Source organism: Xenopus tropicalis, chromosome 2 (genome assembly GCF_000004195.4).
Source record: "Xenopus tropicalis strain Nigerian chromosome 2, UCB_Xtro_10.0, whole genome shotgun sequence".
NCBI lineage: Eukaryota > Metazoa > Chordata > Amphibia > Anura > Pipidae > Xenopus > Xenopus tropicalis.
Window position 1 is genome coordinate 74,559,169 of NC_030678.2, and position 111,819 is coordinate 74,670,987.

Below are 111,819 nucleotides of genomic sequence, written 5' to 3' on the forward strand. Positions count from 1 at the left end.
TGGTAAATGGGACATTTTCCATTTGGACCAGTGTAGTTAGTGGTGTGCCTTTGGGGTCTGTCCTTGGTCTTTTCCATTGTATTTTTTTTGAGGTTGGCATTTTAAGTACTGTTACTGTTTTTGCTGGTGATACTAAATTGTGCAAAACTTCCATGCAGGATGTTGCCAATATGACCTGGCTGAAAAAGGGGGAAGGCATGCAGACCTGCTGTGGCCCAATAACACTAGAAATATAAAGCCAATAAAATAAAAACTGCAGTGTAAAAGAGGCCCCAGTTTAACTTTACAAGTACAAAATTATGCCAACAGCTAAAGTTGACAGCTAGCACAGATTTCCCCAATCAACAGAAGTTGATCGCCATGGTGGCCATACACGAGGCGATTTCGCTCGTTGTGCGATGAACGATTATATCGACAAACGATCGTATGGCGATCGAGTTCCCATACGATATGCCATCCACGGGCAACGATAATTCGGGAAAGATTTTGTCGCATCATTATCGTAAAATACCTACGATCGTACATCTACGTACGATCGATGTCGTTGCTGGCAATCGTGACATGCGCAGAGAACAATCGTTGAAAGACAAATGTCTGACACTCACACCAACTGGCAGATTTTATCGTTAAACGACCAAAATTTTTAAACCTGGCCGATCGATTTTGGGGACGATAATGTCGGCTCGTTTAGTGGGCCGACGATCGTTCGTACACCACCAACTATACGATAACTTAACGATAGCATCGGATCGTTCGGGAATCGGTCGTTTGTAAGTAAAAAATCGGTCCGTGTATGGCCACCTTAACTCACAAAGATGAGTCCATCCCCTATAGGCCATGCATAAGAAATCCATCACCAGCAAACTAGCACAGCATAGCCAAAGCCTGTTTAATTGTTGTTTGGAAATCCATGTTAACGATGTCCAATACTAAAGAACTAATCAGGTTTAACTTGACCCTATCTTATCTATGTTAAGGTGCTGTTGTTCTTTTACATTTCCCTGTGTAATGAAATAACAATACGGGAAATAATAAAGATAGTACTTACTCTGAGGGCTCTGGCACACGGGGAGATTAGTCGCCCGCAACAAATCTCCCTGTTCGCGGGTGACTAATCTCCCCGAAATGCCATCCCACCACCGAAAATGTCGCAGGTGACTAATCTCCCCGTGTGCCAGAGCCCTGAAAGAAACTTCCATTTAGTCAGGTTATTCCCTATCACACTTGAATTTTCCAAGTTCTAGTATTACATAAGTGACTGTATTAAGTAGAATGTGGGCAGTACTGCCACAAATATGTTGGAGGGTGGGTGCTGCTGTTCCTCAATAACTGCTTAACTGCCATCAAAGCCCCCTCTTGATTCATTAAAACATTAATCATTTTTGTTACACCAGAGAATCTACCCATGTGTTGTACCTCTGAAACAATAGAAACATTCTTTAGCACACCACTTGCATACATCCATAAGGTGCTTCAATTCCTCGGCTGCTCCCAAGCCAATTTATGTACTTTACAAAGGGTAGAAGCACACCAATAGGTGCACCTGAAGAAGGGGGTAACCCCCAAAACCTTGTGCCACTTATTTTCTGCAATAAATGTGTTAGAGGCATGGCCGGTGTATTGGTGTGCTTCTTCCCTTTGTAAAGTATTGTACCTCTGAAAAGCATGTAAGGCACACAAGGAGCACTGTGTTTAAGGAACACTAGGGAGTGTCTCATAATGATGAACAAACAGCAATAACTGATTGTGGAGCATACCTAGAAGAAAAACAGACACTGACAGCGCCCCTCTATTTAAGCACAGCTGTCCTTGGATTAGCACAGGAGCACACATGAGAAAAGTGTGGTGCTGTACTAGTGGACTTTGAAACCTGCCCTGTGGGAAAAATCATTGTCCTTTGAGCAATTTAGTAGGGGTGTACAAATTAGGTCAAGTCAAGTGCTTTTAAGTACAGGTATGGGACCTGTTATCCAGAATGCTCGGGACCTGAAATTTTCCAGATAAAGGATTTTTCTGTAATTTGGATTTCCATAACTTGTCTGCTAAAAATAATTTAAATATTGAATAAACCCAATAGGCTTGTATTGCCTCCAATAAGCATTAATTATCTTAGTTGGGATCACGTACAAGGTAGCAAATTTTTTACCATTACGCAGTACGCAAGTTTTTCAACAGTTTTGCAATTTTTTTGGCAATGCGAAATGGGACGGATTCACTCATCACCACTCAGCAATTATTACTTTGTTTTTAACTATTATTATTGTTATCATTTAGACTTGATTCCAGCCAAGGCCCTATCAGCAGTTTGTATGTTCTCCCCTTTTTATACATTTTCTAAAATTACATTTGTTTCCTCCAAAACTACTCCTATTTAGAAAACCATGGAGGAATAACATTTATTTGGTTATATTGTCTATTTAAAACTGTATTTGTATTGTTCTAGTACAAATTATGATGGTCACTTCAGATGTTTCAGTTGCAAAAAAAAAAAAATAGGCACCCAAAAAAATGTCCAATTACAAAACAAACCCAAATGTGCATTTATAAAGTTTCAGTATAACTTTTTAGCTATTTATTGTCACATGCCCCTGCTCTTTGGCTACTGTCCAGTACTATGCTATCGTCTCCTAGCAACATGTCAACAAAAGGACAGCTATATGAGCCAAGAGAGCTGAGCATCGGCATCTGCTTCCAGAGACTGTCTCCATACACCCTACTCTGACATCAAATGCCACATTCCAGGGATCCATATCCTTTCACCAGATATGAGAATGATGACACTTTTCAGGGAAAAGAAATCCAGGTAGGATGTTACTTTTATAACCTTAATTTAGGAAATAGCAATAACTGCAAGCAGTGATGTCAAGTAAAATCAAGAAAACAGGACTGTTCTAGAGGGAAAAGTGGCAAACAAGTTTAAAACAAGGTACAATAGGCTCTGTGTTTCTGTTGTAAAAGAAAGAGTTTTTCATTCCATGATTTAGCTATACTATGAATTACTGCATCATCTGTCAAACTGAAATGTGCTAGAGGATAAAACCTTTTTTAAAAAAAATAATATAAGGATAGATGCAATGCAGAATGAGCAATTTCAATAAAAGTTTTCACCCCTCTGTATACATTGGCTTTAGTTATATGTTTTTATTCACTTAAAAATATCTTCTTAATATAAAGGAGTTTCAGTTCCATGAATGGGTTACTTGAGCACACCTATCTAGCACCAGATGGACGTCTGAAACCATAGTGGGCATTTTATTTCTGCTTTTTTTATTTATGTTTGTCTCTAGCAACAAAGTGATTTTGTTTTCTCTGTTGCTTGACAACTTCATCTGAATGGCAGCTTTCCTAAACGGATCACTTGCACAAAACGTCCTGACTTTATTACTCAGCACAAAACAAAATGTACAACATGAAACTAAGATGTTTTCTGCAGTGGCAGGTGCATCATCTCCAGTATTTGGAACAAACAATAGAAAATATAAGGTGCCTTTTATGTTTATTTATATAGCACCTAAAGAGATTGTTTTTCATTCATATCAGTCACTGGGTAAGTCACATATGCTACGGTCCATTTTATAAGGAGCCAATTAACCTGTCTCTATGTTGTTGGAAAACAACTGGAGGAAACCAAAAAGATATTGGGAAAACATACAAACAGAACCCAGCTCAGAGTTATAATAAACACCTTATAAGGTAGCACAAACCTACAAGATTAGTGCATTTAACTTGAACTTTAACTTTTAGCACTTCAGTGTCTAAAATACATACACATAAAAGTTATAAACCCCCTTTGGATTAATAAATGGTGGGACTGTCTACTCTGAACATGTAAATCATCTAATAATTTAAGATTCCAATAAATTTGAACATAAATGCAAAATAGATATGATGTACATCTGTATTTAAATGTAGTAAACCCTCCTGTAAGGCTACTTATAGGTGTGATTATATAGACAAATGTGACAGTAATACAAATATCATACAAATTTCTATTGTACTGGCATAATTTAAATTCTCCTGAGAAAGTGCAGTCATTACTGCACAAATGGCATAACGCCTATAAGCAACTCACCATTGTTTCATAATATAAAGTCTGTGTATTCTATTGCTGCTATTTTTAGGGGTATTTATTAAAATTTGAGATGAAGATCACCAGTGATGTTGCCCATTGCAGCCAATCAGATATTTGCTTTTGATTTCTAAAACTTAAATATAATTGCTGATTAGTTGGGCAACATCACCAGTGATCTTTGTCTCCAATGTTAATAAATACTCCCTTTATTTCTTGCATTGATGCACATGTTTATCAGAAGTTTGAATTATTAATTTAAGTGTCCTAAGCGGAGGTTATGAGTAAGCAGTCTCACTGTTTATGTTAAAAGAACATGGCAAGACCTGAATTTCCTGTTTAAAATGGGAAGTTTATCTTATACAGATACATGTGCTCTGTGACACAGCATGTAACACAACCTCTTCTTTGGATGGCATTTCTTTTTCCAGAAGGGGGTTAATGCAACTTTTTTGCCCATAAGCCACACTCAAATGTAAAGAGAGTTGGGGAGCAGCTCAAGCATTAAAAATGTTCATGAGTGCACCAAATAGGGGCTGTAGTTGGCTATTTGGTAGCTCCTATGTGGACGGGCAGCCTAAATGAGGTTCTGTTTGGCAGTGCAACTGTTTTTATGCAACCAAAATTTGCCTCCAATCCAGGAATTTAGGCCATTGGGGGCAACATCCAAGGGGTTAGGTAGAAACATGTTGCTCACGGATCACTGGTTGTGAATCACTGCTCTAGAGAGTACACGCAATTATTGTGAATATTGCTTCATTTGGCGACTGGGCTGACAAGGCTCTGGTGCTGTATGGGGTGGCCAGGCTCTAATGTAAAATATCTGTGTACATCATTAAACTGTAACTGTACAGTTAGAGCTGAAACATTATAAATAGATGTTGTTGGACTCATCCTTTAGCAAATATTTTATTATTATGTTTCAGCCATTTCTGGGCCATACCATAGCACATTATTGTCAACAGGGCAGAGCAACTACTTAATATGTAATAGCACACGACAGGCAACAGAGTGCATTTCCCACAGCAGCCACTCACCTCCTGATTCAATTGATTTGTAGAGATTGGATAGCACTCTTCAAATCTTAAATATTTAAAAACCTTTATTCATAGGCACAAAGCATGACAAACATTTGACAAAAGGCTTCTTTTACTGCTTTGTCTTGGCCTGTGGCCATTTGAGAGTAATTCTTAAATATTTATTTTTTCAAAATAGTGAACATAGCAATCTGGCAAAAAAGGTGGAAAACTTTATTCATTTTTGCATTTAATTATAACTAAAGCAATTTGTGAAGACATAACCAGAAAAAGGTTTCGCGTGTATTTAATTGATCAATAATGCAAGGACTGAACACATGGTCTCAAATTTCATTAAATTCTACTACAGTTTACTTTACATATCAGTTTGGAAGGCAATAATTTTGCAAGTTTTTTAGCATTTTTGGCAGCTAAATAATTTGTAATCAAATAAATAGTTTTCAGTTTGCTCATAATCTGCCACTTTATAATCTAAGGGCTTTATGTTCTCCTTTCCGATAAGGAAAAATGGACTGCTTTCTCCCCTGTTGTGAAACAAAGAAGAGGCCCCTACTGCACATACACCACCCCCCATCCGAGCTGCCTGATCCCAGTTGCCCTCCCTCTGGGAGCTGGGACCGGGTCTGGGATGCCAGGGGCCCACCGGGATTTTTCCCAGTATTCCGCCAGTCTGACCCTGGCTTTTAGTCATGCAATGTAATATAAACTATGATCTGCATGACTGGATTTTGGTATCTGCATATTTTTATTAGAGTGTAGAAATCATAATTTGGTCTAAACTGAAAGATATTTTAACCAACATAATCCAAGATAATATTATCGTTAGTAAAATCTTTAGTTTAAGGCAATTTCACTCATTGAAAAGGAAGGATATTGGGCTATTGGGCAGTTATATTAAATCTGTACTGATAATCTTTATTTAGGTTCCAAGTCGACAGCAAGAAATCATCATGCAAATATATTTGGGCTCATTTATTAACATAGGTGCTCACATGCACAAGTGAAGTTGCCAATAGCAACCAATAAGGTTTTTGCTTTTATTTTGTTTTAGTTCAAATCTATTTGGTATTTGGTCGCATTTGTCAACTACGCCGGTGTAGTTTAGCACCAGGTATGCAGTCCCTTATCCAGAAAGCACTGAATTATGAGATGGCAATTACCGTTGGAGTCAGTTTTAAGCAAATACCGTATATACTCGAGTATAAGCCGAGTTTTTCAGCCACAAAAATGTGCTGAAAAAGCCATCCTCGGCTTATACTCGAGCAGTTTCTGCTGGCATCCGTCGCGCCGTTGCGCTCGTACCCCCGTCTACTGGCATCTGTTGCGCCCGCACCCATGTCTACTAGCATCAGTAGCGCCGTTGCGCTTGCACCACTCCCCCGGTCGGCCATATATGTGCGCGCTCGTGTGCACTATGTATCTACATTCAGTAACACGGAGGGTGCGAGGACAACGGCGCTACAGATGCGGACACAGGGGAAGGGTTGGGGGATGTGCAAGCGCAACGGCGCTACAGATGCCGGACACAGGGAGAGGGTTGGGGGATGTGCAAGCGCAACGGCGCTACAGATGCCGGACACAGGGGGAGGGTTGGGGGATGTGTGACCGCAACGGTGCTACAGATGCCGGACAGTTCAGGTACATCTTCAGATTCTTCTACATTTTTAAATTCTTGTGTGTTCTAACTCTTTGTGCCATTGCGCTCGCACCCGCCCCCCCCCCCCCCCATGTTAGGCAGTGTGCCTAGGGCAGCACGTTTTGGGAGGACATGGCCCTCGGGTCCCTATTCTATGGGGGAATTTCAGTAGCAAGCAGTGTGCCTAGGGCAGCATGTTTTGGGGGGGGGGGAGTGGCCCTCGGGTCCCTATTCTTTGGGGTAGGGGGGTGACAGGGTCGCAGGCGTGATGTCACCCACACCCATTCCCCTTCTCAGCGCCACTGAATGAACAGTCAAGATTGGAGAACGTGCTGGTCCCCTGCGCATATAACCCTACATACATAGTAAAGGATTTTCCAATTGCAAGATACCAGGGCCTGCAGTTTGTAAGTTTTAACTCTTTGCATACCTGCGCTTTATTAATTTTTTTATTTTTATGAAAATGAACAAACTTAACTGAAAAGTAAACCCAGAACAGTGTCACATGACATGTCACACACAGGATGGGAACACACAGCAGGATGGGAGCACACACAGCAGGATGGCAAGTACTTGATACTTAGTATGGCAGCTTCCTTAGCTTTCCCAAACTTGCCTGACAGTTAAAAAAAAAACCCAAAAAAACAACAACTTAGCAGCAGCGGCTGCATTTCCCACCCTAGGCTTATACTCGAGTCAATACGTTTTTCCAGTTTTCTTAGGTACAATTAGGTACCTCGGCTTATATTCGGATCGGCTTATACTCGAGTATATACGGTAAGTCTTTTTTCAAAATGATTTCCTTTTTCTCTGTTTTATTAAAACAGTACCTTAACTTGATACTAAGTAATTTGCATGAACAATTCTATTGGGTTTATTTGATTTTTCAGTGATCCCCAAGTATTCTTGATAATGGGTTCTATACCTGTATTTTTTGTTTTCAAATAAATTCCTTTATTTAGAGCCTCGAAGCTGCTATGGAAAATAATTGTCTAAATGCAGACAGCTTTTCTAAATGTGATTATGGTCTCAAGTTAGGTAAGAAACAATACCAAACAAGTCATTAGCATAAATCTAAATGCTAGTAAAGCACAACAGAACAACAGGAGCACATTAGTAATATTTTAATAAAGATCTGTAGAGAGGCTTCAGATGGGTTTTTTTGCTTTCCTGTGTATCAACGAGCAGGTTATATATAGGCATTATAGTTGAACGTGATGGACGTATGTCTTTTTTCAACCTAATTTACTATGAGCCTACTATGAGAAATTGTTTCCTTGTAAGTTTGACTTTTTCTCGTATTTTCTACCTGTAGAGAACAACTGGTAGGAAAAGTCACAATTTGCCACAAAAAGAAGACCCTTGGTATCGACTAAATTCTACTGCAACACTATCCAGTGACAGGAGAGCAGTGTATTACTATGACCCTGAGGTGAGTAACTTTCCTCTAACTCACAGCATTTTTATCCTAAGAAACGGTGTCGGTGATCCCCCTGCATCATAACAGTCTTCAGAAAGGCTTATTGCAGTTCACTGGCAACTAGCAATGTAAATATCTCCTAAATGCTTAAAGGGGTGGTTCACCTGTAAGTTAACTTTTATTATGTTATAGAACTGCCTATTATACGCAACTTTTGAATTTGTCTACTTCTACCTCTTTGCAGCTTTCACATGGGGGTCACTGACAAGCCAAAAACTATTGCTCATTGAAGCTACAGTTTTATTTTTATTGTTACTTTTTAAAACTTGTTTTTTTATTCAGGTCCTCTCCTATTCATTTACCATCCTCTCATTTAAACTGCTCCCTGGTCGCTAAGGTTATTTGTACCTTAGCAACCAGATAGCTGCTGAAACTCCAAACTGCAGTGCTGCTGAACAAGAACTGAACTAAAAAAAGACAAATAATAAAAAATGAAGACCAACTGCAAATTTTCTCAGAATATTCCTCTCTATCTACATCATACTAAAAGTTAACTCAAAGTGGAACAACCCTTTTAATTAGCATATGTATTGACAAATTACTTCTTTTATACGGGAAAGTGAACCACTCATTTAAAACTGAAGTGCCCTGCCCCTTTCTCCAATGATAAATTATTCAATTGGGCATATGCACAATATTCTTTGCATTGTTTATTTTTTAGTAGAAAAATGTTTCAATTTGTGGTTGAAAGTTTTTATCCAGTAACCCAGTGAAATTTAAAACATTTTTTCTAGGCTCCATCTGACAGCTTGGATTTTACATTAAAGTCCCTGTATGATCACCATAACGGTCTTCTAAAAGATCGCAATGAAACGTTGTATCAACCGGAAACATTAACAGAAAGTCATGGGTATGTGAACAGTAGTGATGCCTTTGGGATACTTTTAGACTAAAGAACAGTCCCAAATTTTAGGAAAAAGAATGGAATTCACCAGTGGACTGGGTAGATGAGAGATTGTCCAAAATGTAGCAGAATGTTGCCAGGCATAAAAAAAAAGGGCACCAATAAAATGACAGTAAATAAAAGAAATAATAATAAACAGGAGGAGATGATGATTATTATTAATGTATTTATTAACACTTAATTTAAAAAACACTTGGGTGTATACTTTGAACATGCAGATTACATACAAAAATACAATCTATAACCAATACAAGAGGTAAAGAAAGCCTTGCCCAAAATAACTTACAGCTTTTATATTTAAAAGGGGATGAGCTGACACACAACAAAATGGCAAATAAAAGTGGAAGTGAAGTGTATGTGTTGGGTGGGTGTGAATAGCACTATTATTAATCACCTTCATTGCTATACTCCTTGTAGAAGAATTTTGAAAAACAGAGTGAAAGAGATACCAGTTTCACAGGAGGAGATACACTCTGTGAAACAGTGGGTTAGCCCTCAGAGAGCCAACATGTATAGCATAAATGGTGCTATTGGTAAGTTATGCATTTTTCACATAATCTTAGTTCATTGTTTCTTTTGGCATGGTGAAAAAGAAAAAATGTCTTTTAAAAGAAATCTGTTTGTCTTGAGATTTTGGGGCTCATTTAATAACATAGATGCTAAAGCATGCTTTTGAACATGGCTATTTACATTACTTTTTTTTCCTGTAGTATCCCCATTTTGTAATGTGTTAATTCTCATGGCTATTGGTTGATACAGGCACACCTGGAGGTCACATCTACTTCAGTAAACACAGATCATTTCTTCATTGCCTGCCCCTTGTTATGTTGAAGTTCACCTGTTTTAGGGTAACTCCATTACAAATTACTTGGGCTAGTGAAGGCCCGCCAATGAGATCTTTGCCCTGGGCCCACTTGTACTTTAAAGTGTCCATATGGCATGTTAGGTAAAATTCATAATTTAGCTGCTGGGTGGATTTTAGGCTAATGGCACACAGGGCTGATGATCAGACCTGCAGGCAGAATAAAGCCTATGCGCTCCCATCTACTCCTTTTCTTGGGGCACTGACAGTCACAGCATCAGTTTGTGAAAGCACACACGGAACAGAATTTGAAATAAAATGCATGCGTGCACATAGGATGATGCTGTGCCTGTCAGTGCTCCAAGAAAAAGCAGCAGATGGGAATGCATCAGTTTTTCTCTGCCCATGTAAAACATACAGATGGAGAAAAGCCAACAAGCTTTACAAGCAACATGAATGTCACTAAAAAAAAACATTTGTTGATTACGTATATTTTTTTTCCCAGTGAGCCATCATGCAGCTGCTACAAACCGTGGATATTCTCGGAAACAGGATGGAGGCTACTACAGTATCTGACCAGCAAGAGCAAACAAATTCTCTTGTGCTAAAAAATAAACATTGCATCTGTCTGCCTACAATAAATAATTTGACTGCATAATAAATAAATATATATTGTCAGGGGTTAGGTAGCTGGGACCAGCTTTCTGGGGGTAAAGCAGCCCTTGGCACAATTACAACACGTGAGAATGTATTCTCTTTTAGGCAGTTTATTTTCACTTGCATAAAAATTACAAAAATGGTTTAAAATAAAATCCTTGCCACATAATGGGCTCTACCTAACACAGGTCAGTAGTCCTAACTAACCAGGAGCAGACCTACCGCCTGTGTCCCACACAGAGAAAAGAAAAACAAAGTTCAAACCTTGTAGTGCTTTCAAAATCTCTCAGTCAGCTCACACAGGCAGCTTCCCTGTGTCTTTCCCCCAGACTGCAGCCTTCTACTTTGCTCAGGTGCCTTTTAATTAGCCAGCTGAGATGCCTCAGGTAGACCCACAACACCCGGGCTGGACTAGAAGTCCCGGAACCATTCTTTTAGGAAGCTGGGACATATATAAGCTCCGTCCTGGACTTTCCCAGGTATCCTGACAGTGACGTTACCACAATATATATATATATATATATATATATATATATATATATATATATATATATGTATATAAACTATTGCAAAAAGGGGACGTTCACCAATAAATTTTAAACTATTGAGAGGGTGCAGTGAGGCTATGACTACAAAATTCATATAATATCCTATATATATTAATAGTGAGTGAGCGCAGTGGACCTTTTGTTGCTGTGTATATACAGTATATATCCCTTAACACCACCCTGATGCAGCCTAGGGAATGCCACCCATCTGCCACCCATCTGCGTTTTTTGTGTAGGAAGGGGCGTGTCACTAGTGCAGAGGGCACAATAGCTAGAAAGGGGATGTTGACCTTTAGACAATAGTTCAAATTTTAAAGGAGAACTAAAGCCTAACTAAAGAAGTAGGGCAGAAATGTTTTACATTAGGTTTTGGGTTTCTGTACCAGCCTAAGGCAACCCCAACCATTTAGCAGGGTAGATTTGTGCCTCCAAAGATGCCCTAGTAGCTCCCCATCTTCTTTTCTGCTGCTCTGCTATGTCTAAAAGTACTCATAGAAAGGGCTGTTAATGTTGATCATAACAGTCATGAATTATATTTACTCCCTGTTTTATTACAGTGCTTAAGTGGTTGGCTCCAGTCAGCTTAGCGACCTCATATTAATAAAGCAAGCATCTCACTGATCTAGAATAGAGGGCACATGGCTACTCCCGATCACAATGCTATAAAGGTCACATGCCTGACATTGTAGTGATATATAATATGGCATTGTGGCTTTGTAACACAATGTAGTGTTACTGACATAATAATACAGTGCTATATATTGATATATAGCAACAATGGGTATATTCTGTGAGTTTGTCTGTCAAGTGCATAACTTTATGTAGGTGGTAAGGTTTTTTATAGACAGTGTAGGACATAAAAATGAATACCTATATCAGTGTCAGTCATTGAAGGCATTTTAAAGGAAACCAATCACATCAAAAATTGTTTCACCCACTGGTGGTGTGAGTCAACAAAGCCTGCACTCCGGTTGGGGGAAGCAGAAGTATTTTCAAGAAACCCCTTACACTCAAGTGACCTGCCACCAGTGCACGTGGCCATGATGGGCAGGGACACTGCTGCCATGAGGCAAGCTGAGATACTTGCCTCTGGCAGCAGCGCTCCTGAAGTTACCAGAGGCAACAAAATAGCACTCCTAGTAACTTCAAGATCCCGAATTCCAATTTTTAAATTGTAATTTCGGCTTAGCTGGTGTGGAGAGCACTATTGTGAACTAGCGATGCAGCCCCCCTTGGCCCCCTATGCATCCCATAGGCCGCCTCAGGGCAGCATAAGGGGCCAGATTGCCCATGATGTTGGGGCACACACATGCACTTAATGCACAGTTGGCCCAGCTTGCTAACGGGCATATGTGTGATGTAGGATCACACGGATCAAGTCACACATATGCACATATTGATCGAGCTGGGGCACTTCCACCATCACCTTTAAAGGAGAAGGAAAGTCATTTTGGCATTTTACTGCCAATAGATTAGCCACATAAGCTCAAGCTAGAACACTATTAATTCTGCTGGAGCTTTACCATACCTGAGTAAAGATCCCTAGAATTCCCTCAGTTTGTTTAATTAATATTTAATTAATAAACATTGACATCATCTATTTGCGACCACTAGATGGAGCAATATTGTCAGCTCTAGAGGAAAAAAAATTGCATGAGACACGTGAACGACTATGAACTTCTTTTGATTGTAGCCACAAGTGTGGTCACAGTAAACTACAAGTGCAGTGTGCAAAGTGCAATTTTGGATGCAATTTACCAATTTTTTTAACCCACAATGCAGTGTTTTTTCCACAATTTCATTTCCATTTGCAACTGCACATGTCCATTGACACAAGTACCGGTCAAGAATGACAGGACAATTTTTGAATTTTTATGTTATGTTTACATGTTGTTCTTTAGTCTGCTGTGCCTATTGATGCCAACCGCAATGGGAACCCTAGACTTAATTGGACAGACTGGGCAGGTGCAATAAGTGAAATTCTGGGGCTGATGTCTGAGGCAGTAGCCCCAATACTGCCCCCCGCTCCTGCTCCATGCTTACAACGCATCACTAGTGCAGACAGTGCTATTGCTCTGGAAGAGCCAATTTCACCTTAAAAGAAGGGAAATTCAGCTTTTTGTTACCAGGAGAGGCTTTTTGCCACCCCTGGTAACTGGCCACTCCTTTCCACCTGGGCAAGTTTCTCACCTTTATAAAATAACAGGTATTTGGGAATATTAGTCTTTCAGGATTGATTTCTCTTGCCAATCAGACTGTTGAAATAGAACCACTGGCACTCCAGTGGAGCTTGCTCTGGTGGTAGGTGCTCTGTAAGTGATTGCTCTTTAAGTGGGGGCTCTATAAGTGGAGTTATAATCACAGGAGTTACAAACTAAGGGAGTTAAAACAAGGTAAAAAAAAAAAAAAAAAAATTTTTTTGTTTATTTAATAGCCTTTTTTCACCAATTTTTGTTTAACTGTTTCTGTAACTGGGAGAATGAGTGGCAGCAACATTGAAGGTATGACACAGTGCACAGCCTGCCGCATGTATGCAGTTGTGGAACAACAGTTCCAAAGTGCATACCTCTGTTGTGGATGTGAGCGAGTTGCCACTTTAGAGGCTCGCGTTAGAGCACTAGAGGAACAAGTTGCAACACTGCGTTCTATTGACAATCTTGAAAGAAGTCTCTTGCTAACTGAACAAGAACTAGCGGGGTCAGATAGTATGGGGGGAGGGGAGCAAGGAAAGGATGATAGGGCAGTAAGCTGGGTGACAGTTAGAAAATCGAGTGTGGGGAAAAGAAAAAGGGAGGCTGCTCCAGGGTTTGCGCATCCCAACAGATTTGCCAGATTGTGTGAAGAAGATGGGAGTGTGAACTCTGGACTGGCGGTTCTAGATGAGGCTGATCTCTCTAACAGCCGGGAGACCAGTTTCTCTAGTAGTGGTGGGGAGGAGAGCAGAGCTAGGCCTAAACAGATGGTGGTTATAGGGGATTCAATCATTAGGAAAGTGGACAGGGTAATCTGTCGAGCGGATCGCTTCAACCGGACAGTTTGCTGTCTTCCTGGTGCCAGGGTTCGGCATGTGGTTGATCGGGTCGACACATTATTGGGAGGGGCTGGGCATGACCCGGCTGTCTTGGTACATATCGGTACTAACGACAAAATGAACGGTAGGTGGGGGACCTTAAAGAGTGAGTTCAGGGATCTAGGCTCTAAAATTAAGCAAAGGTCCTCCAATGTCATTTTTTCGGAAATTTTGCCGGTGCCGCGTGCTAGTTTAGGGAGACAGCGGGAGCTTAGGGAGCTAAATGCGTGGCTAAAGTCTTGGTGTAGGAAGGAAGGGTTTGGGTTCCTAGAGCACTGGGCTGACTTTTCTTTGGGGTACAATCTATACAGCCCTGACGGATTGCACCTCAATGGAAGGGGGTCTACTGTGCTAGGGGAGAGAATGGTTAAGAGGCTGGAGGAGTGTTTAAACTAGACAAGGGGGGGGGTTGGTAAGCTAGATTCTTATGGGAGAGCTAGTGTAGATGGGGCAGTGGGACCAGTAAAGGGTTGTGGGGGAGGAGTGAGGGGGGCATATAGTTTATCAGATAAGGAGCTTCCATTGTTACAAGGGAAACAGACTAATTTTCACCTTAGCTCTAACTGTCCTTTAGCTAATGTAAGCTGTAGAGGAAGAAGTAGTAATCTCCGCTGCATGCTGGCTAATGCGCGTAGCTTGTCGGGAAAAATAGGGGAGCTGCAGGCTATTGCATGTATTGAAAATTATGACTTAATTGGTATCACTGAGACCTGGTGGGATGAAAAATGCGACTGGGCAGTGAATTTAAATGGGTATACGCTTTTTAGGAGGGACAGAGGGATTAAAAAGGGTGGAGGGGTTTGTCTTTATGTAAAGTCAGATTTAAAGCCATGTAATAAAGACATTACCAATGAAAACGTTGAATCTCTTTGGGTAGAAATTTCAGTAGGGCTGAAGGTCACAAAGAAAATGATCATTGGTGTATGCTATAAACCACCCCGTATAGATGAGGGGGATGAGTCCCAGCTACTTTTGCAAATGGAGGAGGCTTCAAAATTGGGTCAAGTTGTTATTATGGGGGACTTTAATTATCCGGACATTGACTGGAGTAATGGGGTGGCTAAGTCAGAAAAAGCTAGTAGGTTTGTAAATATGCTAAATGACAACTTTTTATTTCAGGTGGTTCAAGAACCTACTCGGAATGAGTCTATTTTGGACCTGGTAATATCTAATAATACTGAACTTATCTCTAACATTTGTGTGGGTGAGCATTTGGGGAACAGTGATCACAACATGGTCTCCTTTGAGATAATGCTACAGAGACAGCTCTATAAGGGAGTAACTAAAACGCTCAATTTTAGACGTGCAGACTTTGCCAGTTTAAGGGCATCTCTGCAATGTGTCAACTGGGAAAGGCTTTTCATGGGGTTAGACACAGAAGGAAAATGGAACATCTTTAAAACATTGCTTTGCAGGTATACACAACAGTATATTCCCCTTGTAAGCAAGGAGAGGCATCGCAAAGCAAAGCCCTTATGGCTGAATAAGAGAGTTAAGGTCGAGGTTGGTAATAAAAAACGTGCTTTTAAAGCATTCAAGTTAGCTGGGACAGCGGAAACTTTCATCAGGTACAAGGAAGCAAATAAAGCATGCAAAAAAGCTATCAGGCAAGCTAAAATAGAGATGGAAAGGGATATTGCAGCTAGGAGTAAAAAGAATCCAAAATTATTTTTTAATTATGTGAATAGTAAAAAAATGAAGCAAGAAGGGGTGGGAACTTTATTATCACGGGGAGGTACGTTGGTTGATGAGAACGGGGAAAAAGCTGAAATTTTGAACTCTTATTTTTCATCTGTCTATACATCTGAGGAGCCAGATAATGAAGGCTTCCCTTTTAATATACCCAGTGCTAGTAATTTAGCTACTGGCGCATGGGTCACTCAGGAGGAAATTCAAAAGAGACTTGAACATGTAAAGGTAAACAAAGGTCCAGGACCGGATGGGATTCATCCCAGGGTATTAAATGAGCTGAGCGCTGTGATTGCCAAGCCTCTTCACATAATTTTTCAGGATTCGTTGAGGTTTGGCATGGTGCCGAGAGACTGGCGGATTGCTAATGTGGTGCCGTTATTTAAAAAGGGATCTCGTTCTCAGCCTGAAAACTATAGGCCTGTTAGTCTGACATCAGTAGTAGGAAAGCTTCTGGAAGGGGTAATAAGGGATAGGATAGTTGAATACATTGCAGTTCACAATACTATTAGTTTGTGCCAGCATGGTTTTATGCGTAACAGATCTTGCCAGACTAATTTAGTTGCCTTTTATGAGGAGGTGAGCAGGAACCTTGATGCTGGAATGGCAGTTGATGTCATCTACTTAGATTTTGCTAAAGCGTTTGATACAGTACCTCACAGAAGGTTAATGATCAAATTGAGGAATATTGGCCTAGAACATAATATTTGTAATTGGATAGAAAACTGGCTGAAGGATAGAGTACAAAGAGTGGTGGTAAATGGAACATTTTCTAATTGGGCCAGTGTGGTTAGTGGAGTACCGCAGGGGTCAGTCCTTGGTCCTTTGCTTTTTAACTTGTTTATTAATGACCTGGAGGTGGGCATAGAGAGTACTGTTTCTATTTTTGCTGATGACCCTAAATTGTGCAAAACTATAGGTTCCATGCAGGATGCTGCCGCTTTGCAGAGCGATTTGACAAAATTGGAAAACTGGGCAGCAAACTGGAAAATGAGGTTCAATGTTGACAAGTGCAAAGTTATGCACTTTGGTAGGAATAATATAAACGCAAACTATCTACTGAATGGTAGTGTGTTGGGGGCATCCTTAATGGAGAAGGATCTAGGGGTTTTTGTAGATCACAAGTTGTCTAATTCCAGGCAGTGTCATTCTGTGGCTACTACAGCAAATAAAGTGCTGTCTTGTATAAAAAAGGGCATTGACTCAAGGGATGAGAACATAATTTTGCCCCTTTATAGGTCCTTGGTAAGGCCTCACCTTGAGTATGCAGTGCAGTTTTGGGCTCCAGTCCTTAAGAAGGATATTAATGAGCTGGAGAGAGTGCAGAGATGTGCAACTAAACTGGTAAAGGGGATGGAAGATTTAAGCTATGAGGTTAGACTGTCGAGGTTGGGGTTGTTTTCTCTGGAAAAGAGGCGCTTGCGAGGGGACATGATTACTCTGTACAAGTACATTAGAGGGGATTATAGGCAGTTGGGGGATGTTCTTTTTTCCCATAAAAACAATCAGCGCACCAGAGGTCACCTCTATAGATTAGAGGAACAGAGCTTCCATTTGAAGCAGCGTAGGTGGTTTTTCACGGTGAGGGCAGTGAGGCTGTGGAATGCCCTTCCTAGTGATGTGGTAATGGCAGACTCTGTTAATGCCTTTAAGAGGGGCCTGGATGAGTTTTTGAACAAGCAGAATATCCAAGGCTATTGTGATACTAATATCTACAGTTAGTATTACTGGTTGTATATATATAGTTTATGTATGTGAGTGTATAGATTGGTTAGTATAGGTTGTGTGCTGGGTTTACTCGGATGGGTTGAACTTGATGGACAATGGTCTTTTTTCAACCCTATGTAACTATGTAACTATGTAGTCTTTCAGGATTGATTTCTCTTGCCAATCTTTTCTCTGTCTCCCAACTGCACACAAAGAAAAATATATAAAAATATATCAGTGCCTATAAACAAACAGTAACCCTGCAAACATATATGTGACAAACCCCAAGGAACTAAATTCTGAGGAAGCACAGATAGCAGAGGGACCTGCTTGATTGAATACTACAGGCAATATTCTAACCATTGGTTTGGAAGTAGGCATTTGTGCTGACATACAGACTTTTACTAGGGCATGCATCTAAGGAATGTCTGAGCTTATACGCTATCTTTGCAGACTAAAGGGGAAATACACCTCTAATATTTCCTATAAAACTGGGAGTTGATTTGGATAATTGTAAATTCTACACTATATGAGCTCCTGATTTCTCCATTTTTTCCATAGGTGCTGATCTATTTTTATATTGTAAGGTTCTCAACTTGCCTTGTGCCTTTATTAAGTACCTTAATAAATAGTGTCATTACTGACAATTGCATTGATTTTAGCCAGTCACACTTGCTACAATTTTAACATGAACCCTAACATGTTTTCTTAAGCAAATTACTCAGCAAAGTTTTGAGTACTTAGCCTTAGCTATCTGGAATGATAAAAAAGCATTCAGCATTCCAAAACTGCAGCTGTACTGCTCAAGCAGAGCTCTATTTAGAAAACTCCCAACTAAGCAGGGCCTATTTTAGCCTTGGGTAGAAATGAAACCTGTGCTCCCTTTATGTGTGACAAGTATACATAACTGCTATCATACTGTCCAATATTCTGTTGATTGAGATGAATATTAATAAGATAAAGTTTTCACGAGATAAACAATAGGAAGTTTTTCTAAAAAACAAAATCTATCAATAATGTCATGGCCTTCAGGGATATTGGTTAATACCTTGTTGAGTCTCAGTTAGCCATGCTGACCAGACAATGTAACACTGTCAAAAACTATAAGCCCCGTACACTCTGCATTTTCCTGGTCAATTCTTGAGAAAATGGGATCAAAAAGTATAGGTGCAAGACAAAGCTGGAGATTTTTAAAAGCACTGTATAGTTCACTTGCAGTCCTTTTCATTCTGTGCTTAGTATACTTTTTGTCCATAGAAAAAGATCCTTCTCTTAGCTTCTTCAGCTCACTATTGCAGAGAGTGAGGTATACCAAGTACATTACTTAAAAGAAATAACAAGTAATATGTGGGCAGGTCTGGGTAGAGGGGACAAGCCATGTACATTTTTATTGTGGTGGAGGTATCAGGCTGCATGTCTGGTAATAAATACTGAACCGATAGAATAGAAGTGAGGACAAAGCACGCACTTCAATTTCTGTGTTCATGTGACCAAAAGTCACATGATTTTATGGATTCAGATTTGGTTGGTCCAGACACCTGGATAAGGGCAAATCCGAATCCTGCTGAAAAATACAGAATCTTCGCAGAATCCTGGATTTGGTATAACCCTACTTATTGCTTTAGATTGCGTATCTGTCAAAGAGGCCTTGCTCATGCCCCAACCCCCATAGTGTAATTTTAATGCTGCACTGCTTACCCCTGTCGCTAACAAAGTAAATATTGTATTTCAAAGGAAAAAAAATAATAATTTGCTTTAACGTTTTCCCAGATTTTAAACTATTTTTTCCTGGTCCTTTGAAAAAAGTAAAATGGGGTTTCTACTGTATAAGGACTTCTGTTTTGGCTGAGTTTGTGTTGTGACATCCATAAGTGTATGGCACAAAGTCAGCTGGTTATGGGATATAGGGGAGGAAGACATTTTGGGAAAGAAAGTATTAATTTAAGTATCAAAAATACATTTTCCAAGAAAGAAAGAGAAGAAAAGAGGGCTGAGAACTGAGCTTTCTTTTGAAAAGATATCGTTTGAAAGAGATTAAATGAGTAAGATGAAAGACATACTTTGACACATAGATAAATGAGTGCACATTTGTAGAAGAGGATGGTTAACTGTATTAAAGGCTGGAAAAAATCAAGAAGAATATGAATGTTCCTAAAGCTGGAAATGCCCATGCAGATACTATTGTACAAAAAACACATGGCAAGCCGTAAAACTCTAATGGATGTGTTATGTCATATGTCATATGTCAGTCAGTATAAAGATTGGGCATGCTGGAAAATCTTATCTGCCGATGCAAAAACAGTGTTCAGTGAATCAGCATATGAGAAAGTTGCAGCTTCTCTTCAATTCCTCCCCTTCTAGATATTTGGGCTGCCACTCTGAATAACTGTAACAATAAGAAAGTAGTCATATTATACAGTTTTTCTCACACCCCCCACCCAGTTGGTAGATAACTACAAAAACCATCCAGATTTTGCAAAGAGAGAAGATTATTGGATCTTAGTATATATTAAAGCAGACCATGAGTTAGATTCTTACCCAGCTAGTGGGTCTGTTGCCCTTAATAATACTTAAATAGTTTTTGCAATCTATTTGTACAAGCTATAAAGACATGCAAAGGCTTGTATCTGCTCTAGCTGTTTTTTATGTATCTAATTGATTGGCTGAGTATCTATAGTACCATAAATAAATTATGTGAATTTACAGGTTATAATTAAAAGTAAATCTGAACCTGGGCATTTATCTATAAGCTTTGTCCAGCCAGCCAGTAGAACAATAAAAGCAAACTTTTATGCATTGTTGCACTAGTTTGCTGAGTGTTAGTGTGGCAGGTCCACACAGAGTGTCAGGACAGCAAAAGTCTTTTAAAGAAAAAATGGCTTTTATTTTAGCCCACAGCAGCAGGTGGAAAAACCAAGGCGGTTTTCTCGCATAAACAGATCAGAACAACAAAGAGAGCTTTCACCAGCAATGACAGTTCAGCAACAACACAATGGCATCAATATTACAGACCTCTGAACAGACAACTGTGTGTGCACAGGCACATAGACTTCTGTATGTCCAGTATAAAGAACTCTCTCCATATCTATCTCACTCAGAGACTCTGTGTAATTGACCAGCCCGGGATTTAAGGCTGATGCCACACATGGCGTAGGGCTGATTTTTTCGGCAAGCGGAAAAACGCTTGCCGAAAATTCAGCCCTACGCCTGCTACTTGTGCCTGCACCCGAATGAATGAGATACGCTCGGGTGCAGGCACATGTAGCCGATATATGCATGAAAACGCGTGAGAATGCAAAGTCTCGCGTTTTCATGCGTATATCGGCTACATGTGCCTGCACCCGAGCGTATTCCATTCATTCGGGTGCAGGCACAAGTAGCAGGCGTAGGGCTGATTTTTTCGGCAAGCGGAAAGTGTGGCATCAGCCTTAGGGCTAAGTATTAGTCACCTGAGGCTAATCAGACCCAGCTGGTCAGTCTGACCCATTGGGGTCTCTTACAATTACAAGCACGTATTCCTGTTTCTTGCAGCTGTCCAGAACTGTGTGAGTAGAGTGAAACCATACACATTACTGTCCATAAACACAATTCTGGATAAAAGAAGAGTACTGGCCAAGTTCAAGGATACTAATTCTATTCACTGAGGGATGCCTAACAAATTGCCACCTGTAATTACACTTTTCTTTTTGCTGCCCCAGGTAAGCTGTGGGGTGCTGCCACCATAGCCAATATACTTAACATGGCTCCCGCTCGGTATGTGTGTCACTTATTTCCTGAGATAGCATTTAGCAAAGCTGGCATCTTTGAATAAGGCATGCAGATTATTATGATTTATTAATTAAAGGACTGAAGTGGCAACTCCAGATCTCTCCTTAGGTGGCAGCTCCAGATGTCTCACTTTAATACTGCAAATAATTTAGTGGGCCTGTTATTAAAGTCCTTCACACGTGCATTTATTGACTGGTTTATATAATTTATAAAGCATTTCTTTCTCTTATGGCATTAACATGTTATTAGTGTTTTTACAATGCTGATAGACACTGTTCTTTTTACAATACACGCAATGAAAATGTTTTCTCCTGGCAGTATGTACAGTAGTGGGGGATGCCCATTCCTCAGAGGTCATACTGTTACCGACTGATGCCATATTTAGAACATCCCTAAAGCATTTGCCCACCCCCTGTCCCTATCACTCTTCTCAAGCCTCTAGCCCACTCCCTCTTTTTAACACCCTTCATCTACATCTACATTCACTCTTTCATTCCCTGTTCTTCTCCCCTTCATAAATTCTTTTCTCCTTTGGTTTGGACATTTCTCTGTTTATTCACAATGGCGCAGAGGCAAAATAAATCACAGTCTGACAAGGATCCTATCAATGATACCGGGAATGCTGAGAAACCGGAAAATGGTGAGGGAAATTCAGAAAAGAAAGAACAGGAGGAGCTGCCTCCCTTTGAGATAGTGGAGGGGTAAGTATTATCTAGGTTTCCAAAAGCATTATCTGAACATAGGAAATCTCTATACTGTGTTTTGCATTTAAAACTTTAAGAACATAATACAGGCCTGAAATGCTATATAAAACTTATTTTCTTAAATACTTAATCATGTCACATACTGAGTTATAGGAGGTAATGAAATTACTAAGCATCTAGTTACAAAAGCTGTAAATGTATAAAAAGTAGTGTTGATGCAACTTTTTTGTATTTTATCTGGTTCCAAAAACCTTACAGGGACTTGTGGAAAAGATCTTAATACAGTTTGATTTTTTTTTTTACAGTTCAAGTGTGGTGTGATGGAAATAGGAAGATTATTAAATGTTTTTTTTTCATTTAATACATTCAGAATTAGATTCGATTTTGGTAACTTTGCTCACCCTTATGGCACAGAGAAGGAGGTTGTCAGAAGATCAGACTAGTGGTATTATAAAATCCAACACTGCTTTTTTTACCTTGACAGTTTGTTCCAGATTTGATTGCTTTAATTTAGCTTCTAGAAAAGGCTTCAAATATGCACATACTGCTGCTGCACCCAGCAAAGCAGACAAAGCAGAAAAAGAGTCAAAATAATGTAGTATACAGCCATGACACTAACAACTGTGTTAATAATGTGTGTTAAGCTGGCCAAATATGTACTGCTAAAGTTGTATCGAATGAAGTTTCTGATCCAACAAACCCAACAGATATCCATGTACTATGCTTATAAGTTGGTTCTTTACTGTAAGTTTTGAAGACTTAATATGCTGATGCACTATATCTGCCAGTGTATGGTGTATGTCCACATGAGGATGTGAATTAAAGCTACTACCCCTACTTCACCTCATACTGTAGATCAGTGCTGTCCAACTGGCGGCCCGCGGGCCGCATGCGGCCCGCGACCCCCCTCTGTGTGGCCCCCCACCTGCCTGGCTGCTTTGATGGCTTACTCTTGAGTAAGCTTTAAATGGTATCAGTACTGAGATTAACTGGCCCCCTGCATGTTTCTCACCTCAGATTCAGGCTGTAATCAGGCTGTATTGTTTAAATATGTAATCCCCTGTGTTTTTCACACCTTTTAATCTCTGCATTGTTCCCCCCCTGTAGAGTTCACACCTCAGGCTCAGGCTGTAATCACCCCCATTGTTCCCCTGTTCACACCTCAGGAGCAGTAGAAACCCACAAATAATCCCTGCACACTACAAAAAGAACATATACTGAGGTGGTACTTCAATTAAAAAGTTTTTTAATATATAGTTATTGTGCAGACTGTAGGAGCAGTGCCAGCATTGTGTCACTGTATGCTGCCTGTGTGTGCCATACACACAGTCATCATAGGGCAAGCAGAGTATGGCACACACAGGCAGGGTAGGGAAGGCAGAGTATGGCACACACAGAAAGAGTATGGCACAGGCAGAGTATGGCACACACAGGCCAAGTATGGCACAAACCAGCCAAGAATGGCAAACACAGTGAAAGTATGGCACACGCAGGCAGGGTAGGGAAGGCAGAGTATGGCACACACAGGCAGGGTAGGGCAGGCAGAGTATGGCACACACAGGCCAAGTATGGCACAAACCAGCCAAGAATGGCACACACAGTGAAAGTATGGCACACAGGCAGGGTAGGGAAGGCGGAGTATGGCACACACAGGCAGGGTAGGGAAGGCAGAGTATGGCACACACAGGCAGGGTAGGGAAGGCAGAGTATGGCACACACAGGCAGGGTAGGGCAGGCAGAGTATGGCAGGTTTTTGCTGTACTACAACAATTAATATGGGTATGGTCATGTGATAACATGGGTGTGGTTTCAAGTGGGTGCGGTTTCAAAAAGGGGAGTGGTCAAAACTGGCTTCCATTATCGGCCCTCCACCACGTAGGTCGGAAAAATTCCGGCCCTCGGTACAACAGAAGTTGGACAGCACTGCTGTAGATCGTTTGGGACATTGGAAAAACAATAGAAAGGTGACCATACCTTTTATTGCCCCTCATACAGTACTGGAGCAATTGGTCCACAGGCTGTGAACGAACAGAAGACCTCTCGCACAACTTTTGCTCTCCAAGATACTTTAGCGCTCGGTGCACAATGCTGGAGGGATTGGCACCCTCCCAAAATTCCAAGTAGTAACTAAAACACTGGCACTCAGGAGCTGCAAACGGGGCTAGCCCTTTAGAAATCTTTATTGCAGAAATGCAACGTTTCAGGTGACCCCTTGCTTGGGCTAGTCCCGTTTGCAGCTCCTGAGTGCCAGTGTTTTAGTTCCCACAGGCTGTGCCCATTTAATAGGCTTCACTTTCAGAAATTCTGCCCAATTTCCAGAAAGCCTAATATTTTATTTAATAATACCTACATTTCTGTATGCACAATATTTTATTTAAAAACACCTTTAGTTTTTTTGGGAATATCAATATATCTATGTTAAGTAAGCCTTGAAAGAACAAAGAACAGGTGGAGTTTTATTTAGACAAGTACAACATGGCTGACCACACCAGAACAAATATACTGTTATAAAAACAAGGACCTTTAAATAACATATTCAGGATAAAAATAAATCATGTACCACCTCAAAATTAATTATTGTATTTTTTGATGTGCCTGGGGTTTTTTCGGATTTTTAAATATCCAATGCAGGGAAAAATACAAAGGTGTTTAAATATACAGTACACACAATTTTGACATCTATTTTCTACTCCTACTTTGGTGTCTGAAAGCAGTACCGTATTTTACAGTTGGACACTTTCAACCAAGTCTGAGCCAAAGAAGTGGCCTCAATTCCTGGTTCATACCACAGGCTGACCTGTGCACAGAATATAATTTTTCTGCAAATTTGCCGAGAACCTTGCCTGTTACATTTATTGTTAAAGCCTCAGGAGTAACAGATCAGGCTGCAATCCATGACCCATGTAGAAATGTGTGGAATTGCAATTAGGCTGTGCTAATAATAATAATAATAATAATCATTTTTATTTTCCATTATTGATATACAGTATACAAAAAGGCTCTTAGTGCAAGAGTTGATGGAAACTAAACTAGGAATTCTCAGTGCAGCTGCATATATAGTATGTGCCTGTGTGCACGCTATCTGTGGCAAAGCTAGCATCATTAAGGTTTGCAGCTCTTTGAAAAGGTCCATGTTGTATATTAATTCTTTAACTCCCTGGCAAACCCTTATTAACTTGAATTTACCTTTGAAATAAAATAAGAATTGTTTTCGCACCCATACCGTGCCAGGCATGTAAAATACAGGGCATTTTTTTTTCCAGTGGTTGTACCATAAAAAATTTCCATGTAGAAAAGAAAAACATTGTATTTATCAGCAACAGCCAGTGGGGTAGTTGACATGATTACATACATATATGCTTATAAATAAGGCTTTGTATGAAGAATAAACTATTGCCATATGGCTTACTGAAAAATTATTACGTTAAAGCTAACTGTAGTTTTTACTAGATTATATTTTATTAAGGGAGACCCACATCTAGTAACCCAACCAATAGGATATTTGTTATCAAACAGCTGGCCAGTAAATGCTATCTGATGAGTGGGTTACTAGACAAGTATAAGACTATTTATTACATACATTTACCACCATAGTTAAATAAAGATAAATTAGGGTCAATATCATCATAAACCAGTTAATCTGGTTTCTGGTTTCTTGTGATGATAATTCTTAAATCAATCACTTGTTGGTTTAAGTTAATTAGTTATGTGGGAATGATATAACATTTGTAAATATAATGAAAATTAATTGATAAAATTCTAATGTTCACAGTAATTTGTGTTATTTTTTGTTGTAAAATAATGTATTTTTCAGTGTAAAGTATTATTATATACACTTGGGGGCACATTTACTAATCCACAAATCCGAATGACGAATGGGAAAAAATCGGATTGGAAACGAAAATATCGTATTGGCGATCCGAAAGTCACGAAAGTTTCGTACCGAACAATTGTAAACAGTGGTAAAACCTTTCCGATTTTTTCGTGCAAGCGTCCGAAAAAGTCGTGCGGCGTACGAAAAAGTCGTCCGGACGCCCGAAAAAATCGGCGAAAATACGCTCGGAGTGTTCGCACGAACGCTCGAGCATTCGTGCCTTTGTAAATGTGCCCCTTGGTGTCAAAACAGTATTCCACAAAATATGCTAAATGAGTTAAAAAATAAGCTAACCCATGTAAATTTGCAAAAAGTAGGTAAATATTTAGTGGCTCATGTGATGCATGGAACACATTAGGGCTAATTTACTAAGCATAATCACAGTTATGGTCATTAAATGTATTTGCATCTAAAGCCACTCTTTGCACTTCCAGCCAATTCCAGAGATTTCTTCCATAAGTGCCCCCTACATGATTTAGTGCTGCCACTTTCCTTTAAGAGCTAATGGCAGACAAGGAGATTTGGCGGCCAAGAGAAATCTGCTTTAACCACAGACAAATCTCCTGAAAATATTTTTGCATTGTGTGAATGACTGGCGATTAAACATATGTATTGCATAACCACGGAAAATACTGAAGGCAAATTGTAGCTGCTATGTGACTATGTGACTATGTGACATAGCTATGTTACTATGTGGTTACAATCACAATTTTCAGCCGTTACATGAGATTTATGGATGGTGTGTAGTACAGATTTTCCACAGACAACAGATGCCATCACTCCATGAGGTCTATTAACTAAAAGTCAGTATAAATTAACACCAGTGTTACGACCTAAAATAGAATGTAATATCTCAGCTCTCAACTTATAAATGCAGGGCTGCAAGGGTTATTTTCATTGGTTATTACGTCCAGTCAGAAAATGTTTGTTGAGGTAGCTTCTCCTAAATGTTACCTCCTTATTTATCAAGCAAAAACCAGCATTTATCACCCATTTTAAAGGAGATGCAAAGGTAAAAACATAGTAAGCTCTTTCAGAAAGGTCTATGTAAATAAAGCCATAAACACTCACAGAAAAGCTGCAAGGAGTCCTTTATTAAAAGAAACACAGTATCTCTTTCTGTACACATGTTCTTTGGTATTTGTTTCTTTCTCCCCCCCTCCCCTCTCTGCTCTCCCCCCTACCCTCTCTGCTGTAATCTGTGCTACCAGCATTATGGAAGTTGCTGAGGCCTAAATGGCAGCTGCTATCTTAAACAAACACTTCTAGGGCTGTTAACTTGGGTATGGTAAAGCTTTCTACAGAACAAATAGAGCATTCTAGCTTGCACTATTGTGACTAATCTATTGGCAATAAAATGCCCTTCCTTTTCCTTTAAAGTGGCCATAAGTTACTTTCTATATACAGTATAAAAATGGTATAAAATACACTTTATTGTTTGAAAAACAGTCCATTTTAGTTTATTGGGTGTTTTATTTGCATGTTTATGCAGCTTTTTGCACCTATCATTCAAGTGTGAAACCGAGACTGAGGGAAGTATACTGATAATAGGCTGCTAATCCTCATCAATATGTTACTAAAGTTGCTAAACTTTAAAGGAGAAGAAAAAGGTTGATCACCAAATGTTAGTCACCCCCGCAATCACTTATCTGATTTCCAGGGCCAGGACCCTGTTAGCAGAAAACTGCACCTGCCCAGGGAACTATAGCAAGCACCAAGTGCAATCCTCTTCCTGCCTCTTTTTTCTTCATGCGGGTGCACATGAACAGTAGAGTGAAAAACTGAACTTAAACAAAAAAGCCAGCTTTTTCACTCTACTGCATAAGTGTCTGCCTGGGGGCACTAAAGAAAGAAGAAGGAAGAAGAGGGTCACGCCATAATGCTCACTGGGCCCAATGCAGTTTTCCGTTAACAGGAGCACCGGCCCAGGGTATCTGGTGATTATAATCACTGAAGCTTTTTTGGCAACCCCCAGTGGTTTACCCTTTCCTTCTCCTTTAACTAAATGAGGTGTGACATGATGTTTTCTGAAACAATGCAAAGCAGTGTGCACTGATACTGCTTTCTGGTAATAATAACTCATGTTATATTAATGTCTGACTTAATAATGCAACATTTTTAAATATTACGCAACATTAATCACAAAACTAGAAAGGGAAGTTTGAGAACAAACGTCATTTTGGTTTGAAAAACGTGAAGTCATTGAATGAAATCTGATCTGTTGTTGGCTCCACCCAGTTTTTCTAACCTTGGACCACAGTTTTATAGTAAAAACCACTGTGCAAAGTTTGGGAACCCTGGTTTTAATATTGTCTGAATGGCAGCAATTTAAATTTCCCCACTGAAAGTCAATGAGTGACATCTGATTGGCGGTTAGTGGCTCCACCCACCTTTTCTAACCTGGAACTGCAGGTACCCAGTGACTAACTCTGCAAAGTTTAGGGACCCTAGGATTAATAGTTAAAGAACGGCAGCATTTTAAATTTAAACCAATGAAATAAAATGGATGAAATATAATTGGCTGTTAGTGGCCCAACCCACTTTTCCTATTTTTAAACTGCAGTCCCCCAGAGACCAACTCTGCAAAGTTTGGGGACTCAGCCACAAAGATTGCAAAGATTGGGGACTGACAGCATTTTACATTCCACCATTGAAATGTGAAATGTAATTGGCTGTTGGTGGCTCCGTCCACTTTTTCTAACTTTGACCCGCAAATACCCAGTGACTGTAAAGTTTGACAATCCTGGAAATAATACTTAAATAATGGCATCAGTTTAAATATAAACCAATGAAATTTAATGGGTGGAAACAGATTGGTTGTTGGTGGCTTCACCCAATTTTCCTAACCTTTAACCTTAGTCCCCCAGTAACCAACTGTGAAAAGCAGGGCCGCCATCTGGGGGGGCACAGGGGGGACAGTTGTCCTGGGCCCCGACGATGGTTGCTTTAAAGGGGGCCCAGCCGTGATACAGTTTTTTTAGCTCGGGCCCCCTTTAAAGAACTCCGGGCCCTGTCATTCGTTCATTGGTGGCCAGCGGGAAATTTGATTGGTTGCGCCCCTTGCTTCCTTATAAAATTATAAGATGCAGCAGGGAGCCGGGCACATATGAAGAGGACGCAGAAGAAGGAAGTTGCCGGTGGGGGAGCTGGAGGAAGCCGCAGGGGAGCGGGAGTAAGTAGCTGGGGTGGAGGGCGGGGAGCCGGAGGAAATCACTGGGGGTGGAGCTGGAGGATACTGGGGGAAGCCACAGGCGGACACTGGGGGGGGTGCTGTGCAGATGCAGCGGGAGCCGGAGGATTCTGGTGGGAGCTGGGGGAAGCCGGAGGATGCTTGGGGGGGTTTGGGAGCTGGAGGATGCTGGGAAGGACTCTGGTAGGGAGCTGGAGGTTTCTGGTGGGAGCTGGGGGGGAGCTGGAGGATGCTTGGGGGGGTGGGAGCTGGAGGATGCTGGGAAGGACTTTGGTAGGGAGCTGGAGGTTTCTGGTGGGAGCTGGGGGGGAGCTGGATGATGCTTGGGGGGTGGGAGCTGGAGGATGCTGGGAAGGACTCTGGGGGGGAGCTGGAGTTTTCTGGTGGGAGCTGGGGGGGAGCCGGAGAATGCTTGGGGGGGTGGGAGCTGGAGGATGCTGGAAAGGACTCTGAGGGGGGAGCTGGAGGACCGGGGAGGGGGGTAACTGGAGGATGCTGGGGGGCCCTGGCTACAATTGTTTTAGGGGGCCCTGGCTAGCAATGTTTTAGGGGGGCCCTGGCTACCAATGTTTTAGGGGGCCCTGGCTACCAATGTCTGTATGTCCTTTGTACTGATGGGAGGGGCCATTGGGGGGCAGAGCGTGGGAGGAGGGGGGCCCAGAATATTGTGTTGTGAGGGGCCCCATGATTTCTGATGACGGCCCTGGTGAAAAGTTTGGAAACACTGGCATTAAACGTGTGAGAATAGCAGCAGTTAAAATTTCCCCATTAAAATCAATGAAATAAATCTGATTGGCTGTCTCCTGCTCCACCCACTTTTTTCAAACCTTGAAATATTGTCACCCAGTGACTAACTTTCGGGACCCTGGCATAAATAGTATAAGAATAGCAGCATTTTAAACTAACGGGGGGGCGGCCTAGGGGTGCCCGGATTTGAAATCCAGCGCTGTATATGATGGCTTGAGATAAAACACTGAGATATGAAGTAGCTGATCAGTCAAACTAAAACATCGAGCTAAAAATGTATCTTATGACATTGACAAAGGAGAAATGACAGATGCTACACATAGGGCAAAAAGGCTTTTACTCCAAGAGTTGGAGAATACACTGGACTCCAAAGGACATGGAATTTGCCTCTGAGCAATGTGACACCACCCTGTCTCACAAATTATTTTATATGAGCTAAGTCTGTTTTTTGTTGATGGAGGTATGGTAATATGTAACTAAGTAAGTAGTAATTAAAGAAAGTCAATTCAGATGGATTTTTTGACTGGGTAAATTTTGCAGGGATAACCACAATGTTTTGTGCTAATCATATATTGAGCTATGTTTGTATCAATTAGATAATCTTATCTTCTAATTCCATTCTATATTTGTCCATAGATATTAAAGGAATGTTCATGATGACATAAACCACGAGATATATAACCCAGGAGAGAGAAATAAATAGAACACAAATCATCAGATGGGATTAAGAGGGACAATATTTTGAAGCTTTATTAAACTAAAAAAAGCCTCACTGAAATGTGCTTTACATATTACCGGTAGATGCCAAACCAGTTTTCATTGGCTGCTTCTTCAGTTTCTCTGCAAAAATAAAAATATCAGGATCATTTACCAAGGGTGCAGGGACTGGATCTCTAATGGATACAGTATACTTCGTTTTGTACGATATTTGGTGCGTGTATGGCAACTCAGAGCTGAATCAGCAGAAGGAGGTAGAAATCCTATTGTTTCTACCTCCATATCTGACGATTCAGCCCTGAACGTCAGTGGAGGGTTGGAACGATCTTTTGTGACACCGATGGTCACACAAAAGATCGAAAATCGACACGTGTGTGGCCAGCTTTAGGCTGATGCCAGACGTGGCGTAGGGCTGATATTTTTGGCAAGCGGAAAAACACTTGGCGAAAATACAGCCCTGCGCCTGCTACTTGTGCCTGCACCCGAATGAATGAGATACACTCGGGTGCAGGCACATGTAGCCGATATACGCATGAAAACGTGAGACTTTATTATTATGCATTATCTCTCGTTTTTATGCGTATATCGGCTACAAGTGCCTGCACCCGAGCGTATCTCATTCATTCGGGTGCAGGCACAAGTAGCAGGCGTAGGGCTGTATTTTTGCCAAGCGTTTTTCCGCTTGCCGAAAATATCAGCCCTACGCCACGTCTGGCATCAGCCTTAGGGTCCATACACCTGTACACATATAGGTGCGAGCTGCACTCTGTGCCCTGGAGTACAAAGTCTGATGTATGATGCAGAGGGCAGCTCACATGGCTGCAAGGATACCCTGCATTTAAAGCCTGCCTTTTTTTAGGAAAGAAGTGCATGGCTTCCTTATGCATTGTGTCCCCTTGAGCTCTTGACTTGAGTGTCCTGAATGAGTCCAGTCCTGAGTGTGCAGTACTGGCATAAGGCATAAACAATCTTGCATTCTATTACTATGTTAACAAAGTTTATATGGGTGAGTACCAATCTAAGGGGTCATGGGTGCAATATGTATAAAACATGGGCGTTTTGCAGTTTGCACAATGCTTGGTTGTTTTTTATATTAAAGGGGTTGTTTACCTTTATATTATCTTTTAGTATGATGTAGACAGGCACATTCTGAGACAGTTTGCATATGGTCTTACTTTTTTATTTTTTCTTTCATTCAAAAGCTCTCCAGTTTGTTATTTTAGCATCTATATGGTTGCTGGGGTCTTATATTCCCTAGCAACCAGGCAGTGGAGAGAGTGGAATAAGTATAGGAGGGGACTGAATAGCAAGATAAGTAATAAAAAGTAACAATAAACCAGTAGCCTGTTTTCTAGATGTTGGGGTCAGGTTTCACTAATCATCTACTCCCTTCTATGACCTTTATACCATACAGGACTAGGCCTAGAATCCCCTCCATTTTATATTATATGTAATGTTATCTGACGCCCTTGGACCAGTAAGGATTTTCCACAAGCCGCAGGGCAGTAGATTTGAAGTTCATCACTGCACAGAGCACAAAGATTAAAACTAGAAATCTTATCAAGCCAGCAACAAATGTCCTGCAATTGTATAATTTTAATAAATACAAACATTTACAAATGCACCTTATTTCTAAAGAGATGAAGAGCACATATTGACATAAAGAATTAGGGTACTCATGTGCAAACACGCTCCTACACATATACGTGGTTGCCTTTGTTTCCTTGCTGCCTCTTCTAAAAAATGGTGGCAACTGTGCTGATTAATCTTGGGGTACCCCGAAGCTACCTTCACCCTGGGCTTGGTAGTTGCCTAAAAGGGGGTTCCATTAGATTTGTGCTTAGTAAATTGAATTAAAACTCTGTTTTTAACAAAATGCTCAGAGGTTGAAGTTATACAAAACCCAACTACTTCACACAACTTGAAGCATCCATTTTGAAGCATGAGACATAATTGTGGTGGATGTTTATTGTGCAGCTATGATTATAGGGAAACACTGCATTACATGTAAAAAAAAGAGGGAGATTTGCATCTGAAATTGCACTTTGCACACCACACTAGCATTCATAAATGACTCCTATAATGTTATAATGACTAAAAGCAAAAGTAAGATAAATACTTTTAAAAGGCAAATGTGAGGATGACAATATCCCTTACTAAATCGTTATTCTTTTTTTTTTTCAGGAGTCGCATCCCTGCTTCTTCTTTCATGTTTCAATTTAAGAACGTTGAGTACAGTTCTGGACGTAACAAGACCATTCTATGCTACACTGTGGAAAGACCTGAGGGTCAAGTATTTCATGGATATTTAGAGGATGAACATGCCTCAGCTCATGCAGAAGATGCCTTCTTTACATCTGTCCTGCCTCAATTCCTCACCTCAGGATCAGTCACTGTCACTTGCTATGTGTCATCCAGCCCATGTGTTAATTGTGCAGCCTCAGTCGCTCAATGCCTGAGGCGAAACAAAACTGTACGAATACAGCTGGCAGTGGCACGGCTATTCCAATGGGAGGAGCCAGAGATCCGGAGGGCCCTGAAAGGCCTCCGCTCCGCAGGCTGCCAAGTCAGGATGATGAGGGGTGCTGACTATGTTTATGTCTGGAAGAACTTTGTTGAGCCTGATGTCACCCTGGATGAAGAGGGAAAGGAGATAGTGAAGGATGAGCATCAAGACTTCATACCCTGGGAAGATTTGGAGGAGAATGCCAGGTATTATGAAGAGAAGCTGGAAGAAATTCTAAGATAAACAAACAGAACTCTGGCTGATTGGAAAAAAGTAATACAGGTTGTTTGGCATTTAATCCTTGGACAGTTTGATTATGCGTGTTTGGTTTCTCCCTAGTTTCTCTAATATGGACTGTCTTCATTCACTGTGGACAAAAATGCTAGTTTTTATCAAATAAAACATTGCACATGTTTGGTGTTCTTACTGTAGAATAACCTTAAACCATATGAGACCAGACTTACAAAAAGAAAATATTGCTGCTTTTTGCTGGGCTTTTGGCAATTTAAAATGGCATCATGCATTATTCTGAATTTGCAAAGCCACATTTTAGCTGTCAGTGGGCTCTACAGAAGGGCAAATAAGCTGCTGATTCAGTCTAAAGGAGCCAAATCAAAACTGTGGCAGATTTATCGGATATAACAGTTTCTTGCAGGATTAGTAGCCATTTCAATAAGCAACTTTATTAATTTTAGCAAAATTATAGTTTATCATCCTGAGCCTTAAAGGAGAAGGAAAGGCAAAGTCACTTGGGGGTACCAAAATGTTAGGCACCCCCACGTGACTTAAATCGCTTACCTTGTACCCCGGGCTGGTGCCCCTGTTAGGAGAAAACAGCACCAGCCCGGGGTACCTGCAGCGAGCGTTTCCTCCTTCCTGCTTCGCGCATGCGCAGTAGAGTGAAAAAGCTGAACTTTAACAGAGAAGTCGGCTTTTCACTCTACTGCGCATGCGCCGGTCGTGGCGTCCCGGCAAAACGAAGCAGGAAGGAGGAAGCGCATCACTCCAGGTACCCCGGGCTGGTGCTGTTTTCTCCTAACAGGGGCACCAGCCCGGGGTACAAGGTAAGCGATTAAAGTCACTTGGGGATGCCTAACATTTTGGCACCCCCAAGTGACTTAGCCTTTCCTTGTCCTTTAAGGAAACTTTTATCACAGACCCCCTTACTAAGGAGTAATTTGAGATATCAAATTCCATAATAGGCTATGCATAATGTAATTTTTTCTCAGTGGATTTGATTAATCTCCATTAAAGTCAATATTTAGGATAATTAATTTCAGCAGTCAATTATAGATCAGTTGGAATTCATCTGGTCATAAATCTGTTATTCCAGTATCCTTATAATTTATTGTAGGGGTATGTTATGTCATAAATTATTTCTATAAGTGCCAGTACTATCATTTTTTCTTTGTACTAAACTAAAAAAATGTAATGTTTTACATGCATTGACAAATAATGTGCTGTTACCTAAACTGTTACCCTAAAAAAATTGTTTTTGCTTCAGAAATACTGCTATAGTTCATATACAGAAATATTAAATTTCCCAATAATTTCAGGAGTCACCCAAATTTAAATACATATTACTCAGTCACCCACTGTAACAGGCCTGTCACCCACTGTAATTTGCACTCAACTCCTTACCTAACCACTTCACAGAAACGTCACCTGAAATCTTCAGAATCTGTGGAGCATGAAGCATGATTGGAGGGCAGAAACTGTTTATTTTTAAAGGAAAACTAAAGCTTAACAAACAATGTGGTCTAGATATGTTGTAGATAACATTTTGGACTTCTGTACCAGTCCAAGGCAACCACAGCCTCAAAAGATGCCCCCAGTAGTTCCCCATCTTGTTTTTTACTGATTCACTGCACATGCTTTGTGCTGCTGTCAGTTACTGGGTTCAGGGGCCGATGCAAATTATATTGTGTATATGGAATATAAATAACACTATATAAAGCTGATTAATAAATAATACAGATTATTAGTACATGGCAGCTCTGAAACAAGTGCAGTTAGCATCAGACTTTAATAATCAGCCCTGTACCATCAGATTATACACTCGGAAGCCTAATTTTCTGCTTGATAAATTGCAACAACCCAACAGCTGCTGCTCTGAGCACACTGAGCATGAGTGTCACTGATACTAACAAAATCCAAGATGGAGAGCTCCTGTTACACCTTGGAAGGCTTGGATCATTACTACTATACAGATGCTGAAACTTTAGGCTGGTGAAGTAAGTTCAATATATAAAACAAGGATTTTCTTGCAATATTCATTTTTAAGGGTTTAGTTCTCCTTTAAGTTTATAATGAATAGATACAAACTTGTGGGAAAAATAGATTTTTAATGGATCAAATAGGAAATCTTGCAGGTTTCCTGCAAGTTCCTAACCATTTGATCTGTGACTGAAACATTAATAAGCCAGTTTGATTGATTTGATCAAAATTGATATTATAATTTTGCAAAGTTTTAGGAGACCTTTGTATGTTTTTTCCTGCAAAAAAATTATTCAAAATTAAATAATTAAATGTTCTGATTGTTCTTAAATGGTATGTGGGATAATAAATTCAGCAAGTATTTGTTCTGTTCTGATCATTTATAATGATCTGCCCTCTTTCTAGCTAGCCATAAAGTTCAAATATGATGATTATCTGTGAGTGTTTGGTAGTCCACCTAACTCGACTGTTATCAAGGTACTATGTATATGAATAAGGTTGGTTTCAGAATTTTGTTTGTTTGTGCTCTTTGGGGCTCCTCTTCACTTCACTTCACCAGATGAAGAATTGAAGAGGGACCACAAAGAGCATTAGCAATCAGAACAATGCAAAGGCCATGCCCCGTGTGGCTCAGTCACAGAATAACTGATGAGACTGCTCTGAAGGGGAAATTTAACTTGTGGTTAACTTTAGTATGTTATAGAATGGGGAATTCCTAGCACCTTTTTATTTGGTCTTCATTTATTTACAGTTGTTGAAATATTTGCCTTCATTTTCTGACTCCTTGCAACTCTAGGAGGGCAATATTTCAATTCAGACCCTCTTTGATTTTTCATTTTTTTTTTCAATCACTGTTTCTCATCACTGCCTGGTTGCTAGGGTAAACTGCACACTAGCAACCAGATCGCTGCTGAAATTCCTAACTGGCAAGCCGATCAACAAACTGCTGAGTAATTAAAAAAAATCAACCATAATAAAAAAATTAAGACCAATTGCAAACTGTCTCCTAATATCCCTATAAAATCATACTAAAAGTTAATTAAAAGGTTAACAACCCCTTCATAATTGCACACACAACAAATTTTGTCATGACAGAAAACAAGTAACAACAGATTTAGCTTAAAGGAAAACGAAAGTCAAAATTAACACGCTAGTTCTCTTAGAGTAAAGGTAGATTGTTATAGTTAGGGCTCACCAAAGAGAAGATCTAAGTAGTCATTCAAATTTTAAAGTTTCAGCTTGTTTACCCCATCGGCGTCGCCATGTTGAAAGAAGTATTGCTTCTCCTGTTCTCGCACTGCAAATCAAAAGCATGCGCAGTAGCAGTGATAACGCTGTAATGCGACTCTCTTGTGCCAGCGGCAGCAGGGTGGGACAATGAGAGATTTGACTATGACCCAGCCCTGTGACTTGGATTGTACAGGCAGTGCATTTACATATGAAAGAAAGAAGGTACACAGGATCGCTCTGCACAGCAGGTGCATTTTTTCAGCCAGGATGTTTATTAACATTTCTTTGTCCTTTAATGTGAGTTTAGAGCTTAATACATAAAAACTCATGTTCTATTCATTCCTATGGTATTTTAAGAAGCATATTTATCAATGGGTGAAAGTTAAAGTTCAAAATTGTTCTTATATCACACATATAACCGTTTTGGGTGATAGAAACAGCAAATATTTTCATCTCCAGTATAGGTTGCCAGTATAGGTCTGTATTTTTTTCTAGAAAAGGTGGCAACCCTATTCTCAAAAAGTTTTTAGCATGGTATTATAGTGCAACTTATTCCAAGTTTGCTGCTCATTTGAACAGCTGTGCATGGTCAGCACAGTGAGTGAGCAGAAATATCTGACTAAGCCAGAAGTGTCAAATCTAGATGCACTGCTAAGTAACCATACATACACTTCCAACCTATCAGTAAATGTATCTGCAAACAAAAACGCAGCTGACATTTTGTTATACTGATAAGACAACAGAGACATCTTGTGGACAAGGGGTGATAAAATGAGAGAAAATAAGTCCATAGTTAAAATAATAAAGCCCAAGCTGTATTTAGGAAAGATTATTGATAACCCTAAGTCTGATGGCTACCATACAATCTTATTGAGGGTGTGTTAAGATAAAAGCTACATAGTCAGTAGCTACAAATATCAGAAAAAAGGTGTCATATAATATTCAAGCCCCATTTGTGTCAGCACTCACAAACTGCACATAACCAATGTTTTGGTCTCCACTGCAATATTTTGCAGTATAAGTCTGCACTACGTTTGTTTGTACAAAATGGGAAAGAAACATACTTGAAAAAAAACATAGGTTGTTTGCCACCCATGCAAATTATTGGCCCCTTATAATATACCATATAAAATATTCCCGGGGATTTTAGTTTGCATGAATATATTTAAATAACAATATGGGATTAATATTATTGGACATCATTCTCCATTCATTTTCACATTTATTTTCTATATGAAGCATTATGATGCTTTTTAAAATGTCCGAATGTGTTTGTTTACCCAGAGGTGCCCAGTGATGTGTGTCTAAAGTTAGGCTTCTGTTGTTGCAGTTGTCCCAGCTGCATGAAACATTTTCAATCCCCAGTGCTTCCAGTCAAAATACTTTAATTGATATATTAATGCAGTTCAAGGACAGAGAAAAGCCTAGAAAAAGACAGCACATAATTCCCAGTGAGTCAGCCAAACTCATGAAACGCATGAAACGTGTTTTATTATAAACTGTACTGCTTACTTATCATTACATTTCAAGTACAACTAAAAATAGTTTATTTTTTAAATACTTTAACCCTTTAAGTGCCAGTAGAATTTCACATTTCAATTACACTCAATGCCAGATATTTTTTGAACATTTTGTGCTTTCTATTAAAATTTAGGAAAATTCTAAAAATTAGCTTCAAAGTCTCCACTTTTAAGCACCTAATCTCCGACATAGCATTAGGTACCAAGAAAAAATATCCTAAATATGACACCAAGGGTCCACTGAACAGTTTGATGCCCATTGGACCCCAGAAGGAAGTTAGTACATTAGTACATACATATTTCATGGCATATAAATCAGGTGGTGTATTTTTGGGTAATAGAAATATACAGTATGTGGTAAAAGGGGGAAATAAGTAAGCAGACGCCAAAAAAATCTAATATTTTTTTAGAAAATACACATTCTGACTAATGTAAAATGGATAAATATGTCTTTGTATGGCAAAGCACCAAACAGCAAAACAAAGATAAATGTAGTGATTTTTATGTAATTTCTGAAAATTGTCTCAACGCTTGCATTTTACCCCTCTCTATATCCCACATTTCGTAATGTACCAACATAAAACATGCTAAATATGAACACCATGGGCATAGATTTACCAAACTATGTGGCATACAGAGGTACCCAAATGAAAATAGTATGTATGAATTTTCACGTCTCACGCTCCGGCTGCTGCAATATGTATTATGTGCTATAAGCCCCCTAACAGTACAGTGACCCTAGAAAACCATATATTTTCCCAAAGTACATATTCTGATTATACAAAAATGGGTAAATACATCTTTCTACTGCAAACTACAAAGCTATAAATGTGAATGTTTGAAACCCCCCCAAAATGTATATTTGTGTGTTTGTGTATAAGTATAAATGTGTATTAGTGTAATAAGTGTGTGTGTTTGTGTGTTGTTTGACACTAAATTGGGGTTGGCAGGCCTGGAGGAGCTGAAGGGGATGCAGGAACAACAGAACCGTCTTTTTCTCTTGATCTGGTGAGTGGACGGTGCTGGGGAGGTAGAAGACCAGGAAACCATAGGAACACAGTATCCTCTTCTCATTGCATAGGGGCTGGGAAATGAGCAGGGAGAGAAGGAGAGGCTTTAAAAGCTGTTCCTCAGCTCCCAAACCTGGAAGTACACCAGAACGTAGAATCTACAATCCGTGGCACTAGATTCTATGTTCAAATCGAGTAGGGGGTCGGCAATCAGGAACTTCAAAAGTATTCATACAAAATGATTGTGTTGTAAAATAGTGGGCATATTTAGTGGCACCATATGTAGAAAAATGTGTCAAAAAACACCACACATCTTTTAACATCAAAGCATGCAAAATACAGCCGAATCCCCCCCCCCCCAAATATGTGACCTTTATGGGACTTAAGATTGCATCAAAATACACACTTTAAAGCACTGTATATTCATATATTCTCATTTATTCATATATTCTCATTTATTAATCCATTTAAAATCAGCATGTTTGGATTAATAAAGATCGAGTTTTAAGTGAACCTTCCTGGCCGGTGTGCTTGGAGTCCTTTTGTCTGCATACGTCTTTGCCTTCTCTAGCTACGGGTTTGGGGCTTCAAGCACCCAGACCATTTCTGGACTATGGTGGGCCTTTTCTGTTTTCCTCAATTGAATTGAGCTGATTGACTGTTTGAGGTTTTTGGATGAGATCCATCAGGAGATAGACTCGGGGTTTATACACCCGGGTCTCCACTGCGTATTTGGTATGAATAATTCTAGCTGGTCTTCATTTTTTTATTATTTGTAGTTTTATAATTATTTAGCTTTTTGTTCAGCAACTCTCCATCTTGGAAATTCAGCAGCTATCTTGTTGCCAAATTACCCTAGGAACCAGGAAGTAGTTTGAATAAGAGACAGTGAAATATGCAAATGAAATGCAAAATATAGTAATAATCCTCTATATAAGCCCTTTGAGAATAAACATGAAGTAAAGATGAAAATTTAGAGGATGAAATGTAGTATTTTTTAGATAGATAAGGTTGATGAAAAAAGTGAAGGCAATCTTACAATTAAACTATTGAGGTTAGAGTCCGAATGGACATTTATGTTGGACACAGTGATGCTGAAAGGTATGAATACTAAGTTTGAATTGAAACCTTTTTTTATTTTTGGAAGTAAACATAAAGTAAACTGGTAAGGGTCTTAAATATAATAACTATTTTATTAAAAGTATTGTTTGTAAAGTGGTTTGAATTCATATTTTAAGAAAATATGATACTGTTAATCTTAAATGAGTTGCACTATTTTGCACTTGTGCAAAGTGAATAAGAAATATGTTATGATGTTTATTTGTATTCATATATTCCATAAATAAATAAATAAATAATATGGGAATATTTAAAATCAGTGGTTTTCCTTGGTGTGCTTATGGGGTAATAATTGGTAGTTGTGTTTGAAATAATCTATCCATGATTTTATATTTTAATTATTGGGGATGTTCACTTTATATTATGAAATATGGTATATTTAATGTGCGTTTTTTGTCTCTTACGTATTATATGCCTTACTATAAAGTTCAATATATCTTGTATAATAGATGCAGGATGATAGTTGTGGCCCTGCACGGTATATAGAATGTAAGTTGAGGGTATATAAAGGAAATTACTCGTCAGTATCATACTTCCTCTGATAAAGGACATCATATAGATTTGGAATTATTTCTTAGTTAAAGGAAAAGTAATACCAAAAAATTAAAGGGTATTAAGGTTTTTCATAAATTATGAACTATTGTCCTGCACTGATAAAAGTTGTGTGCTTGATTAAAAAACACTACTATAGTTTATAGAAACAAAGCTGCTGTGTAGCCATGGGGGCAGCCATTTAAACTGAAAAAAGGAGAAAGGCACAGGATACATATCAGATAAAAGATAAGCTGTGTAGATTCACATTGTCAGTGTCGGACTAGGGTACCTGAGGCCCATCAGAAAATCTCACCCCAGGGGCCCACCAAACACATAAGTGCAGCTGCTGCGACTGCTGTTGCCACCTAACCCATGCTATTTATATGCACAACAGGGCTGTCTCACCATAATATGGGGCCTAAAGTGAAAGTAAGGCTTGGGGCCTCAAAAAATGCACTGTGCTTAACATGTTGCCAACATTTTTAGGCTCTTTGCCACACCCTGCAGGCATAATGACCAACACATGCAAATAAAATTACTGCAGAAATGGATAATAAGCATTAACTGCAGAAATGCCAGTAAGAAATGGACAATGAGCAAATTAACCCCAGACATACCAGTTAGAAATGGACAATGATCATATTAACCACAAATTAAGCCAGAAATAAACAATGAGAAATTTAATCTTAGCCATGTTAGTAATGACGATATTAACCCCACACAAGTCAGATCACTTCAGAAAATGGAAATAAACAAATTAACCCCACATGCCAGTAGGAGCAAGAAAAATAATATATAAAAACATTACCTGACCCACTGCACAAATAGAAGGTCTGCAGGGTGATAGAAAGGGCAGCGGGGGGCTCAGCAGGGTGATAAGGAGGGGGGGGAAGGCAAGCAAAATAAAAGCAATGTCAGCAGGGGCCAAGCAGAATGGTTGTGCAGGCAGCTATCGGCTATCAGAGCTGTTGCTCTGCTGGGCCATCCACCGCTTGCCTTGTATGGGAAAGATGGCCGTGCATTCTTCTGTGAAACGCACGGCCATCTTTCCCATACTAGCAGATGGTGGAAGGCTCAGGGGGCAGGGGCCCACCAAAGCCACAGGTCGATGAGGAGAGTGGCGGCAGTGAGCCCACCAGGAACGGAAACCATTAATTTGAAGTAAGCGGGGCCCAGCAGGACCAGGGTCCACCGGGATTTCTCCCGGTGGCCCGGTGGCCCAGTCCGATACTGCATATTGTATTCCATAGAACTTATTTATTATCTGCAATGTAACCTGTGCCTTTTCTCCTTTTTTCCAGCTTGAATGGCTGCCCCCATGGCTACACAGCAGGGTATTTATAAATACTATAGTAGTGTTTCTGAAGCAAACATACAACTTTTACCAGTGCAGGGCAACAGCACATTATATTTTAAGTACTTTAAAACATTTTATTTTGTTACTGTTCCTTTAATAAGAAATTAAGACTTTAAGGTGAACAACCCCTTTAACAGTTCTATTTGCAGATATGGAAGAAAATGTGATGAGTCTATGTTACCTTCTCTATAAAATAATAATAAATCTTACATTTTGAACCTAGAAGTAATGAATATGCCACACAATGATACAATACATTGTATCAATACAGTACAATAATAATACATAATACCATTATGCACATGGTTTTGAAAACAGGCTGTTGGGATATTGCATCAGAGACAAGTTAAATAATCTATCAGTAAAAAAGTTAAGCAGCACAGATACTTGTAAACTTATGTTTCACCATCACTTAAAGAAAAATGTTACTGAGAGAAGGGTTAGAAATTGCATCTAAGGCTAATTCCACAGGGGGCTAATTCTCAGTCTGTGGAAAAATGCAGGCTGAGAATTAGCCCATAAAGTTGGCATCAAGCCTATTTCTTGCCTGCATCTGGAACCACTGTGAAGGCCTGGGTGCATTTTCCTGCAGGCCGAGAATTAGCCACATGTAGCATTAGCCTAAAGGGATATACATTCAATGATACAATAGACAAATGTTTTTAAACTGTGCATCTGGAGTGTTTCCATGTATCAATGCCACATTTTGTTCCTTTGTAGTGCACAGAGACGCGAAGCACACAAACCTTCAAGAAAATAAAACAAAATAGAAACAAAGTAGACACTATTCATATAGAGTTGGCTCATGTTTAGTTAATATAGCATTTTTTTCTTTTCTTGTTGCTTTTCCTTTTACAGAAGTGAAACACATTCTAACTCCTAATTTTACTCACTTAAGAGGGCAACCATGTTATCACTACTGATAGAACAAATATACTATATGTCCTCATTTGGCCTAAGCCCTATTTATAGTCTAATTCACCAACAACTGCAATACTAAAAAATCCTGTATAGTTCAAAACCTCTTTACACAACTTGAAAATGCCATGACTGATGTAGTGATACTTAAAAGATACTATTATTATCAAATCTGCAGTGGCCTATGCTATTTTGAAAAGACACTATGGCCGAAGCACAGCAAGATAAAAATAAACTTATTTTTTTAAACTTGTTTTCATGTAAGTAATTATTGCTTAAAAATGATTTAGAAACAAAGCAAGGCTAGAGTCTCTGCTAGATATATTTGCATAAAAACATAGTTTTGTTTGCCAGAGCAAGCAGCGAGAAAACATGTGAACTTCTGTTTAGATTTCCTTTTAAAGGCATTTTAGACATTACAACTAAAGGACAAATTTGTTGATATTCAGATTTTCGTGGTTTAAGAGGTTTTTGAAACCACAACTAAACTCATTTCCACTAAAACCATTTATTAAAATATATTGAAAAAGCAGGAACAAAAAAACATGAGAAAAACCTTTAGTAAATGCCACCTTAACAATAATGTAAAATGTATGGGACCCTTTTAGTATAGAAGAACCTTAACTAAGGTTGCTTGAACTGACTGATTTTTTTAAAGGAGAAGGAAAGGCTAGTAAAGAGTTAATCTCAAGCTGCAGGCATACCTTTAGTTGTCTCAATAGTGCCTCAATAGTAAGTCTCCCCGTATTTCACCTGTTCAGAAGATCAGAAGCCAAACAGGTAAAAAAACACTGAGCTGTGTAAAGAAAGTTCCCATAATGCCTCACTCCTTCACAGACACCCAGACCAAGGGAACATGCTCAGTTAGTAAGACTATGGGGCACATTTACTAATCCACGATTTCGAATCCCGAATGGGAAAAATTTGGATTGTAAACGAAACTTTCTGAAGATCGCAAATATTTCGAAAATGCTTACGAAAAAATCGTATTAGTCACGATAATATCTTATTGGCGATCTGAAAGTCACAAAATTTTCGTACCAAACCATTGTAAACAGCGGTAAAACCTTTCCGATTTTTTCGCACAAGCGTACGAAAAAGTCATGCGGTGTATGAAAAATTTGTGCGGACGCCCGAAAAATTTGGAGCGTTCGTGCTTTTGTAAATATGCCCCTATGAGTCTGCTTCCTGTTGATTGGCTCACATGCACATTCCTAAGGGGGGGGAGTGAGTTCTTAGGGAGGGAGGGGGAAGCAGGAGAGAGCAGAGAGCAGAAAGCTGCGTGTCTCTGGCACAGGAATTACGGACACAAGAAATCTTTTTTCAGAGAAGTCAGTGCAGCGTTTCTGTGAGTGCTTATGGCTGTATTTACATAGACCTTTCTGATAAAGCTTACTTAGTTTTTACCTTTCTTTCTCCTTTAAGGACCCCATCACTCCTATCTCAAATGTACTCCTTATGTACTATATGTTTATAAATTACTGTAAAAAAATACATTTTGACTTTTATTTTAGAGGAATGTGTATAAAGGTCACTTCTGTAAATTTAAAAAGAGTTTAAGGAGAGACCAAAATGTTGATTCGAACTAAACATGAAAAGCTTTTTATTCCCTTACTATTATTCTTTTTTATGTGAGTGCAGCTACTTTGTTTACTATATGTTTGTTATTACATACCCCCCAACTGTCCCGCTTTCCGTTGGATGGTCCCAGTTTTAATAGCGCATCCCGCTGTCCCGGATAGTTCCATGAATCTTTTCATTTTTCAAATGTTGGGTGGTATGTTACACCAGTGACTAGAGGGTGGGTTAATAACTAGAGCAGAACAGCCTTTAATTTATTTTGCCACAACAGTAAGGTTTTATGGGCCGCTTGTGCGTAGTTCTCTCAGCAAACAATATCAAAATGAGTCAGTGGAATGGGAAGACTGTCTCCTTGCAAATAGGGCTTTGTCTGACCATGCCCTAAGGCTTAATTATCACTAAGGTTAAGAATCAGAGAATAAACTTCCATCTCTGGTGCATTAACACTAAGCACATATTCCGTTACTTGAAGCATATGACAGAGTGAATAAAAGACAGGGTGGAAACTTGGACCTGCACCTGCTTATCAGAGGATTTATTTAGGACAAGCAGTTACCTGGGTGACGGGGGGCTGGACTTTAATGGCATCAGCTGCGAAATGTCAGCCACCAGAAAGATTTAAATATATTTCCCAGAATAGAAACACCCTTTATCTCACTGTCAACACTTTACAAGAGAAACACCCTCTTCTTTGCTCCTTATGTGACTAATTTTAGCTTTTAGGTTTTGTTTTTTTAACTCTTGATAATAATGAAAATTATATTTCTCTGTGGCATATGTTAACTTTATTATTAATAACAAGCAACAACAGAAACCTCCTATTTTAATGCATAATTCAAGATATAATATATTATCACCCATCATCTGCTAAGTACATTGTCTGCTTTCAGCAGGTTATTATCACTTTATTAATTTTTACAGCACCATATTACAGTAGGTATTTCCGTTACAACATGTTTAATGAAGACACAATAATCCCTTCACTTTTGCTGATCCAAGGTCCTATGAGTTGACCTTGCAGAAAAAACATTAGATTATATTACATGGCCCTCTGGCCATCTGACACTACTAGGCAAAGCATTGAAACAGTACAAAGTAAATCTGAAAAGAAAAACCTGTAGGATTAGAAAAATAAATAATAAATGCATTAAAATAAAGAACATTTAATATGAAATCTGAATTTATTTTAAAAACTGTGAGGGAAGATTGTAAAAGGGGTAAAACAGGAATTATAGTTCATATCAAAGGGAGAAAAATAGACCATACTTAAAGAGGTGGATTTTTTTTTAAGTTCAGACAGAAATAATATGATGAATTTGGAACAAACCACTTAAATTCAATTAAACAAGTATTCAGAATAAGTCATAGAAATACACACAACATCATATGAATAATTCATTTATTACCAATAACATTGCTTCCTCTATAATTTTTCCTTAGATTTACTATTGCTATAAACCACAGGTGTCAGGGAGCTGCTATCTTTCTACCTTCCCATTGTTTTGCTGATTGGCTTCTGGTGGGAAAAGGGGGGGTGGGGCAGTGCTATCACTCCAATTTGCAAAGCAGCAGTAAAGTGTGACTAAACTTATCAGAGCACAAGTCACACCCTGGGAAATAAAGAATATGGCTAGTCCCATGTGGAATTTTAAAATTAAATATAAAAAAATCTGTTTTTTGTTTTTGCTTTTCAAAAAAATATTTAAATGCAGGATTGTGCTGAAGAAGCTCTAATAACTGATGTGTTTTGAAAAATGTTTTCCCATGACAAACTGCAAATCTCTCAGAAACCACTAAAATAGAAAATGAATTAAAATTGTAAAAAAAGTTTAGAGAAACACTCTAGAATAGTGCTGTCCAACTTCTGTGGTGCCGAGGGCCAGAATTTCTCTAGCATACATAGTGGAGGGCCACTAATAGAAGCCATTTTTGACCACTCCCCTTTTTAAAACCACTTCAAATCACACTTATGTTATCACAAGAGCTTTTAAGACCATACCCACATTAATGGTGGTAGCACAGCAAAAACACAAATGGTTGGTGCTCACTACAGGGATATCAACCTTCATTCATATGTGAGAGAGAATAAGAATTATATTATGTTATATTAAGACACACCCTTAAATCCATATGCCTCCTCCTCCATTGTGGATAGCACAGCAACCCCCAGCACATAATCACACACCGTAGGGACCATTTAATGGCTATTTCCAACTGGTGGTAGTGCAGCAAAAACACAAATGGTTGGTGCTCACTACGGGGATATAAACCTTCATTCATATGTGAAAGAATTATATTATGTCATATTAAGACACACCCTTAAATCCATATGCCTCCTCCTCCATTGTGGATAGCACAGCAACCCCCAGCAAATAATTACACCCCCTAGGGACCATTTAATGACTATTTCCAACTGCTAACAAACTCCCAGAACAAACCCCTGCCAGGTTCACCTCCCACAGGCAGCATATGGCAGTCAGAGTATGGCACACACAGCAGCATAGGGTAGGCAGAGTATGGCAAACACAGGCAGCCTAGGGCAAGCAAAGTATGGCGCACACACAGGCAGTACTCTGCCTACCCTATGCTGCTGTGTGTGCCATACTTTGTCTGTCCTATGCTGCCTGTTTGTGCCATACTCTGCCTGCCCTATGCTGCCTGTGTGTGCCATACTCTGACTGCTCTATGCTGCCTGTATGTGCCATACTCTGCTTGCCCTATGCTGCCTGTGTGTGCCATACTCTGCCTGCCCTATGCTGCCTGTGTGTGCCATACTCTGCCTGCCCTATGCTGCCTGTGTGTGCCATACTCTGCCTGCCCTTAGCGGCCATACACAAAGGCAGCATAGGCAGTACATAAATTAACACAATGTTGGCACTGCTCCTACAGTGGAAGAAGTGAACAATGTGGGTGAGCCTGAGGTGTGAACAATGCAGAGATTAAAAGGTGTGAACAGTACAGGGGATTACATGTTTAAACAATACAGGGGGATTACAGCCTAAATCTGAGGTGTGAACTATGCAGGGGGCCAGTTAATCTCAGTACTGATACCATTTAAAGTTTACAGAAAGGTAAGCCATCAAAGCAGCCATATAGGTGGGGGGCCACACAGGGGGGGGTCTGGGGCCGCTAGTTGGACAGCACTGCTCTACAACACTTAGATCCCTTTTAACCTCTTCTTACGACTGCAAGTGCAGGCATGCTAATCCTAGAGTTAACTTAAAACACACATTTTTTGGTATTACTGTTCCCATTAGGGCAGTGGCACACAGAGAGATTTGTCGCCTGCAATAAATCTTTCCTACTGCAGACAACTAAACTCCATGAAATGCCATCCCACTAGCAAGAATGTAAATCGCGGTGGGATGCCATCCCACCGGCAATTTCCATTTTTGCTGGTGGGATGGTATTTTGGGGAGACTGGTCACCCACAATTGCGAAGATTTATTGCGGGTGACTAATCTCCCCATGTGCCACTGCCCTAAAGGGAACAGTAACACCAAAAAATGAAAGTGTTTTAAAGTAATTAAAATAGAATTTACTGTTGCCCTGCACAAGTAAAAGATGCTTTAAAAATCCTATAATTTCTAGAAACAAAGCTGCTGCACAGCAACTTTTTTTTTTTTGCTGTTACTGTTCCTTTAATCCAGGAGGTATATAGAAAATGCAGAGCTGGGTCACTGACACTCTTAGCCTTCAAAGAGAGCTGCTGAGCTGAAGCCTAGAGTCTAAACTGCAAATATCTCAGAAACCACTAAAAATAGAAAATAAATTTTAAAAATAGTTTCGAGAGACACTCTAGAAAACTTCTAGATCTGTTTTAACCTCTTTTATGACTGCAAGTGCAAGCATGCTAAAAATTGAAACAAAGGCGTGTGTTTAAAATATTCATTAATAGCACTTACCCTAAATAATGCCTATCACCACCATGGACATGGCACTCATATCAGGGTCCTCACAGCAGATTGGGGTCAATAGGCACTAAATACTGTAGTCTTGATTTCTAAATGAACGCACAAGCTTTCAGATGCCAAATTATCCCATTCAAGTTTTTCACATTTTTTCACGTACTAATCATAGAAAATTCATGTTTTTTTTAAACCACTAAGCAAATTAATTATTTTTAGCACAAAAAAAAGTTGAATTGCTGAAACAGAAATACGAATATTGGTAAATCCCTTAGGGTACCTTAGTTGGTACAACTTCATACTGGGTTGCCTACAAATTTTCCCTCACACCCTGGGGTGTTTTTTTAGCTGTATCTTTATGCATTGCATTGTTTTATTTTTAGGAAATATGCAAAAAACACTAGGCAGGTATATTTTATCATGTATTTTAAGAATGTATTAAAACTGAAATATTTTTGGGTGAGGAATTTAAGTTAAATTTGGATTATTTTCAGCAAAAATGAAAATTCTGCATAATATCAGCAATTTACTAATAGGAGAGCACAAGGTTTGGAAAATTCATTCTGCCTTGGCATTCAGGTAAAACTTCTCCAGTGCAGTGTGTTAATTTCTGGGTGAGTAAAGGATGAATTCTATTGTGTAAATGTGTTAATGCAGGCAAATATAGCCCAACTGGTGAGTCAAGGCTACAATAAAAGAATATTACATTGGGTTTGTGTGTAGGTTTTTTTTTCATATTATGTAATTCTTTCATTTTTGCTACCATCTTGTATCTGGTCTTCCATTTCTAAATGTTTCCATCCCACTTCTGTTTTATTACATGTTCTTAATTCCTCCTATTTTCCTGATTCTTCTTCCTTTCACCTTTACCTTTCCTATTGTTTAGAAATATTCCCCCATCTTTATATTAGCCCGATACTAAAGCTGATATTTAGTAAAGGAAAAATACATCACAGTGTAAAAGCCTGAGGTGACATTCACCTGCAGAAACCTGGGGTCCAGGTGAACAAGCCCCAGATCCCATGAACAGGTGTGTATAAAAGTAAATACAAAATAGTTGTATTCAGTTGTCCAGGGTTTTAAAGTCATATGACTCTTTAGCTGAACAGTAAACATTCATCCAAATCTTAATGTGAATCTTGGATTCAAACAGTAAAATGTGTAAGAGTAAAGGTCCCCATACACGGGCCGACTATAGCTGCCGATATCGGTCCCTTGGACCGATTCGGCAGCTAATCGGCCCGTGTATGGGCAGAACAGAGCTGCCTGGCCGACCGATATCTGGCCTGAAATTGGCCAGATCTCGATCGGCCAGGTTAGAAAATTCGGTCGGATCGGGGACCGCATCGGCTCGTTGATGCGGTCCCCGAACCGACTGCCCCATAAGCTCAAATGTAATCCAATTGTTTGGCCCCAGGGCCAAACGATCGGATTATTTTTTTTTAAAGTCCCTTGCTACCTAATATCGCCCACCCGTAGGTGGGGATATCGGGTGAAGATCCCGATATCTTATAGTGTATGGGCACCTTAATCCAACCAATTTACTGCTAAGAACGGAACTTTAGACAGTGCAAATGGTTATACAGCAACAACATAACTTGTCATTAGCACATGAGTCCCATAAGATAAAGCATAGAGCAGAATCATCATTATCATTAATTTATATAGCGCCAGCAAATTACATATTGCTTCACAATAAATGTATGTTTAATAAACAAGGGTATACAGAGTAACAATAGGATCAGAGGGCCCTGCTCGCAAGAGTTTACAATCTAGAGCAGAATCTGTATTAGATTTGCATCAAACACATACCAGAGTTCCCCCATTAATAAATCACAATTTTAATATATTTTTGAATTTCAGCATATAAATAGTTGCTAAGGCCCTATTCAACATAGCAACCAGGTATTGATTTGAATTACAGACTGGTAAATGAACAGAAAAGGGCAAAGGGTGATTTTTTAGGAGGTTAAGGAAACAAATAAGCTGCAAAATAAGTGCCATTTACTTTTCCAAAGTATGTTATGTTAAAATAATTCCATTGCTGTAACTCTATATGCTACGGATTCTAGATGGAATCTTAGAACAGGGTCTGTCCATGGAGGGGGCATTTTAAAGAAAGGAGCCTCCAGCAGCGCCGGATTTAAAATCGAGTGAGCTAGGTATCCTGGTGTAGGTGGGTGGGTGGCCGGTGGAGCAGAAACCATAAAGAAGACCATTGCAGCTACTCAGGCCCACCCTCTCCCCTGACTGCTTTATGGTAGTTATGCACTAAAGCAGTTAAAAAGGAAAGACAAACAGAGGTGGTGGGAGAATACAGAGATTAAGAAAAAAACAGCACCAATAGGAAGAATATATGAAGATAAAAAAGTCAACAGAATAGGAATAAAGGGATATAACCAAGTCTTGTGGAGAAAAAAAAATCAAATATCAAAGTTGAGATGGATCAACACTCTCATACTTAGCAGAAAATTGTGATTTATTCTGTCATGGTGAAGCAAATTACAATCAGTCCCACCTGGGGACCTTTCTGAAGGATAAAACAATTTGTCAGTGAAACCCAATTAATATCTCTCCCACTTGAACTTTTTACTCCATATCTGTGTGAAACACAAAGCATAGCTTCTTCTTTGCCACTAGGGGGCTGATTTATCAAAGTACGATTGGGTCCGAATGGGAAAAATTTGTATTTTTTTTAAGTTTTAGAACTGTGCATATTTTCTGCGTTTTTTTTCTTTTTTGTACTTTGCAACAATTTGTGTGTCAAAATTTTATTCAGAATTCATTCAAGCTTCAGTATCGCGACCTTCCTTTGGCCAGGTTGGAGCTGCAGAGTGCCATTGAGTCCTATAGGAGGCTTCCAAAATCACGCACTAAAGGATCAAAGTCAGAAAGTTTTTTGCGCTGTTTACGATCGTTCGGATACGAACATTTTGGAACTTTCGGATCATACCACAATATTTTCTTATGACCGCGATACGAATTTTTCACAGTTTTAACGCACATCAGAAATTATCGGATTTAATACGAATTTTTTCTATCGTACTTTTAAATGTCCGAAATTTGGACTTTGATAAATGAGCCCCTAGGTGTCAATGTTGTGAAAGACTTACATCAAGTAAAAAGGAAAAAAAAAATTTACACCCAAGATTGCTATATTTCTTGATTCCTTACTACGGCCTTGAATTGTTTCTATAAGCAGTTACTTTAAGGATACCACTGCTTTTTTAAATGTAATGCTAAGTATTGAATTACACATAAAGAATATTTTGCTAGTAATGGATACGCATAGTTTATATACTTGCATACCCCATGATGTGCGTATGGAGGCCGTAAAGAGGTTGACTGTTGATAATCCTAATTACGAGGGTCCACCAGTTGAGTATGTGTTATTGTTGTTGAGTTTTGTGTTGCATGAGAACTATTTTAAATTTGAGAGACAATTTTGCATACACACTGGGACTGTTATGCGTTTTAAATGTAGTGCCTTCTTATGCAAATACATTCATGATTTTTAGATAAATAGCATTTATCGACAAGAGCTGTTTAGAAAACATGGGGCCTTTTACAGACACTATATAGATGATTTGTTTTTTATATGGACAGGAGCACTGCAGGACCTGGAGGTTTTTGTACAGAGCCTTAGGCTAATGCCACACGTGGCGTATGGCGCATATTTTCGACAAGCCAAAAAACGGTTGCCGAAAATACGCTCCTACCTCTGCCTGCACCTGAATGAATTGAATACGCTTGGATATCGCCTACATGTGCCTGCACCCCAGTGTATTCACTTTATTCGTGTGCAGGCACAGGTAGGGGGAATTTCAAGGGTATGGTGCGTTTTTAGGCTGGCCGAAAATATGCGCCCTACGCTTCGTGTGGCATGAGCATCAAAGGGATATTGCCATGATTTTTATGGAATACTTTTTTTCTCCTACTCCCATTTAACCGCAGAAGTCCCAAGCCAGACTTGGATTTCTTACTATTGAGAGCTATTCTGATCTCTACTGGGAGCTGCTATCGTGCTACCTTCCCATTGTTCTGCTGATTGACTGCTGGAGGGAGGTGATATCACTCCAACTTGCAGCTCAGCAGTAAAGTGTGACTGAAGTTTAACAGAGCCCCCCATGTGAAATTTTAAAATTAAGTATAAACATACCTGTTTGTGTTTTAGAAAAACAGATTTCAATGCAGTATCCTGCTAGAAAAGCTCTATTAATTGATGCTTTTTTGAAAAAAAAACATGTTTTCCCAAGACAGTATTCCTTTAACGCTTGATACACCTGTAAAATTAATGTTAAACTACAACTCCCGAGCCATCAGCTTTCTGAACATCTTGTTTACAGACAAAATGGTCATCTGCAAACAGGCATCTATATCAAATTGAGACAGCACGAGACCTTTTGGATTTTTAAGCTTAAGGGCTCTGGCACACGGGGAGATTAGCCGCCCGCGGCAAAACTCTCTGTTCGCGGGCGACTAATCTCCCCGAGTTGCCTACCCCTGCCATCCCACCGGCGAACATGTAAGTCGCCGGCGGGATGGCAGACGTGGCGGGGCGATTTGCGCGAAATGACGCCACCGCCTCTGCGTCTGCCATTTATATATATATATATATATATATAAATGTCATTGGTGTATGTTTTTTAACTTTTTTACATTTTTAACATTTTATCATGTATGTTTTTGTATATACTGTGTGTACATTTATGTCCAATTTTTACAATTTTCATCAAGGTTTCCCTCTGTATGTATGGGAGTTGTAGTTGCACAACACGCTCATTATTCACAATGTGGGCGTTCTAACGGTCCTCCTACCCACATGCAGGCACGCCCATTTTTCTATGCCATATTCTCAGTTCTTTCCCATCAGGTGTGCACTCCCACATTATACTTCCAACCCACTTGGTTTCCATCCCACCTCTCTTTGGGCGCGCCCCTTGATGATGTGTCCACAGTGCAAATTTGTCATGCTCCATCCTGTCTCTCTATTGGCGCGCCTTTTGATGACACATCCTTGCACATGTAATTTCCTGATTCACTCTGTTGAGGGCGGATCTTGTTACACATCACCTATTCGTTCACATGCACTATGTTTCTCCTATTACTTCCAGGTTGGTGAATAAAAAAAAAAATTTTTTGATTAAGGTGCCTATTTATAGCCAGTGGGTTCTGCATTGTGTTACTTTCTCCTGAGGAAGCATGCCGTGTAGCACGCGAAACGCATTGAGTTATTGTTACTGCCTCCATTACTCCTGAACAGTGTGAAATCGGGCAATGACTGCAATCAATATTTGATCTGGGTTTCTATGGGCTTTATCCTACATACATCTGGTGAGCATTTGAATTGACAGATTGTGTGTACACTGATATACGATAAAATATTTTGGTGCTGTTGGTATCTTAATGTACTTTACTAGATTGCGTTCTATTTGTTTTATTTTACATGCACTTCCACGATTACCATCGTGCACGCTTTTGAGGCCCATCCTAAGGGGGGCTTGTTCTAAGAGGGAGCAGCATATCACCGTTTAGCTACACAATGCTGAATATCACTCTTAAGCTGGCCATACACGTGGCGATCTGACAATGTTTCGTGCGACCATCGGTCGCACGAAACATCGTCAGATGTGCCACACACCATTCAGGGCTAAATCGGCAGGTAAGGAGGTAGAAGCAATAGGATTTCTACCTCCTTCTGCCGATTCAGCGCTGAAGGGAGATTTTGATCAGGCGCCTTCTATGGCGCCCGATCAAAATTTTCCAACTGGTCCGATCGGCGAGTCGGCCGATATCAGCAGCTTCCTGCGATATCGGTCGACTCGCCGACATACCATATACGCACCGAATATCATACGAAACGAGGTTTCGTACAATATTATCGGTGCGTGTATGGCCACCTTAACACATTTAACCACCAGGAAGCGCTGAGTAACTTTGAAAAACCGCTTGTTTTTTTCTTTTTTATCTATACCAAAGCTACAATTATAAATTCAATTTTACACTATAGTAGCCATCACCCAAAACATTTGCTCCAAATCAAAGATGATCAGGGTGATTCGCATAGACAGTGATCCTGAACCAAAAAATGAAAAATCTGCATAAAATGAGTCTAAAGTTTCTTGAACAAGAGTACCCCAAAAAATTAGTATGGAAAACATGGAATGGGCTATGTCCATTGATCGTAAATTGTTATTACAAAGTAAAGGGGATAAACCCAGAGGTGACACCATACAGAATATGTATAATGTCAGCAGATATAATCTAAAAATAATACAAAAAGACAGTACTCAAATGCTGGAGGTAATTACATTGATGAGGTGCTAGGTAATTTGGTTCCATTTTGGAGCTTATCAGGTACTTAGGCCTACAAGGGTGGGGATCATAAGAAACTTCTTTTACAATGCAAGGATATTTTAATTAGATTGTGTCATGTTCTTGCTTGCAATATGAACTTATACTTGTGTAACTACAACAACATTTTTTGTGACACACTATGAGACTTTTGTTTTTTACTACAAGTATGCCTTCTGGGAAAAATATGTGCAACACTCTTACAAAGTGCGCATGACTGAAATCTAATTTGCACAGTGTTGCAGGTCTGGCCTCCCCACACAGAAACAACCTGTTTTTTAATCGGCTATATATGTAGTTGGATTGAATGTATTTATGTAGTTCTGGCCAGGTAGTTATTATATTATTGAATTTCGATGTGACAGGTGCCTTTAAAGGAACAGTAACACTAAAAAATTTTATTAAAAAAATTTAAACTACACCATCTAAATAATACCCATGTCCAGCTGCATTGTAGTTATTTACCTTCAAATTAGCTTAAAAATCTTCAATAAAACTCATTGCCATGCTATGGACACAGTTTTGAAAAAAGGAGATACAGCAATCAGACCCTCAGTAACCTTGTGCGTGCACGCCCCCGATGTCTCTCCTTCTCACAGGATATCCACTGTAACCCGGAAGTATCGCCGTAGACGTGAAGAGGAGGAATTGTTGCAGCGGGTAAGTTCACCCTCTCCTTCTCTTCTAGGCTCGTGTTCATTTCAAAGACTGGGGGAAAGGCGTGCTGTTGGAAGAGCTAGGGGAAAGCTGTGCTGTTGAAAGAGAGCTGGGGGGGAAAGGCGTGCTATTGGAACAGCTAGGGGAAAGCTGTGCTGTTGAAAGAGAGCTGGGGGGGATGGACGTACTGAGGAAAGGTCTGGTGAAGGGAAGAATGCTGGCTTAGAGGTATGTGAAGGGTCAGCGACTTTGTGGAAAACACTTATGACAATAGCAGACCCCAGACACTGACAGGATCAGCCGACCCTCGTGCGTGCACGCCCCCAATGTCTCTCCTCCTCAGAGGATATCCGCTGTAACCCGGAAGTATCGCCGTAGACGTGAAGAGGAGGAATTGTTGCAGCGGTTAAGTTCACCCTCTCCTTCTCTTCTAGGCTCGTGTTCATTTCAAAGACTGGGGGAAAGGCGTGCTGTTGGAAGAGCTAGGGGAAAGCTGTGCTGTTGAAAGAGAGCTGGGGGGGAAAGGCGTGCTGTTGGAAGAGCTAGGGGAAAGCCCTGCTGTTGAAAAAGCTGGGACGTGCTGAGGAAAGGACTGGTGAAGGGAAGAATGCTGGCTTAGAGGTATGCGAAGGGTCAGGGACTTTGTGGAAGACACGGCACTTATGACAATAGCAGACCCCAGACACTGACCGGATCAGCCGACCCCAGACTTCAGACCTAGTGGATCCCTGCAGAAATATGTCATAATAGTATCAGGACACCCCAGAGCTGTGGCCCCCTCTACATATAAAATATTTGCAGACCCCAGACCTTGTGGCTCCCCGCTGAAATATGTAAAAATAGTATATAAATTATTTGTAGGCCCCAGAGCTGTGACCCCCATCAGATGCAGTAATAGGATTTACAAACCCCAGATGTGTATTCCCCTGCGGCACACTTATAACAATAGCAAGCCTGGACTGCAGCACCACTACATCTCCCAGCATGCACTTGCAACCTTCAAGGAAGTTGCACCGAGGCGAGTTATAATGACATTTGTGGCTGCGCTTGCGCATTTCCCCCTGTTCGGATCTCCTCCATATGCAGCTACTGTATCCCTAGTAGTAGTTATCACTAGCGCACAGTTAGTCTATAAGCGTCTGTTTAAATGACTTTCTGTAATGAAGGGAAATTTTCATAGCTGTAAGAACACTGGCTTGGTTTTATAGGTTATAAACTACCGAAATGAATTCAGCTTGTTGGACTGTGAGAGCTTGCAGTGGAAGAAGCTGGTGTCAAGGGCGAAGGTATGAACTGTATTTTCATCAGTTGGGGTGAAGGGGTGGGGGACAGGGAAAAAATTGATACAAATATGTGCATAGCGCTTGTCGGGATGACGTACCCAGCTGTGAATTGGTATCCCAATATATTGCTAGCCACAGCGGAGTTACCTTGAGTGGCTATCCTGTCCTAAATGCTTTTGTCAACTTTGCCTTCTTGCTTTCTGTTATAACATAGAGGATATGTTACAAAAAGAGAAGCATTTTGAACAGCTATACAGCAACATTGCTTGGTTATCATCAAGTACCTTTAATTTCTTATTACAGAAACAAACAAAAGCAAATCCGCATTGCTGTATTCAAAGCTTTCTTGAAAACTTTATGATAGATCTAAAACTGGACTAAATGTATTTAATCAGGCAGAATATAGATAGAAATAGGGTTGCCATCCATGTGGTTTTGAACCAGACAGTTTTTCAGAGGGCTGTCCAGTTCAGAATAGTTTTAAAACACTGAGCAAACTGGACAGAAATCCAGCCATTTGCATGTAAGTGATGCAATAACCCTGCTTCGGCGTCATAATCCCGCTGACATCATTGTGCCTGCTTCTGATGTCGTCATGCCCATGTCCAATAGTGATGTGCGGGTTAAGAAAAACTCGACCCACACCCGACACTAACCCGCCTGCTCCTAACCCTACCTGACCCAGCTTCTCCCCTCTATAGACCTGCGTCTGACCCACACCACAATGGTGTCACAAAAGGGGCAGGGCATACCAGGCACACCTATAAATACAGAAGCCGGAAGAGGTAGCCGGCAGTGTAAGGTTGCGGGCAGGGAGGGCAAGTGGAAGAGCTCAACCCCAACCCGCCCACAAGTGATGTGTCGAGGACGGCCCAAGCCTGCGGGTATCGGGCCGGCCCGCACATTACTAATGTCCAACATCACTGCCCACCCCCTTTGTGCTTGTTTAGACTCTGGCAAAGTTGGCAACCCTAACAGCTGGCCATTTATGAAAGCTGTTACTGTCATTTTTCTTTTTAAATATGATTTAATGATGCTTTTTAAATATTCAGTCTGCTGCATTATTATATTATATTATTATCATACATAGACATCTTATTGAGCAGAGAAATGGGTTCAAAAAAGCCTCCAAGAAATCAGAGAGAGGAGAAACTGGGGACCATGGTGTTTCAGAGGCAATGAAAAGCAGCTTTACATCTCCCATGGCAGAAGCAATGTCCCCTGCACGTTCCTACCTCGTAAGACAACTCTATAAGCCATTCCTCTTCACTCTGGGGGTATGTATATTTTGTAACTGATCTGCAGCTATTTATTTGATAAGTAATAAGTAATGTTCAATTATAGACTTAGGGAGTGATTTATCAACGTTCCAACTTCAATTTAAAACTAGCAAAATTTGAATTATGGTTCAAGAACTCAAATTTCTGATATTTATTAAGTGCAGAAAACCCGAAAATTTGAATGGAAAACTTTGGCATCTAAAAGCTTGCAAGTTTAAGAAGAAGTCAATGGGAGTTGTCGAAAAAAGAGGCAAGCCATATTTCCAATTCAAGATTTTTGAGTGTTTCAAGTTTGTAAACTTGCAAATTTGAGGTATTCAATATTTTTTTTATTCAAATGAGTTTTCCACATTAATAAACAAGCAAGCTTTCAAGTTTTTTATAATGCAAGTTTATTTGAATTAGAAGAAAACTCTCAAACTCACAAACTCAACACTAATTGATAAAAAAAGGTCATTACTGCTTTTATAATTTAGCTGAATTTATTTACACAAAACTGTATGGTGGATGGAAACCTTCTGTGCAATGAAATCTCTATGGGCTGTTTTCTAGCATAGGCACTAGACTACAACAGTGCAGTAGCCCACAACAACCAAAGCTATTTGGTTTTATTTTTTAACTTGTAGTATACTGTTTAAAGCTAATTACTGCTTAGTTGCTACTGGTGAATTGGAGATAAAGATAAAATAGTGAATGTAGCTGACCACATGCCTAAACTGCTGACAATGAGTGATACACCTTGGTTCCTGGTGATGTAATTTGCATTCAGTACCAGGGTTTCATGCTAGGAAAGTATCCTTATGTCTAGTCCTAGATATGTTGTGTGGAAACAACTAGGCTCATGTGTTGGCATTATTAGTTACACCTTGACAATATATATTTCTATAATATATTAAAGTCTTAGCTTAGTTTTTTTTTAACCTGGCATGTTTTCCCCATGTAAAATGAGCTGCTTCTTTAATACATACATTTAATTTACTGAAATTGTGTCTTTTTTCCCATTACTACTTTTTGTAGTGGGGCACTTTGTGTTTGTAATGTTTAGGTATAAATTAATTAAATTAGAAAATGGTTTGTAAAAGGAGCAATACTTTGCTCTGAAACATCAGTAATTGCTTACAGTTTCTAAAATCCCCAAGGCTATTGTCTGTTTTTAGGATATTGCTGGTAGAGGTGGTCCCTCTGATATAGCAATAGCAGTGGTGTAACTACCATACAGCAGTCTCTGTGGCCATGGGGGCCAGATCACTGGATGGCAGTTTCCTAGCCACTTTTACTTTCAACCCTTACACCCATTTCATTTGCAGAAGGTGGGTGGTGGCATAGGTTTGTGGAGGTTGGTTGGTGTTGGGGGCCTGGTGTACACCAAAAATGACTGTCATGTCTAAACTTCTAAATATTACTAATGTAAATATCTCATTAAATAAATATAAAGCTGCAGCATATTCCACAGTGCTGTATATTAAAGAGGTTGTTCATTTTTGAGTTAACTTTTAATATGATGTAGAAAGTAATATTGAGACAATTTGCAGTTGGTCTTCATTTTTTATTTGCAGTTTTTTAACTATTTCAATTTTTGTTCAGCAGCTCCCCAGTTTGGAGTTTCAACAGTTATCTGGTTGCTAGGGCCCAAATTACCTTAGCAACCAGGGAGTGGTTTGAATTAGAGACTGATCTATTTATAGAAGAGGACCTAAATAGAAAAATATGTTACATAAAGTAACAATAAAACTGTAACCTCAAAAAGCAATAGTTTTCCGCTGCTGGGGTCAGTGACCCCTATTTGAAAGATGCAAAGAGTTAGAAAAAGTAATACATAAATAATCATTAAATAAAATTAAAAAATAATTAAAAACCAATTGCAAATAAATAATAAAGACCAACTGAAAAGTTGTTTCGATTTGGCTATTCTATAACATATTAAAAGTTAACCCCTTTAAACAGGCGTATACACGAAACATGCAAATGACATATAAAATACAACCATTACAAGAGGTCTCTGCTGTAACAAGCTTACAGTATATTATAAATATGATACGTGTATTTTTTTATGTGTTAAAAATTTAGGTATAGGGTTCATTATCCAGAATGCTCATAAAGGCCATCTCCCATAATGCAATTTATATTTTGGTGGGTTTTTTTTTGTTTTTTTGTTTTTTTTTTTGTTTTCTCTGTTTGCGTTTTAATATGCTACAGCCTCTTTAAGAGATTGGTCAACAAACTGCTGCCATCAATTTTTAGCTTCTTTTTAATAACCCAAAGTATGTGTATACAGTTTTCAGGCTGCTCGTTTGGAGTTGCTGCCATTTGGCAATATGAAACACTAAAATCTCGGATGAAGAGTTATTTGGATGACATTCAGGCTGATTGGTTGGAAAAATTACGACCCCCAAAACATGGAGCCTTCAGGAAGCAAGTAATTGGAAGATACTTTTTCTTTTAATCTATTCCTCCTTACTATTTTTTAAAGTTTCAGATTTTAAAACAGCACGCCCCTAGGCCAGATGTCTCAAGCCCACCTTGCACCCGCCCCAGCTCCCCCACACCCCACGCAGCATGAGGTTGCATGCATACACATTACTGGCTCAGGGGCAGAACGCAATTGCACGCTCTACACTAGGTTTGAAAACTGGAAATTCGGCTCTAAAAGTTACCTGGGGTGGCAAAAAGCCTCAGTACCCCTGCTGAGGCTCTCTTTGTCTGCCTCTCTAGTTCCTACAGTCACCCGCAGCACTGCGGAATGCAATGCTCCAGGTGTCTATAGGAATAAAAAATTACCGCCCTGAAAAACTTGCCACCGTAGGCCGGGCCTCTGTGGCCTTCCCACAAATTCAGGCTTGATTTTATATCAAATCTGTTTCACTAGACCAGGCAAATTGGAGATTATTTCTCGAGTATATACCAAGGCTTTTTCCCTTACAGAGATATCATTTGAAAATAAGACTTAATTTGTGACAATCTTGGGTATACTGTGGACAAATATCTTGCTGTAATTACGAGGTTAATTATCCTTATAAATAAGTCCTTACCAGACACAAGATTAGCAGTTATGGGACAAGCATTCCATCAAGTTCCAAAGGCTAATGTCATGAGTTTCAAGCCGCTGCTATCCATCCACATTTCAGCAGCATTGACAGGACCCTCCTACACCATCTACCTCAGATATCGAGCCAAAAATACACAGATTGGCATTTTCTGAAATCCACCTTAATTTTAAGAGTGAACTAACTTAAGTATGGTTATGTTTCTGTAGGTAAATGAGTGGTGGAATAGTCTGAGTGAGGGCCAAAAGACAGTGTCCGGTAAGAACATGATGGTTTTGTCAGGGTATTAAAGAAAAATCAGACTTAACAATTTGCTTGTTACACCTGTTTAATATTTGTAGTTTTGTCACAGGTATAATTGTATTGAATGGCTTGGTCTTCTGCCTTTGGCGAGTTCCTTCACTCCAACGGACAATGATTCGTTATTTCACATCAAACCCTGCATCACGTAAGTGTACCTTTATAAGTATCTTGCTTTGCTTTAATTCATACATTTGAATTCCTAAAGAGCATTCTTAATGAGGGAAGCTAGTTTCTCAGTATCTGAAAACAGTCAATTTAGCACACCAATACAATAATGCTCCCATCATTGGGGTGTAAATACTGCTTAATTATTGCAGTATGTTTTATATTGCTGTTAGTGCATATTTCAGACTAATATCCTTTCAAATGTGCCTAATGTTCAGTAGAGACATTTATTAAAAAAAAAAAAACCCACTAATAGTCATTATTTTATCTTGCCCTGTTTCAGGTTCACTCTGCCTTCCCATGATTTTTTCCACATTCAGTCACTTTTCCCTGTTCCACATGGCAGCCAATATGTATGTGCTATGGAGCTTCTCCACAAGTATTGTTTCAATACTCGGCAAGGAACAGTTTTTGGCTGTTTACTTGTCAGCAGGTAAGGTAACTTATTTTTTCTGTTCGATAAGCCAAAAAATTATTATGGGGAGTTGCAGGTAGCTCTGTCCCTGATATTCTAATTTCAGTCAGTCCCATATATTCTATTTCAGGTTAATAACACTTTTAATACTACACCAACCAAATTGTCCAAATATTGCTCTGTGTGTGGGAGGCTCAAGAATTATAAGTGAGCAAAATTCACCAATGAAATTATATAAAACCAAAAATTCATTTAACAGTTCACCTTCATTGACATTTGTGGCATGTCATCAGGGCTGGAACTAGGGGTAGACAGAAGAGGCGCGTGCCTTGGGTGCAATGGGGGGAGGTCATCAGCAGCCTGGAATCACAAAGGGCCCTACACCACTTGCAGTCATCATTTGACTAATGAACTGTCAATGATTTTAAAGGATTTTAAGAGATATATGTAGTATAACACAACAGGTTAACTCACACCCTATTACAGTCTGAGTCAGGTTAATTGACAATAATTAATGATCTCTACAGTGCCATAGCCATTACCTGATATCCTTGGTATATATAGAAGTTGGCCTACAGTCGCCCAGTATTGACAGTGAAGATCTTAGAGTGTGCAGCACCATAATTGCCTAAAGTGTCCCTTAGGCAGTGAGGAATGTATTTCTGGACTGTGGTGGCCACAAAAACACAACTCTATCCATCCCCAGGATATTGGCTTATGAGAATGGCACATCAGAAATATTGAAGTCCTTTTAGTGTACTTTTCCATAGTATATCTAAGCTGATGAACCGCTCTGTAGTTCAGACAATTCAGTTGTTTCGTTTTATAGGGATAAGAAGACGGAAACACTAACTTTTCTAGTAACCAAATACCCACCTATTAAAAGTATTTTTTTGTACCTTACTTTAGTTTTTGTTTGTGGCAGAGCTAGCATAATGCCTTGCCCTTGGCATGCACAGTTAGCTGAGTGTGTCAGGCGCATACCTCAGCAGATGTCTTATGTGTCAGATAGAATTTAGCTGGGCATTAAGTACAAAGTATGTCACAGAGACAGGGCTGCATTAAGGCACTGGTGAGTTTAGGATAATGATCCCATTGGTGTGGGCCTGTGCAGCCCCCTTCTGTCCTAACAAATTTTTGGCAGTACTATCCTTACCCCATTCTACACATGGGCATTTTCTTATGTTAGGATGCTTAAAAATCTAAAATCCAAGTAAAACCAGCTTCCAAACTATAATTATTAATAATAAATATATGGAAAACTATCATTTTTGCATAAAAATACAGCGTAAAAGATGTGGCCAGAACTGAGTTTAAATGTTAATTGGCATATCCAAATTTGAGATGAATAATAAAAATTGTATCATCTGTAAACAAAAGATTGAGCTGTCCAAAACTTCAATATAACGTGACTGTGAAAGTGTTTTTTCAAACAGAATCCAAAAGCTGAAGATTCGACCAAATTTCGATCCAACAAAAAGTGCTGCCACATACCTATTGTTAATAATTCTCCACATTATTATTAATAATCCCCCCCATTTTCAAAACCTCAAAAGTTATTAAATCAGCCTCTGATTTACTAACTTTTGAGGTTTATGTGTTTTACTTTAATTTTTTTTCATTAATTGTTTTGGTGACTACAGTTTATTCTGTGAGTGGATGTTGGTCTAATTAATTTAAACTCAACGAAATGTGTACTTTATTAAAATCTAATTATGTATGTGTGTTTTTCATTCCTAGGGACAGTGTCAACGTTCATCAGTTATGTTTCTAAGATTGCAACAGGACGTTTTGGCCCTTCTTTGGGAGCTGTATGTATTTTTGACATTCTTCTCTATGCCTTGGGCACATTACCATGTAAGGGATATGAGGACATTTACATTTTGCTTTTTGAATATGTGGTAGCTGCAAAGTACCATTCAAGAAATAATGATAATTGTGATGTTATTTTCAGGGCCTTGTAAGTGTTGCACCTGCAAACACAACTGACTTGTACCTTAGGAACTACATTCTAAAGCTGTTTTTAGCACCTAGCAAATGAAACCATTTGCTTCAATATTGCTTAATAAAAACAGTGTCACAGTTTGTGTGTGAATAGGCGCCACACAAGTAAACTGCATGCAAGTTGCAGTGCATGCTGATTAGTATGTTCCTGGCATTATGTTGGATTTTTTTTTTTTAAATAATAACGGTGGTTTCCATGAATTTTAATGCTTTGCACTTGCATTAGTAACTGAGCCCTATAGTTTGTATTTATGGCTTGAGAAGTGAGCAATATTGTAATTTTAGGGCAATGGCAATTTCTACCTCATGTGGGTCGGCATAACATTGCAAAATACCTTTCCTCAAACAATATTGGTAATCAGGCTAACCATGGTTTAGGCATTAAAGAGATACTGACACCAGAAATGAAACCTATCATAACTCTGTCTTTGCATGTTATTTATAATTTTGCCATAAGTATTTCCCCAATGCTTTTACCTTATTATCTGATCCCCCATGTTCCCCTATGAGGGGGCTGCCATATTTGTGCAGCAGGAGTCTGTTAGCATTTGAAGCTGCAACCGACAAGCTGAGAAGGGACAGTCAGGTTGGCAAAACAGTCAGCTTTAGGAACTTCAAGTGTCAATTACTTACAAAAGCAACCCTATTAGCAAAAAACAATTGACATGACCTATAGTTAACTTTTTATGTAGATTCATATTTTAAAGTAGTTTTTTCATGTCCGTTTCACTTTAAGCATTTAAAAATGCTCACTGCCACATCTTCAAGCAGTAATTTTCTCGAAATTACATTAGCATAGTTAAAGCAATTAATATTATTGTCTATAGAGCAGGGTCTTGCCACCTGCCTGTATGTGCCATTACCTTTAAAAGCAACAATTGATTGAATTAATTTGTTACTATTAAATCAAAGTAATCAGCTGTTACCTTTTTGTGATTTATTTTAGTCTGGCGCAATTATGACCATCCTTGCTGCAGTATGCACCAAAATGCCTGAAGCCAAACTCGCCATTATATTCCTACCCATGTTTACATTTACTGCTGGAAATGTATGTATCATTACAATTTTCTCCTTATCACTGTGCGCTAATCTATGGTTACATGTGCAAACAAGAAATATGGTCTTGCATATTTATAGGTGGATTTAAATGACCAGTAACATATAAAAAAGAATTTTCTAAGTAATAATCAATTAATACACGGTTACCCTTTATGCAAACATATGTTCATTAAACAGTATCTGAACTGGTCAAAATTATTTTTTTATTTTTACACTGAACTGGAAATTCCCATTCAGTATTTATTTTACCCAGTGCTCTACTACTAGCCTGTATTGATTGTAACAACCCAGATATATTATATAAGATTGTGGGCATACTTTCAAGCACCTTTTGGTAAAACTAAGCAGGAGCCTTATTATTCAACTTCCACGGATTTAAAAACTGCTAACAGTGCTTTATATCCATTCAAAGGGGCTGATTTACTAACCCACGAATCCGACCCGAATTGGAAAAGTTCCGACTTGAAAACGAACATTTTGCGACTTTTTCGTATTTTTTGCGTTTTTTTCGGCGTCTTTACGAATTTTTCGTTACCAATACGATTTTTGCGTAAAAACGCGAGTTTTTCGTAGCCATTACGAAAGTTGCGTAAAATTGCCCGATTTTTTCGTAGCGTTAAAACTTACGCGAAAAGTTGCGCCTTTTTTGTAGCGTTAAAACTTAAAAGGTGCAAAGTTTCGCGTAAGTTTTAACGCTACGAAAAAAGCGCAACTTTTTGCGCAAGTTTTAACGCTTCGAAAAATCGCCAGATTTTACGCAACTTTCGTAATGGCTACGAAAAACTTGCGTTTTTACGCAAAAATCGTATTGGTAACGAAAAATTCGCAAAAAATACGAAAAAAACGCAAAATACCGATCATTACGAAAAAAACGCAATCTGACTCATTTCGACCCGTTCGTGGGTTAGTAAATGTGCCCCAAAGGGTTGACCTTGGTTTGGAAAATATTCAAGTTTTTTTGAAATCTAGTATGCTGGCATTCAGGTACTAGAAGTTGTTAAGCAGAATGTTTTCAATTTTTGTAACACTGATCTTTATATTGACTGAGTTTAGGGTCTGTAATGCTGATAAACTGCATATAAAACTAAATTACTCCCACTTCTACAGGCTCTCAAAGCTATCATGGCTATTGATGCAGCTGGTTTAATCATGGGATGGAGATTTTTTGATCATGCAGCACATCTTGGTGGGGCTCTTTTTGGAATGTAAGTAATCTCTACTGTTCTTTAGTGTACACTTACCTCCTCTCTGTTGAGAGCTTCCATTAAAGGAACAGTAACACCAAAAAAAGTGTATAAAAGTAACTAAAATATAATGTGCTGCTGCCCTGCACTGGTAAAAGTTGTGTTTACTTCAAAAAGTCTACTATAATAAGCTGCTATGTAGCCATGGAGGCAGCCATTCAAAGGAGAAAAGGCACATGCACATAGCAGATAACAGATAAGTTCTGTAGAATACAATCGTGTTTTATCTGTTATGTGCTATATAACCTGTGCCTTTTCTCCTTTTTTCCAGCTTGAATGGCTGCCCCCGTGGCTACACAGCAGCTTATTATATAAATTATAGTAGTGTTACTGTAGCAAACACACCAGTTTTACCAGTGCAGGGCAACAGTGCATTATATTTTTATTACTTGAAAGCTCTTTCATTTTTTGGTGTTACTGTTCCTTTAAACTCAGTTGTCTTTATTGTATAAAACATTTATAAAAAAAAAAAAAAAGGATATTGTCGCAGTTTTCTTTGTTCATGACTGATTTATTTCCTGTTCTTTTAAAGGGAATATCATAACTTGTTTATCATTACCTCCTTCTAGATGGTACGCTTTGTATGGCAATGAGCTTATCTGGAGGAAGAGGGAACCACTTGTGAAAATGTGGCATGAATTTCGGAATGGTCCTCCAAGGAGTGGAGCACCCTGATGTCTATAAAAGTTAATTTAAGACTATAATATGCAGCTTTAATTTTGGAAAGGATGGGGATTTTAATTAAAAAGAAAAAACACTGGACACTCTGCATGTGATGTATTATGTTGTACTTATTTCACATAACTGTTGTTCCATCACTGTAAGTTATGGAAATTCTTTTACATTAGATACATCAGCCATTCACTAAATCATAGTGGCATATAACATAAGACATCTCTTTAAAATACAAGTGTTTACTAGTTAACAGGTTACCCTTGGTTAGGGTCCCCTCATTTGCATCATACACCATTTATTTTGAGAACAGCAACCAAAGCTCCATGCCATTATTTAATACAATACTTATGGTAAGGAATGTTGCATTTGGCTTTTTATGTGCCTATGTATTCCAGTTTTTTTAAAAGCACCAATTTTCACACAAAAAATCCATGTAGAGACAGAGTACTGAGATGGTGATAGTGAAAGCTAACTAAAAAAAAATTCTAGAGAATGTTTCACTGATTATAGTTAGTTTGTTTACATGAGAGAATTTTTAAGTTCCCCTTTAAACTCCAAAAATGTGGCCCAGATCTGATGATCATACAATACACAACAATTTCTCCATGGTAAGGCAACAGCATAAGCTTGAAGCAGTAGGTGGCAGATACTAAGCAAGGGTGAAAGTCTAAAGTTCACTTTATAATTAACTTTAGGCTTAGCACAGTGGCATCTTCAAAGGTGTCAGTGAGAGGTAATATTTGTTTTGTTTTCTTATGCAGCTTTAGTTTGGAATTAAAATTAGTAAATGGTTTCTGGGCTCACTGAATCTAGAAACCAGGTAGTTGAATTAAAGAATAATAGGAAAGTTGTGACAAAAATAAAAAATGTATAACTGTACAATACAGTCAATCTGCTGTCTGCTTGGCCAGGTAACTTGCTTGAGTGATGGAAGTAGAGACAATTAAAACACAAAAAAAATTAGCCACTGCAAAGTGTAATGTGCTATAACTTGACTTCTCCACTTTAGGATTTCAGTTCAGAAACCTTAAACTTTATTGCATAATTCATGTGTTTTGTTGTCTTTTTTTCAAGCTCCCTTTCTGCTTTCTATGGTCTGAACCAGTATAACAGGTGTGAAACCTGATACTTTCAACCTGTTACAGCTTTATTTTGCTAACATATGCCTCATGCACAATACAATATCGCTTATAAGTCCAGCATTTTACAAATCTAACCATCCATATCTGATCGCATATGGTACATAAACATAAGATACTTGTGGTACATCTGTAGGACCATTTCTTAGTACTGGATATCTTAATTGTAATTCTAATTTAATGAGTACCTGACTTTCTGCTTTGTAAAATAAATATTTTTGATGGCACAGTTTATGGATTTTTCCTGCACAGGCAATAAGTAAACCACAGGTGTTATTCCTGCAACATCTATAACTTTAGATACTCAGTGTATTTTTGGTTAGCTATACCCTAATTTAAGCAATCCAGGCCCCTTTTCACCCATTTAGTAACACAAATATTCAGGTATTTACAAAAAAAAAAAAATCCTCAAAATAGTACAGAGTCATTTCAAACAACCTCTTCAAATCACAGGATGGAATAACAAATGCATTGAAAATTAACTGCCCTTGCTCTGAAAGAAGAAAATTGTCAGTGGACAAACTGTGGTGCAACCAGCCATCCTGAAAACAAGTCTGCTTATACAGATCTAAAATAAAAGCAGAAATAGTACACTACAACATCCATAAATGTAATGCACTTTAGGCTGTTAATTATTAATAAATACTACATTGCACCATTGCAGGTGCCCATAGTAAACTGTCAATTATTTGCTACTTAGTATGGGATCCCTTATGAGACACCCATTATCCAGAAAGCTCCAAATTATAGGAAGACCATCTACCATGGAGTCCATTTTAAGCAAATAATTCTAATTTTTAAAAATGATTTATATTTTCTCAGTAACAGAACAATACCACATACTTGATGGTAGGTAAAGCTGCATAAAGCCATATTGGTGGCAAAACTACAATATTGGGTTTATTTAATGTTAAAGGGGTGGTTTAACCAGTTAAAAGTTAAAGGACATGTAAACCCAACACACAAAAATGTAATCAGTGAACAGCCTCTTTGAAATCTTTTAATACCTTCCACACTGGTTGCCAAGAGGTTAACAGGCTGCAGCATTCACTTGGATTTCTTCTTCTCCTGTAACCCACTTGGCCCCCTCCCTCAGGAATTTGCTATATCTGTTGGCTCCTGGGCATCAGATTACTAAACACACCCCCTAGTCTAGCAACCAATGAAGACATGGCATTGCTGGTTCCTACAGAAACTCTGCTCCTAACTTCCTCTCCTGAGCTAAGCTTAAGCATTACAGTGCTCAAAGTAGAACTTTTATCAAAGACAGTTCTGCCTGTGTGAGCCTTGACCCTTGATGAATTTTTGTTGAATACTGGTCTGTGTGTGTGTGTATGCTCTTTGCAGATTTAAATGTAACTGATGATGTGTCAGAGGAAAAATGGCTGCTGGGTGAAAGCTGCCATTTGTTTTATGAAAATGTGATGGTTCTGGCAAACAAAGAAGATGCAGTGAGAGAGATGCAGTACAAATGATGCCATTTGGGTGGGGGAGACATGCCCAACGTATATACATTGTATGAAAATGTAGTCTTTACATGTCCTTTAGCCTTTATTATGTTACAGAATGGCCAGTTCTTAGAAACTTCAATTAGTCTTCGTTCTCTATTGTTTTTGAAGTACAGGTATGGGATCGGTTATCTGGAAACCTGTAAATCAGAAAGTTCTCAATTATAGGAAAGCCATTTCCCATAGACTCAATTTTAATGAAATAGTTGTAAAAATGATTTCCTTTCTCTGTAATATTAAAACAGTACCTTGTACGTGATCCCAACTAAGAGATCTGTTATTTAATGTTTAAATGATTTTTAGTAGACTAAGAGGCTGATTTATCTAAGTCTGAATTTCGGACTTTGAAAAGTATGTTTAGGAAAAAATCAAGTCAAATACGAAAATTTCGGATTACATCGTGGTTGTACAAAAATATTGTGCGATCTGAAAGTTCCGAAATTTTCATATCTGAACTATTATAAAAGGCGCAAAAAACTTTGACTTTGAACCTTCAGTGCATGTTTTTGGAAGCCTCCCATAGGACTCAATGGCACTCTGCAGCTCCAACCTGGCCCAAGGAAAGTCACGATAATGAAGAATGAATGAATCCGAAACTTTCATACTCGTTGCGACAAATACAATTTTGTTGCACAAATTGTCACAAAGTACGAAAAAGTTGTGGAATAAACGAAACTACACACAGTTCTAAAAGTCTAAAAAAAATTTCATTCCATTTGGACTAATTCGTACTTTGATAAATGTGCCCCTTAATGTATAGAGATCTGACTTATCGCAAGACCCCTTATCCGAAAAACCTCAGGTCCTAAGAATTCTGGATAACTGGTCCAATACCTGCATTTGCTTTCAAACTTTTTAGTACTTATCTTTCTATTTACACCCACTCCTATTTATAGGATTTGTATTAGAGCAAATTGTTTCAGAATAGTACTCTTCAACATACTACGTGGGAGATTTATCAATCCACGCACGGTCCAATCCTTCGTTCGATCGGCCCGATCGAACGAACGATTGGACCGTTCGTGTTTTCTGCGACTTTTTCGTACCTTGTGTATTTTCGCAGATTTTTTCGTTATTTAACGCGACTTTTTCATACTGTGCGTAAAAAAAATCGTATTGTCACAACGAGTACGAAAGTCCCCTCTAAAATATATATATTTTTAGCAGACTTAAGGTGATCCAAATTACAGTAAGACCCCCTGTAAGTAGCCTACTGAATTTTGATTGCATTTGGCAAAAGTACTTGTTTTTAGCACATATGTTGTCAAATCAACCCTACAATGATTCAAACTGTTCAAACTAAACAACCACACGGAGTTCTCAGAAAAGGCAGCAAGAAGTTTAAAAAGCTAAGAAAAATCTTATCCACTAAAAAAAGATTCAGTACAGCCTTATTTACAAGTTTATTTGTTAAATTAAGTGCATTACTATTTTATTTTAATACATATTTCTTAAACTATGGGAGCACGGTTCTGTTGTTTTTCCCTTTACAATCAAGCCATCTTGTAAGGGAGTAACGAAAATGTTTCAGCACTGGAGGCTAACACAAGGCCGGAGCTGTAAACTATCAGTACCTCCGCAGCTATGGGGAACAAAGTAAAATGGAAATCATTATCTGTTAATATTTCCATTAGACAAGAAACAAAATAATTGCTTAGTGTTTAAGCTGTGAGGGTTTTTAAAGGTATGGTTTGATTGTTGGGTTGTAGAGACAGCCTTTTTAATGGTACTATACATGTTACAGAGTAAGAGTATTAATAGAGCACCAAGCACCATGATCAAAACATCACTTGGACCCCTCTGCTGCACTTGCTGAATATGCCAAACCATATATTATAACCCACGATTGTAAGAAAACAGCAATAGCCACATAAACAGAAATTCCAAGAATACAAAGGCAACCTTTACTGTTTACTATATTTTACCTTTAGCAGTCAAACGATTTGACTATGTTCTGACAGCAGTTGTAATACGATAAACGAGTTTGTCTTGGTTACAAAAACCATCTGTATAGGCAATCATGGTACCACGCTAAACTGATAATTGTACCTCCTTGTATCATGGTAAAATATACATTATTTATGGCAGAAATAAATATTTTGTGTGATGTAGATCTCACACTTAACAACAAAAAATAGCATATGTTTTGCCTAGTTTAAATCAGAAAAAAAATCTATAATTTTTTTTTGTTACATCTTTAGCTATATTGGGCAAAGTGAAGATAAACTGAAGCTACTCCATATTTTGTCCTTGAGTTAATTATACTACCAGTGCACAAATAATTCTAATGCATAATAGGGAATGGAGGGGGTTGTATACTGGTAATCTTATATTGGTAATCACAAGGACCAAACATGGGGTAGCTTCAGTCTTCCTTTTAAAGGAGAAGGAAAGGTAAAAACTAAGTAAGCTTTATCAGAAAGGTCTATGTAAATACAGCCATAAGCAATCACAGAAACGCTGCACTGAGTTCTCTGAAAAGATTTGTTGTGTCTGTAATTCCTGTGCCACAGACATGCAGCTCATCCCCCCACTTAGGAATGTGGATCTGAGCCAATCAGCAGGAAGCTGACTCATAGTCTAACTAACTGAGCATGTTCAGTTTGGTCTGCATGTCTGTGCAGGAGTGAGGCATTATGGGAACTTTCTTTACACAGCTCAGAGTTTTTTCTTCCTGTTTGGCTTCAGATCTTCTGAACAGGTGAAAAATGGGGAGACTTAAGGGCACTATTGAGACAACTGAAGGTATGCTTCCCCTTTAAGCTCACAAAAACCTAAATTTTTACTTACTAAAATAGGCAAAACAATTCTCTGTTCACTGAACAAGTGGGTATACTGCAACTTTAATAAAAAAAACTGCTTTTCACTGTTTCCAGCTCATAACAATTCCAGCTCATTCTAACACAAACTAGTAGTAGTGACAGAAGGGCACTGCTCAAGAACCCCAAAGCGAGGATTGCTGAATGGTGCTTGCTATTCACTTCCCGCATCTGCCATAGGAAAAGCTGTTCCTGTTCTTTTCAGTAGGAAGCAGTTACAGGTGAAGGATGACTGCCAAAGTTGTTGATTCTAAAATTAACCATTAACTACCATCTCTCAAAAACAAGACAGTAACATCCTTGTTAAGGTTCCTCCCATGAAAGTATGACAAAACAGCCTAATGTAAAAATTTTAATCAGGTCACAAAAAAAATTCGCCAACTGCAAATAAGTTTTATATTTAATTCCCTAAATCAGTAAATTTCTTCCAGTATTATATAGCTTCTTAGGCCAGCTAAATACATTACTGCTCTTAGGAATAGTTTACTATTTCCCAGACCTAAAAGTTTACTTTGTAACATTAAACAGGGCTTCCATATTGAACATGGACACCATTGGATAATTTACGGACACGCACTGTTTCTTGTTATTCAAAGATTATAACATTATGTATCTTTATGTTTAATCAGTTTTCACAAACAGAAATAATTCTATAGTCAATATTTTGGAGGATAGATCAGGTCTGGGGGTGCATATTATATTAAGAGTAATAACTGTCCAAGCCCCCACCCCCCACAAAAAGTAAACCCTTATCAAATAATTTAAAACTTCCCATAAAATGCATATCAAATGCTATGAGAGGAACAAATTACAGATGAGGTCAGGCAAATATGTTCCTTTTGGGGAATGCATCTTTCCAGTCCACACAATCCCCTCAACAACACCGATGATGTCCAGGCCTTGACTCTTCAATAATCCCTGGGAAACAATAAATTCCCATTCCCTTTTGTCTCTAGGTAAGGTGATCATGGTTCCCAGTTTTCATGTAGGTTGAGAGACTGCAGAGCATCTGTATAAGTTGTCACTTGATGAACAGAACATAAAAGGCCATAGCAATGCAGGAAATAGAGACAGCCAAGTGCAGACGAGAACCAATGACTGCAGCTAAAAAAAAAAAAAAAAAAAAAAAGCAATAAGACAGGTTCCCTCAACTTTAGCATCAAGTCGTACAAACTCTATTCATCTTACCCTTCTTGTTTTGTAAGATAATTTTTACTAAAAAAACATGAATTTTTAGTCTGGAAAAATACATAATTGAGCAGTTATAACAATATGGATTAATTGCACTTTATAAATAAGTGAGTTATTCAGCAAATACACAAAGATTTAATTGAGAACCATTAACAATTTTTAATTTATACATGTCTGAATATATGTATTCACTTTAATGGCAGTGTAAAACTACCTCACTATAAACTCAATCAGCCAATAGAGCATATCATGAAATATACAGGCATGGGATCCGTTACCTGGAAACCCGTTATCCAGAAAGATCCAAATTACGGAAAGCCCGTCTCCCACAGACTCCATTTTAATTAAATAATTCAGATTTTTAAAATTGATTGTCTTTTTCTCTGTAATAATAAAACACAACCTTGCATTTGATCCCAACTAAGATATAATTAATTCTTATTGGATGCAAAAAATCCTATTGGGTTTAATCAATGTTTTATCAATTTTTTAGTAGACTTGATATATGAAGATCCAAATTACGGAAAGACCCCTTATCAGGAATACCCTTGGTCCCAAGCATTCTGGATAAAGGGTCCTATACCTGTATATGGTTTATAATTTTTATTATTATTATTAATTCCACTATGAAAATGAAACCACTTTCACTTTGCAACTTTCTCTTCACTGTTCCAAATCCTCCTACTTCTCAAATCGCTGTCTGATGAGAAGCCGATAAGTTGTCTACAAGCACTGTGAGCAAGTGACCAAAAGAATAGCTGAAATGTGATTTCTCCCAAGTAGGAGATGTACAGTCCAAAGAAGGTGTAAACAGCAAATGTTTTCTTTGTTCAAAGAATGTTTCTGTTGGGTGCCGGAAGCTGGAGTGTTATGGAAACAATAGACATCTCACTTATTGGAGCGTACCTTCCAAGGCTGTCCTTTGGATATGTTTTTGATTGTGATGAATGTATATTAGAATGACCTCTTTAAACAGGAAAGCTACCAGACTGTGGAATGAACTCCCAGAGAGGCTGGGGTACTGTATGCCACTGCCAGGAACAGAGGGAGAAACTTATTGAGATTGAGGGTAAAGTCAGGAGGCTGAGTAATCCCCCTAAAAATTATCAGTGGAGTAAGCACAAGGATGACCCCAAATGTGTATTGTTTGCTTTTGCTGGTAGCCCACAACAGGCCCAATGTTGCACCAAGTAAGTAGGTGGTACAGTTTCAACTGTCTGTTGTGGATACTGCAAATGTACAGTGCAGGGCAGAGGTGTATTTAAGTTTAAATACAAGTTGCTAGGATGCACTGATTGCATTTAAATATATTCACTGCTGCCCTTCTACATGAATTTTCTAGAGGTGACCCAAGAGTTTTCACACAATCTGGTAACCCTAAAAAAAAAAATTATTACCAGGATATTTGACATGAATAAGTAGTGTATCCTAAAGTAGTGTATCCAAGTTCTGAGTTTATATTTACAATGTAATCACTGATAAGTTAGCTACCGAGTAGAGTTGTGATGAGGATGGTTTAAAGCTGGGATCCCCAACCTTTTATACTCGTGAGCCACATTCAAATGGAAGAAGTGTTGGGGAGCAACACAAGCATGGAAAATGTTCCTGGGGGTGCAAATAAGAGCTATAAATAATATTTGGTAGCCCCTATGTGGACTGGTAGCCTATAGAAGGCTCTGTTTGGCAGTAAACTGGGTTTTATGTAACCAAAACATGCCCCCAAGCCAGAAATTAAAAAATGGGCTCCTACTTTGAGGCCCCTGGGAGCAACATCCAAGGGGTTGGAGAGCAACATGTTGCTCACAAACCACTGGTTGGGGATCACTGGTTTATCTGGTTTAAAGTAAGCACTGGAGTTTTGTAATAGTAGTAATATGGGGGTGTTTATGAATAAAATATAGTACAGGTATGGGACCCATTATTCGGAATGCTTGGGACCTGGGGTTTTCTGGATAAGGGGTCTTTCCGTAATTCAGATCTCCTACCTTAAGTCTGCTAATAAAATTATTTAAACAGTAATTTAACCCAATAGGATTGTTTTGACTCCAATAAGGATTAATTATATCTTAGTTAGGATCAAATACATGGTACTGTTTTATTATTACAGAGAAAAAGGAAACCATTTTTATCATACCATCTTATCTGTTCCATTAGAGAGTTAAGGTGGCCATACACGCACCGATAATATCGTACGAAACCTCGTTTCCTACGATATTCGGTGTGTGTATGGTATGTCGGCGAGTCGACCGATATCGCAGGAAGCTGCTGATATCGGCCGACTCGCCGATCGGACCAGTTTGAAAATTTTGATCAGGCACCATAGAAGGCGCCTGACCAAAATCTCCCTTCAGCGCTGAATCGGCAGAAGGAGGTAGAAATCCTATTGTTTCTACCTCCTTACCTGCCGATTCAGCCCTGAATGGTGTGTGGCGGATCTGACGATGTTTTGTGCGACCAATGGTCGCACGAAACATCGTCAGATCGCCACGTGTATGGCCAGCTTAAGGCTGCAGTTCACTCAGGGCGCTTCCACTTCAAAAAAATTAGTCAAACCAAATGAATCCAAACATATAAAAAAGCGAAAAAAAGGTGCGCTCCCCTCATGTGTTTTGTCATCACCAGGTTTTCCTTAGGGGCAAAAAAAATATTGCCGAATTTTGTCCCTGAGGAAGTCCTGGTGATGACAAAACGCATTGGGCTGATAAGCAAGCTGGTGATTTTTTATCTTGTCAGTGCAATTTTACTTATTTAATAAATATGTTAATATACAGTGGTGTGAAAAACTATTTGCCCCCTTCCTGATTTCTTATTCTTTTGCATGTTTGTCACACAAAATGTTTCTGATCATCAAACACATTTAACTATTAGTCAAAGATAACACAAGTAAACACAAAATGCAGTTTTTAAATGAGGGTTTTTATTATTTAGGGAGAAAAAAATCCAAACCTACATGGCCCTGTGTGAAAAAGTAATTGCCCCCTGAACCTAATAACTGGTTGGGCCACCCTTAGCAGCAATAACTGCAATCAAGCGTTTGCGATAACTTGCAACGAGTCTTTTACAGCGCTCTGGAGGAATTTTGGCCCACTCATCTTTGCAGAATTGTTGTAATTCAGCTTTATTTGAGGATTTTCTAGCATGAACTGCCTTTTTAAGGTCATGCCACAACATCTCAATAGGATTCAGGTCAGGACTTTGACTAGGCCACTCCAAAGTCTTCATTTTGTTTTTCTTCAGCCATTCAGAGGTGGATTTGCTGGTGTGTTTTGGGTCATTGTCCTGCTGCAGCACCCAAGATCGCTTCAGCTTGAGTTGACGAACAGATGGCCGGACATTCTCCTTCAGGATTTTTTGGTAGACAGTAGAATTCATGGTTCCATCTATCACAGCAAGCCTTCCAGGTCCTGAAGCAGCAAAACAACCCCAGACCATCACACTACCACCACCATATTTTACTGTTGGTATGATGTTCTTTTTCTGAAATGCTGTGTTACTTTTACACCAGATGTAACGGGACACGCACCTTCCAAAAAGTTCAACTTTTGTCTCGTCGGTCCACAAGGTATTTTCCCAAAAGTCTTGGCAATCATTGAGATGTTTTTTAGCAAAATTGAGACGAGCCATAATGTTCTTTTTGCTTAAAAGTGGTTTGCGCCTTGGAAATCTGCCATGCAGGCCGTTTTTGCCCAGTCTCTTTCTTATGGTGGAGTCGTGAACACTGACCTTAATTGAGGCAAGTGAGGCCTGCAGTTCTTTAGATGTTGTCCTGGGGTCTTTTGTGGCCTCTCGGATGAGTTGTCTCTGCGCTCTTGGGGTAATTTTGGTCGGCCGGCCACTCCTGGGAAGGTTCACCACTGTTCCATGTTTTTGCCATTTGTGGATAATGGCTCTCACTGTGGTTCGCTGGAGTCCCAAAGCTTTAGAAATGGCTTTATAACCTTTACCAGACTGATAGATCTCAATTACTTTTGTTCTCATTTGTTCCTGAATTTCTTTGGATCTTGGCATGATGTCTAGCTTTTGAGGTGCTTTTGGTCTACTTCTCTGTGTCAGGTAGCTCCTATTTAAGTGATTTCTTGATTGAAACAGGTGTGGCAGTAATCAGGCCTGGGGGTGACTACAGAAATTGATATTGAAATTGATAAACTACAGTTAAGTTATTTTTTAACAAGGGGGGCAATCACTTTTTCACACAGGGCCATGTAGATTTGGAGTTCTTTTTTCTCCCTTAATAACGTGAACCTTCATTTAAAAACTGCATTTTGTGTTCAATTATGTTATCTTTGACTAATAGTTAATGGTTTTTGATGAGCAGAAACATTTAAGTGTGACAAACATGCAAAAGAATAAGAAATCAGGAAATAGTTTTTCACACCACTGTATATTACATTAGTGGAGCGCAACTTTCTTTGTTTTTTATATACTGGAGTTTTGTGCAATGCAAGCACTTCCTCAGGCATTCATCTTTAGTTACAAAACACATACACATTTTGTTAGAGTTTCATATTTCTTCTATACTTATAAGTGAAGAACATACACATTAGACTCAGTTTTACCAACAGCTAGTTAACCTACCCAAATGTTATTATAACCCAGAACACATGGACAGAACCTCTGAAAACAATGAAAAAAAACACATGCATATTTAACCTTAGACCCCAGTGCTGCAAGCAGTGATCCCCATCCAGTGGCTCACAAGCAATACATTGCTCCCAGTCCCAAAGCAGTTGCTAATTTTTGAACTCCTGGCTTACTGGCAAGTTTTGGAGATTTAAAGACCAAAGGGCTCGATTGCAATCTAAGACTTGGTGTGCATAGTGCAAAAACAGCCCACAACTGGGCATTCTTTTGCACTTTCCAGGCTATGTTCTGCATAATGTAAATTGCTGCTGGCCTTTGTGCTTGTTTCTGAATGCAAACACCTGCAGCTCCCCTGACCAATATATGGCTGGCTGCATAAGTCAGGGGGGAGCAAACAGGCACCCCCTACTTAGAGCCCTACCTTAAGGTGCCCATACACTATAAGATCCGCTCGCTTGGGGCCAAACGATCGGATTACATTTGTGGTTATGGGGCAGTCGCTTCGGGGACCGCATCAACGAGCCGATGCGGTCCCCGATCTGACCGGATTTTCTAACCTGGCCGATCGAGATCTGGCCAATTTCAGGCCAGATATCGGTCGGCCAGGCCGCTCTGTTCTGCCCATACACGGGCCGATTAGCTGCCGAATCGGTCCAAGGGACCGATATCGGCAGCTATAGTCGGCCCGTGTATGGGGACCTTTACTCAAGGTATGGAGCAACATGAGGTGCAGCCTGCATCAGGCATTGCAGAGCTACTCAGTGGGTCAAGGGTTTCCAATTTGAAAACCGGAATTTCAGTTCTTAAATTTACCAGGAGTGGCTTTTTGCTGCCCCCTAGTAACCTGAGGGGTGCTACTGTCTGAGGCTAGATTCTCACCTTGCCTCATGGTAGCAGCTTGGCTTGGTTCCACAAGCTGACTTTGCCTTATGCAGCGAGAGTTACATTATTGATCTGGTGCACAGTGCAGCAATCCCTGGAGTGCGAGTCCTCTGTAAGTGAACACTAAAAGGCATGCTCTTGCACCCCCAGGGTACATAAATAACCCCTCAACTGTACTGCCAAACAGTTTCCTACAGCCAAAAATCCACATGGGGATACCATGTTACAATTGCAAGCCTCAGACACTTTTTTCATGCTTTTGTGGGTCCCCAACACTATTTGCATTGAATGTGGCTATGAATACAGTCAAAGTCAGAAGTTTCAATATATGTTTACAGAAAAAATGCCTTATTGTCAATATTTAGGAGGTCCTTAAATTTACATGCTGTGGGCCAAGTATCTGCTAGTTAGGCAATTGGTGCTAGCTACTGTGATCATAAGTGCCCGCCAGCTCTACAGGGCAGGAACTTCCATGCTCTTGTCTCTTTGATTCGCAACTGTACCTTGTATTTATTTGTATTTATTATCATACTTTATATTTATCTATTTTAATAACCCCCTGTTGTATTAATTTATTGTTCTAATGTACAGCGCTGCGTACATAAGTAGAGCTTTATAAATAAAGATATACATACCAGCCTTATTTATACCTGTTCTACTTATTCAACTGCACTTTCCACTTACTAAATCAATCTCCTGAAATACCCCACTAAGAAGCACACCATTATACATAGGCCAACACTATCAATTAAATTAGATGCCTCCCAGATATCTGATATTCTGCCATACAGATTCTCACCTTTATAGAAGACTCCCCATACTCCCTTCTTCTCTGATAGCAGCCAACTGCGCAGACGTGGCACCTTCCTGAAGTAAGCGCATGTACACACAAACAGAAGTGCAAATACTAGGAGACCATCCAGCGAATACACTATTGGAGGAAATAAACAGATATTAGATAAATATTTACATAGGCACTATGATCTACAGATAAATACAAAGATGCCGACAGTCTAAGTGACCTATTGCCGAATATATGTATCGCACACAGTGGTACATGTTACCCTCTTACCGTTAGTCATTGCGAATAATTTCTACCCCCCTCCTGTCACGGTTACTCTCACTGCCACCAGTATCCGCGCTTCTCTTCCTGGTCCACCTCAGCAGAGGGAAAGTAGACGGCTACGGTCTCAATCACGTGACCACGCTTTGCAGGAAGAGGCGGGTCTAACTTCAGTTGGGACGCGGAGGGGCTCAGCCTGAGAGATTGTGTAATGCGGAATGGAGACTGGTTGTTTAGCAACACTATTCGTAACGGGGCTACACAACATAGAGCAGAGGCACCATGGGGTTCTACGTTAACGGGATGCTAATTGTTATTCCTACTATTGATTACGGCTCTACATCTGAATTAGCGAATGAGAAAATAATTAGATAATGTACTGATCAAGTCAAATAATGCCAAGGCCCTCCATTGATTTGCTAAAATTGTGGTACTTTTCATACAATTCCAGCACAACTTTACAAGAAAAAAAAATTGAACCATTGCGAGAGATGCTATTTACAGCGGTAACTATAGTGGAAGGAAACTCAATGGGTCATAGGGGGGCCAGGATCTCATGGTCTTCTTCTACTATAGGCACTGAAAGAAAATGCAGACGTGTATACACTCGTTTCTGCCCACGGGTGGGGGTGGTAGGTTCGCGCTGAGGCCCTTCCAAAGATTTTCTGCAGGTTGCCCAGTGGTGTTTTGTTATTCAACTGGCTCTTTAAATATATATATATATATGTATATCTGGAAAAAATATTCCGCACTCGCAGGACTTGATACAAAACAGATATTTTATTGTACAGGTGACTAACGTTTCGGCTGTCTAAGCAGCTTTTTTCAAAGTGCATACTGGCAAACAAATTCCCCCTAATAAACCCAACAGTGGCACCAAATACAGTGTGATGTTATACAATGGGAGTGTATTATGGTAAATAAGCCAACATCAGAAACAAACAAATAAAAATAAAGTAATATTAGGCAAAAAAGAGAAGTGAAAGTGTAGGAAAGTACCTATTGCAAAAGGGAAACACCAGGGGGCACATTTACAAAAGCACGAACACTCCGAGCGTATTTACGCCGATTTTTTCGGGCGTCCGCACAACTTTTTGGTCCGCCCTGCTACTTTTTCGGACGTTTGCACGAAAAATCGGAAAGGTTTTACTGCTGTTTACAATTGTTCGGCACAAAAATTTCGTGACTTTCGGATCGCCAATACGGTATTATCGTGACTAATACAATTTTTTTGTAAGCATTTTTGTGATATTTGCGATCTTCCGAAATTTTCGTTTCCAATGCGATTTTTTCCCATTCGTGATTCGGATACGTGGATTAGTAAATGTGCCCCCAAGTGTATGGGATAGTGAAAGTGAAAAAATGAATGAAAAAGCGCTGGTGGTACCCTTGTAACGCTGAACTGCAACTCGCACCGTCTATACCAGGGGTTGGGAACCTTTTTGGCTGAGAGAGCCATAAACACCACATATTTTAAAATGTAATTCCGTGAGAGCCATACAATATGTTTGGCCACGGATGCTGCGGGGCAACGTAGGATGGGTACCAAGGATGCCTGATGTGATGCAGAGGAGGGCGTTGCTTGGCGGATAGAAGACGTCTTCTACCCGCCGAGCACAGGGGCAAGGTAGGGTGGGTGCCAAGGATGCCGGATGTGATGCGGAGGAGGGCGTGGCCTGCGCTCGGCGGATAGAAGACGTATTCTAAGGCTTAGAACACGTCTTTTAACCGCCAAGCACAGGCCACGCCCCCCCGTTATTTTTTTTATTAAAGATTTGGCAGCGAGCCAGATGGAGCCATCAAAAGAACCACACCACATTTAGTGAGTTCAGGGATCTAGGCTCTAAGATTAGGCAAAGGTCCTCCAATGTAATTTTTTCGGAAATTTTGCCGGTGCCACGTGCAAGTTTAGGGAGGCAGCGGGAGCTTAGGGAGCTAAATGCGTGGCTAAAGTCTTGGTGTAGGAAGGAAGGGTTTGGGTTCCTAGAGCACTGGGCTGACTTTTCCTTGGGGTACAATCTATACAGCCCTGACGGATTGCACCTCAATGGAAGGGGGTCTGCTGTGCTAGGGGAGAGAATGGTTAAGAGGTTGGAGGAGTGTTTAAACTAGACAAGGGGGGGGGTGGATGAGCTAGAGTTCTATGGGAAAATTAGTGTAGACGGGGTAGGGGGACTAGCAAAGGGTTGTGGGGGAGGAGTGAGGGGGGCATATAGTTTATCAGATAAGGAGCTTCCGTTGCAAGGAAAACAGACTCATATTTGCCTTCTCCTCTAAACATCAGAGGGAGAAGTAATAATCTCCGCTGCATGCTGGCTAATGCGCGTAGCTTGTCGGGTAAATTAGGGGAGCTGCAGGCTATTGCATGTATTGAAAATTATGATTTAATAGGTATCACTGAGACCTGGTGGGATGATAAATGCGACTGGGCTGTGAATTTAAATGGTTACACACTTTTTAGGAGGGACAGAGAGATTAAAAAGGGTGGAGGGGTTTGTCTTTACGTAAAGTCAGATTTAAAGCCATGTAATAAAGACATTACCAATGAAAATGTCGAATCTCTTTGGGTAGAAATTTCAGTAGGGCTGAAGGTCACAAAGAAAATGATCATTGGTGTATGCTATAAACCACCCCGTATAGATGAGGGGGATGAGGCCCAGCTATTGTTGCAAATGGAGGAGGCTCAAAACTGGGTCAAGTTGTTATTATGGGGGACTTTAATTATCCGGACATTGACTGGAGTAATGGGGTGGCTAAGTCAGAAAAAGCTAGTAGGTTTGTAAATATGCTAAATGACAACTTTTTATTTCAGGCGGTTCAAGAACCCACTAGGAATGACTCTATTTTGGACCTGGTGATTTCTAATAATAATGAACTCATCTCTAACATTTGTGTGGGTGAGCATTTGGGGAACAGTGATCACAACATGGTCTCCTTTGAGATAATGCTGCAAAGACAGCGCTATAAGGGAGTAACTAAAACGCTCAATTTTAGACGTGCAGACTTTGCCAGTATAAGGGCATCTCTGCAATGTGTCAACTGGGAAAGGCTTTTCGTGGGGTTAGACACAGAAGGAAAATGGAACATCTTTAAAACATTGCTTTGTAGGTATACACAACAGTATATCCCACTTGTAAGCAAGGAGAGGCATCGCAAAGCAAAACCTTTATGGCTGAATAAAAGTGTTATTGTAGAGGTTGGTAAGAAAAAACGTGCTTTTAGGGCATTCAAGTTAGCTGGGACAGCAGAAACTTTCATCAGGTACAAGGAAGCAAATAAAGCATGCAAAAAAGCTATCAAGCAAGCTAAAATAGAAATGGAAAGGGATATTGCAGCTAGGAGTAAAAAGAATCCTAAATTATTTTTTAATTATGTGAATAGTAAAAAAATGAAGCAAGAAGGGGTGGGAACTTTATTATCACGGGGGGGTAAGTTGGTTGATGAGAATGGGGAAAAAGCTGAAATTTTGAACTCTTATTTTTCATCTGTCTATACATCTGAGGAGCCAGATAATGAAGGCTTCCCTTGTAATATGCCCAGTTCTAGTAATTTAGCTACTGACGCATGGGTCACTCAGGAGGAAATTCAAAAGAGACTTGAACATGTAAAGGTAAACAAAGGTCCAGGGCCGGATGGGATTCATCCCAGGGTATTAAATGAGCTGAGCGCTGTGATTGCCAAGCCTCTTCACTTAATTTTTCAGGATTCATTGAGGTCTGGCATGGTGCCGAGAGACTGGCGGATTGCTAATGTGGTGCCGTTATTTAAAAAGGGATCCCGTTCTCAGCCTGAAAACTATAGGCCTGTTAGTCTGACATCAGTAGTAGGAAAACTTTTGGAAGGGGTAATAAGGGATAGGGTACTTGAATACATTGCAGTTCACAATACTATTAGTTTGTGCCAGCATGGTTTTATGCGTAACAGATCTTGCCAGACTAATTTAGTCACCTTTTATGAGGAGGTGAGTAGGAACCTTGATGCTGGAATGGCAGTTGATGTCATCTACTTGGACTTTGCTAAAGCGTTTGATACAGTACCTCACAGAAGGTTAATGATCAAATTAAGGAATATTGGCCTAGAACATAATATTTGTAATTGGATAGAGAACTGGCTTAAGGATAGATTACAAAGAGTGGTTGTAAATGGAACATTTTCTAATTGGACCAGTGTGGTTAGTGGGGTACCGCAGGGGTCAGTCCTTGGTCCTTTGCTTTTTAACTTGTTTATTAATGACCTGGAGGTGGGCATAGACAGTTCTGTTTCTATTTTTGCTGATGACACAAAATTGTGCAAAACTATAAGTTCCATGCAGGATGCTGCCGCTTTGCAGAGCGATTTGACAAAATTAGATAACTGGGCAGCAAACTGGAAAATGAGGTTCAATGTTGATAAGTGCAAAGTTATGCACTTTGGTAGAAATAATATAAACGCAAACTATCTACTGAATGGTAGTGTGTTGGGGGTTTCCTTAATGGAGAATGATGTAGGGGTTTTTGTTGATAACAAGTTGTCTAATTCCAGGCAGTGTCATTCTGTGGCTACTAAAGCAAATAAAGTGCTGTCTTGTATAAAAAAGGGCATTGACTCAAGGGATGAGAACATAATTTTGCCCCTTTATAGGTCCCTGGTAAGGCCTCACCTTGAGTATGCAGTGCAGTTTTGGGCTCCAGTCCTTAAGAAGGATATTAATGAGCTGGAGAGAGTGCAGAGACGTGCAACTAAACTGGTAAAGGGGATGGAAGATTTAAACTATGAGGTGAGACTGTCGAGGTTGAGGTTGTTTTCTCTGGAAAAGAGGCGCTTGCGAAGGGACATGATTACTCTGTACAAGTACATTAGAGGGGATTATAGGCAGTTGGGGGATGTTCTTTTTTCCCATAAAAACAATCAATGCACCAGAGGTCACCCCTTTAGATTAGAGGAACGGAGCTTCCATTTGAAGCAGTGTAGGTGGTTTTTCACAGTGAGGGCAGTGAGGTTGTGGAATGCCCTTCCTAGTGATGTGGTAATGGCAGATTCTGTTAATGCCTTTAAGAGGGGCCTGGATGAGTTCTTGATCAATCAGAATATCCAAGGCTATTGTGATACTAATATCTACAGTTAGTACTAGTGGTTGTATTTATAGTTTATGTATGTGAGTGTATAGATTGGTAGGTGTGGGTTAGGTGTGCTGGGTTTACTTGGATGGGTTGAACTTGATGGACGCTGGTCTTTTTTCAACCCTATGTAACTATGTAACTATCTGGCTCCCGAGCCATAAGTTCCCTACCCCTGGTCTATACACAAGCCTGGATCGCGCGCTGCATGCAGGCAAAACAAATGGTCAAAAATAAGACACACCGGTACTACCTTATGTCAGGCGCAACTTGACACGCAAGTGTCAGATGTAAGTCGCGCTCACCCAGACCTCACTGATGAGCGGTATCTTCTATATATGTCACGAAAGGGAAGAGATCGGTGCTTCTATGAGCAGCGCCTGTCAGACGGCTAGTGACATGTACGATCATGGAATCTAACACGCACAGGGGAGACCCAATACGTCAGTAAAGTGTACCAAATATGTACCATCAGGGGTTCTCAATGTATGGTATATTGTGGTGCCCGAACCCAGGGCCAATGTTTTTCATATAAACACTGTTGGAAAAAACGTATTGATAGTCTTTTTTGCAACATAAAAGGTGGTTTTAAACTTATAGGGAAGAAACATATTGTGGAACTTATGGTATACCGGACTAGTGCAATGTTGGTGTCAGTACCCAGCAAAGGGGAAGACCGCCAGTTAAAGTACATAGTCCATCATAGTCATTCAAAATTATACCGAGCAAACACGAAACGCTTAATGAGTGGGCCAATGGGTGTGCCAAAAAATTATAAGACCAAACTGGTAAAAATAAAATAAAAATAGCAAAAGGCAAAAAAAAAAATGCAAAAAAAAAAAATTTAAAAAAGCCAGGCTGGACAGTAAGGTGGAGTGAAAGCCTACAGGTACAGGGTATCATTGAGTGATGAAGCCCACCACAGGATCAGCGGGAACCAAGAGCAGAGCAACCTGAAGAAAATATATAAAGAGAAAAATGCTTATGTATGGCTATGAGAACACAGTAAGCTGTAAGGTACAGAACACAGTAAGCCATAAAGTAGAAAAAAGCAACAATGAGTTACAGATTAGCAATTTAAAAAGAATTATACACATAGCATTGAAACAGTTGCATATAGGGTAATTCAGAGTCCAAGTCAGATCTACAGTATAGCTATATGGGTAGTACGGTTCAGACATGCTGACTAACAATAGGCAAACGGGTACATCCAGTGGGTCATTTTAAATGAAACAAAGAGTATGAGACCAGTTCATTAAGGCCATATGAGTTAATGGTGTTGAGTTTGTGCATCCATTTCAGTTCACAGCATAGGAGAAGTTTTTCACGGTCACCACCCCTAACCGGAGGAGGAATGAAGTCAATAACCATACACCGTAGGTTATTGGGGCTTAGTGATGTAATATGTGTCACATGATTAACTAAAACTTCATCTGCAAAAAACAAAAACACTTGGCCTTGTTCCTTTATGTGGTCATGGCAAAATTTAACAAAATGCAAAGTTAATGGGCATTTTTTTTTTAACTAAACAACTTTTTTTTTTTTGCAGCCATTGGAGTCTTTGGGTGTCTTACCTGGCAGAAAATTTTGCTCTTTACTAGCAATAGCCTATATTTTGCATTGGGGTATATTGTTTACTATGTGATCTCATTTACATCAGTCTCTGCCCAAGAAGAGCTTTTGACCTTAGTTTCCTATCACATAACTGTGGTCAATTTTATCAGAAGCTATATAACTAACCTTACATATTTTGACCAAAGTGTGGTACTAACATCTCATTTTCTGCAACAGTTATTTATAGAGGTTGAAGCGGTACACTGGCAATATTCTTGTGTGCAAATGATGTATTTGTATTGCTTCTAGCAGCTGATCAGCTCCAGAAAGTAGGTTAAACAGAGTGCTGACTCAGGGTTGTTTTTAGCAGCTGGTCATTGCTACATCATTGACTCCTGCCATTCTGCTTCTAGCTTTAAAGCTTCCTGTTTTTTCTGTCTTTTTCACTCATCTTCGGAGTGAATGAGTGAAAGTGCAATATGGTCTTTCTGCTTAGTCACATTCTTTGCTAGGGGACATATTAAATGCATTACAGATTTAGAACATTAATAGATATTGACTTACGTACAATAATGAGCCTTGCCATTGCATGTGAGCTTGCATATTTTGGCAACAGTAGGCTGAAATTATAAACCAGGGATCCCCAACCTTTTTTACTGGTGAGCCACATTCAGATGTAAAAAGTGTTGGTCAGCAACACGAGCGTGAAAAAAGTTCTTTGGTTATGCAAAACTCCTTGCAGATACTGCCCTGACTGGAAATGCAATTCAAAACCCAACACTACAAGCAGCAATGCTACTCAATCATTCACAATGCTGTGGCTGTGCTTTAGTTGATGAGGAAAAAAAACACCTAATAGGTTGAGAAGGGCTAAAAGGGCACAATAAAAGCCCTCAATGCAGCAAAAGCCTTCTGAAAAGAGGTGTGTACATCCACCATGCTATATACATAGTATAAAAATAAAAAGTTTTAATCCTCACTGAAGAATTATGGGTGGATGAATGCAAATTACTCACCCTGCAGCGAACTATGCATTGAATGCAATATATATATATATATTTTGCAACTTGCCAAGATTCTTTAATAGGCCACTTAACATGATATAAACCAGGGATCCCCAACCTTTTATACCTGTGAGCCAAAAAATGTTGGGGAGCAACACAAGCATGAAAATGGTTCCTGATGGTGCCAATAAGAGCCATAATTGGCTATTTAATACCCCCTATGTGGACTGGCAGCCTACAGAAGGCTCTGTTTGGCATTATATTGGGTTTTATGCAGCCAAATCTTACCTCCAAGTCAGATATTCAAAAATGAGCATCTGCTTTGAGACCACTGGGAGCAACATCCAAGGGGTTGGTGAGCAAAATGTTGCTCACAAGCCACTGGTTGGGGATCACTGATATAAACTACAGTATATGTTGGTTAAGCATTCATTATAGGGGTATAGTTTTCCTTTAAGGGGACGCTGCAGTCTTACTATTAACAGGAGTGGCAGGCATTTAAAGATTCACTGATTACATTTTTTGTGAGGGGTTTACATGTCCTTTGAGAGCAAAATATCACTCCAAAAACTATATTTAATAAAAAATTAAAAACAGATTAATATAAAAGCATTCCATAACATATCAGCCTCAGGTTTCAGTTAGCTGTCCCCCAAAGTATATACAGGTATCGGACCCCTTATCCGGAAACCCGTTATCCAGAAAGCTCCGAATTACGGAAAGCCCGTCTCCCATAGACTCCATTATAAGCAACTAATTCAGAATTTTAAAACTGATTTCCTTTTTTTATGTAGAAATAAAACAGCACCTTGTAATTGATCCCAACTAAGATATAATTAATCCGTATTGGATGCAAAACAATCCTATTGGGTTTAATTAATGTTTTATTAATTTTTTAGACTTAAGGTATGGGGATCCAAATTACGGAAAGACCCCTTATCCGGAATACCCTTGGTCCCGAGCATTCTGGATAATGGGTCCTATACCTGTATAAGTATAGTATATACTGTATAAGTTGCACACAATAGTCCAAGTCAATCAGAAAAGGAGTAAAGATGGGTGGTACCTTAATGCATGTGGTCTAGCTTCATCCAGAAGAGGGCACTCTGATCTTATACATGTAGTAAAAGTCGAAGGTTTAGAGTCAGAGCTATTACTGTAGATGTCTCTATGGAAAAATAGTCAGAGCTATTACTGTGGAAAAAACCCTATTAAACATAATGAAATGTGCTTGCATTTTTACACATTGTGTTATATTCAAGCTTAACATATTGTATTTAAGACGTCAAATCATTGTGCCATGTGGTATGAGACACAGTAGGAAGGAGGTCCCTGCCCCGTAGAGCTTACAGTCTAAGTGCTGGTGCATTCACATGAGTCACATAGACAGGGGATTTGGGTTAATTCCGGTGAATGCTGGAAAAATGTGTCACAGAAAATGCCTAAATGTCACTGTGTGTCCATTTAGCAGTGTAGTTAAATCCCCCTCCCCAGCATCATTCCTACCTGAGAGCGAGCAGATGGGGAGCGGGGGATGCAAATGGAGCAGGTTGGGATTGCAATACATGCCAGGCCCTTCTAAAGTTTTTTTGCAAGGGAGCCCACTGTGGTGTAGATACAGCATTGACTTCTTCCTTCTCCCATGCTGTGCTCCAAGGATGGAACAAGGTGCTTTTATGTTTTATGGGTGAAGACACACAGAGCTACTAGTAGCAGCTACTTGTTATGGCTACTAAAATAATATTTATTTTTTTTTCTTTTCTTTGTAAGGATTTCTCACCCCCTATTAGTGGCATGTGGCCTAAAAGTTTGAGTTTTCTGAGCAGTACCTTGAGTGTTCCTAAAGCTGGCCATACACGCACCGATAATATCATACGAAACCTTGTTTCGTGCGATATTCAGTGCGTGTATGGAAATCGGCAAGTCGGCGAGTCGACCGATATCGCAGGAGGCTGCTGATATCGGTCGACTCGCCGATCGGCCAGGTTAAAAGATTTTGATTGGGTGCCATAGAAGGCGCCTGAGCAAAATCTGCCGTCAGGGCTGAATTGGCAGAAGGAGGTAGAAATCCTATTGTTTCTACCTCCTTATCTGCAGTTTCAGCCCTGAAGGTTAGTGGCGGATTAGTGCGACCGATGGTCGCACGAAAGATCGCAAATCACCACGTGTGTGGCCACCTTAACCCTGCACCCTTCTGGACAGAGTTTTGTGATGTTGCTCCTGGGATTTGTTGGGAGACATAGTTTGTTTGTTAAAAAAAAAAATATGTTTGATCAAACTATTGCCTCCTTTCAACCATAATCCTCCAAGCTGTCATACACCACCGATGACATCAAATTGTGTTAAACTAAAAGCTATAGGTTGTTTTTACTTTACAGAATTATATGAATTAGGATTGTGGAATGGAGTTCAACAATGATAAATGCAAGCTTATGCTCCTTAAGGATGCGGGGGTTACTGACTTTGCAATCCTAGGGAGTGTCAGTGCTAATGCTAATATAATACTTTCTATTAAAAAGAGGGCATTGAGTTAAAATAACATAAGTTTGCTTCTTTTTATGGAATGGAATTATTATGATCACGTAATGGGGATCTAAAATCAGGTTGTTCTTTTACATTTTAGTCATCTCCCATTGACTGCTCCTCTGCTCAGTAAATAGGAGCATTGCTGGCCCTCAAAAAAAGAGGACTGGAGTGGCTATATTGTTTTAACACAGAGGCAAAGAACAAGCTCTTGACTTTTAAATTCTCGAAAACAATAACATAAGTATAGTATAGTGAAGTGGTTTATTTGGCCCTTTTAATAAGTTCTTCTCATGGTTCCATACCCTGTGAACATTTTAAATGTTTAGCAAATTCACTTGGATTTAAAAACCAAGGATTAGACTCCCTTTCCCAGCATGCTTCCTGCTCTGTTCTTACCTATTTGTCATTCTGCAAATAAACTCCTTACTGAGGCCTAACCAATCACTGTTGTGGGCTGTGTTATGAAGAGTACACTCCTCTCTGGGTGGTCTAAAGCACAAACAATAATATATATTACATTTCAATGCATTTTATTTTCAATTTCCAACCAATATTTAACTGGGCTTGTACAGGTACCAAATGCATTTTATGAGCCTGTATGATCTTATTTTGGGCCAGAGGGGAAAAATATTTGCATCAGCAAAATTTGTGTTCACTGTGGTCACTCAGTTCTGTAGAAATCCATTGATCTGCTGATCTTGTTACAAGAGCTTATGTATGGCTAGATTGATGCCTCTTTCATTGTATTTTGTTTTTCCACATTCACATGCAGCCTTTCAAAAGTACAGATTCTTCCAGCTGTATGCACCTAGAAGGTCCTCTTTAAACTGTCCAAACATATGATACTTGTGCACTGAGTGAAACCATCAATCCTTGTGCCACTCTTAATCCAGTTACAAGCAAAACTCTTTTAAAACTGCATTCATTTCTAATGTACTTTTAGATATTGAAGTGCTGTATAAACTTCTGCTGTTTTAAAGTCATGACATCTTTATCAGCACTTATTCAGCAAGCCACTTATACACAATCCAAAATCAAGCAAGCACCAGGAGTGCTACTAGTTAGATGTGTAACTAGCATGCAATAATTCAATGCCAATCCCTCCTTAAGCCCAGGGCAATATTTTGAAAGGGGAACTTTCCTTTTTCCTGGCAGATTGTTCACATTTAACAAATGTTTTTCCATGCTGGAACTATTCATAGTAGTGAGAAAAATAATTGTTCAAACCTTTTGTTTCCAATATGTGATTTGCATCAGGCAGCAAGGATTCAAATGGGTGACTGACACAGATCCTAAAAGATTTCCCCAGTTAGATGATAGTTTCCATTGAATCCTATTATTCTATATTTTTTTTCAATTATATAGAGAATGTTGTGAATTGATATGTGTCAATTCTATGTTGATTTGTTTTGTAAGTAATGCTGAGTATGCTAGATTGTATGCTAGTATTCTTTGTTACCCTACCTTCATTGCCACTTTAAGGGCTCTGGTACACGGGGAGATTAGTCGCCCGCGGCAAAACTCCCTGCTCGCGGGCGACTAATCTCCCCGAGTTGCCTTCCCTCTGCCATCCCACCGGCGAACATGTAAGTCGCCGGCGGGATGGCAGACGCGGCGAGGCGATTTCGGGAAATCGCCGAAAAAGCCTCGCGAGTCTTTTTCGGCGATTTGCGCGAAATCGCGCCGCCGCGTCTGCCATCCCGCCGGCGACTTACATGTTCGCCGGTGGGATGGCAGAGGGAAGGCAACTCGGGGAGATTAGTCGCCCGCGAGCAGGGAGTTTTGCCGCGGGCGACTAATCTCCCCGTGTACCAGAGCCCTAAGGCATTGAGGGCCCTTGGGGAAAAGATATACTTTGTGAGCTCCGTATATTCTGCCCCCACACCACTAACAAATTTGTTTCATCACTGCATGACTTTCCTACTGCAAATACATTTCTGAGGAACTCCACTTTCAACAGCAGAGATATCATTTATATCTCACAGCAGTCTATAAGCAACAACTTTTCTTTTCCCTATTGCAAATGACTGTGTGAAGTATTTTCCCATTCAACATTTACTCTGTTTACTCTAAATCTGGAGAGCCTGGAAAACAATCAGGCAAGTCAGGAATTGAAAACATAACTCTTAGCAGAAATATGTAACATTTTGATTCAAACCTGTACAGACTGCACGTTACTCCATCTTTGAGATGCTGAAAAAAATTGAGGGAGATGTTTGTGAATTAGGTGGTTTTCATACACAAATGGACATTACTTTTATTTTAAAAGCTTAACTCAACTACAGTATATTGAATACCCTCTGAACATTTTGGGTAAAAATCTTTCCACACACAGCAGCTGATAAAGTTCCTACCTGAATTTTGTATCAGGATCAATGGCCTTGATGTTTCAGATTATTTGGCATATTTAGTAGGGTCCAGTGATGCACAATTTTAGTATATGAGAATAAATCAAGACACTACTGGATACTAATACACTGTGCTTAATAATATGGTTGAGACTTATACTTAAGATACTGTATATTAAATGCAAGCAGGATGAGATACATATAAAAATGAAATCTTATAATTTGCAGTGGTTCTTGGTGGATGGTGTTTCTTTATATGTTCGTTTACAGAAATTTTAATGATAGGTCTATTTCTGCATAGGGGGTTGAATAGCTCCATTCACACCTGCACAAGGGAGATTACACAAAACTATGCCAGTGTTTCTATATAATAAAAAATTCTGCAGGAACGATCATTATATAGTAATGCATTACTATATGCATGCTGTGGTCCTAAATACTAACCCAAGACCCCCTTTAATTACTTATATAGGTCTTGGAAGAAATAATATAACTTGGAAAGATGTCTCCACTATTATCTGTGCTTTGTTGTGCATCCTTAATAATCCTTGGCACATCATAATTTTGCACAACCATCATCTGCATCAGCTGTGGGCAGACATCACCACCCTTTCCCAGTGAGTCCACTTTCTAGTGGAGGAACATTCTAAAATAGTAAAAATAGTTTGACTGCCTTGTGATTTGATGTTACCTGACCACTGGGTGGCACTCATGTTCTTGCTTACAATATCTTGTTCTTCCACCTATACACTGTTGCACAATCAGGAATGTTCAGGCATTTAAAGGGACCACCACTTCTTTGACGTCAGCCTTTCATTCATGCCTGTGCAATTGGTTTCCATTATTTATTTTTATAATTTCAAGTTGGTTGACTTTTCTACATCTTTCTAATGGGGGTCACTGACGCTGGCAGCCAAAAAATATTGCTTTAACATGTTACCATTTTATTATTACTGTTATTTTGTATTCCTTATTCTATTCAGTCCTCACCTATTCATATTCGAGTCTCTATTTCAAACCACTGCCTGGCTCCTAAGAAAAACAAGGGCCTACCAACCAGATAGCAACTGAAATTCCAAACTGAAGAGCCACAGAACAAAAAGTTAAATAACTAAAAAACCACAAAAAATGAAGACTGAGAACCAGTTGCAAATTGTCTTAGAATATCAATGCCTGCATCAGACAAAGTATAACAAACCCTTTAGGGCTCTGGCACATGGGGGAGATTAGTCGCCTGCGACAAAACTCCCTGTTCGCGGGCGACTAATCTCCCTGAGTTGCCATGACCCGCCATCACGCCGGCGAACATGTAAGTTGCCGACGGGATGGCACACACGGCAGCGGGAAATCACGCCGCCGCGTTTTGTCGCGGGCAACTAATCTCCCCCGTGTGCCAGAGCCCTTAAAACTAAAACTCAGTTGACCACCCTGTAATAAATAATAGAACCCAAAGAACATTGCTGCATGCTTCACACAATCAGGGATTGTACATCATCATCAATCATTTAGGGTACAAGTTCAAGTTTTTTAAACTAAAAAATGTTTTTTGGAAATAGTTGTTTTGTACTCTATAACCAGCAGTACTAAGTGCTAAGAACAGGATTTACAAGTAGCAGTTATTTACCTCCACCCTATCAATAGTGGTTTTTAAGAGTGGTTTTAAAAATTTGTTGTTTATTAAAACTACACCATATAAAAGTTGTCACAGTCATGGAGAAGTCAATGGGATCTGTCCTAAGCAAATTATAACAATCTTTGTGTTTTTGTGGTTTTAAAGGTTTTTAGGATTTTTTTGTTTGTAAGTGCATGAAAAGGTTTTCATGTTCATTTCATTTTCGTACAACATTTTAATTTGTTTGTGTTTTTCAATATGGATTTTTTAATAAATCAGTAGACATTTATGGTTTTACTGGAAATTCGTTTTTTCAGGGTTTGAAAGACCACTAAAATCAGAATGTTGAAAATCTGGGCCATAGTATCAGAACAAGCAGGAGAACACTTTATACAGTATATAATCATTGCTTTATGTACCTACTTCAGTGATGTGAACTTTTGTAATACTAGTAGAAATGAAATGCTTATTTTAACTTTAGTTTATAAACTTTTGTTAACAAGAACCACTAATTTGTGTGTTTCATTTTACAACCTTTGACTGGTATCATTAGTCTCCTGTTTATAACAATATTTTTAAGAAGCATGGGGCAGACTGGCATAAAGTGATTATGGGATATGGTTTAATTAGAATATAGTTTGCATCATAACTTTATTGAGTGTTGATTTTACGCAGATTTGTAGCCAAGTGTGAAATCTGGCATAAAAGGGGGTATAAACTTAAAGGAATACTGTCATGGGAAAACATTTTTTTTTCAAAACTCATCAGTTAATAAAGCTTCTCCAGAATCCTGCATTGAAATCCTTTTTTCAAAAATGTAAACAGATTTTTTATATTTAATTTTGTAACTTCACACAGGGCTAGCCATATTCTTCATTTTCCAGGGTGACCTGTGCTGTGATAAACTTCACACTTTACTGTTGTGCTGCAAGTTGGAGTAATATTACCCCCCTCCTAGCAGCCGATCAGCAGAACAAAGGGAAGGGAGCAAGATAGCAGCTCCCAGTAAATATCAGAATAGAACTCAATAGTAAGATATCCATAATTAGACACTATGCACTGAGATCACTGCCTACACATCATTGTTGGTTCAAGAATAAAATTTTAAGTGGTAGAGGGAATTATTTGCTATGTAAACAGTGTAATTTAGAAATAAAAAGTATACCATAAAAATGACAGAATCCCTTTAAAAATTAATTTCCAGGTTATTTATATATGCAATTGCTGTTAAAAGCAACATTTGTTTATCCTTTTCTGCTCTTAGTGCCTGACTCTTAAAATGATGACATTGTTTTAGGAGTCGGATTTTAATTGCAGTTATGTTTACAAGTAACTTTAAATGCAATGACAGTGCTAAATTAATGTAAATGTAAAGTTGCTTAGAATGACATTTTCTTTATCTATACAAAAGAATTGTTTTTGGGTGAAGGAGCTCTTACAGAACCATCACCTTATTTCACGCAGCATTTAATTTCACTTTTCCATTTGACTTCATTGGATTCTACCAGATCTAGAGTAGTGTTCTAGGTGGTAAAGTATTGACATATATTTAGGACTTAAGGCCCCCATACACGGGCCGATAGAAGCTGCCGATATCGGTCCCTTGGACCGACTCGGCAGCTTATCTGCCCGTTTAGGGGCAGAAACGAGCGGGCTGGCCGACCGATATCTGGCCTGAAATTGGCCAGATAGAAAATCCAGTCGGATCGGGGACCGCATTGGCTCGTTGATGCGTTCCCCGGACCGACTGCCCCATGGCCGCAAATGTAATCCGATCGTTTGGCCCCAGGGCCAAACGATCGGATAATTTTTTCTTTAAGGCACTTGCTACCCGATATCGCCCACCCGTAGGTGGGGATATCGGGTGAAGATCCGCTCCCAAGCGAGCGGATCTGCCCGTGTATGGCCAGCTTTAGTCTTGCATAAAAAAAACTACACATTTTGACGCATGATGTTCATTCACACGTTAGTGCTCCTTTGCAAATGCAGTGCAGTGTGTTTAATTTGTATGTGTGTATTGCACAACTTCTGACACACCAATGTTAATGGCATCACTTGCTGCAAGTCAGGTGTGTCTATAGAAACAAACTTCATTCTTAAACAAAGAGAAATTGTGCACAATTCATCACAGCTAGCGCTTTGGAGCTCACCTTGTTGACAAGGAGCATGCCAATGGGTGCTTGCATTTGCACTTGCAAATGAACCCTAACTTATTCAAGTGTACTTTTTATGGTGATGCCCCTCCATCTGCTGCATTGATGCCAGTGTACTTGTGGGTCAGGCAGTTATCACTTAATAACACTCACTGTGGGCCATACATTTATTGACACAGCATTATAACCATAACACACATGACTGCCAGTTTGGATCATTTTAAACCTAAATTGTCAGCATCTGTTTTTGTGTTCAGAATGGTGCAGATTCCTGCCAGACATGTTGGTAAACCATTGGGTACATGTATCAGGGCATGTAAATAATCATCAAACAAATGGAATAATAGCTTCCTGTACAGCTAGTTCATAAAACCGCCCATCTAAATAGACTGTAACATTGGTGCCCAGCTTAAAAAACAAGTCAACACTAATGTTGCAATTAAGAAGGCCTTTAAATCAGTTGTAGATGTTCCTGTCCTGTGTAGTATAACAATTAACTTTAGATGACACTTGGCAATTAAAATAGTTGTGTTAGCAGTGACAGTGCAGATTAATAACGCATTTAAAAAAAATTTAAAACACATTGCAGCTGTAAAACTGTTGTACATTTTTATGGGACATATTTTACATTTGTCCTATTGATTCATTCTAATGGAATTAGTAATTACAAGGCTGGTTAGGTTCATTTTAAAAAAAAAAGCACACCATTTTAATGGGATAAAACCCTCTTCAACAAGTTTTTGTTCACAAATGTCTGCGTTTGCATGATTTACAGTATAATTAGCCCTTCCCTATGCTCTGACACTCCAGCCCCTTTCCTATCAATCACATTAGTAGTCTTTAGATGGGGATCTCTCCTGGGATGAACATCTTAATGGTGCAAAGACAAATCTATTTACATCTATATATTTTCTCAGGCTTCTTTCATGAGCGAGAAGAGCTTAAGGCTGTGTAACTTAGTAATGAAAAATCTTTGCCTTTTTTTTCCCTAAACCATTAACTAACCTGCAACCAGTGTAATTTTAAATTGTGAGCATGCAAAACAGTTCAGCCGTCCTGCCCTCTAATGTACATGTCATTCAGACAGATTTGTTCTCCCAGAAATGCTGGGTAAATAAGTATTAAGGGGTGCAAATTTGAACCTTATAATCATAGCACTTCCGAGGCATTAGTAAATGTATGCCTAAAAGCTGTAATATTTTGTGTTTGTTAAAGGGACAAATAACAAGTTTATTTAGGGCAGTGCCAGGGACCTGTTGATTCAATATATATATTGCCTTAATAATATGTTGTTGGTGGTAAAAGCATATTTCTACCACCATAGTGCTCATACACACAAATGAACAAAATCGGCATAGAAGACATATATGACATATTATATGACATAATCAGCAACAATGTATTTATATATTAGGCCCAAAGGTAAAGAGGAAAGAACCCTGTAAAATGTAGGAATGGCACTATGCATCTCTAAAGCAGTTACTGAACTATGACTCCCAGCACCCCTTTCAGCCTTGGGCTCTCAGTGGGGTGCCTACAGCTAAAGGGTCAAATGTTCAACATCCCTGACATAAACACCCAAAAAGTGTAATTTGTACATCTATCAAGGGTTTTTGTTACCAGATAAATGCCCTTTTTGCCTTGCCCTAAAACCCTACCCAGCTAGGACACTCACTGTGGATTATGAAGTTTTGTTATGTCTACAAATTATTCAAGCAATTGCTTGGTCTATTTGTCAACAAGATGTGTTTTTTTTATTTTCAAAAAAGCAAATAATGTAAATGTTTTTTCTATTTAATACATTATTTTTATTGGTAATATGCACATAATTGCCAATTAACCTATCCTGGTGCACTCGTGACCTCTGGCCCCTGCTGTGTAACCCAATCCATTAGCAGGCTTTCAGTCCTTTAGATCTCAGTGGGACTTGATGTAGCATCTATTCTTTTTCAGCAAAGAAACATGCTTCTGTATTCATGTGCCCATTTCCACTTTCTGCTGCATTGTCTTGTCCTTCTGTTCCCTGTGTTGCTAACCTGGTCACAACTTCTTGACCCTGTGCTCCTCTGCTTCCCTAAAGTCTTGTAGGTCCTGTTGTGCTAAAAGAAAACTTTTGCTTTTTTTGTTTTACATTTGAGTCAGCAGAACTGTTTCCAACCGAGCAGAAGTCCTATCTACTTTTTTGTACATCTTTGATCTGTTTTTGTTTCCAGGGAATACCTTCAGTTCTTTCTATTGTCAAGCAAATTCGAACATCTTCATAAGGCCTTTGGTTATTTCTAGGTAACAGGAAAAAACACAATTTCCCTTTAAAGAATTGTACTACTTATATTCATTTTTTTTTTTTTTTATGTGCAAAGAAATGTGATGCTGTTTACTGTTTATACCCAGAATGCAACATTTTTAACCAGAATTCCAGCGTAAGTGCACTAGATACAAGATTCAGAACGATTTGTGCTGGTTAGTAAAGTGTGTAGTTTAGCAAGAAAAACAAGCTCCTATAGGTGCAACTGTAAGAATGAGCCCAATTGTTTCTACAGGGTCAAGGCAGGTATAGGATAAAGGGCTCCCTTGCACAAGAGCATCTGTACCTTGCAACTTATAAATAAGTGTATCGTGCTTTAATAGATGCAATAACTCCACATATTTGTGCATGTAGTGATAGCAAATCCTTGCTTCTCTAATGTTATAACAGTGTTCTGTCCAACTGGCAGCCCCCCCCCAACCCTTTGTGACTCCCACCTGTCTGGCTGCCTTGACTTACTTACTTAGATCCACTAGTTTGACAAGGTCGCCAAGCAAGCAGATCTTCTCTCGATATGCCCACCTTCCTGCCCGATTGAGATCTGGTCAATTTCAGGCCAGATGTCAGTTGGGGAAGCCTGCCTGTGTTGCCCATACATGGACAGATAAGCTGCCAAATTGGTCTAAAGGTAAGATATTGGCCCGTGTACGGCCACCTTAAGGTGTATAAATATGTACTTCGGGTTTCTGTGCTATCCATAGGGGAAGCATATGGGTTTAAGGGTGTGTCTTAATATGACTTATTTCACGTATGAATGAGGGGTGATAACATGGGTGTGATTTGAAGTGGGTGCAGTTTAAAAGGGGGAGCGGTTAAAAACTTGCTTCCATTATCGTCCCTCCACTATGTAGGCCAGAAAAATTCTGGCATTCGCTACCACAGAAGTTGGAGAGCAGTGTTATAACAGATTCACTTCTTTAGAAACCACTTAAGGCAGGTAATGCTTCTTTAAATTGAATATAATGCATTCTGCATGCAAATTTTTAATCTTATATTAAATATATAATTTAAAGAAAACTATGACTGTGTTTTTAGCAAGTCAGAAAACACAAGATTGCTAAAATTAATGTATAATGCAAACCTGTTGAAAAAAATAATTTGTCTTCATTACCACTTTTGCATCTGGAAGAAAGTTCACAAAATAGGAAAAATCTTTTGAATAGAATTGCTTCCTATTATTGTTAATAGAAAGCATGCAAGTTATGACACTAACAAGTAATAACTGGTGAAGACCTGGACATTATAGTCTTTAGGTAATAATTACTCCCATGTAGCCACATTTGTCACAGTAATGATTGTCTGTGATAAGCCATTATTCTTGTTGTGTTAAAAACCACATTGATAGAAATAAAGACTGCCAAGAAATTATGTACACAAGAAGTGTTACTTTCTAAAGCTAGCTACAAAATGGCAATATACAGTGATGTTTGTTTTCATGCGTTATGGCCATATTGCAGTCATTTGATAGAAAAGCCTAGAGATAACTTTTGGGATGACAACCATATGGGGCCATCATTCAACACACACATTACACAGTAATATACAAGTTGATCTAGATGCCAAATATTTGCTTTATGCATTTTGTTTTTGGTTTTATATAGTAGTATGAATTAAAAAATGTGCATTTGCAACTTGCTGGTCACATTTTTTTTAACTATATTTCATTCCATCAAGACCCCTGTAATGTGTTCACTACTGGTGTGTTTAAACATGGTATTTTGTAACAACAATGCTGATCAAAGCAAACAATGTCAGAACAATAGCTTTAATTGTGTTGTGTGAAATGCATGCCCACAGGGAAGGAATCAATTAAAGTCTGGCAGGACAGTGTTTCACAACCCTTTTGATTCAGTGGTCTAGCATTTTGCCTTTTGATGTTCCCCAAGTATAACATCCACAGACTACAGGAATATTGGAGGCAAGCAGTATAAAAGTGGACTTGGAATAGAGTGATTGCTTTTAATATGCATTTACTTTTGCCATGGCATGATGCTGAAGTTGCAGCACATATGTGTCATTAGATAGATATCTTATGCCTCTTCATGTTTTCTTATGGAATATGAATGACCAAATTACCCAAGATCACATGACTTGGATTTAACAAAAAAATTGGCAGCATTCAGGCCTGGCAGGTAATAATAGGCTGTATTTCTTGCAATCAAACACTACTATTTTCAGTATGCACCAAGACACCCCATTCTTGCATTAAAGTAGCAGCATCAATTAGACCATAGCAATTGCCAAACAGTGCATGAAGATAGAAAAAATTGTTACAATATTTACTGAAGAATGAAAGAGGACAAAACACATTTCGGGGTGGCAAATCACTGACACTTCTGTATAACAGTTCTACAGTAAACCTAATGACAGTTGGATCACAAACCCAAACTGGCTTTTTGTCTTTGTTTCCTTTATATTTAGTGATGGGCGAAATGTTTTGGCAGGCATGGATTTGTGGCGAATTTCCGCATTTCGCCATTGGCGGATTGTTTCGCGAAATGGATGAAAAAATTTGCTGCGGAAGAATTAGCCGCACGTCCACTTCAAAAGAATAGTCGCGCGTCAAAAAAAGAATAGCCGCGGACTTCAACAGAATAGCCGTGCGACAAAAGAATAGCCACGGACGACAAAAGAATACCCGTGGGTGACAAAAGAATAGCCGTGCGACGAAAGAATAGCCGTGGGCGATGAAAGAATAGCAGCGCAACAAAAGATTTTTTTTTGCCGAGCAACATTTTCGCTGTTTTCACAATTTTTTCGGCAGAGTGAAACGGGACAGATTCGCTCATCACTATTTATATTACATTATTAAATTTTTCTGTCATGCTCTCAAGTTGTCCCTGGCTTTTTACTTATTTTACTTATTATTTTAACTGTTTAAGTCAATCATTACTATATTACCCTATAAGAGATAAAGATTTCTAGTTTAAATATCTTCTAAATAAAAAACTCTATTTTAATTTGTGCATTTTCTAGCTGTGATCTCCCTACAGTTGTAAAGCCTAAAAATTGCAAGATACTCAAATCCAAAGACACTCTTTGCACTTCCCTATAATTGCGCTTGCTGCTAGTGCATGTGTCCTGACTCTTTTTTGTCATCTGTTGACCCAGGGGAACACTTCCACCTTCGAACTGGTGGTAATTCCGTGGTTCCCACTTTGGGTACATCAATATATACACATGCAACTGTGCATTTTGATGCATTATTTGCAATTTTGTTTCATGTAAGTCCCTTGCAGCTACAATTGCATTGAGGAAAAAGACTGCATTGTGGGCAAAAAAACTGTCAAATTAGGTCCCAAATTGTACTTTGCAAAGTGCACTTGCAGTCATAAACTAGTCCAAAAATGTTGCAAAAATTAAATTTTTGACTCTCACGTTTAATTGTTTTCATCTCCAAATTATACAGATCATCATGTAGAGTGATAGCTATGTAGGTTTTGTCATTTAACCTATTCTTCAATGGCGCCCAATCAAAACCTTTAGTCCTGCCCGATTGAGGAGACCACCGATATCCAAGGCTTTTGCTATATCAGTCACCTCGTCAATCCACCATACATGCACCAAATAACCTCGTTTTGTACGATAATATTGGTGCACGTATGGCCAGTTTTAGGCCGATGACACATAAAGAGATTAGTCGCCCCGCAATTAATCTCCTCTAGCAGTGGAGACTAATTTCATCTTTTTCTACCAGAAAGATTGTGAATCAACAGTAGGAAAACATTTGTGTCACTTCAGCTTTTCAAAGTCACTCAAAGTTGCCTCTCGTGGAAACTTCGGGCAACTTCGCAAAGCACAATGCAATTTTAGCCTTACCTGCTATTCTATCTAACTGGACACAACTCCCACAACTTTCCACTTTTGTAATAGTACTTCAACAAATTATCAGGATATGATTCAGTGCTCATGGCAGTTAATCAAACATTTTTATAGCAGAGACAAAAGTTTTCTCATAGCTTGCACAGATAATATAAAACTCCAAAATACATCAAAGCCATTTACTGTTACTATACTAAATTGTACAGGATTTTTTAGGGTATAGAGTCCATTTAATTCAGGAACACATATATTACTGTTCTTGTGGGTAAATGAGTGTTTTGTTTACATTAAAATAATTAAGTCTTATTGCAGATCCTGTGGGTCACTTTACCATTTAATGCTGTGGTTAATTGTGCCATTTTATGCTCAGGGTCACAGTGTTGTTTAATGCTGGGAATCCCTGTGTAATTATATATTTTAAGTCACTGTGCCATTTAATGCTGGGATTCACTGCCCTATACACATCACACAAAAGTCCTGAAACATTGGAAGTGGTCTGTCACAAATCTTCTAGTGGGGCTGCCATGGATATACCTCCTCAGTTATGTTACACACAATTCAACACCCTTTTGCTAAGAGACACTACCACATTAGCTGCATTTATGTTAGTATGGCTACATTTAAAGGAGAAGGAAAGGCTAAGTCACTTAGGCACCCCCAAGTGACTTAGATCGCTCACCTCATACCCCGGGCTGGTGCCCCTGTTAGGAGAAAAAAGAACCAGCCCAGGGTACCTGTAGGAAGCGCTTCCTCTCTCTTCTCCGGGCGAAATCCGTCGGCCGGCGCATGCGCAGTAGAGTAAAAAGCCGACTTTTGTTTTTTAAGTTCGGCTTTTCACTCTACTGCACATGCGCGCGCGGAGCTACAGGAAGGAGGAAGCTCTCGCTGCTACCCCGGGCTGGTGCTGTTCTCTCCGTACAGGGGCACCAGCCCGGGGTATGAGGTGAGCGATCTAAGTCACTTGGGGGTGCCTAACATTTTGGCACCCCCAAGTGACTTAGCCTTTCCTTCTCCTTTAAGCATTAAAGTTTAGTATTTTGTGTAGTGAACAATTCAGTGCAATACCTTAGTTTCTCAGAATAGGCATTTGACATTCCCAAAATAAAGTTTTTAAGCAGGGGCACTGATACCATGAGTACAGTTGAGAATCTTGTCTCAGGTGGCAGTGCCCTGCAGATTACTGAGGGCACCAAAAAGCTGCTTCTGGTAATTTTAAGAGCCAATATTCCATTTTTGAATTCTGAATTGTGGCTCATCTAGTGCAGTGAGGGCATTTGCGCTCATTGCACTAGCAATGCAGCCCACCTCAATCCATGCCAAATCTCCAAACCTTAAGCTCCGGGAGCAACAGGGACAGCATTGGAGAAAGCAATACTCCTTTCTGCTCAAAGTTGAAGAGCATTTCAAAACAGTATACAAAAATTGTGGAATATAGTATGGATACATGTGCAAATAAGAAACAGTGAAGGTGATGCATTACATGGCTATGTCTCTGTTTCTAATATAATTGTTAAATGTGTCAAAAATCCAAAATACCAAAGTATGTAAGCAAAAATTAAGCGTGATGTAAAGGAAAACAATAACAACTGACTTAATGGTGAAAATTTAGCACTTGCATTCCAATATCAATTTTTGCATTGATATTATTATAAGGCACCCTTTGGAATACTTAGGGCAGGATAAGTATGAAGTTTCTGTTTATAATCCTTTATATGATTGGATCGAGTATTTTGTATTTTAATTCACTAACATTCCTAAATGATCTGTAAGGTGTTTTTTATTTTAGACTTTGGTAACTAATGTTTTACAGTTTGCTTAGCTCGGTATCTCTAAAATTCATTCATATTTTGGTTTATATTTTGGAGGATCTTATTGTACAAGATAAAAGGGGGTATTTTGTACATTTATTGAATTAATATTTCCCTTCTGAATTTCATTTATGTTAAAAGGCTTATGGTAAGACTACCAGTGTGTAATACAAGTGTCAAAATGTGTTTAAAGCTGGGAACAGTGACAAAGAGCACTGTGATTCAGGCTCTGACAGAGCTGCTAGACTGAATGATTGAGGTTTTCAGGGTATCTCAGATGATTTATAGTTCTTTGTTACACAAATTCTCACTCTTGTCTATAGCAACAATCATTAGTCATTGCTTTTAAATGATGCTTTGGCAAGTGAACTCTGGCTAATGACTCAAATTACATTGTTTTGAGTCTGTATCAGTGCCCTTTTTCCATTTACTGTAAAATTTGAATTGATTAAACTGCACCACGGCCGAGTCAAGAAGTTAGAATCCATTGTATTATATGTGCCCACCCAGGGACTCCATACAAACAGACCCATTTACATATGGGAGATGTAAAGGTCTGCCCAAGTAAAGAGTCATAAATCATAGATAAAGTAGGATTTAGAGGATTATATTCGTATTGCAATTTGTCATTGAATTTTTACTATTTAATCTTAAATGACAATTATTGGACTAGAGTATGAGCTTGAACTAATTAAAATGCTAAACTAGTATATACACACAATATAATAAATAAGAATTAATAAAATTAATTCATATTTTTCAGGTCCTTAATATAGGCTTGCAGCAAAAAGAGTAACCCCCATTTACTTACACTACTGCACCAACAACGCAAACATTTGCTTTCAGTCCAAATTCAGTAGCCGGCAATTTTAACACTCTTGGTGAGCTATTCAGCATACCAAATGCATATTCCACATCCAAATTAGACTTCAATGTTATATAAAGATGTCAGAGCCTCTTGGTAAATGACAATTCTTGCACTAGGGTTTCATGAGTATTTGCTCATTGGTTCATATAGTTTACCTCAGTAATGCAAGCTTGCCACATATTAGTACATCGATGTTGAGATACTGTATGTTAAAAAATATCTGTAGTTCATGTGGTTACTTATGGATTTTTAGGCACTTATCAATTTGTGTTGGATTAGAGTACTTAATGCAAACCTTTAAAATGTTTTATTATGTATATTATCAAGTTATTTTTATCCTTGTGTCAGAATGAGATTGATACATTGTTACATTTGATATTGGAATTGTGTAATTCACTTCTTAACCAGCAACCTTCAAAATGTAATGTAGTGAGATTTAATTAACAAGTAATTATTACCCAGCCCTTATCTGACTGCCAGCATTGACTCATGATCTGCAATGCTATAAATCATAAAGTGTTGTCTTTAGCTGAAAGTGATTTGGCCTCTAGAAGCTAAAATGCTCTGTGATGCAGAAGTATTGATTTGAATGACTTAATGCAGGTCTCCACCTTATCCACACCCACCATGAAATCTCTTTTTTTAACTCACACCAATGATATTTAGTACAGTATATGGCAGCAGAGGACAACAGTGAGAATATAAATGTGTTTTGAAGTAAACTGATAGAATTTAAGTTTAACAGATTAAAATGTCATACGGTATCAAGGATTGATACACTTTGATATGTTACAAAATGAATGCAACAGTGCTACTTGTACTTTTAGATTTTGCTGCAAAATTTTATTGCAAATATATTTTAAGCTTATCATCACTTATCACACATCACAAGCTTAGTGGCACTTATTGAGTTGCATAGTATATGGCTAAAGGGATAGGACCAAAATACATAACTCACGCCAAGGACTCTAGACTAATAATCAATTTTTAGTTAGTAAATTTTTTGTTCAGTTAGAAAGTTATCCCGTGTCCTAGGTGTTAAAAACATCTGCTCAGCTTAATACATTGCTCGAGTTGCCATATTAGACAGATCTAATTGTTTTGTGAACACAGCTTCATCTACAGATTTAAAATGTACTGTGTTTATGTCAGTGGATACATTTAAAGTAAGTTGTCACATCTGGCACTTTTTAGAATAGCAATAAACGCTATCTTCTATAAACGGTGAGTGATGGTAAGAAACTACCAGTTTCCTCTATAAAGATAACTAAATAATACTTAACTAAAAACTAATATACAGAAAAGAAACATTTTCCTAATTACAAGTATATTGTCCTAAGGGTTTTATCTTTGAGACAGGAGTGTCTAAGGACCCTTTCTCCCCAAAACCCCTGATTATTTAAACATGGGAAGGATAATTAAAAGTATGCAGTTACCATAAATCCTAGCCACAAGCAACCATTGTGCGGTCATCTGCTTTTAGCTAACTATAACTTTGCTACAATCAAGGCATACTAAATTCAATATCTTTGCAATTAGTGGGCTATGTATTATTTACCTGTATCATCAAAGAATAAGTTAAACCTGTAGATGTTCTGCAGCAGTAGCTGCCTTTGATACAATTCTCAGTGTGTAAAGAAGTAGGAACATAATTGAAAATGCCATTCCCTGGAGAGAATTCATAGACTGAATGTAAATAAGATAATTTCAAATTAACTTGCTGAGGACTCAATCCTTAATTTCTTAGGTATATTAGAGCTATATATATTATTTGCTTACCTAAATGCGATGTTGGCCATGCATTCACATTTTTGCCCAAACCTAAGCATTGCAGGTATCTTTAAAATTACTAAAACACTGCAATTTTAGGTACTGAAGTAAATTATTCTTGCTTGTAAGAGGCACTGTGGTCACATAGAAACCAAAGGCATGCTAAATGATACATTAAATCAACCAATGAATGCACAGAGCTGTGCCTTTTCCACACTTCTTACTCTTTTCATTAGAAAATGCATTTTTTTGGTCATTGCTCATGCCGGGTACTCTGTAAGGAAGCATGCAGAACATCACAAAAGAGTGGCTCAAGATAAAACTAAACCAGTAATATTTATATTTGATATGCATAAGCTAGTTTTCTAAAATTCTTTAATAAATTACATATTCCAATAAAAATTCTGATGATTAAATTTTTTCATTATATATTTAAAGTTATTAAAAGATCTAATTCTTTGTATACTCCTTGAATCTTTAGTAGGATGACTATTTTGGTGATATTTTTATAACTTTATTGCATGGGGGTTTGAACTCAAAAAGTCAGAAAACCTTAGTTTTAAGGGATTGAATGAAGGGATGTAGGGCTAGATGACTAAAACATGGATTGTTTTGTTGTCAGTTATTTTTATCAATTGAAGATGTGCTAGATGTAAAAACATGCACCAAAATGCTATACAGGCCTTTGATTATAAGTTTCTTGAATCTAGCATTCATGTGCCTCTTATTAGTTTTGCAACTATCAGAGAGGCTGGAGGTGTGACCACAGCAGGTAGCCTTTCATACTTATTATTTTTTAATTCCTTCCAACCAACTGCTGTATATTTGTGGCTAAATACAACAGCATATGTAAATGGAAGGGGTTACCCCTGTCCTTTGCTCAAATACACAGACCTGTCCTGCACCAATCAGGTAGGAGTGGTGGCAGGCAGAGGGTCATAAGACAGAGCCAAATAGAAATCCAGTGCTGCCAACAGTCACAGGTTGATCACCCTTGTTTTCATTGAGTAGCATAATAGCAAAATTACACTTACATTCTGGAAGAAATTATGCTTTATGTAGAAAACAACAGTGACAGTTGTGACATTTTATTTGCTTTGCATCAATAGCAAATGAGGACCAAGATTTCCAGAGGAAGCTTTGGTCAAAAATGCAGCTGAAAAAAACAGAAGTACATGTTTTGGATGACAATCATATTTTTTCCAAGAGAACAGAGCCATCTGTTGTGATTTGTTTCAGAAAAACACTAATGTATGAAAAGGATATTAGTGTACAGGTATCGGACCCCTTATCCGGAAACCCATTATCCAGAAAGCTCCGAATTACGGAATGCCCGTCTCCCATAGACTCCATTTTAATCAAATAATTCAAAATTTTAAAACTGATTTCCTTTTTCTATGTAGAAATAAAACAGAACCTTTTAATTGATCCCAACTAAGATATAATTAATCCTTATTGGATGCAAAACAATCCTATTTGGTTTAATTAATGTTTTATTGATTTTTTAGTAGACTTAAGGTACTGAGATCCAAATTACGTAAAGACCCCTTATCCGGAATACCCTTGGTCCCGAGCATTCTGGATAATGGGTCCCATACCTGTATTAGTAAACATCACTTTTATTAAAATATAGGTGATTTTTATTTTTTTTTTAATATTTTTCCATCCTTTTTTTCAGTTCCACCCTTATTTGGGAAAAAAAACTGTTGTAGTTTAACATTAAAACAAAATTATAATTGGATTAATCAAGTATTGTAACCTGGTTGAAGTAAGGACAACCTGATTTTCCACTATGGCTGCAACTGACTTTTTTTGTACTTTTCTTATGGATAATTTGAATTGTAACAAAAAAGGATAAATATTATTGTCCAAAAGTCCTACATTGGACGTATTCATGCTTGTATTGTTTTTTAACTGGTAACAGCAGCAAGCCCTGTTGTGTAAACTGTGTGAATTTTTTCTAATTGTGCTCAGGGCTTGTTCAACAAAAGCACTAAAGATTTCTCGCTTGCCTTCTTGCAAATGAACCATGAAAGATCTACATGACGATTAGCTGTTCAGCTCAATCTTTATTCTTGCCTTACAGAGACATCTCTTTTATTGTTGCTTTTTTAATGCAATTTTACAGCATTTCAGTCACAATTACAGTGTTGGCAACAGTCGCAGCTCTAGATTTTTTTAAGATTTGTTTTTATAAAGTTTGCCTTTCAAGGCAAATTATTTTTAAAGACAAATTGTATGTATTTCTTCTAAGCAGATTTGCATAAATTACATTTAAATGGGATCTAAACTAAATGTATGTAAACTTTACTTAAGGTGGCCATACATGGGCCGATAAAAGCTTCAGATGGACCAAGTCAGCAGCTTATTGTCCCATGTATGGGATTCTCACTGGCCTACCCAAATGATATCTGGATAAAGATTAGGCAGATGACAATCGTGAAGGTTTAAAAATCCCATTGGGGCAAGTAGCTTATTGATGCTGTCTTCACCTCAACAGCCTACATTCCTTCAATGTGATTAAATTGTTTAGCCATCAGGACAAATGATCAGTCCTTCCTTCAGTCACGTGCATAAATGCATCTATAAAGATTTTTTGTTCACACTATGAACTGTTATCCAAAATGTACCCTACTTTTCCTAACTGTGAGGCCAATCTCACTATGCAAGTCTGGTAAGGTGTTAGTAGACTCCTTACTTCCCAAAAATGGGAGCACCAGTTCTGCTCCTTCATAGCCCAACATTTCAGTCTCATCTTTCTTTGAACTGCAATGGCTCCTGACTTAAGGTTTTCAACTTATCAGTCCAAAAAATGTCTTTTATATTTTGAAGATAAAATAGCAGCAGTATACATCTGCTTCCCCTGCCTGCAATTTCTGTAGTAAAGTTGGTGAGCCCTACGTTTAAACTACAATATGCCTCTGCAGCCTGTGCAAATAATGTGTGAGAAGCACTTTGAAAAGAAATTTAATATCACTTAAAGAAAGAAAGTCTAAAATAAGAGACTTTTGTTAAATTCTCTCATCACTAATGCTACACTAAGCACACAGCTTCAGCAGCAACCATTGCTTTATATGGAGAAAAATGGAACTTTGTAACTACAGTGTCACAGTATTGTAAGCAAAGGGTTTAAATTCCTGAAGTCTTATACAGGTATAGGATCCATTATCCAGAATGCTCGGGACCAAGGGTATTCCGGATAAGGGGTCTTTCCGTAATTTGGATCTCCATACCTTAAGTCTACAAAAAAATCAATAAAACATTAATTAAACCCAATAGGATTGTTCTGCATCTAATAAGGATTATTTATATCTTAGTTGGGATCAATTACAAGGTATTGTTTTATTTCTACATAGAAAAAGGAAATCAGTTTTAAAATTTTGAATTATTTGATTAAAATGGAGTCTATGGGAGACAGGCTTTCCGTAATTCGGAGCTTTCTGGATAACAGGTTTCCGGATAAGGGGTCCAATACCTGTAGTAATAATCCTTGATCAGTGTATTGCCATTGTCAGCTTTATGTTGTTTTATATATTTTATATGATATAATCGAAAAGCAATATTCAAAGCAGTTTTCAAATTGAAATAGAAGATGCAAGATTACCCCCTTATTATGAATAATGTACATTTTATCATAGTGTTCTTTTATATTTGAACGATTTTTGGTGGCAACAAGATAGGAAAGTAATAATAATCCCAAATAATAGCTAACCTGGAAGCTCTTTACCATTCAAGCATTAAACAAATTATTTCAGAAGTAAGTTACTTGTAATAGTTTCATAATTATTATTATTATTATGGACAAGTCTTTATTAAGCACCTAAAGCACCAGCATATTCCTCTGTACTTGCCACATTTTTCTTTTGATTATGATACCAACTTTACTCTAGTGTTAGGGCTCTGGCACACGGGGAGATTAGTCGCCCGTGACAAATCTCCCTGTTCGCGGGCGACTAATCTCCCCGGATTGCCATCCCATCGGCGAAAATGTAAGTCGCCGGTGGGATGGCACACGCTGAGCAGGTGATTTCGGCAAATCGGCGAAAATGCCTCGCAAGGCAACTTTGGCAATTGGCCGAAATCGCCTGCGCAGCGTGTGCCATCCCACCGGTGACTTACATGTTCGCCGGTAGGATGGTAGTTTGGGGAGATTAGTCGCCCGTGACAAGGGAGATTTGTCGCGGGCGACTAATCTCCCCGTGTGCCAGAGCACTTAGACTTTCTATCTAAAGCCTGGGATTTTCTTATCCCCCCTGTCTGTTCATAGACTATATGGTTTCTGTTACATCATTTGTCCTACCTGATTTTGTATGCAAAGCAGGGTTTTCTAGAAATGTAAACAACCACCAATCTTGAATGTTGAAGGTATCTACTAAGACAACCTTGTTCCTTTGCTGTCCGAACATGGTTCATTATTTACTTTACATTTCTGTTTATTTATGGAGCAGTTTATGTGTACACAGTGCTTTACTGCGGAAGATAAATTATGGTAACCATATGATTGACTACAAAGAACAGCAAAGCTTTTTCGATTTTTATTTTAGACAGTTTATACATTTATTTGATTCTATAGATAGTCTATAGTTTAGATTAAACAGCATCCTTTAGCAAGAATGGACAAAATCCCATAGCTTCTAGCTCAGTGGCTTGTGAACAACATGTTGCTCCCCAACCCCTTGGATGTTGCTCTCAGTGCCCCCAAACCAGGTAGTTATTTTTGAATTCCTGACTTGGTGGCAAGTTTTGGTTGAATAAAAATGAGATTTACTACCAAATAAAGCCTCCTGT

The 111,819-nt window shown here is 39.0% G+C and overlaps 4 protein-coding genes across 9 annotated transcripts; 3 read left to right on the top strand and 1 right to left on the bottom strand.

Annotated features, from left to right (window-relative positions):
- Positions 1 to 2,646: 2,646 nt before the first annotated feature.
- On the top strand, positions 2,647 to 10,590 carry c1orf194 (chromosome 1 open reading frame 194). Its single transcript, XM_002939635.3, has 5 exons — positions 2,647 to 2,803; positions 8,058 to 8,174; positions 8,957 to 9,072; positions 9,544 to 9,659; positions 10,434 to 10,590. The coding sequence occupies exons 1-5, from the start codon at positions 2,729 to 2,731 to the stop codon at positions 10,502 to 10,504; spliced, it is 495 nt and encodes a 164-aa protein (XP_002939681.1). The 5' UTR covers positions 2,647 to 2,728; the 3' UTR covers positions 10,505 to 10,590.
- Positions 10,591 to 21,872: 11,282 nt separating this feature from the next.
- apobec2 (apolipoprotein B mRNA editing enzyme, catalytic polypeptide-like 2) lies at positions 21,873 to 35,753 on the top strand. The gene is given in 3 exon segments (NM_001006721.1): positions 21,873 to 22,068; positions 32,784 to 33,562; positions 34,221 to 35,753. Coding segments are annotated over 2 exon segments (705 nt in total). The 5' UTR covers positions 21,873 to 21,928; the 3' UTR covers positions 33,349 to 33,562; positions 34,221 to 35,753.
- A 17,794-nt stretch (positions 35,754 to 53,547) lies between these two features.
- parl (presenilin associated, rhomboid-like) lies at positions 53,548 to 68,348 on the top strand. 6 transcript variants are annotated; one of them, XM_018091020.2, is made up of 14 exons: positions 53,550 to 53,613; positions 53,763 to 53,833; positions 55,542 to 55,738; positions 55,945 to 56,131; positions 56,719 to 56,796; positions 57,884 to 58,070; positions 60,349 to 60,489; positions 61,327 to 61,375; positions 61,470 to 61,565; positions 61,869 to 62,018; positions 63,741 to 63,811; positions 64,951 to 65,052; positions 66,171 to 66,268; positions 66,877 to 68,027. In XM_018091020.2, exons 5-14 carry the CDS (start codon positions 56,735 to 56,737, stop codon positions 66,980 to 66,982), a joined length of 1,062 nt encoding a protein of 353 aa, XP_017946509.1. In that variant the 5' UTR covers positions 53,550 to 53,613; positions 53,763 to 53,833; positions 55,542 to 55,738; positions 55,945 to 56,131; positions 56,719 to 56,734; the 3' UTR covers positions 66,983 to 68,027.
- Positions 68,349 to 72,786: 4,438 nt separating this feature from the next.
- Positions 72,787 to 80,225, bottom strand: tmem167b (transmembrane protein 167B). Its single transcript, NM_001016348.2, is given in 3 exon segments — positions 72,787 to 73,552; positions 79,902 to 80,033; positions 80,175 to 80,225. Coding segments are annotated over 3 exon segments (225 nt in total). The 5' UTR covers positions 80,185 to 80,225; the 3' UTR covers positions 72,787 to 73,469.
- Positions 80,226 to 111,819: the final 31,594 nt, after the last annotated feature.

Coding starts and splice junctions, on each gene's coding strand:
- c1orf194 (XM_002939635.3), top strand. CDS start 2,729: ATGCCACATTCCAGGGATCCATATCCTTTCACCAGATATGAGAATGAT. Junction 8,175..8,956: donor TGTATTACTATGACCCTGAG/GTGAGTAACTTT, acceptor CATTTTTTCTAG/GCTCCATCTGACAGCTTGGA. Junction 9,073..9,543: donor ACATTAACAGAAAGTCATGG/GTATGTGAACAG, acceptor TACTCCTTGTAG/AAGAATTTTGAAAAACAGAG.
- parl (XM_018091022.2), top strand. CDS start 56,735: ATGAATTCAGCTTGTTGGACTGTGAGAGCTTGCAGTGGAAGAAGCTGG. Junction 61,566..61,868: donor CACATCAAACCCTGCATCAC/GTAAGTGTACCT, acceptor GCCCTGTTTCAG/GTTCACTCTGCCTTCCCATG. Junction 63,812..64,950: donor TTGGCCCTTCTTTGGGAGCT/GTATGTATTTTT, acceptor GATTTATTTTAG/TCTGGCGCAATTATGACCAT.